The sequence below is a fragment of the Dipodomys merriami genome, unplaced genomic scaffold, assembly GCF_024711535.1.
Source record: "Dipodomys merriami isolate MVZ:Mamm:240054 unplaced genomic scaffold, mDipMer1.0.p SCAF_3, whole genome shotgun sequence".
NCBI classification, from domain to species: Eukaryota; Metazoa; Chordata; class Mammalia; order Rodentia; family Heteromyidae; genus Dipodomys; species Dipodomys merriami.
In genome coordinates this window covers 57,203,652-57,347,830 of record NW_027204492.1, presented here as the reverse complement: position 1 = coordinate 57,347,830, position 144,179 = coordinate 57,203,652, and the positions used below count along the sequence as shown (strand labels likewise).

The 144,179-nt window shown below is 36.3% G+C and overlaps 2 protein-coding genes and 1 long non-coding RNA gene across 11 annotated transcripts; 2 read left to right on the top strand and 1 right to left on the bottom strand.

The window, feature by feature from the left end:
• Window positions 1–17,874: 17,874 nt before the first annotated feature.
• On the top strand, window positions 17,875–21,601 carry LOC138839481 (uncharacterized). The gene is made up of 4 exons (XR_011375982.1): window positions 17,875–18,038; window positions 18,476–18,561; window positions 20,713–20,850; window positions 21,405–21,601. It is a non-coding gene; the product is annotated as an uncharacterized lncRNA (long non-coding RNA).
• A 13,328-nt stretch (window positions 21,602–34,929) lies between these two features.
• On the top strand, window positions 34,930–58,069 carry Znf711 (zinc finger protein 711). Of its 8 annotated transcripts, none has more exons than XM_070040114.1 (11): window positions 34,930–35,104; window positions 36,891–37,008; window positions 38,089–38,233; window positions 38,709–38,813; window positions 42,357–42,917; window positions 47,917–48,072; window positions 49,002–49,139; window positions 51,352–51,489; window positions 52,308–52,355; window positions 54,068–54,211; window positions 55,385–58,069. In XM_070040114.1, the coding sequence occupies exons 4-11, from the start codon at window positions 38,735–38,737 to the stop codon at window positions 56,560–56,562; spliced, it is 2,442 nt and encodes an 813-aa protein (XP_069896215.1). In that variant the 5' UTR covers window positions 34,930–35,104; window positions 36,891–37,008; window positions 38,089–38,233; window positions 38,709–38,734; the 3' UTR covers window positions 56,563–58,069. The 8 variants fall into 8 exon arrangements, with proteins under 8 accessions (XP_069896215.1, XP_069896213.1, XP_069896217.1 ...); XM_070040112.1 differs by having other exon boundaries at window positions 38,089–38,349; XM_070040113.1 differs by lacking the exon at window positions 38,089–38,233 and adding an exon at window positions 38,256–38,344 and having other exon boundaries at window positions 34,931–35,104.
• Window positions 58,070–61,333: 3,264 nt separating this feature from the next.
• On the bottom strand, window positions 61,334–141,164 carry Pof1b (POF1B actin binding protein). 2 transcript variants are annotated; one of them, XR_011376055.1, is made up of 18 exons: window positions 141,118–141,164; window positions 140,677–141,000; window positions 125,091–125,165; window positions 121,525–121,605; window positions 112,365–112,466; window positions 103,370–103,552; window positions 88,046–88,176; window positions 84,499–84,526; window positions 82,387–82,461; window positions 80,392–80,484; window positions 79,342–79,455; window positions 78,430–78,582; window positions 78,068–78,187; window positions 75,557–75,685; window positions 74,893–74,975; window positions 66,129–66,243; window positions 64,844–64,932; window positions 61,334–63,665 (listed from the first exon to the last, which is right to left on the bottom strand). XR_011376055.1 is itself a non-coding variant. In XM_070040110.1 (17 exons), exons 2-17 carry the CDS (start codon window positions 140,959–140,961, stop codon window positions 63,660–63,662), a joined length of 1,773 nt encoding a protein of 590 aa, XP_069896211.1. In that variant the 5' UTR covers window positions 140,962–141,000; window positions 141,118–141,164; the 3' UTR covers window positions 61,334–63,659. The 2 variants fall into 2 exon arrangements, 1 of the variants encoding a protein (XP_069896211.1); XM_070040110.1 differs by lacking the exon at window positions 64,844–64,932.
• Between the last annotated feature and the right edge of the window lie 3,015 nt (window positions 141,165–144,179).

Here is a 144,179-nt window from a genome sequence, read left to right as displayed (position 1 = left end):
TCTTTTGTTTCCCCTTCCCATCGCTTCCCATCTTCCCCCCCTCACACCGGGCCCCGCGCCAAATTTGTAAAGTTCATTTTTTGATATAACGACTTGTACATCTCATTGTTCCAATGGGTCCACCTCTATCCCTATTTAAACAATTTGCTTTTTCCCTTCCCCTCCACAAATTATACCAACATCAAATACAGTGAAAACAGGGGTTATACCATGGGGGAGGGACATACAAAGCAAAAAAGAAATATCTTATAAATATTTTAGACACAATAGCAAGAAAGAAAATTTAATGGGAGAATGGTGATGTAGGATTTGCTATTATGTTTTCTACATTCCCTCAAACAATCTGATGACTGTTATCATTTAAATCTCCCTGTTTAGAGATCTTTCAACATATTATACATACTATAAACACCAGTGCAATTCACTGACAATTTACTCAGTAAAAAAAATCACCCCATTACCCAAGCCACACAGACTCTATTCTTAACTATTCCTTACATAATTTGCTATAGAAAGTATGATATCCCACCTATTAGCTTTTTTTTTCTTTTTCCTGTACTAGGGCTTGAACTCAGGACCTGGGTGCTGTCTCTTAGATTTTTACTCAAGGCTGATACTCTACTACATGAGCCATATCTCCACTTCTGGCTTTTTGCTGTTTAATTGGAGATAAGAGTCTCACAGACTTTCCTTCCTAGGCTAGCTTTGAGCTATGATCCTCAGATCTCAGATCTGAGCCACCAACACCTTGCTTTCTTTATATTTCTTCTTTTTAATTTTTTAATTTTTTTTAATTTTAATTTTTTATGAACATACTGTACAGAGGGGTTACAATTACATGGGCAAGATAATGAGTACATTTCTTATCAAGCATTGCAGCCTCCTCCTTTGTTTACCGTTCACATCCCTTCCCAGCCTCCCCCCCCAATCCTCCCCCCACCCCACCCCCGCACCAAAGTTGTAAAGTTCGTTTTCGACATGATAACTTGTACTTCTCATTGTTGCAACAGGTCCACCTGTATCCTTAAACGACTTGTTTTTCCCCATCTCCTCCACAATTATACCGACATCAAATATGCTTTCTTTATATTTCTTAAGTTTATTTCTTAAACTTATTTTTGAGTTTATTAAATAGCTCCATTTTTATTTATTAAATCTCTCCATCTTTATTGCTACTGTTTTAGTTTAACTTGTCATTTACTTGCCTCTGGTCCATTACCACAGACTCCGTAATGATGTAAACATTCTTGTCCTATGACTTCTCTATAGTGAACCTCACATGATCTTTCAAAACATAAACCACCTACTGCTAGTTCCAGAACTAAAATCATTCTAATAATATCTAGTAATTTACAGTATACAAAGTATGTTTCTTGACATAGATCATAAAAAACTTTCCCGGTTGGCTTACTTTTGGTCAACTTTGCTTTCTCTGACTTCTTGTCCACTCATCTTCTGTTTAACTACTTCAAGGTCCTTGAAGTTTCATAAACATGTCATCCATGTTCCTGCTTTCCCTACTTTGCTTATGTTCTTTCCTCTGTCTCTCATGCTCTCCTTTTTGTGTGTGTGTGTCTTTTATTTTTTTTAATTTAATTTAATTTTATTTGTGAACATACTGTACAGAGGGGTTACAATTGCATGGGCAGGATAATGCGTACATTTCTTACCAAGCACTGCAGCCTCCTCCTTTGTTTACCCTTCACATCACTTCCCAGCCTCCCCCATCGCCCCCCAACCCCCATCCTTCTCCTTCCCCCCTCCCCCCCCCCCCCCCGCACCGACGTTTTAAAGCTCATTTTGGACATGACAACTTGTACTTCTCATTGTTGCAAGAGGTCAACCTGTATCCTTAAACAACTGGTTTTTCCCCATCTCCTCCACAAGTTATACTGACATCAAATATAGTGAAAGCAGGGGTTATACTATGGGGGAGGGACATACAAAGCAACAAAGAGATAATCTTATAGATGCATTAGAAACACATGCATGAAAGAAAAAACATTAAAATACATATCTAAGGGTTCATTTTCCTGACATCACATTATCTGACCTTTTCTGCTTGACTCATACATATACTAGATATTGCAAATAAGGGAAACCATGGGACCTATGTTTCTTTGGGACTGGCTTACTTCACTTAATATAATTTTTTCCAAGTTTTTCCATTTCCTAACAAATGGGGCAATGTCATTCTTTCTGATGGAGGCATAGAATTCCATTGTGTATATATACCACATTTTCTTTCTTTTTTTTTTAAATTTTATTTTATTTTATTTGAGAACATACTGTACAGAGGGGTTACAATTACATTGGCAGGATAATGCATACATTTCTTACCAAGCATTGCAGCCTCCTTTGTTTACCCTTCAACTCCCTTCCCAGCCTCCCCCCTCCCCCCCACCCAATCATACCCCCCTCCCTCCCCCCACACCGACATTGTAAAGCTTGCTTTGACATGACATTTTGTAATTCTCCTTGTTACAACAGCTCCACCTGAATCCTTAAACGACTTGTTTGTCCCCATCTCCTCCACATGTTATACTGACATCATATAAAGAGAAAGCAGGGGTTACACTGTGGGGGAGGGACATACAAAGCAACAAAGAAATAATCTTATAAATGCATTAAAAACACATGCATGAAAGAAACGAAAACATTAAAATACATATTTAAGGGTTCGTTTTCCTAACATCACATTATCAGACCTTTTCCGCTTGACTCATACCTATACTAGATATTGCAAATAAGGGAAACCATGGGACCTATGTTTCTTTGGGCCTGGCTTACTTCACTTAATATAATTTTTTCCAAGCCTTTCCATTTCCTAACAAATGGAGAAATGTCATTCTTTCTGATGGAGGCATAGAATTCCATTGTGTATATATACCACATTTTCTTGATCCATTCATCTACTGAGGGGCATCTGGGTTGGTTCCATATCTTAGCTATGGTAAATAATGCTGCAATAAACATAGTTGTGCTGGTAGCTTTAGTGTGGTCTTGTTTGTATACATTTGGGTAAATGCCCAAAAGTGGGATTGCTGGATCATAGGGGAGATCTATGTGAAGTCTTTTGAGGAACCTCCATAATGCTTTCCAAAGTGGTTGAACAAGTTTACATTCCCACCAACAATGAAGTAAGGTTCCTTTCTGTCCACATCCCCTCCAGTATCTGTTGTTGTTAGAGTTCTTGATTTTTGCTGTTCTAACTGGAGTGAGGTGATATCTCGATGTTGTTTTGATTTGCATTTCTTTTATGGCTAGGGATGTTGAACATTTCTTCATGTGTCTATTGGCCATCCTTCTTTCTTCTTCACAGAAGTTTCTCTTTAAGTCTTTCGCCCACTTATTTTTTGGGCAGTTGTTTCTTTGAGGATTTTTGTTGGGTGGTTTAATTTTTTGAGTTCCATGTATATTTTAGATATGAGACCCTTGTCCGTTGTATGGCTAGTAAAGATCTTCTCCCAATCGGTGGGCTTTCTATTGATCTTGCTAGCTATGTCATTTGCCCTGCAGAAGCTCTGCAACCTTATGCAATCCCATTTGTCCAACCTTTCTTTGATTTGTTGTGTTTCCGGGTCTCTATTCAGAAAATTTCGGCCTGAGCCAAGGAGACCTAGGGTTTCTCCTATTCCATCCTGTAATGTATTCAGAGTGTCTGCTTTGACTTCAAGGTCTTTGATCCATTTGGAGTTGATTCTGGTGCAGGGTGATATATAAGGATCTAGCTTTAGTTTTCTACATGTAGTTAACAAATTTTGCCAGCACCATTTACTGAAGAGGCTGTCTTTCTTCCATTCTATTGTTTTAGCTTCCTTATCGAAGATTAGATGGCTATAGGTCTGTAGGTTCATTTCTGGGTTTTCAATTCTATTCCATTGGTCCTGAGGTCTGTTCTTATACCAATACCAAGCTGTTTTGATTACTATGGCTTTATAGTAGAGTTTGAAATTTGGTATTGATATTCCTCCAGCAGTGTTCTTTCCGTTGAGGAGCATTTTTGCTATTCGGGGTCTTTCATTGTTCCATATGAATTTTTGGATTGCCTCTTCTATTTCCTTGAAGAATGAGGTTGGAATTTTGATTGGTATTGCGTTGAATTTGTAGATAGCCTTGGGAAGTATGGCGATTTTCACGATGTTAATCTTTCCAATCCAGGAGCATGGGAGATTTTTGCCATTTTTTAAGTTCTGTGTTGATTTCCTTTTTCAAGATTTTAAAGTTTTCATCATAGAGGTACTTCACTTCTTTAGTTAATTCCTAGGTATTTTATTTTTTGTGGGGCTATTACAAATGGAGTTGCTTTCCTAATTTCAGCCACACTTTTCTCATTGTTGACATACAGAAAAGCCATTGATTTTTGGGGGTTAATTTTATAACCTGCTACTTTGCCAAAGTTTTGAATCAGCTTGAGTAATTTGGAGTGGAGTCTATGGGATTCTTTAAATACAAGATCATGTCATATGCAAAGAGGGAGAGTTTTATTTCTTCTTTCCCTATTTGGATCCCCTTTATGTCTGCATCTTGTCTTATTGCTGTAGCTAGGCATTCTAATACTAGATTGAAGAGAAGTGGAGAGAGTGGGCATCCTTGTCTTGTTCCTGAGTTAAGAGGAAATGGCTTTAGTTTTTCACCATTGAGTATAATGCTGGCTGTAGGTTTGTCATATACAGCCTTTATTGTATTGAGGAATGTTCCATGGATTCCTAATTTTTCCAAAACCTTCATCATGAAGGGGTGTTGGATCTTGTCGAATGCTTTTTCTGCGTCTATTGAGATAACCATATGGTTCTTGTTCTTACTCCTGTTGATGTGATGAATAATATTAATTGATTTGCGTATATTGAACCAGCTTTGCATCCCTGAAATGAATCCTGTTTGATCATGGTGTATGATTTTTTGGATGAATTGTTGAAGTCGATTGGCCTAAATTTTGTTGAGAAGTTTTGCATCAATGTTCATCAAAGAAATGGGTCTATAGTTCTCTTTCTTTGATGAGTCCATGCCTGGTTTTGGGATGAGGGTTATGATGGCTTCATAGAATGTGTTCGGTAGTGAGCTTTCTCTTTCAATTTCATTGAAGAGTTGGAGGAGTATTGGTGTGAGCTCTGCTTTGAAGGCCTTGTAAAATTCCGCTGTAAAACCATCTGGTCCTGGACTTTTCTTAGCTGGGAGGTCTCTTATTGCTGTTTCTATTTCAATGCTTGATATGGGCCTGTTAAGATAGTTTAACTCATCTTGGTTTAGTTTTGGCATGTCAATATTTGCTAGGAAGACGTCCATTTCTGTCAAGTTGTCGAACTTATTAGCATAAAGTTTTGAGAAGTATTCCCTTATAATGTTCTGAATCTTGGTTGTTTCCGTGGTGATGTTTCCATTCTCATCTCTGAGTTTATTAATTTGGGTGTGTTTTCTTCTTTTTCTGATAAGATTTGCTAAGGGTCTGTCAATTTTGTTAAGTTTTTCAAAGAACCAACTCTTTGTTTTGTTGATTCTTTCTATAGTTTTTTTGGATTCTAATTCATTTAATTCTGATTTATTTTTGATTATTTCTTTCCGTCTACTGGATTGGGGTTTATCTTGCTGCTCTTTTTCAAGGAGGTTTAGATGTGTCATTAAATTGCTAGTTTCAGATCTCTCCAATTTGTTGATGTAGGAGCTCAGAGCTATAAACTTGCCTCTGAGTACTGCCTTTGCTGTGTCCCAGAGGAGCTGGTAATTTGTGTGTTCATTTTTGTTGAATAGCATGAACATTTGAATTTCCTTTCTAATCTCTTCCATGACCCACTCATGATTCAGCAGTGTGTTGTTTAGCCTCCATGTGATACCGGACATTCTTTGGTGGTTTTTGGTGTTGAGTTCTAATTTTATTCCCTTGTGGTCAGAGAGAATGCAGGGTATAACTTCAATGTTTCTGCATTTAAACAAGTTTGCTTTGTGGCCTAAAATGTGGTCTATTTTGGAAAACGTTCTATGTGCTGCTGAGAAAAACGTGTATTCTGATGCTGCTGGGTGAAATGTTCGGTAGATGTCTTTTAAGTCTAGTTGATCTATGCAGCTGTTTAGGTCTGTGGTTTCTCTGTTGAGTTTTTGCCGAGTTGATCTATCTAGTGGGGAGAGTGGTGTGTTAAAATCCCCAACAATTAATGTCTTTGGATCTATATGTGATTTGAGGGAAAGTAGTGTTTCTTTGATAAATTTGGGTGCTCCATTGTTTGGCGAATAGATATTTAGAATTGTAATATCCTCCTGAAGGAGAGATCCTTTCATTAATATGTAGCGACCTTCTTTATATCTTCTCACGAATTTTAATTTGAAGTCTATTTTATCTGATATTAGGATTGCAACTCCCGCCTGTTTATGGGGGCCGTTTGCATGGTAGATTTTGTTCCAGCCTTGAACATTGAAAATGTGTTTGTTTTTACGGGCAAGATGTGACTCCTGCAGGCAGCAGATAGAAGGGTCTTGTTTTTTAATCCAACTAGACAGTCTATGTCGCTTAATTGGAGAGTTCAGTCCGTTACGTTAAGAGATAGGACTGAGAGGTATTTGGGAGTTCCTGCCATGTTATCCACCTTCTTGGGGGCTGCAAAAACTGGGTTCTTCCTATGGTTCTTGGATTCTCAGTTTGGGTGCAGTTTCTTGGCCTTTATTGTGGTCTTGTTGGTTTTCTATGTGTAGGACATCTTTAAGAATCTTTTGTAGGGCTGGTTTGGTGGAGATGTATTGTTTCAATTTTTCTTTGCTATGGAAGGTTTTTATTTGGCCTTCAGTTATGAAGGAGAGTTTAGCTGGGTACAGTATTCTTGGTTGATAGGTGTTTGTTTTTAGGGCATGGCATACATCATTCCAGGCTCTTCTTGCTTTGATTGTCTCAGCTGAGAAATCTGAGGTGATTCTAATTGGTTTCCCTTTATAGGTGATTACCCTTTTCTCTTTGACAGCTTTAAGGATCTTTTCCTTGGTCTAAGTTGATCCTGTGTGGATTATAATGTGATGGTGGGATGTCCTATTCTGGTCTGGTCTATTTGGGGTTCTAAAAGCTTCTTGTATCTGAATAGGCCTATCTTTTTGTATGTTTGGGAAGTTCTCTGCTAGGATCCTGTTAAACAAATTTCCTAGACTATTAACTTCTGTTTCTAGGTGCTCCTCTACACCCATTATCCTTAGATTAGGCCTTCTGATGGTGTCTTCCAGGTGTTGGATAGATCTATCATATTTCTTGTACTTGTCTTGGATGGTTGTATGTTCTTTCTCTATAATATGTAGGCTGTCTTCAATCCCTGAGATTCGATCTTCTGCATGGTCTAACCTGCTGTCAAGACTCTCTACTTTGTTTTTTTATCTCTTTTCCTTCTAGTTGGTCAGCTTTGATGGCTTCAAGTTCTTTGTTGAAGCTCTGTTTTAGGTCTTGTATGAATTTCTTTACTTCCTTAATTTGGTGTTCAGTGTTTGTTCTCAAATCACTTAGTTGATTGGTTATGGTTTCTTTGGACTCCCATTCCTTCTGTTGGGTTCCATTCAGCACTCGCTTTGTGGTCTCCCTGACTTCCTTCAGCTCTTTGTTAATGGATTCCATGAATGCCTTTAGTGATCTTTGTGTATTCTCTACCTGGTCTCTCAGTTCCTGAATTTTTCTTTGATCAGCTTTCTCCCGTTCTTGGGATTCCTGTAGTTCTCTTTCCTCTTCTTCGTGTGATTCCTGCAGTTCTCTTTGAGTGTTCTCAGCCTGCTCACGCCATTCCTCCCTTTCTCTTTGAGTATTCTCAAGTTGTTCACACAAATCCTGTATCAGTTTTTGAGTAGCTTCCTCACGCTTATGATATTCCTGTATAAGCTTTTGGGATGCCTATTCTCTCTCCCTTTCATGCTCATACAGAGTCCTTTGTAAGTTGTCAAACTTCTCATTTATCATGGTTGCCAGTAGTGTTTGTAGAGCTATTTGGGAACTCTCCTCTGGATTATTCATTATCTGTTCTGACCCCTGATTATCCAGATTGGGAATTGAGATATCCGGATTTGCCATTTTTCTTGTGTTTTTCTGGTTACTCTGCCCATTTGAGATGAAAATAGCACCAGTTTTGTGCTAGAACACTATCTTAAGGCAACCATCAATCAAAGTTTGCATTTGTACAGTCAATATTCTACAGATACAATCTAGTTCAACAGATACATCTATTCAACATCAAACAACTATATGTTAATGGGATTCGAACCGCAGAGAAGAATTTGGAAGACCAGAAATTATTAAGGTTAGGGAGTGATGTGTGTAAAAAATAGGGATAGATTGGTGGGGGGGGGGCACAGGGAGAGTTAACTATGTCCTAATCCCAATGCAGAAAATAGGTTGGGTAGGATGCAAGTAGAGAGAGAGAAAAAAAAAAAGAAGAAAGGGAAAGGGAAATGAAAAGAGACCAGAAAAAAATAGAAACGTAAAAATTAATATTATTATGGATATTAAAAGACCATCTATTTAGAGAGTAATGTGAGTATATTAAGAAAAGGGAAGGGACATAGAGGAGAAGTGAAAAACTTAAAAAAATGCTTAAAACATTATATAGGTATAAAGAGGTAGTACTGCTATTAAGGAATTTAAGTCTCAGAGGTTTTGAATTGAGTAATAAATTTGTGGAGTAAGTGTGTACACAATGGGGGATAGGGTTTACTAGTTAACTACAGGTTTATCTGAGGATGTGCAGGACAAGAGTTAAGTCACATAAAGAAGATCAAGAGAGAGGAATAGGTGAACAGGAAAATAAAGGGAGAAAAAGAGATCAGAAGTTCAGTAGAGCTAGACAAAAAAACAGAAAGATAGTTAAGAAAGAAAGAGAAAGAAAAGAAGACAAGAAAAGAAAGGAAACGGCACATTCACATATTCCTAAAATAAAAATTATAAGAGGAAAAAAAGTTACTGGAAAACAATTATTTTTTCAAAAAAGGCAAAAATTAAAGATTAATAAAATTTTTAGAATAGGAAAAAAAAATTATATATAAGGTACCAAGAAAAAAAAGAAAAAAGAAGAGGAAGAAAGAAGAAAAAAAAGAAAAAAAAAGTTCTTTGATTTTTTTTTGATTTTTTTGGGAGGGGTGGGAAGAATCCTGTATCTCGCCTTTGTCTGTAATCAGCCTCTGGTTGGAGTCTCTCGGCAGCTTGATTGGTTTCTTAAGTCAGTTTGTTCGAACAGGCAGAAAAATGCTCTGCTTTACCCAAGATTTTGAGATCCCCCTCCCAGATTAGTTTACTGGGAGGGTGATCTGCTTTGAGAATCACAAAAGAGGGGGATGCAGTGGTGAGGCTAGGTTCTGGGTAGAGTTAAGGCCTTTCAACAATCAGTAGCTTTTTCCTGGGTCTATTTTGTGAAAAAAAAAAAAAAAACTCAGAGAGCCCAGCCTGGAGCCATTCTCAGGGTTTCTGTTTTTCAATTGATTGTGGAGGCTGCTAGAGGGAGGGGCAGCCTCTGGCTCTGGTTACCCAGTGAGGAAAGCCACTCCAATGGCTGGTGCCTGAACTGGGTGACTTTTCCCTGGATGGAGCTGAGTCTGGCAGGTCACTTCGCCATTAAGTTCTTGTGACCTGCTAAATGACTCGTTTTATTCCAAGGCCTGGGTTGGAGCTGGCAGCTCCTCCGAGCTTTGTCGGTATCCAAGATGGAGATCACCGGTGCTGGGGGGGGGAGGGGTGGCCTTCCCTCCTCTGCTCCCTGAGAAGGAGTGAGGACGTCGGGCTTCTACTCACGTTGAGTCTTGGATCCTTGGTCTTCTCTGGTCTGCACATTGCAGGATGAAGATGTCCACTCCTTGTCGGTTCTTACTGGTGTTGAGTAGAATCCGCTCGCCAGCTGCGTCTGGCTCCTGTGTCCTGGTCTCTCTGTGTGAGCGCTCAGGTATGGCCCCAGCTGTGTTCTCTGCCGCGACCCTGCCGCCGCCGCCGCGGCGGCTGCTGGCAAGCACTCAGATTTGTCTTTTTGCCTTGGCTTCCCCTCTCTTGTCTAACTCTCTGTCCTGTGATGGCACACTTGGTGTGATTCTCTGGCTTAGGACTGTTCACTGGAACTCTAAAACTGCTTTCTATGCGAGAGCTTGTTCAGATTCCAGCTTGTCCTCCGCCATCTTCCCGGAACTCCTCCTCTCATGCTCTCCTTTTTCTTTGAGCATTCCCCTTTCATATCTGAAAAGCTTACACAACCTTTAAAGCTTAGATTAGAATACACATTCTTTGTAGGAACCAATCACTAATGAAGTCCATATTCATTATTGTTGTCCACAGTTTCTTACAACTTTTCATATACATTGTCCCTATAGCATACACTGCAGTGAATTTTAAGCATATATGCCTATATTTCCCATTAATGTTTTAGTTATTTGAGGTCAGAATTGTTTTGGGTCATTTTATTTATTGTTAATGTTTATCACAGTGTTTAGTAAATACTCAAGAATTATATTAAATGACTTGTTTGACTTTGTATGTATCATTTGCAAAAGAGTTATAGATAACATGCCACAAATAACAATTGAGTATATTTTAAAATGACAGAAAGAAGTTTTAATCTTAAGAATGTAACCCTATTCTAAACATTTTCATTCACTGTAAACATGGAAAAATCAAGCTTAAAGGTAATAAAGTGATAAACTGAAAGTGGTGCTGAGGCTCAAAATGGTAGAGTTCTAACCTTGAGTGAACAAGCTCAGAGGCAGTGCCCAGACCCGGAGTTCAAACCCTATGACCTACAAAAATAATAAGTAAAGTTATAGTTAAAGGCAAACCACAGTTGTTTCTTCAGTGGTGGTTTAGTACTTTCAGAAAATATTAAAATTTGAGAGCATAATGGTCTCTGTGTTCATATTATCCATTCATTGAATAGATGCTTATTAAGTACATAATTGGCAACAGACACTGTGGAAGTGCTGAAGATAAATATGTGATTATAATGGACTACACAAATGCACAGCCCATGGGAAGAAAAAGAAATGTTAGAACAATGTGATCAATTCTGTAGTAGGGCAATATTGACAAGATGCTATGTGACCTCATGTATTGTAACCTACAGAATGCTAAGGAATGCTTCTCAGGGATGTATAGGAGTTAGCTTTAAGAAGAGCAATAGATAATCCAATGTTATTCAATTTGTGCCTGAAAATAAAAGAAACATTCAATAATGTTCACTACCCATTGATTCATTCAACAAAACATATTCAATGTCTATTTATATGCCTAGAAATACAATTGGGGATACAATTTGGGGGTACAATTACTGGTAGGTGGTTGCATAGGTAATTGTGGGGCTTAAACTCATGACCTGGTGCACTGTCCCTTAGCTTTTACTGCTTAAGGCTGATGATCTACCATACCTCCACTTTCCTGCCTGGGATGGCTTTGAATCACCATCAGCCTCCTTGAGTTGCTAGGATAATGGGTATGAACAGTTAGATCCCAGATTCCTGGAGTTTTTAACAAAGACTTGAATGAAGACATATAAACATAAAGTGGCAAAGCAAAGTGTTAGAGAGAAAGACAAGAAAATATACCCAAGGCTGAAGTTAGAAGGGTCAAACACCTTCTAGGATTTGGAGAGTGTGGGAAGAATTCATTTTAATATAACAACATTAAAAGAGACAAACATTTTCTTCTCCTCATGCATGAAATGGCAGTTAAAGACTGAAAATGGTGTCGGATGCTAGAAGCTCATGTCTGTGATCTTAGCTACTCAGGAGACTGAGATCTGAGGATCATGACTCACATCCAGCCTATATATCCTAAAAGGCTGGAAGTAGAGCTGTGGATCAAGTGGTAGAGTGCTAACTTTGAACAACAACAAAAAAAACCCTCAGGGACAGCACCCAGGCCCTGAGTTCAAGCCCCAGGACTGGCACAAAAAATATATAAAAAATGGGGGATTTTTGTACATGCACAAAAATGTACAAAAATATTTGTAATGGCACCTACCTCAAACTACTTGCTGCCTGTTCTTCTTCTGAACCCTAACAAATGTGATAAAGTCTTCTAGAAACTCTCAACCCTTAGGCAATGGTTCTGGTTTGTCAAGATGTGTGTTATGGAGATGTCTCTGGGCCTGCCCAAAACATAGGTACACAAGGTGAACTGAGGACTTCTTTTTCTCAGAGACACTTATCATCTTGCTTACAAGAGACTAGATTTGGGTAGCTAACCCCAGGTAGTTCTTCCTGATCTTGTAACTTAGCTTTTAAATGAAGGGAAACTAACAGCTTTGTTGCTTCCTGGTTCCAATTTCTGAGTCTGGCACTTTTTATATTTATTAAAAATAGTATAATTTCCCTGTCTCCTCACCTATCTTTCATGCTATATCCAGGATTAAATGATCACTATGGAGTTTACAATCTCAAAACATGATTATTCAGGCAAAAAACAAATAAGACACGTTCAGACTGTTGTAAATTCTATAAATAAAATGGTGATATAATGAAGAGTTGGGAATGAGCAATAATACATGGGAAAGTGAGAGAAAATTCATTGAAGACTGATACTTGTATTGAGATAGAAGGCTGAACAAAACTCATACATGGAAAAGGCCAGAGAAAGAACTGTCTGAACAGAGAGAAGGCCTAAGTACAAAACTCTAAGGGGAAAACAGGCTTGGTATGCTCCAAAAAAAAAAAAGAAAGAAAAGAAAATCAATGTGGCTCAAACGTCTATGTAGTAGATGTATCATTTTGGCTTTGATGAAAATGGTAGTTTTTTTTCTGTCAGTTTAGCTATAAGTTTACTAAAAAGGACTTTGTCTATGGGAGGGATTTGGAATCATGTGCAGATTGTTTTACAGGGAGCCAAACTGGAAGCAGGGGAAAGAGTGTGGAATCTAACAGATGTCAAAGAAGTAACAATGTCTTAAATTACCTTGGTGTCAATGAAAATAGAAGGAGGTGGACTTGAAACTCTGTATTAGAAATACAACAGACAAAATTTTCTCACATATTGAAAGTGGGCATTGAACGAAATAGGAATAAAAGATGCCTATAAGACTTTTGTCTTGAGCAACTGGGTAGATGAGAAACTCTGGAGGAGGAGCAAGCCTGGGAGTGGTCCTGAGGAGATCCAAAGTTTTGATTTTGACTGATTTAATTAGAGATGCCTGTCACACAGTGAAAGTATTGAGAAAGGATTTGGATATGTGAATTTACATCTCAGGAGACAGGTATAGACTGAAATAATTAATATGCTAGTTATTATTCCTGGACTTATAGCCAGATCATGGTTACAGAGGAAAAGAGAAGTTAGTAAAAATAAATCTTCAGGTGCTCTGTGTATCTAAGGGTTTATTTACAGAAACTAAGATACATCAGATTTAGCAATTAGAGAAAAACCCAATATGGTGTCATGGGCAGAGAGTTGACAGAAATTATTTCAAGAATGATGATAGAGAAATTACTAATGGATTGGGGCTACTTGGAAGTAGCAGATAAACATTTACAAAAAAATTGATATAGGTTAAAAAATCAAAGTAATACAATGGTGACAGCAATGGTAGATATGTTTTTGTGATGCTTTACAGCAAAGCAAAGCAGAATATTATGCAGTAGCTGGAAACATATGCTGTTAGGAGTGCTTTGTGTAATATACATCTGTATATTAGCAGTGTGGACCAATAGATAAGAAAAATGATGCTATATTAGGACTCCTAGAATGATGAAAGAAAATATTTCAAAAAATGGGGAAAGATGTACTGTACTAATTGATATTGGGAGATCAAGTCAGATGATGATAGGAAATAGAGCTTTGGTACTAGCGGTGACATTTTATCCATGTCAGAGAGTTACAGGCCCTGGTACAAGTAGGTAGGCAAATTAGTGGTGAAAAGATGAGATGGTTCTTTTCTGATTCTGTTTTCTTAGTAAAATAAGAAGAGAGGTCATCAGCTAAAAACAAAGAGCAGGCGGGTAAAGTTAAACATTTTGAGGCTAAATAGTAGTTTTATACCTCTGGATAGTGTTTTTGTGTGTGTATTTGTTTGCTCAAAGTTAGTTCTCTACCATTTGAGTCACAACTCCATTTCTGGTTTTAGGGTGGCTAGTTAAAGAGCAGTCTCAAGGATAATCTACTCAAGCTGTCTTTGAGCTGCAATGCTCAGATCTCAGCCTCCTGAGTAGCTAGGATTACAGCTAGAATTGCAGGCATGAACCATGGGTGCCCAGCCTATTACTTAGATAGGCCTCTGATATATACCGTGAGAAAAGTGTAAAGGTTTGAGTGAGTTCCTCCAGGGTTTCAGCTCCAGAAAATGTAAAGAAGCTGAAGTTAGAGGTCTTACAGAAAACCTAAGAAGGTCTCTCACATTGTGGCTGTGGTCAAGAAAGGGAGGATGAGAGTGAAGGTGAGCTTGAAGATCAGAGTCAGGACCAGGGCAAAGGCCAGACCCAGGGCGAGAGAGAGAAAGGACAATGGAGAGGATCCTGGGACAAGTTAAGGGCCAGGGTGAGGGCCAGTGTCAAGGCAAGGGCAAAAGCCAGAGCCAGAGTCAGGGCCAGAGTGGAGGCTGTGGGTTTGGGCTCAGGCAAGTTCCAGGTGATTTCCAGGGCCAGAGCAATGGTGATGGCTATTGAAACAGCCAGGGCCAGGGTCAGGGGGAGGACCAGAGCTAGGGTCAGGAAGGGCTAGGGGCAGGTTGAGGGTGAGGACCAGTGCAAGAATGAGGGCCTGGCTGGGGCCAGAGCCAGGGCCAGGGTAAGGGCCAGGGTACTAGTGAGGCCCAGGGCTTGAGCCAGGGCTAGTGCCAGAATGGATGCTGCAGGTTGGGGTTAGGCTGAGCTTTCTACAAGAGCCAGGGCCAGAGAGAGAGAGCCAGGCAGAAGGAGAGGTCTAGGGAAAAAGCAAGTACAGGGTAAGCGTGAGGGTTTGGAAGAGATTGAGGGCCTGGGAGAGAGCAAGGGGCTAAGGCCAGGGAGAGGCCAGGGCCAGGGAATGAGCAAAGGCCAGGACATGTACCAATACCAAGGAAAGGGGTCAGCACAAAAGCTTGGGCAAGGCCCAAGTCCAGGGTGTGGGTGAAGGGTCAGAGCAAGAGCCTGGTAGAGGTTGAGAGCCAGGGCCAAGGCAAGGGCCAGGACTAGGGCCAGGACCTAGTAGAGCCCACAGCCAGGGCTGGTGCAGGGACAGGAGCCCCACCGAGTTCCAAGCAAAAGCCAGAGTCAAGGTAAGAGCCAAGGAGATGATGAGGGCCAGCAAGAGGCCAAGGGCCAGGGCCAGGGCCATGGCAAGGTCAAGGGCCAGTAGAAGAGTGAGGACTGGTGTTGTGGCCAAGACTAGAGCAGAAGCTAAAGACATGAGCAAGGGTATGTGCCAGGCCAGAGCCAAAGCCAGGGAGAAGGAGTGGTCCAGGGTAGGGCCCAAGGCCAGGGCAAAGGCAAGGGGCAAAGCCAAAGTTCAGGGCCATGGCAAGGGTGAGTCAGGGAGACAGAGAGAGAGAGAGAGAGAGAGAGAGAGAGAGAGAGAGAGAGAGAGAGAGAGAGAGAGAGAGAGAGAGAGAGAGAGAGAGAGAGAGAGAGAGAGAGAGAGAGAGAGAGAGAGAGAGAGGAGTATACACAGGCTGGAGCCCAGAGTCAGCCAGGGGAAGAGCGAGGGCCAGGGTTGGGAGTCAGGGCTGGGGCCAAGGTCAGGGCCAGGGCAAGAGCCAAAGCCAGAGTGAGGTTAAGGGACCAGGATAAGGGCCAGGATCTTAGCAAGGGGGGGTGGCCATGTTGAGAGCCAGGACCAGGGCAAAGGGGAGGGCCAACGCAAGGCCTAAGTCCATGATGAGGGTGAGGAGCCAGGGAAAGGACCATGGGCAAGGCAAGGGTAATAGAGAAAGCCATGGCTAGGGCCAGGGCATGGGCAAGATGAGAGCCAGGGCAGGAGCCAGGGCTATAGGGGATCACAGGAAGGGGTAAGGGTAAGAGCCAGGTGAGGGCCAGGGATAGAGAGAGAGCCAGGACCATGGCATGGACCCGGATAGGGCCAAGGCTGGAGCAGGGGCCAGGGTCAGAGCAAGGGCCAGGGCCAGGGCAGGGGTGGGGACAGGGACAAGTGTGAATGCCAGGATAGGGGCAGGGTGAGTTCCAAAAAGAGGATGAAGGCTAAGGCAAGGCCAAGGTCCAGGACCAGGGCTAAGGGTAGGGGCAGGGGCAGGGCAAGGGAAATGCCAGGGTTAGAGGCAAGCCAGGTCTGTGGACAGAGCCAGGGCTGTAGCAGGGGCATGGGCAAGGGAAAGGACGAAGGAGAGGGCTAGGGCTAGGGCAAAACCTGGGCAAGGGCAAGGGCCAAGGCTAGAGTGAGAGGGCAAAGAGCCAGGGTGAAGATCAGGGCCAGGGCCATCGCAAAGGTGAGAGTAAGGGTGAGGTGAGAGAGAAAGACAAACAGAAAGACAGACAGAGACAGAGACAGGGACAGTCAGAATGGGGTCAAAGGGTTGGGATTGGGATCATGGCTGGAGCCAAGGCTGGGGATCCTGAGAAGGAGCAAGGTGAGAGTGAAGACCAGGGCAGACTGAGATTGGGGCCTGGGCCAGGGCTGGAGTATGGGCTCCGTAAGAGCAAGGACCCAGGCAGGGGACTGGGTGCTGGAGGTAGGGGGCAAGTAACAAGAGTAGGACAGGAGAGGGCAAGGGTGAGTAGCAGGCTAGGATGAGGGCCAAGGCCACAGCCAGGGGGAGAGGCAAGTTGAGAGCCAGGGGAAGGGCAAGGGCTATGGTCAGGGCAAGAGAAATGGAGAGAGTTTTGGCCAGGGCCAGGGTGAAAGCAAGAGCAGGCTGTGGCCACAAAGAGGCCTGGGCAAGTGCCAGATGAGGGTCAAGGTAAGAGTGAGGTTGAGGGCCAATGTTAGGACCAGGGTGCAACTGAAGTGAGGGTTGGGGCTGCAGCTGAAGCAAGGGGTAAGTGGAGAGGGACAGAGAAAGAGAGAGAGAAAGTGAGATAGATTTAGAGAGAGAAAAAAAGAGAAGCGTGATTGAGTCTTGTGCAGGCTGCAGGGTTGTTGTTGTTTTTTTGTTTGTTTGTTTTTGTTTTTTTTTTTGTCAGTTGTAGGGCTTGAACTCAGTGCCTGGGCACTGGCATTGTCCCTGAGTTCTTCTGCTCAAGGCTAGTGCTCTACCACTTTGAGCCACAGCACCACTTCTGGTTTTTGAGTTGTTAATTGGAGATGAGTCTCCTGGGAGCCAGGCGCCAGTGGCTCACGACTTTAATCCTAGCTACTCAGGAGGCTGAGATCTGAGGATCAGGGTTCAAAGCCAGCCCGGGCAGCAAAGTCCGTGAAACTCTGACCTCCAATAAACCACCAGAAAACCAGAAGTGGCACTGTACCTCAAGTGGTAGAGCACTAGCCTTGAGCTGAAGAACTGAGGGACAGCACTCAGGCCCAGAGTTCAAGACCCAAGACCGACAAAAAAAAAAAAAAAAAAGAGTCTCCTGGGGATTTCTGCCCGGGCTAGCTTTGAATCAAGATCCTCAGATCTTATCCTCCAGAGTAGCTAGACTTACAGGCATGAGCCACTAGCACCTGTCCTGGGCTTCAGAGTTTTAAGGGAATGAACACAGGGGAGGGGTGAGACTGTTGGAGAAAAATGGAGCTGTGGCTGATTGGTATCTGAGTCTGGTGTTAGTTACAGGAAATTGAAACTGAAGTCCCACTGTGCCTAGGGCAGAGAGGTCTGAGGCAAAGTCTGTTTCCTTGTTCCCATTATATACTGCTTTTCCTTGCTTAGTAGAAAAACAGGAAAAGAGAGGTGGCCCCTTTAAGACTTCAGGAAGGAGGTGTTTAGTCACCCTTACATCAGTTCACTGTTACTTCAGCCTACTATGACATCAGAGAGCAAGCCCCTAAAAGACAGCTACTGGCTTGGGCACAGATCATTTAGGCTTATCTGGCTAAGCTGCACTGAGAAGACTTGTTTATTCGTAGACATGGTCTTTTTTCTATGTGTATTTGTGGCATTTTACTTTATCCTAAAGAAAATTGCAAAGAGAAAGCAGAAAAGAAGAGCTGAACAACTGAAAAAGAAAAATCTCTAAGCCTGGAGGAAAAATATATGGTTTGTTTTTTTTTTTAATATTTGTAGACCTTTTCAGATGAAATTTAGCCAATTTTCTTCCCTGATGTAATTGTTAGTTCAAGGTTCTCTACCTCCTAAAAGTTGTTATGAGGATGTTTTCCCACACTATAAGTTCAAATGGGAATTTAAATTTAATCTTTTTGGTTTGACCACTTAATGTATTTCTCACTTGTATTTCTCTTTCAGTAGGCCTTTCTTTATAGATAAATAGGTAGATGCATAGTTAAGTACATAGATACATTAAAGTTATTGGTATATTTAATGATTAACCTGTCATTATATGCCAATTTCTAGGAGTAGGCCTTAGAACCTTCTTGATGCAATATTAGCATGGAGAGTCAATGTAAGCTAGTATTACATGTAAATTTTCCTTAAAATTGTGACTAATTTTTATCCCTCTCTTAATGGATATGCAGAGCCACATCTGGAGTTCATCTACACCAGTGGCCACTCCTTTAAATGATCCATCTCTTCCAACTCGATTATTTGGAAAAAATTACAAGTAAGCTGTCAGTCTCAAGATGGAAGTTAAAGCCTGTAAATATTGAAAAAAAGACATAATTTAGAAATAATTTGATTGGGTACTTTTAATTTACATATTTAGTGTAGTAAAAGATAAAATTACAGAAAGGGACATAGTAGGAAATGATGCTTTAAATTACAAATATCTACATAATTGTGTTTCTTCCAGAATTAAAAAAATAGCTGTTTAACACATTTTCTAAGAAGAAAAATTCAGTTTGAGAAAAATTAACTTGTAGGGGCTGGGAAGGTGGCTCAGTGGTAGAGTGCTTGCCTTGCATGCATGAGGCCCTGGGTTCGATTCCTCAGCACCACATAAGCAAAAAAAAAAACAGGAAAGAAAAATTAACTTGTAAAATTTTAAAATTGTACTTTCTTCATTTATCTGTGTATCACAATTCTCAAATATTCTGAGAATATGTGAAATATTCTCTAACAAAGTCTTAGTTGTGTGATAAATAGAATAAGATAGTTGTAAATATAAATGAATAATGATTTAGTTCTTTATGAGGATGCTACTATTTATGTCTTATATAAATCTAATGTAAGTCCAAAAGACAACTATTTTCTTGGTACAAAAAAATCATAGCAACCTATTTTTTATACATTTTTATTGTAAAAATACTGTACAAAGGGGTTATAGTTAAATGAATAAGGTAAAGATTACGTTTCTTATAGAACATTGTTGCCGCCTCCTTTGTTTTTCCCCTACCATCCCTTCTTTCCCCACCTCCCCAACTACTCCCCCCACCCCCACCCCCGCCGAAGTTCTAAAGTTCGTTTTCAACATAGTGTCTTATACATCTCATTGTTAAAATGGGTCAGCCTGTATCCCTATTTAAGCATTTTGTTTTTTCCCTTCCCTTCCCCAAATTGAAAAGTATATATAAGATGCGGGGCACTGGAATCAAATGCGGTGAAAACAGGGTTTATACCGTTGGAGAGGAACATACCAAAGAAACCAAAAAAAGTACTGCATTGTTGATGGGAATGTAAACTTGTTCACCACTTTGGAAAGCAGTATGGAGGTTCCTCAAAAGACTTCACATAGAGCTCCCCTATGACCCAGCAATCCTTCTTTTGGGCATTTACCTAAACAATCACAAACAAGGCTATACTAAAGCTACCAGCACAACTATATTTATCGCAGCATTATTTACCATAGCTAAGATAGGGAAGCAACCCAGATGCCCCTCAGTAGATTAATGGATCGAGAGAGAGAGAGAGAGAGAGAGAGAGAGAGAGAGAGAGAGAGAGAGAGAGAGAGAGAGAGAGAGAGATTCTATGCCTCCATCAGAAAGAATGACATTGCCCCATTTGTTAGGAAATGGAAAGATTTGGAAAAAATTAATAAGTGAAGTAAGCCAGGCCCAAAGAAACATAGGTCCCATGGTTTCCCTTATCTGCAATAAATAGTATATGTCTAGGACAAGCAGAAAAGCCCAAAAGCTATGTACATATGACCATATAAGATGATGTTAAGTGAAATGAACCCCAAGATAGGGACACAAATGGTTTTTTATTTCTTGCTATTGTTTTTAACATATTTATAGCAACCTATTTTATCATAATGTTTAACCTTGCAGGTTAACTTTGCAGCCTCAAAGCCTGACTCAGGGCCTGGTAACTCTTAGCATTTTTTTTTTTTTTTTTTGTCGGTCGTGGTCTTGAACTCTGGGCCTGGGCGCTGTCCCTCAGCTCTTCAGCTCAAGGCGAGCGCTCTACCACTTGAGCTACAGCGCCACTTCCGGTTTTCTGGTGGTTTATTGGAGATAGGAGTCTCACGGTCTCTCCTGCCCGGGCTGGCTTTGAACCTCCATCCTCAGATCTCAGCCTCCTGAGTAGCTAGGATTACAGGCGTGAGCCACCAGCGCCCGGCTACTCTTAGCATTTTTGCTCAAGGCTATGGGTCTACTACTTGAGCCACTGCTCCACTTCTGTTTTTTGGTGCTTAATTGGAAGTAAAAGTCATTCAGACTGTCCTGCGCAGGCTGGCTTTGAATTGAAATCCTCAGATCTCAGCCTCCTGAGCAGTTATGATTAGAGGTGTGAGCCACCAATGCTCAGCTTGAGTGGTTATTGATTTTTAAGTATTCTAAAATATTTTCTGTTTATTCTTTATTTAAAATAGCATTATGTCTCCTGATCACAAAGACATGAGTATTTACACCAACTCATATAATAACTGGATGGCTCTCCAAGAACAGCTAAACCTGAAGGAAATTGTGGAACCAAGTATTCTTTAACTGTGAACACCAATCCTCTTTTTGTATGTATTATATATTTCAATATCTATGTATAGTTATCCTCACTATAACCAGAGGACAGGCAGCATAATTAATACTAAGTTTATGTAGTATATAATACTATATAGTATATAGTACATAGGATATATATAGAGTAAATACTATACTACACAGACTATAATATATAGATTGGTATTTAGTTAAAGTAAAATATTACTGAATATTAATGTGAACTTTGCTACTATATTATCAAAAATAGAAATATTTGGGGTTTTTACATAAATTTCTACATATTTATTTCTTTAATGCAGAGGCAGTAGATTGTGCCCTATTTAAGTCAGTTTGGAATAACTGCATTACACATATACCATTTAATATTTATTTAAAACTGGCCAAGTATTTATTTTCTAAAAAAAAATCTTCATATGGTATTATAGTTACATATGTGTAATGTTAGATAAACATTTATAGAATAACTCATAATATGTCTAATTTTCCAGAATGTAAGTATATTTAAGTAATATAGCTTTTATTAAATATTATTTAATCATATTTGATATTTTAACTTTTCTTGCAGAATGGTCCTGCAACCAGAGCAACAAAATCAACTGGCTATCAGAGAGAGAGAGAATACTTTGGATATCTAGGTTTGGGGGAGCCAGAAGTCCCTTATTGAATGAACTATGCACAGACAAATCAAAACTATTAAGTTCTGTGTAGAAAAAAATGTATATTTCCTTTATGTGATCTTGTGATCATTTTAAACATCTTAGAAATAAAAGGGGAAAATGACTATGTTTATGATTTATCTTTATTCTAAATACTTTCTGCATTTATGTCATGTCGTTATTTTCTTTATGTTATATGGGAATTCGTTCGTGAGTTACAGAGAAGCCAAATTTTGAGAGGCTGAGTCGTGACTCTCTTAGAAAGCTGGTGACTGCGAGTAGACTCCTGCCCCCCCCCCAAAAAAAAATTGCAGCACTTTAATACTGTTAAGAAACTGAGACACAAGGGTAGTAAAGAAAGAGCAGAAAAACAAACAGACCAGATCAATTCTAATGGAGACCTGAGAAGAGTCAGGAGACAGGAGGCATGGCAATGTCCACAGGGGTCAAAGGGCCAAAATAGTATCATGGTTAGGGGGTAGGATAGGGTCACAGGGAGCTCAAGATTTCAAAGAGTCTCATGAGTTCACGGTACAGGTACAGGTCTGGCAGGTCTCGGAACCTATTGTCCAAGTTCCCACCCTTGCTTCTAAGAATTCAGGTGTCTATCACCTGGGCGTGGGGATAGGGAGGTAGAACATTAACTCTAGAGTTTTTAGAAAGTTCCCATTATCCACCAAGGTGCCCAGATGGTGGCACTTAGACTCAATATCCATATTTCATTTACACCTTAAACTTTTTCCATTCCCCTTCAAGAGCAAAAAACTTCGATTTGCAAACTCTGACCTTACTAGTTCAGTAAAGGTGTCAGATACTTATCTCCAAATGTCAGCATAATTCTTGTTTATTAATATATGTATTTTTATAAAGCATTTACTAAAATTCATGAAAGATTAGTTGCAAGTTTCTTGTAAAAGACAATACGTACTTTACAGTTATGGGGTAAGTCTAAAGAATTATACCAAATGAATTTAGTTAATTGTACTTGATAAATGCAATTTATTTATAAATTCATTCATGAAAGTAAACATTTTTCCAGCTGATTTCTTTAAAGTGAGCGGTAAAATGGAATAACCGTAAGGATAATTTCCTCATATCTTTCCTGTTGTTCTTTTCCCCTTTCTTTAAAAGACACTTTATTGATTATGTGCCAAATAGTTGCTAAGGTACAGAAATGAATCTGAGAGAGTCCATGGAGGTTAGGCTGGCCATAGAAACAGATAAATTTCAATTATTAATTTATATTGTCATAAATGTAATTACAAAAATGCATACAAGAAAAAAGCAAAAGAATAACAGTTCAGAAAGAAGTATAATGGTAGAAAAAGGCCAATTTTAAAGTGATGTCTAGGTTGTTTAAAAAATACGAGTCAGATTTATGAGTGAGGGCTGGGAGAGAGTTTTTAAGAATCAGAATGAGGAAAAACAGAGATGAAAAATATGGAGTATGAAGGAACTGGAAATACTGCTTGAGTACAACAAAAGAAGAAAAAAAGACAACCAAATACAAGACCATGAAGAGTCTTACATTCCATGTTAAGGAAATTCAACTCAATCTCATTGGCAATGGGTCTCTGCAATCATCGGTTTTGTTTTGCTATGAACAAATACTTGAGTACTTTATAATGAAAAAAAGATTTATTAATCTCATAGCTCTAGACACTCTAAAACATGGCAACTTCTTCTGGGCTCTGGTGAGCTTTGGAGATCAGAGCAGATAGCATAGCATTATGGTGTGAACATATACAAGGAGAGATCACAACATAATACAAGAATCAAGACACCTAATAAAGGCTTTACTTGGTTTTTTTTCTATAAAAATTGTTTCTTGAAAAACTAATTCGATCTATGAGACCAGCATTGATCTCTTCTAAGGATGATCCCCACTGACTTAACTTTCACAAGGCCTTGGCTCTTAAAAGATACTTCCACCTCAATATGATCACATTGGGGTCCAAGCACATGACCCCTGTGGAACACATTTAGACAATGTCAAAACAATAGCAGGCTCTATTGAAAAATTTTACATACTCATAAAATTTATATTTTAGACAGTTCACTCTAAGGTAGTTGTGGCAGACAGATTTAAAGGGGATAATATTAGAAGCAGGGCACTCAGAAGGCAAGTGTGATGAGTCTCATAACTGAACAAGTGAAGAGAAAAACTGAGAAGAAAGACAGATTGAAATAGTTTTTGGAAAGTAAATTGGCAGGGGGGGGGCCTTTAAGGTAGCACAGATTGGAGAAAGAATTTTAATTGGAAGGATATTGGCCATATTCGTAAATGTTGATTTCTGACAGGTTAACAGATCACAGAGAAGCTACAGAACTAGTAAAAGAATAAAGATCTGGAAGGATAGGAGCAGATTAATGCCAATATATATCCACTGGGCCACTAAAACCGCCCAGAAATCTGACCATGAATTAGGTCAGTCCTCAATTCCACACAGTGAATACTTTACACTCTTCATAGTGCTTTGACCCATTCCTATTTGCTCCCATTTTCAGAGGACAATGCTACCTTATTACTGAAATTCTCAAGAATATCTTTCTACTCCTTTCTCAGTATGGGACAACTACCCTAGGCTACAGATGGTTGCTCATACACTAGAGCCTCACATCTATGTTCAAGGGTAATGGCAGAGGTATAAATAGGTGAGAGACATATTTGCCTCCTCTAGAAAGCTTTCCTGGATGTACCTCTGAGTGACTTTCTAACTGGACAGAACTGATCATATACCCAATCTTTATTGGCAAGATGTTCCAATGTATATGAGGTTTTTAAAAATCATAATCAGAGTTTTCTAGGAGGAAATGAGAAAATGAATGCAGAAAAGGCATCCAGATATATCTGCCATATGCCTCTAATCAAACTCTGATCCATGCAGTAGTTGTGTATTTTTTTTCTCTCTCTTATATAAAGGCAAATGAAGATGGGTGGATGGGGATTGACTGTTGTCTGTGAGAAAATACTCATTACCACTTAGTACTCTAGTGTCCATCTGGCTGTGCACTGGTCATATTGGACTTCACACTTTTTCTTTTAGGTACTCTACCTAATAGTTCTCCCTCTCCCTACTATCAGAAATAAGTCCCCTCTACCTACTAATCTCATCAGAAGTATGTCCCTGACATTCAGATACCACTTCTGTAGAAGATGTGGTCATACTAGAAAGATTAAAAAAGGAAAGTTCCAAATTGGGCTAGCTTTAAAAGAGTACCTATGTGGCTGTTTGTTTTGTTTTGTTTTTAATTAGAGCTGTTGTTCAGAATAGGAACAGATTTCAGGTTGTTGGAAGGTTTATTAGCTCATACTGAATTTACGTAGGGCTAGGCCTTCATAGGTGAGAAGAATTTGTAGGTTTTTAATACAACACAAGAGGAGTCTTTAGTTGTCTGATATAGGTGAAATCGGGAATGCTGTTTGGGTGTTCAGAGTATTTGTTTTTTGATGCTGAGTCTGGTTTAAGAACAGAGTTTGGGTGGTTAGGGATATCTGTATGTACTGAAGAATTCTCAGGTAATCAGAGGTTTCCATTCTAAGTGCTGACATCAGGACAGAAATATATCTAAGATGAGCAAAGTCATAGTCTACATATAGGAAACAATCTAGCACAGTGATTAACAGCCAAAACAACTCTGTAACTGGCTGGCTGCATTGAATTTCCTGCTTCTCCACTTATTATTTGTGGGACATTGGGAAAATCCATTATGCCTTAGATCTGTCTTCCCTACAGTGATGATTATAGAATACACTTCATGGGGTTGTTGTGAGGATTGAATATGAGAAGGCATGTGAAGCACATAGGTAGTAAATCATAGCTAATATCTACTTCAACCTAATATAGTAATAATGATAAAGTGAGTAATAGTTTAATTCATAAGTACTTTTTGCACTTCAAGGAACAAATTCCATGTTTTAAACTGACAATATATGCTTGCCTATAACCCATCATAGTTGACTTTTCCCCACCTCACTTCCTCTTCCTCTCCTCTCCTCCTCCTTCTTTCTTGTCCTCTTCTTCTTCTCCCCCTCTCCCTCCCCCTCCCCCTCTTCCTCCTGCTCCTCCTCCTCCTCCTCCTCCTCTTCCTCCTCCTCCTCCTTGTTTGGTCTCCTTTTCTGTGTTTGTCATCATTCTTCATTATTATTGTCCTCTCCTTTTTTGATCTTTGTCTTCATCTTCTTCCTCTGTCTCTCTCCGTCTCTGTCTCTCTGTCTCTCTGTTTCTGTCTCTGTCTGTCTGTCTGTCTGTCTGTCTGTCTGTCTGTCTGTCTCTCTCTCTCTCTCTCTCTCTCTCTCACACACACACACACACACACACACACACACACACACACACACACACACCCTCCTTCCTTCTTATGGGACTAAGACAGAATTTCTCTTATCTATGGCCCACTGTGTGCCTTGGATCACAAGAATGTACCACCATGCTCCCCTTCTCTACTTCCTTTCTAACCTTGAGTACTCTTCTTGTATATACTACCAGGACTGCCTGGTTTATGAGAGCAAGCCCGTTTGTTGACTCCTATATTTATCTTCTGCTAACAAAGCAGTATTTATTAGTATGAATATAGTAATGGGTTTTATCATGACATTTCCATACAAGCATTTAATATAATTTGATTATATTACTGCTTTCTTTTTAACTGTTTAAAACATATATTTTATTCTAAAGATACTATAAATCCGCCTCACCCCAGTTAGAATGGCTATAATCAAGAACTCTAATAACAACAGATGCTGGAGGGGATGTGGCCAGAAGGGAACCTTACTGCATTGTTGGTTGGAGTGTAAACTTGTTCAACCACTTTGGAAAGCAGTATGGAGGGTCCTCAAAAGACACCACATAGAGCTCCCCTATGACCCAGCAATCCCAAATGATCACAAATAAGGCCATACTAAGGCTACCAGCACAACTAGATTTATTACAGTATTATTTACCATAGCCCCTCAGTAGATGAATGGATCAAGAAAATATACAGGTGGACCCATTGCAACAATGAGATGTACAAGATGTTATGTCGATTACAACTTTGGTGCAGGGGGAGGGCTGGACGGGGGGGAAGATGGGAAGGGGAAACAAAGGAGGAGGCAACAATGCTTGATAAGAAATGTACTCATCACCTTGCTCATGTAATTGTAACCCCTCTGTACGGTATTTTCACAATAAAAAAAAAGAAAATGTGAGATATATATATATATATATATATATATAATGAAATTCTATGCCTCCATCAGAAAGAATGTCATCGCCCCACTTGTTCGGAACTGGGAAGACTTGGAAAAAATATATTAAGTGAAGTAAGCCAGGCTCAAAGAAACATAGGTCCCATGGTTTCCCTTATTTGCAATAACTAGTACATGTGTAGGACAAGCAGAAAAGGCCAAAAGCTCTGTACATATGACCATATAACATGATGTTAAGCAAAATGAGCCCCAAGATAGGGACACAAATATCTTTTTCTTTCTTGATATTGTTTCTAACATATTTATAATGAGCCATGTGATTTTTTTGTTTCTTTGTATGTTCCTCCCCCATGGTATAAACACTATTTTCACTGTATTTGATGTTGGTGCCCTGCTTCTTGTATATACACTTCTCTAATTCGGGGACGGGAAGGGAATAAACAAAATGCTTAAATAAGGATACAGGTCGTCCCATTGTAACAATGAAATGTACAAAACACTATGTTAAAAATGAACTTTACAACTTTGGGGGGGGTAGTGGGAGGGAAGGAATGGCAGGGGGAAAACAAAGGAAGAGGCAACTGCTCAATAACAAATGTACTCATTACCTTGCTCATGTAAATATAACCCCTCTGTACAGCATTTTTACAATAAAACGTACAAAAAAGATACTGTACAGTCACATGAGTAAGGTAATGAATACATTTCATTTCGAGCATTGTTACCCCTTCCTTTGTTTTTCCCCTTCCCTCCCCACCTCCCCAACTACTCTTTCTCCTTCCCGAAGTTGTAAAGTTGGTTTTCAACATAGTGTCTTGTACGTCTGTCTAATCTCCCCTTCCGCCTACTTCTCCCTGCCAAGTAGCTCTCCCTTTACTTTCATGACTTTGTTTTATTATTTTGCTTTGTTTTCCTTAGATTCAACAATAAGAGAGTGTAAATGACTTTTTCTTTGTGATACTGGCTTATTTCACTCATTGACACGATGATTTCCAGTTCTTTATATTTTTTCCAGTAAAAAAACATAATTTAATTGCTCTTAACATTGAGTACAACTCCAGTGTATAGATAACATTTTCTTTAATCATTTATCAGCTGATAGACACCTAGGCGAATTCTTGAGTTTGGCTTTTTTGAATAGTGCTACAATAAACATGCAAGTATCTATATTGTATGCTCACTTACAGCATGCAGTACATACTTTTGGATATATGCCCAAGAGTATTAATGCAGGACCATGTGGTAGTTATGTTTCTGTTATTTTAGGGAAGCTCCATACAAATTCTCATAGTAGCTGCCCTAGCTTATATTCTATCAACAGTGTATGAGGGTTCCCTTTCTCCAAATTTTCACTAACATTTGTTGTTTGATTGTTTGATGATGGTTTTTCTTACAAGGTTGAGATGGATTTTCAATTCAATGCTTTGATTTGTATTTATTTTATGCCTAAGATATTGACCTGTGTGTGTGTGTGTGTGTGTGTGTTTGTGTGTGTGTGTGTGTGTGCTGGTCCTGGCACTTGAACGCCAGGCCTGGGCACAGTCGTTTAGCTTTTTTTGCTCAGGGATAACACTACTACTCGAGCCATGCCTCTACTTCTGGATTTTTTTAACTTTTAATTGGAGATGAGTCTCACAGAATTTCCTGACTGAGTTGAGATTGAGATTCTCAGATCTCAACTTCCTAAATAGCTAGGATTACAGCTGTGAGCCACCAGACCTGGGCTGATGTTGGCCATTTTTGCATATAGTTATTAGCCATTCATAATTTTTAAAAAAGAACTGTTTATTTACCCATTTATTAATTGCATTGTTCTTTCAGTGCTTAATTTTTGGAGCTTTTTATGTATTCTAAATATTAATCTTTTATACAGCTTCAATTGCTCAAGAAATAATAGCAAGAATCCACAAATGGGGTTCTATCAAATTAATAGTTTCTGCACATTAAGTGAAATAATTCTTAGAGTCAAGTGACAACTTAACAGAATGGGAGAAAATCTTACAGAATGCTTGCACATTCTAATTCACATTAGTTTTCTAAGCAGAAGCCTTTAGCTAAGATTAAGTTCGTACATAATAGTTATCATAGCAATGTCCTTGAAACAGCTAAAACTTTATCAACTTGTACACAAAGTTATTCATGATGATTTCTGAAAAAAATATTCTTTCCTTGTTGGCTATTCAGTTCAGAGGAAAATTTTCACTATCCTTAGGCATTTTGTCTTAGTAGATGTTTTTAATACATTATATATTGTGTTATGAATAGATCCAGTAGTGTATGTTTAACATTAGTGCTTTCACATCATCTGTTTAAGATATTATCATAGTAAAAACCACTTTATCTTAGAAATTATCCCATTTCTTTGCCCATAAAGTTTTTGTTGCTGACAATTGTAATTTAGAGAGTAGATAGGTAAGTGCCTTGCTGGGAATTTTACTAAGCAAGAAGGATACTTTAAGTAAGGAAGAAAAGATAACTTACGAGAGATCAGCTAAGGCCTAGAGAATCAGGCACATGTTACAGGACTACAGAGAAAGAAGAGATCAAGTTCACAGTTTCCTTCTACATAATATATATAGTTTTTCACTTCCCATCCAGTATGTTGTATAACCCAAATTTTGAAGAATGAACCAAAATAGGGAGTTTACATATTTCATGGGATTGTGACGGTGCTTAAATTAGATAAGGTATGTAACTTACTTAAAAATGGTGCCATGGGAATGGCAAGTTACTAAGTAGACAATAATAAAACAATGAAACCTGTTAAAAAGATAAAGATAGTGTGATTAAAACTTTTGCTCAAATATCCAGTAAATTGGTTAGATTTAGGGGAAAATATGTCCATAGTTATTAAGATTATAAGACCTATACCTGATCTTATTTCTAGAAAGAAAACATTCTTTCAGCAAGAATTTTCTATTGAGATATATAACAAGATATTTCATATTTTTATGCTATGACAAAACTGCATGCAGTTTTATAGAAAGATTTTCTAAGTGAATTTGAAAATTGTGGAACTTTCCACATTTGTAAAGAAATCTAAGTCTGTTTTGTTGTTTAAATTTTTTTAATTTAGAAGTCCTGGTAACCTTATCAGGCCTTACATTGCATGTGGAGCCAGAAAATTAATACAGGTGGGGTGCCCAAATGAAAGAACCTCTGTGTTAATTGGAAGCCCGCAGTTCTGTTTAGCATTTAGGAAAACTGACGGTTGTCCATAACAACTAACTTTTCAAACATGTTGACTAGATGAACATTTCAGATGGGTATTCTACATTTTAAAATTTTACTATCTTAAGTATATTTAAATTCAGCAACAAACTATGTATATTGAACATTTAAACATTTCATAATTATAATGAAGTATTATACTATATGTTAAATTACTTTCATGCCCAGGGCTTCTTGTCATAACACTGCTAATCATTGGCACAATCTTTACTGATACTGAGAAACTCCCTTGATAGCTATAACAGGCTAGGATTTCAATGTTCTGAGTCTTAGCATAACAAATACAATCAGGTTTGTCACTATGTTTACTTTTACTTTTAATCCATTAACATTTGAAAAACCATGTGTTCAAACCTAGAGGTAAAATATATTCTTCAGTATAGAAATGAAGAGGCCAGTGTGCACTTTCTTTCCTCTTCTTTTCTTTTTGTGCCGTACTGAAGTTTGGACTCAGGGCCTCAGCCTCAGGGCTGTTCCTTAGCCTTTCCTGCTCAAGGTTGACACCCTACCACTTGAGCCATAGCTCCACTTCCACATTTTTGCTGGTTAATCAGAAATAAGTTTCATGGACTTTCTTGTCCATACTGGCTTCAAATCTAAGACACCCAAATAGCTAGGATTACAAGCATGAGCCACCAGTGCCTGGCTCCAGTGTATACTTTTTATGACTCTGAATCTATAAGTTGAATGTATACACACATCGTAGTTGGGAGCATACTGATTTTTGTTTTCAGATTATAAAATGAAAATGAGTTGTTCTTTATAGAAATAATAGTGCTGGAAGAAGAAGAAAGAGGGAAGGAAACAGGGAGAGATGGAGAGAAGGTAAAAATGAAGTGTGCTTTATGGAAATAATACCGTTAGGGGAGAGAAACTGAAGAATAGAAAGAGGGAAGAAGGAAAAGAAGAAGGTGGGAATAAAGAAAAAAAGGAAGAATGTGTTCTGTCATTCATAGACTCTTATTTTATTTTATTTTAATTAATTAATTTATTTTTGAGCTGGTTCTGGCCTAAGTGCTATCCTTTAGCCTTTTCGCTCAAAGCTGGTGATTTACCATCTGAGACACAGCTACACTTCCAGCTTTTTGCTGGTTAACTGGAGAAAAGACCCACAGATTTTCCTGCCCAGGATGACTTCAAAACATTATACTAGATCTTAGCTTCCTGAGTAGCGAGGATTACAGATGTGACCCACTGGCCCTACACTAATTTTATAAGAAAAATTGTGTTCTTCAATCTTAATGTAAATTTTATTATAATGTTAAATAGGAGCAAAAGTAGAGAAATATCTGGCTTATGATACATACAGAAGCCAAACAATAGCAAAACTAATAAATTAACAACATTAATCAAATGGTATATTTTTTTGTTTTGCTGAAATTAAATTGCAGCTTACCACATGAATAAGACTGCAATACTATACTGAATGTGGCTTGCCCTATTATATTAAATGGGATGACTCATTCCCCCTACCACTCTAGCTACCAAGAAATTGTATTATGTACAGTATACATGATAGAACCTTATTATTTACTGCTGAAGTCTGATTCTTTTATTTCAGATCCTTCCAGAAAATTAAAATAGTCTTATCTGGTGTCAATGTGCTTGTATACCAAAATTCAAATGTGAATGTTGATTTTGTATAACAGTATTCAATTATAAGGTGGTCTTCTAGGTGGCCTAGAATATGCTTCTGTTCATTTATTTTACATTATCTTCCTGGGAGTTGCCTAGGTTACAGTGACAGCAAGAAGAAGAATTGGGTTTTCACGGACAAGACTCAGATTAAAGTAAGTATGACAAACTGTGACTCCAGAGTCATATGAGGAAAAAGAGGAAAAAGAGACAGCAACATTTACGTTTCTAAATGCCATAGAAATATACAATTAGTTGGCAAAGATTAATGGGGGGAGAAAGAATAGGAAGGGAGTGGATAAGCTACAAAACAATGTAAGCTATAAACTATAGTTTACAGCACCTAATTAATATTATTGGACTTAGAGCTAATATGAACTGCACAAACAGGAAAACATGAATCAAAAACACTTATTATGTTAAAAATAGCATAAACAATCATGCTTAATAGTTTTTTCATATAGCAGTCACTTTCTTCCTTTAAATAACTATTAACCACAACTGGATGCTGGTGGCTCACACCTGTAATCCTAGCTATTCAGAAGGCTGGGATATGAAGATCACAGTTCAAAGCCAGCCTGAGCAGAAAAGTCCATTAACTACTACCTCCAATTAATGACTAAAAAGCCAGAAGTGGAGTTGTAACTCAAGGGGAAGAATATCATCCTTGAGTGAAAAAGCTCAAAGACAGCACCCAGACCTTTAGTTCAAGCCCCAAGACAGGTATCAAAAGTAAGTAAATGAATAAATAAATAAAATATTAACTAGAGGACCTCTGTGTGTGTGTGTGTCTGTGTGTATGTGTGTGTGTGTGTGTGTGTGTGTGTGTGTGTGTGTGTGTGTGATGGTATTCTCCATTGCTGCCCCTGTAGGGTTTTTCCAGCTGCCCCTGTACCTGGGTGTCATTCAAGAGTTATATGGGAGCTGGAACTGATAGCAGTGTTTAAGCATAGGAATGAGATAATCTTTTCTGTATGTCTGCCAGTACTGGGGCACTGTAGAATTCCCCCATTCCTAATTCATATTCACACCTTTTTTTTAACTTGCATTGTTTTCACAGTCTGCTAACTAGTTTTTCTCTGTCCATTTAATCACTAAACCCTGAAAGAAAAAACACAAGTCATCAAATCAGGAAAACATCTCAAATTAAATCTATCTGCTGGGTGCCAGGGGCTCACACCTGTAATCCTAGCTACTCAGGGGGATGAGATCTGAGGATTGCAGTTTGAAGCCAGCCTGGGCAGCAAACTCTGTGAAACTACTATGTCCAATTAAACAGCAAAAATAAAAAATCCAAAAGTAGACCTGTGGCTCAAGTGGTAGAGTGCTGGCCTTAAGCAAAACAGCTCAGGGACAGCATGTAGGCCCTGAGTTCAAGCCCGAGGACGGGCACACACACACACACACACACACACACACACACACACACACACACACACACACACACAAAACACACACACACAATTACCTACCACAGTGTACTTTTAACAAAATTGATTCACATAAAACAATACCCACATCTTTTTCTTCTTACTTTTAGTAGTGTTTCATTGAAATTGACAGAGGTAAAAGAGTTAAGTATTACTTGGAAGGTTTTGCTATCCAGAAACATGTCATGCCTATGCTCATAAAATTACATCTATTCATCTAGAAAGGAAGATAAATGTAAATTAAATCACAGTTTAGTGGAGTAGATATGTTATCACAGTCTAAACCAGGATTGCTACTGCCTGTTTTATCTTTTTTGTTTGTTTTTGGTGCTGGGACTGGGGCTTGAATTCAGGGCTTGGGCACTGTACGTTACTTAGCTATTTTTTTTGTTTAATGCAGGCACTCTACAAGTTAAAGAGCTGTAGTTACACTTCCAGCTTTAAAAAGGTTAGTTAATTTTTAAAAAGCACATTTAAGTAGTTGTACAAAGGAGTTTAAAGTCTGTCTTTTTGGGGGGAGGGCATTTAATTGTAGATAAGAGTCTCATGGACGTTGCTGTCTGGGCTGGATTCAAACTGTGCTGTTCAGATCTTAGCCTCTTGAGTAGCTAGCATTACAGGGATGAGCCATGGACACTTAGCCTTGTTTTGTTTTTTAACTGAAATTAAAATTTTTAAATAGTTGAAAAAGTTCAAGGATTATTTTTCATGACATACTAAAACAACATTGAAATATTTGTGTTCTGCTGGATGGTCTTTTGTGTAGATAGTGTGTATGGCTGCTTTGGGCTACAATAATAATATATTACAAGAGAGACTTTTTAAATCTGAAAAATATTTTAGAAGGGTAGTGATGTAGCTCATTGGCAGAACTCTTGCCAGCTTTCAGGAGGTCCTGGGTGTGATTTACAAAATTGAAATATATTATACCTGGCCTTTCACAGACAATGTTTAACCTGCTGGTGTCTGTTAGGAGCTTCATAATCTTTCACATTGTTCCTTCTACAATTTTTGTCAAATCATCTAGTGGCAAAATTACAGAGAACTGGAGAATTTATATATATATATATATATATTATATGTGTGTGTCTTAGCTGTAAACATTCTAATTATTTGCACAAAAGTAATGAGTTTATTGTATTTCAAGGGAATCACACATTTCTTCTTTTTAAGTCATACTATAGTCTCTAAAGATCATACTTTGAATGAGAATTCCTTGCACATAAGGCACTTTCTAAATGAAATCTAGCCCCCACCTCACTTTCTGTTACATTTGGCCACTTGCTCCTTCACATGCACTGAGTCTCTCAGTGTTCTTCTATCTCATACAGTGGAATGTGACACATTCAAGATTTAGTGCTGGCTACATTTCGATCCATCGTCTACCTTAGTCCTTCATATTTCGTTCACTTTACTTTCTTCATCAAATTGTGTACAATTACAAAATCCAAAAGGAATGAAAAGAGGGTGAGAGGCAAATTGCAAAACATATAACGATATTATTGGTGAAGAAGCATACTTCCTATCCCGGTGATCAGAGCAGTTTGTCATGTGTGTGTGTGTGTGTGTGTGTGTGTATGTGTGTGTGTGTGTGTGTGTGTGTGTATGTATATCTAACATTTATTAGAGGTTCAGCTAGTGGTCACTCTCTGTCATTAATTTCCCCTCCTCCCCCTTTTCATCTCCCATGGGAAACCTGGAAAACAGAAAATCTCCCACGGAAACTCCTCCAGGGCGTCCCAGGATCTGGGCTTGCGCACTTGAACTCCAACGGCGCAGCGGCCCCGGCTGTAAGTCCCGCGGGGTCTAGCAAGCACAAACCCAGCGCGGGCTGCACGGTCGGAGGCTGACGCGCGTGCGCGCGCTCCCCTTTAGGCCCCCTACCCTGCCGCAAGGGTAGCGTGACGTAATGCAGCCTCAGCAGACAGTCGGGATATAAAGGAGGACGAGGCGGCGCGCCTCCTAGACGCAGAGTAGCTTGTGATTGGCTCAGGCTGCGGAACCTCCGAAACCCGAATGCGAGGACCTTACAGCTGCCGCCCCCCGCAGCCAGGCAGAGCGCGGTCCTAGTCTGACTGGCGGCGGCGACAGAGGCGGCCCTGGAGGCAGCGGGGAGTGACAGGTAAGGAGACTCCGAGAGAGAAACTCGAGAGACCTGCGTCCGTCGCCCTCAGATTCTCCTGTGAGGAGAGGAGAGACTCACAGGCAGCATTTAGGGGAGGGCGTAAGGGAACAATGGAAGTGGCGTCTAGTCCCTAAGCTTTCCCTCACCCTCCGGCGGGCGGACAGGTTTCCGCCTCAGTTACCAGCGAAAGGACAGCAATGGAGGAAAGTGAGGGCTTTCCCCCTTCGCCAACCTCTGCTTCCCCTAAAGCTCGACTCAAGGAAGCAGAGCCGTCGTGGAGGCCGTCGGTGGTTTGAGGGTGACAGGAAAATGGCGGAAAACAAAACGATGAAGCGAAGAATGCGGCGTTCCCCTTGGCATTTTCTCTCAGTGACTCCCCATATTCCTTTCCCTCAAGCCCTCACCCCCTCAGCAGGTCGCCTCTTTTTCCTCCCCGCCCCCCGGCCTGGCGACTGGTAACGTTTGCCATGCACGAGGGGTGGTGGCGTTGGAGAGAGGAAGTGGCAGCACGGAATCAGGCATTTTAGGGAATCGGGGAGTTGGGAGCCGTCAGAGGCTGGGTGGGAGGGGGAGAAGAGGAGGAGGAGGGGGTGCTGTGTGCGGCAGCTGTCGCCTCCACTAAAACACCACCATTTTGGTTCCCAGCCGTCTCCCACGTAGCGGGGCAGAGCGAGCGGGAGGAGCTGAGGGGCTGGGCTGCACAGCGCGTGGGTAGCAGCGGTGGCGACCGCTGCACCAAGTGAGAGGAGGGAGGAGGAGGACGACGACGAGGAAGGGTATTCTTGTCTGTTGCGTGTCTTTTCCACTGCCAAGGGTCGCTGGATCTGTTAGGAGCTAGTCAGATGGGTCATCCTGAGAGGGCACGTGTGTGCGTGCTGTTGGCGATGATTGCAACTTGGCATGGTCGTGGGAAAGGGAGACTTCTGCGGGAACAGGGCTGCGTCCAAAGCTGCAATACTGCTACTTGCCAGGGCTCCTTTGTCTCCCTATCTCTGCAAATACTACTTTCGCATTCTCTTCCTCTGCCTCCTTTCCATTTCCTTCCTACCTTTCACCTTGTTGACATCACTGAAAATCTTGTTGTTTCGATGAGCTTTTTAGAGGAGACAGATGCGGGTAAAAAATAGATGTTTTTTGTGTGATTTCTCTCTTCCCTTCACTCCCTGTCCCCCCCGCCCCCGCGCATTGATGGAAACATGTTTACTTGAAATGGACTTGATAGGTTACCTATTCAATAACGATGTAATATACTCTTGAGAAGTCTTAGAAGCTTAGCTACCTATTGGTTATTAAATACTTAACAAATTCATATGCTCTTACCTCGTTTATTATTAATTTTATAATGTAGCTTCCTATATGAAAAAAGTGCTTCTCTCTATTTTACATGCATACGTTGCAATACTTTCCCCAATACATGTACTTTGCCTTAAAATTTTTATACTTCTTAACGTGCTAGGAAGGATTTTTTTTTTCTGTATGGATTTGCCGTTGATTCCTTTTGACTTTCTTAAATAAAGTATTAGTGATTTTTTACAGTAAGATTTGGATTTGGTTTAATGAAGTGGTCAAATGCAGTAACATTGCTTATATCATAGATTTACCACCACCACCACCCCCACTTCGGTATCTCCTTGCTTAGTTTAAAGATAAACACAGATCTGAACATATGAAGCCTTTCCAGCCTCATCCTACAAGTTGAAGTGTTAACACTCTTAAGTTGTATAAGAGATTTGCTAGCAAAATGTCTTAAAGATCTCTAATTTTGACTGTATTTTTACAATAGGTAAACAGAACATTTTCCCAAAGAAAATGGCATAATTTGGGAGGAAAAATAAATTTCTGCAGCTTTTTACTTTACAATATTTAAGAAAATCTACAATTTCTTCAAGCTGTTCGTAAAGGTGATTAACAAATTAATGTCTTATTTAATATTGTAAAAAATAAGCTTTTAAAATATTTATAATTGTTCCATTGCTAATGTGGTTAGAGGAAGCTAGTGACCAAGTTGAAGTTCAAAACATACATTGTTTTAAGTTAAAAATAAGTCGTTCTGGCTTTTTAATCTATCTATTTGAACATACACGTGATTTACTGTGAACTCTCTTGGCTTCTTTCTTGACTTCATTTTCTGTAATAGTAGGACAGTGTACAGTCTGGTATTTGGGAAAATAAAAAGATAAAATACAACTAAGAATTTTAAAAACTAACCATGCTCCCATAAATGCTTGGGGTGCTTTCAAACATACAATGGCACCCATCTAGGCAGAATTTATACAGATCTGCACAATTCAAATGTTTATAAACAGTGCTGACAAATTCTTCTTGTATGCCAAGAGAACTTTCTTATATGGCAGCTTTCTTTCTTTTTTGATGCCGCTACTGGGGCTTGAACTCAGGTCCTGAATACTGCCTCTTAGGTTTTCATTCAAGGCTGGTGTTCTACTACTTGAGCCACAATTCTACTTCTAGCTTTTTAACAGTCAATTGGAGTTAAGAGTCTCACAGACTTTTGCTGCTCTGGTTGGCTTCAGACCCAACTTTCTGAATAGCTGGGATTACAGGTGTGAGCCACCAGTGCATGCCTATATGGCAACTTTCTCAAAGGTTTAATAAGGATGTAATCTCATCTCTTGTTCAGTAGAGCCCCTTATTAAATATGTCTAAGAATAGCCTTATAGAATTGATGTATTTTGTGGTTGATTTACTTATAATTCTTACAATTGATGGGAAATGCAGATATATAAGTAATATACTGAGAGAAGGCATCTGGCTTTATGTTCCATAGAATCTTAAATATATGATCTTGAGTATAGGAAATGAAACTATTAAGCCTTTTGCTTTTGAACTTGTCATGAGGCTAGCATGATTTTACTAATCACTACTGAAAATAATCAGTTATATGATTATAAGTGACTGATATGCTGAGAGAAACAAGTTGCTAAATGTTTGTATATGATTGATCTTATCTTTACCATATTTAGGAAGCAGTCATGTTTCATGAGTCCTCAAAACTGTGAAACAAGAGAATGTAGTAGAGTGAGGCCAGAAGTCCTTACTGGTTCAAAGAACTCCGGGGAAACTGGGATAAAACATTTTACATTATAAGTAGAATTCCAAGAGCCAAAGGTGAATACAAGTTTATCTGCAGAGCTCCGCTGCAGGGCTGATCTGGGTCTGGAAGAAATGGATGAGAGCCACTGGATGAAAGTCACTAATACTAGACATCTGAGTCCTCTAGTAATGTATAAATATCCCAACTATTTTCTGTTGTCATCTGTTCTTTTCCTTCTTTTCTAACTGCAACCTCAATGCTGCAGTTTTGTTCTCTTGCTTGTTTCTATCACTTCTCAATAGCTCATCATCCTAACCATTTTCCATTATCTTTGCTTTATTTACTTCCACCTTCCCTACTTTTATTTATGGTTGTCACATACAGCATCTAATCAAGGTTTTTTTGGGGGGGAGGTTGTTGGTTTGTTTATTTCTTTTGTAATGAGCTTTGCATACCTGGTTGAGAGGCATATTTTCTATTGCATTTTTATCAAAACAAAGGATTGGAGCTAGATGTATTTGAACTATTTTTAAACCATTCTTTTTACAGATATTTGTGAATGAACATTGCTAAGTATGGATTCAGGTGTTGGAAGTCTTGGATTGCACACAGCAGACTCTAGAATGGCCCATACCATGATTATGCAAGATTTTGGTAAAGCATTTTCTTTGTTGTATTTCTTTTTTTCAAAAAATAAAAGTAAAACCATACTAAAAATCAAAAATAAATTAAGGAAGGTAAATTGTAAGAAATACTACTTTTACGGTAAACATTTGTAGAGCTTACTTTATTCAAACAAATCTACATGCCAGTAGTCTTAAAATAATTCTTGCAATCTATGTGAAGGCTAAACTAAAGAAACCTAGAATACACAGGTAATATGTTTCAGGAAAATAAAAATTCAATTCATTTCCAAGTAAGTGCATATTTGGATCACACATTCTGATACTGTATATCAGATCCCACATGTAGGAAATGTTAATTTTGCCTTCTAAAATACATTTTAAGTTGCTTTTATTAATAAACCTGCAAAAGGAAATGGTTTCATCAATTCAAAGAAGTAAGATGCTTATAAACTGATAGAGGCAAAATCATACATTTGGTAATTATAATTTGATCTTACCAGAAAATTGTCAATTACATACTTTTGTGTGTGTGTGTGTGTGTGTGTGTGTGTGTGTGTGTGTGTGTGTGTGTGTGTGTGTGTGTGTGTGTGTCCTAATACTGGGTCTTGAACTCAGGGACTTGCTGTTACTTTGGTTTGTTGGCTCAAGGTGAGTGGTATACCACTTGAACCACACTTCCACTTCTGGCAAAAAGCCACAAAAAAGCTGGATCACTAGAGGTGAGTCTCATGGGCTTTTCTGCCTGGCCTGCCTTTGAACTGCAATCCTCAAATCTCAGGTTTAATTAAATTTTTATTATATCTTAATATTTTATTTCTTTTTGGTTTGTATCAAAATGATACATATTTCATGAAGTGCAGGTGTCAAGTCTAAACTTGCCAAGGGGACTTTTGGAAATTTTGGTTCTAGTAACTTAGATTTCTTGTAAGGCAGTCTTTTGTGCTTAATTTACTATATATACATTTTTCTTTTGTGCTGGTCCTATGGCTTGACCTTAGGTTCCGAGTGCTGTCCTTGAGCTTCTTTTGCCCAATGCTAATAGTCTTCCACTTGAGCCACAGATTTTGTCGTAGTTTGTTGGAGTCTCATGGATTTTCTTACCTGGGCTGGCTTAGAACCATGATCTTCAAATCTCAGCCTTCTGAGTAGCACCCAAACAATTTATCCAATTTTTAGAATTTCATTAGAAGATTGATGCATTCTTTTTGAGTTTCTGTTAGTCTGAAAACTTAGATATTGTAATTTCATAAATTATTTGTGAAATACAGACAAAGGTAGAGTATGGTATGGCTGGCTACTGTATTTTAGAATCTAAAACATTAATTTAGAATTTCTTAAATCAATTTATTTTGTGGCTAATTGATATTAAATGCTTAAGTTGTGTTTTATATAACAATTTTGTTGGTGTCTTAGTATAATAATTGGCCTTGGGGTTTGTGACAAGATTTTAATAGGTGTTTAAGATTTTTATGTTGTGAAAGTCATGTTATTTTGGAACCTAAATAGCAATATAGCCCTATAGCGGACCAGGACAGACCACTGTTGAGAAAAACAAATGTTATGCTATCATTTTGATGAGGTTCTACATACTGAAATGGGAAATATTTGTAATCAAGACTACTATTATTACCTGTTTTTTTCACTGATCTTATTTTTAAAATATTTCTTTCTTATTTATAATTCCCTAGATTAGTGAAAACCAAATGATATTTTGGTGCTGTTAACTGACTAAAATATAAATGAGTTTCTAGGCCATAGACTTTTCCTGTGGTGCAGTCAGCTGAACCTTGTGCCTTGTGCATGGCAGTCTTGTTCCCTCACGCTATTTTCTAGTAATGTCCCAGTTGGTTAATCTTATAAATCTCTATTAATCCAGCCTCCTCCTAGACAAGTGGAAAAAAGTCAGTCTAGAATCAAATAGTTTTTTAAATTCCCACTTTGAACCTTGGTCAAGTTTATTTAACCTCTAAACTATAGTTTCTCCTATTTAAAATGAGGATGATAACACTTAACCTATGTAGTTGTATTGAAAATTAAATCTATATGTCTATATGTCTATATATATGTACACATTGGAAGGCAGAATTTGAAATTCCTCATGAAGAAAGTCTAGCTCATATGGTATTTATAGGGCAGGTGTATTTAAATGCTGCTCAAGGAAAACATTAAAGATTTGTTTCTGTTGCAGTTTTCCTATTGTTAGACTAAATCTTAGTCTAAAATAAGTTGAAATATGGTTTGGGATATAGTTACTCTTTTTTTTGTCAGTCGTGGGGCTTGAATTCTGGGCCTGGGCCCTGTCCTTCAGCTCTTCAGCTCAAGGCTAGCACTCTACCACTCAAGCCACAGTGCCACTTCAGGTTTTTTCTGTTTATATAGAGCTGAGGAATTGAACCCATGGCCTACATGCATGGGAGGCAAATGCTCTACCACTGAGCCACTTTCCCAGTAGTTAACTCTTTTCACTTAAATAAGGTCAGGGACTTTCATGTTTATAATTTATTCTATAATATATATTTCATTAATTTGTTGATTTTTGTGTCCTTTTGAGTTTTTTTTTTGTAATTTGAAGTACTCATAGACTCTCAGAAAGTAGGAAAAGTAGCACATAGAGTTTTGTGTGTGTTTACTTACTCATATTCCTTCAATGGTGGCATCGTATGTAACTGTAGCACAATATTTAAACCAGATAATTAACATCGGTACTGTTAAGTAAAACTACAGACACAGTTTTCACCAGTTTTGATATATGTTTATGCGTGTGTGTATGTGTGTGTATGTGTGATTGTAAGAGAGGTAGGGGAAGTGGGTGTGCACTCAAGAAAACACCACCACAATGAAGATACAGAATTGTTGCATTGACACATTTATCCTATTGTTGAATACTCATACATACCTCCACCTGTGATAATCACTATTCTGTTCTTTATCTCTAGTTTTATCACTTTGAGAATGTTATATAAATGATTTCATTTATACATTAAACAGCTTCACATTCATTGATGATTGACTCTGCACTCAGCATGATTTTATGATTCAATGAGATTGAATATATCAATACTTGGTTCTTTTACACGTTTTTAAGTTTCCTGAGGAAAAGTACTGTGGATTGCAATGGATCAGTTTTGTATAGTAAGTGATTTTAAGTTTTGTAAGAAACTGACAAGCTGTTTGGCAGACTGGCTGTTGCCATTTTACATTACAATTGAGAACACAGAAGCCATCATTCCAGGTTCTCTCCACATCCTCATCACCTTGCTTTTTTAAAATTTTAGTTATTTCAATTGGAGTGTAATGATGTCTCATTATGCCTTTTGTTTTACTTAACGTAAGACAAATTATTTTTAATGTCTTAATTTAGATTTTTCTTTTGCTCACCTCTACTCCACTTCCTAGTTAGTGATATATTTTTTTATTTCAGCTAACTATTCAGCAGTGCTCTTAAAATTATATATTTGACATGGGCTAATTTATATTTAAGAAATATTTAAGAGCACTTGTCACATTAAAAGTAAAACTTTTAATTAATAAAATAACTTTACCTTTTTTTGGATAATTGTTTGTATTATAGTGGCTGGAATGGCTGGCACTGCACATATCGATGGAGACCATATTGTTGTGTCAGTTCCTGAAGCTGTATTAGTTTCTGATGTCGTCACAGATGATGGGATAACTCTTGACCATGGCCTTGCAGCTGAAGTTGTCCATGGGCCCGATATCATTACAGAGACCGATGTAGTAACTGAAGGTGTCATTGTTCCTGAAGCTGTGCTTGAAGCAGATGTTGCCATGGAAGAAGATTTAGAGGAAGATGATGGGGACCACATCTTGACTTCTGAATTAATTGCAGAAACTGTTAGGGTACCTGAGCAGGTTTTTGTGGCTGATCTTGTTACTGGTCCTGATGGACACCTGGAACATGTGGTTCAAGATTGTGTTTCAGGAGTTGACTCTCCCACAATGGTATCAGAGGAGGTTCTTGTCACCAATTCAGATACGGAAACTGTGATTCAGGCAGCTGGTGGTGTTCCTGGTTCTACAGTTACCATAAAAACCGAAGATGATGATGATGATGACAATGACATCGATGTTGATGTCAAGAGCACTTCTGAAGACTACTTAATGATATCTCGTAAGTGAAGTATAAAGTGCTTAATTACTTGGGATATTAATTTATCTAATATGGAAAGGTTACCTAAGATGGAGGATATAATCAATAAAAACTATAGAGCTAGTCTTGAAAAAGAATTGTTTCAAAGATAATTTGTATTGAGATGCTTTTTTGAGTTTACTCATGTTAATTTTCCCAAAACAGCATAATAGGCAATTTATTAATCTCAGAATAGAAATAGATTTGGAAAGTTCAACATGAATATTAACTGCTGCAGCTTTTTAAATACACACACACACACACAAACACACACACACACAAACACACACACACACACACACACACACACACATGTGCTCTTCTCTTAGCTTTTTCATTCAAAGCTGGGGCTCTACCACTTTGAGCCACATCTCTAAACTTTTTGCTGGTTAATTGGAGATAGGAGTCGTAATAGTATTTTCTGCCTGGAGTGGCTTTGAACTATGTTCTTCAGACCTCAGCCTCCTGAGTAGCTAGGATTACAGATGTGAGACACCAGCTCCTGGTTTCTGCTTTCTTTTCTTTTTTTCTTCTTAGTTTTTCCTTCTTTTTTCTTTTTCCTTTTTTAACATGGCAAGCCCTGGAATAGTCACCTCACTTTGCATAAGGATTTAACCATAATGTGTTTTTTTAAAAAGTTAAAATGAATTTTTCCGTACTTGAAACAAATATAGTCAGTTCATGTTTTGCAGTTTCCTCAGGTTTATATTCTTTTACTGTGTGTGTGTGTGTGCATGTGTGTGTGAGTGTGTGTATGTGTATGTAGTATGTACAACTATTTAACAATTTATTTCAAACTGCTTTGTGAGTCTTTTAAAGCATTTTACCTAAAGGAAAGAAGACAAAAATATTTTGTTCTCATTTTAATTCATAGGTTTTTCATAGCATCAATGATAATAAGTATCTCATGATACGTTATTGTGAAACATTTTTAAAAAGCAAATCTACTCTTTGTATGAAGACGTGATTTTTTTTCCAGGCAAAATTATTGTGCTTTTCCTTTTAAAATACAGAAATTATTGACTGGTAAGGGAATTGCCAGAAAAGATGTGTGTGTGTGTGTGTGTGTGTGTGTGTGTGTGTGTGTATACAAAGTTATTGTGTGCTGTATGTGTATGAGTGCATTTAAGCTAAAAAAAAGCTAGATTTATTTAACTTGCAAATATTATTATAAGATCTAGCATGTTAAATTTTCTTCCATAAGCACATCTGAATGTGGATATTTTATATTGTTTTGAAGAGAATGAATTAAGTTACTAAAAGATTGTGTAAACATTATTACTGATTCTTGAGCATGTGCATTACTAAAGCAACTGCATATTTATATCTTGTTATTAAAAAGTTGTACTTGTCATAAAATAATATGGCACAATTTGATGTTATTTCTGCATTAAAATACAGTTAATTCACCTTTAAACAGTATTTCTCAAACTAGCATGAAATATTTTAAGGTAGAGTGTTTATCTTTACTACATATGTTGAGTACACGTATTTGGAACCTTCTGTTCTAATAGAATTTGACCATTAAAGAGAACATTTTGTTGTTTGAATATCATTGGAGCAGTAGTAGGAGTAATTTGAAGGGGAATTTAGAGCTGGGGAAAAGTTAATCTCCTAAATCATGAATAAGAAAAAACAGTAACATTAAAAAATATTTAAAACTCAATTACTTTGTGTTAAATGATGCTCACAAATATACAAATTATATATTTTCTTATATACTCATTATTCAAATATTCATATCCTTGACTAATTTTGAAATTGTACTCATTGCACCCATTTACACTTACCATTTCCATTTTCTTTTATTGTAATTTCCCTTCATCTCTTCCTTAATCTTCACTTCTTCATTTTTATACTTCTTAATTTCTGTTGTCTCTTGAATTTGAAGATTACAGTGTCTTTAAAGACCTCAGTGTTAAGCTTAGAGGTCCTTTTCTCTGTTTTATTCCCCAAAATAGAGATTTTCAAAATAATTAAGAGTTAAAGTTAAGGAAGTAAAACAGACCCTTATCTTATTCTGGAATTTAAAGAATTAAAACAAACCCTTGTCTTATTCTGGAATTCCAAAACATTATAGAGGTAAGCTTTAGAGTCAGAGCATTTGTCTTCTGTCAGTGTGAGGTTCATCTGAATTGCAATCCATGTTTAGTGCAAACCTCACAAACACTTTATCTTAGCACAGTTAGATTCTCCCACTTGTGCTAAGTATCATCTAATTTAATATAGTATAAACATATCTGCTTAATGTTGTCTCAGATACACTTTTTCTTTAAAAATGCCTAACATTCTTCAAATATTTATTGGAATGGGAAAATGCCTTAATAATGAGCCACTCCAATGTTTTAAAATGAATTTAGAAAAATGAATTCATAAAAAATTTATATTTCCTTTAGGAATTTATTTGTCCCTGTACTGGGGTCTGAATTTAGGGCCTCATGCTCTTACTTGATTTTTTTGATTTGTTTGTGGCTTGCGCTCTACCACTGTGGTATTGAATACTGCATAACTTACAATAATAGGTTAATCTTGAATTGTAGGTATGTTAAGCATTATCTAACTTGGAAGTGTTTGAAAGCCAGGTTTGGCACATTGCTGTGATCCCATGATAGGGGAAGCTGAGTTTAGGAGGATCACAGGCTAGGCTACATAGAGAATGAGTCTCAAAGGTGGGGCAGAGGGAATGAGAATGAAATGTGGGGTTTTTTTTCCCTGGAAACTTCATCTGCCTCTTTTAAGTTTTTAAAGAATCTCATTTTTTTAATTCGGTGTACTTTTTAAGAGAAACCATTAAACCAATGATATTACATATTTAATCCTCTTTTTTCTTTTGCTTTAATTTGTCCCATTATTTCCCCAAAATTGCAAAATATACAATAACATAATTAGAGGACTAAGTTGGAATAAAAACATTTAGTCTCTGGGTGCCAGTGGCTCACGCCTGTAATCCTAGGTACTCTGGAGGCTGAGATCTGAGGATCACATTTCAAAGCCAGCCTGGGCAGGAAAGTCTGTGAGACTCTTTCCAGTTAACCACCAGAAAACTGGAAGTGGCTGTGGCTTAAGTGGTAGAGCTCAGGGACCACACCCAGGCCCAGAGTTCAAGCCCCAGGACCAACAAAAAAAAGAGACAATTTTATTACCGGGGTGTTCTCTTTCACACAGAGTAAATTATTCAACCTCTTGTAAATAGATTGGAACTTAAGAGTACCAGTTTATGGCATTTTAATGCATTTTAATTTGCCTTTCATAGTTCTAGGATTGTTAGATATTCTTAGGAGTTTCAGAATTTTATGATTTATACATGTTCCAATGTGATATATACAATAGGGAAGAGTAGACTTCTAATTTTGATTATATTTAGTTTTGTATGAACAAAATTGAAATTAGGAATGGTAGGCATATAATATTTAGAGTAAATACATTGCTTGGATATGACCATGGTAATATAATTATTCATTGCATAGATTATATAAGTTATGTCTGTAAGATATCTGCTATTTTCAAAGACTGTAAGAGGAAAAGACAAAAATTTGTATTTCTACTTAAAATATAAGTAGTTGTCTCATTCTCAAAAATGGTTACTTTACTTTTCTTTGTAATTCTAATATATACTGAGTCCACACGGTTGTATATAAGGACTAAAAGTGCCCATTTAGGTATTTTCTATTATACAAGAATGTGAAATAAAGCCTACATTGCTAAATATAGACTTATACAGATGTGATTTAGATTGTATCCCACTGACTTAACAAAAATTATAGTACTAAAATTTTATTAATTTATTTTTGTTTTGGTAGTACTGGGGTTTTGTACTCAGGTTCTTGTGCTTACTAAATTGAGGTGACACCACTGAGCCTAGCCCCAACCCTATTTTTTTCACTAATCATTTTTGTGGTAGGGTCTAGCTTCCCACCTAGGCACACACCTAAGCTGCAATCTGCATACTTTCAGATTTCTCTTGTTACAGGGAACATAGATATGTGCCACTATACCCCTCTTCCCTTCCATGGAGACTGAGTCTCAGATTTTCCTGTCCTAGCTGGCCTGACATCATGATCCTCCAGATCTCAGCATCCCATATAGCTTAGGATGATAGGCACATGCTGCTATGCCCAGGTATGGGTTGAGAAAGGGGTCTCTGGAACTTTCCTGCCCAAAGTAGCCTCAAACTATACTACTATTCTCAGCTTCGAAAGTAGCTTGGATTATGCTACAGAGACCTGGCTCTTAAGATTTTATTTTTATAGTGATTTGTGAAAAACCTTTTTCATCAAATCATTTAGATGTTCTCTGTATTTCCATATTTTAAAACCTAGATCTCTCATGTTAGTTTTAGAAGCAGCTGCTATTTAATTTGGGAGATATGTGACTGCATTTTATGAGTAATATGTTTTTATGGTTCTAATTTTTCTGCTTATTGATTTTGGTGCAACACATGCTTTCTTTCGGAATTACATGTGAAAGTAATGTTTAAATGAATATTTCTACTTCTTTTTCTTATTCAAAACCTCACTGTCCTAGTGCCACCTGTTGCAAATGTAGTGTAAAAGTATCTGAGAATATTAATTACATTTGAAGTATACTTAGCAATTTTATTTTCTGTGCTTCAAGCTTTAACTATAATTATAATCTCACATGAATACTGTACATGACCTAAGCAGTGAATAAACGATATTAAATTTTGCTATGACCATAGTCATGTTCAAGCAGTGTCTTCCCTCTATGTATTCCATGCCCTACCACTTTTAAAAAAATCAATGGTGTTTCTATAAAATTTGAGTGATATGCTTAAACTTAAAACTTTTCTGTGTGATTTGACCATGCTGTATATCTATTGTACTATTTTACCATGCCAAGCAGTATTTTTAATATGGTGGGCAGGAGATGAACACATCCTTTCACTTGGCAGCTATAATTTGTGTTCACTAAACATCAGTGGTCTTTTTGACTGCAATGGTTTCTCCCTTGTATTTTGCAGTGGATGATGTTGGAGAGAAATTAGAGCACATGGGAAACACACCATTAAAAATTGGCAGTGATGGTTCACAGGAAGATGTTAAAGAAGATGGCTTTGGTTCTGAAGTGATCAAAGTATATATATTCAAAGCGGAGGCTGAAGATGATGTTGAAATAGGTATAGAGACTTTTTGTAACTTCTTGCTGTAATTTAAATGAAAATTCTTCTTTTCTTGGCACTCTTCTACAATTGACCTTAAAGCACAAATTTTGAGGTTCTTTGGATGGCATATTTAAAAATTATATATGAATATTTAAATGAAAATCAAGAAAGTGGAATATGTCATTCTTAGTCTTTTTAGACATGAGTAAAATACTATAGCTGAAAATATCAAAATAAATTAATGAAGAAGATTTGGTTAAGAAAAAGAAATTCTAATGAATGTTGAAGAGCATGGATTCTAATAGCATGGATTCTTTTCCCCTTGGTATTCAGCCTTTCTCCAAGGCTACTTTTGTTTCTTTGCCATACTGAGAAAGCACAATGTTGAAGAACATAGATTCTAGTAGCTCTCAATTAGCTTTTTCCACTTGTGGCTGTAACTCTACTACATGAGAATACACCTTCATTTCTGGCTCTTTTGCTGATTAATTAGAGATGAAAAGTCAGGTCTCAGCCTCCTGAGGTGCTAGGATTACAGGAGTGAGCCACTGACACCCAGCTTCTCATTTGCATTTTAATCATAGTTGTGTCACTTAATCTGAGTGACCTTCAGGGATGTACATAATCTCTAACTGCCTCTGTTTCCTCATAAATAAATGACCATAATGTCAAGATCTATGCAATAGGACTTTTGTGAGATATAAATGGATAAGTATATGTAAAATTCTTCTATGATGCTTGGAATATAAGCATTATGTGTTAGCATTTTTTTTCTGCTGTGAACTGAAGATTTAAAGTGTATATAGGAACATTTTATTGGCACTTTGTATTTCTGAATTTAAAAAACAATTTCTAAGGGAAAATATTTCTTACATATCTTTATAAATATGGGAAGATATCCCATGGTGCTTCCTTGTTTGATACCTGTCTTAATTTTTTTTAAGGTGGAACAGAAATTGTCACAGAGAGTGAGTATACCAGTGGACATTCTGTAGCTGGAGTGCTTGACCAGAGCCGAATGCAACGAGAGAAGATGGTTTACATGGCAGTTAAAGATTCTTCTCAAGAAGAGGATGAAATCAGTAAGGAGAAAGGGGCCCTGTATTGACTTAGAAGTATCAATTGTACAATTTTAAGAATCAAGCAATCTCAAGTTAGACGCTCTATATAAGAACAATATTCAAGAAGCCAAGCCAGCCTGATACTTTGCTACAAATATATAAAAGGAAGGGTCCTATTGACCATCCTTTTATACATGTTCAGATCAGCAAACATGAATTCTGTATCTTGGAAAATGTGTTACCAGTACAGAGAGGAGCAGAATATAGTTCCTGCTTAATGAAGCTCACAGATATATAGGAAATTTAGTATTGGCATGTATGTTACTAGATTTGTTGTATATATTATCTCATTTAATTCCAGTACCTCATCTCTGAAATAGATAGTATTATGCCTGTTTTTTGGAAGAAAGAAAAGCTCAAGGAAAATAATTTACTGAAGATTATTCTAGTATTAAATGGGGAAACCAGAATTTGAACTCATATCTAACTGCTGCCAGCATTTTTTTCCATGTGGCAGTGAGCATTGTTCTTTGTCACTGAGAGGTTAGGTATGTAAGTATTCATCAGAGCCCATTTCCCAGGATCTTGATTTATTATGCTTTTGATATTCCCCAAGTAGTTCTGAAGGATTATCTCAAGAGTTGAGGCTCACAAGGTAAAATAAAATCTTAAGTTTGCTCTCCTGCCATGCTTCCTATTTTTTTATGAAGACATTTTGCTCTTTGCCCACTTTCTTTTCCCCTCAGTATTCAGCCTTTCTCCAAGGCTATTTTTGTTTCTTTGCCATACTGAGAAAGTACAATTTTGATTGGCCCTTGAAGGGCAAGAACTTCATTTCACAGTACTACCTTAACAACGTTGTGCTTAACCTTATGCTGCATTTGTTAGCTCTCCTTCATATCTCCTTCCCTAGATGCCATGGGCAAACAGATTCTACTCCCAAACAATATCAGTCAATACATAGTGAAAATATCAAAATAAATGACTACAGGTTAAAGAGGAAGAGTTTAATTAAATAATTTTGATTTAGTCCCTAAATTCTTTAATTATTATTATGCACTGGTCAGGAAAGGAACAAAATAGGAGTCAGAAGACTGAGGCTTAGATTGGCTGATGGCCAGAATTTTGTGTGCTGAAAACTTAGACCTGTGTCTCTTTCTGGTTAGAGAGAAGAGAGACCTTGGAGAAGAGGGATATTTTCTCCCACATTTATTTTCATATCTCTTCTGAGAAAATAAGAAGATTCCAATATTTGAACCAAAGAAAATATGTAAATTAAAGCCATCTTTTTACCAGGTTAAATGCAAACATATTTTTCAAGTAAAGTTATTCTTAGGTTTAAGTACTTTTGCCTGAATGTATTTTTTTTAATGTGCCCCACTAAATTTTTGTTTTCTCCTTAATTAATAGTCTTAATTTCCAGGTTCTCAAAAGGTAGCCAAATATTCTTGGGCACCAGCATTTTGTATTTACATATGTTTATATGTATGTGTATTTATCTACACATACATAATTAATTTTAATTGTTTTTAACTTTAGTCAACTAATATTTAGATTTTTTTCATTACATGTATAGTACTACAAATAGTATGTAGGATAGCATAAAATTTTTCTAGCATTGTTTTTATGGGAAAAGTTTGCTGAGTTCCTAAGAACTGTCAGGCAAATTAATGTAACCATTTTTATAAACATGTAACAGTTTATGGGCTGTAAAATCAGCCAATATATTTCAAGCACATACGTTTTATATAATTTAAAAGCCATTTTTAGAACTGGGCATAATGACATACTACTGTAATCCCAGCACTTGATTGAGAGAGGTGGATCACAAATTTGAGGCCAGTCTGAGCTACACAGATATTATCTCAGAAGCAAAAAGCTGTTTTTGTAAGATGTGGTTCTAAGAGGAGCATAAGAATTTGAGGAAATGATTGCATCCCAGTAGCATTAGCTTCTGAAAGTACTTAGAATAAATTTAAATTAAATTTATAATTTTTCATTTATATGTATATGTATTTACTAGTTTCAGCGTTTGAACTTAGGGCTTTATGCTTGCTCTGCTTGCTTGCTCAGCTGACACTCTACTACTTGAACCATGCCTCCAGCCCAAATTTATAAATCTTTAGATGAGCCAAACTGGAATCCTGAAAGTGAAAAGATTTAAAGTGTTTGGAAATTTTACCCTTAATTACGTATTTGGGGTTTTAAACAAGCAATTATTTCTAAAATTTAGGTTGCGCTGAAATAGCAGATGAAGTGTACATGGATGTCACTGTAGGGGCAGAGGAAGGAACTTCTCTCCCTGAAACTCAGCTTGAGGACTCTGATGTTAATAAAACAGTTGTCCCGGTTGTCTGGGCTGCATCATATGGTAGGACACTGGCATTTTTTTCACCTGATCAGTACATAACAAATGTATTTACTTGGCCTTTAGGCCATTAAATATACTGTGCTAATGCCGCCATTCTAATAAAATCAAAGCTTTGGCTGTAGACTGATTCGTCTCTAGTTACTTTACATGATTTTTCTATTTCATATCTTGTGCTATTTAAGTTGAACCATGCTTAATGCATTTTTCATTAGGATCTATTTTAAATCCTACCTATATAAATGAATGCCATAAAACATTTTCTTTTTCTTAAATAGGAGTAGCCCTTGAAAAATCAATCTCTTTTTAGAAAACACTTAATAAAAAATTTAAAACCCCAGATAATAAATGTGGGGTTCTGAAAAGAAACAAATTCATATCTTATCTTTGAGAACGTATGTAATGGAAGGTTAATTTATCAGGCTATTTTTGTCTCATTTTGTCTGTTTTATCTCATTTTATGTCCTGTACAAAATGGTCTTTGAAAGCTTTTGTTGTTGAAATGCATCAGTTTATGTAACCTTGGTTTTCCTAAAGGCTTATTCACTCAAGAGACATGTATTGAACATCTTCAGTACTTGTGGTACTCTGCACAAATAGCCACTCAGTTTTCAAAGTAAAACTGCTCTAGATTTTAACAAGTCAAAGGATCCTGATAGTAACCCTTATTTTTAGTCTGTATTATTATGTGGGAATAGAAAAGCACAACAAAAATTTTCCTTAGTCCAACAAATGGTGGGAAAATAAGATTTGATGAATTAAAATGTGATCTGCTAGTAGTCAATGTCAGCATGTCAGTTTTTAATCAGTCTTTTTTTTAGGAGATGAAAGAAGAGTTTCCCGAAGGTATGAAGATTGTCAAGCATCAGGTAAGAGAGCATTATACATAAGATATTAGTTAAATATCTGGTTTCATGTACCACTTTGTAAATAAAGAGTAATTTGTGACTGTAGACACATTTGTTGCAATATTTGCCTGAGCATAAGAGTTACATAGGAGTTTGTCTCTAAACAATTAATGTATATATGGACATCATATCTATAAATCTGTGAATATAATTCACTTTAAAATCCCTGAACATAGAAGTTCAGGCAGTTTACCACATGAGCCGTAAAATACTATTATAGAAAAAAATATATAAAATAAAAATTTCTTGGACAGAAAAAATTGCTGATGATTGTCAACATCTGTCTTGGGGTTGAGTTATTTTCTTAGTTTAGATGGCAATAAGCTGAGATAATATCTGTTATATGAAAGCAGTATCAAAACTGAATGTTTAAAAATGCTATATGAAGTCTATGTGTCCACTTGAATTTTTTGTTAAGCATACTCTGTATAGCATTATTCCATGATTGATATTTTTCTCTTAATCAAATGGATGTTTTTTCATGAGAAAAAAAATGTGACCTATTTCTACTTTTGGGAGGATTTGACTAGAATTAAATGTGGATTTCACAAAAATGGATGAGAATCACATCATATATGAAAAACTGACTTTTCGTTTTTTGCCAGTCCTGGGCCTTGAACTCAGGGCCTTGAAACTGCCCACGAGCTTTTTGCTCAAAGCTAGCGCTCTACCACTTGAACCACATCTCCACTTTTGGCTTTTTGGTGTTTAGTTGGAGATAAGAATCTCATGGAGTTTCCTGCTAGGGCTTGGCTTCAAACTATGATCCTTAGATCTCAGTCTCTAGAGTGGCTAGGATTGCAGGTGTGAGCCACCAACACCCATCAAGATGGTATTTTTTATGCACTGATCCCAGTAAAATTACAGTAAAATGTTTGCCCACATCTATTTTAACCCCTAAAATCAATGTAATACTTAATACTCTTCACATCATATGTGTTATTCCAAAGCATATGTGTGTACGATATTTTTCTTTTTATGCTTTACACAAATTAAGCATGACTGTTGGCTCACTGACTGATACAAGGTATGTTTCTTGCTAGATCCCTTTCATTTCATCAGCTTCACTTGTAGAAAAATTAGTCTAGTGCCAAGATTTTTAAATACAGCCCTAAATTTTTCATATAATAAATTTATCTTATGAGTTTATTCCTTTAGTATGATCAGACAGAATTTTTGTCAGTACTGGGATTTGAAATTCGGTTTTATAGCTCCTAGGCAGACACTTAACCAATTGAGCCATACCAATCAGCCCAGAAGTTTCACTCTTTTTCTCTTTTTTTCGGTGCTGGGAATTGATGTCAAGGTTTCTTATATGCCAGGCGAATGCTATTCCATTGAGCTATGCACACAGACCCTCAAACTTCAATATTTGAAGTTAATTTTATAAATTTCCTATTCAAAGTATTTGCATATAACTTTAGATGGAGAGAGAGAGAGAGAGAGAGAGAGAGAGAGAGAGAGAGAGAGAGAGAGAGAGAGAGAGAGAGAGGAGAGAGAGAGAGAGAGAGAAAGAGAGAGAGAGAGAGAGAGAGAGAGAGAGCATACACACGCGCTAGAGACAGAGAAGATGACCATAACGTAACTTGGTACCATACCATTTACAGTAATGCACCTAACAAAAATAAAAAAGGCAAAATATGTGTAGTTTAACAGTGTACCAATTTTTTCAGCAAATGCTTTGGACTCAGCATTAGAAAACAGAAACAGTACAACAGCACAGTACCTTCAAATTTGTGACAGCATTAATACCAATAAAGTACTTAAGCAAAAAGTCAAGAAGAGGAGAAGAGGAGAAACAAGGCAGTGGCAAACAGGTAAAATATTCTTTACAACTCATGACATACTCTTATTTTCATAACCAAAGGAAAAAAAATCAGTTGATCACGCCTGTAATCCTAGTTACTCACGAGGCTAAGATCTGAGGATTTCAGTTCAAAGCCAGCCCAGGCAGGAAAGTCTGTGAGACTCTTATCTCCAATTAACCACCAGAAAACTGGAAGTGGTGCTGTGGCTCAAGTGGTAGAGTGCTTGCCTTGAGCTGAAGAGTGCAGGGACAGTGCCCAAGCCGAAATTTCAAGGCCCACGACCAAAAAAAAAAAAAATCAGTTGTTTACAAGGTAATTTTACTTCCCTTGGAGATCTTTGTGTATTATATAGATAACTGTTTTCTTACAGTTGGGAAGTTTTGACTATCTACACTTAAAGGTATACAATAGCAACTAATAAAACAACTATATTTGCCCCTCATTCAAAAGATACTTTAAAAAGTAATTCCCTAATTGGTTTAACAATAAAAGTTTTCTGAATCTGGCTTTCAAAGTATAATTGATGGTAATGTTTTGGCAGATTAGTAGTCTATAGTTGAGCGCTGAGCTAGGCACTTGGTGGCTGACACCTGTAATCCTAGCTACTCAAGAGGATGAGATCAGGGGATTGAGGTTCAAAGCCAGTTCAAATAGGAAAGTTTGTGAGACATTTATCTCCAATTTACTACCAAAAAACTGTAAGTGGTAAATTGCTACAAGAGGAAAAAGCTCAGGAATAGTGCCCAGGCCCTGAGTTCAAACCCCAGGACTGGCACAAACAAATAAAAAAGTACCATGAATTAACCTAAATTATTTTTTGTTATTATGTAGGTACTGGGTCTTGAGTTCAAGGCTTGGGCTCTGTCCTTTAGCTTTTCGCTCAGGGTTGGTGGAGCAACAGCTTTTTGCTGTTTAATTGGAGATAAGAATCTCACAGATTTTCCTGCCCTGGCTGGTTGTGAACCATGTTCCTCAGAACTCAGTCTCCTAACTAGTAGAATTACAAGTGTGAGCCACTGGCAACCAGCACATAAATTATTTGTAATTTTCAGTTTTATCTGATAAGAATTCATTCAATTAGTATTTTCCCAAGGTAAGTAGTCATTTAGTTTGGGTACCATTGTTGTAAAATCCTTTAGAAAGTTCTGACCAGATATCACAATATTCTCTTTTTTTATCTAGCTGTTATAATAGGTCCTGATGGACAGCCCCTGACAGTATACCCTTGTCATATTTGCACAAAAAAGTTTAAATCCAGAGGATTCTTAAAAAGACACATGAAGAATCATCCTGATCATTTGATGAGAAAAAAATACCAGTGTACTGACTGTGACTTTACAACTAACAAGAAAGTGAGTTTCCATAACCACTTAGAAAGCCATAAGCTTATAAACAAAGTTGACAAAACCCATGAATTTACAGAGTATACACGAAGATACAGAGAGGCTAGTCCACTGAGCTCAAACAAACTTATCTTAAGAGACAAGGAGCCGAAGATGCATAAGTGCAAATACTGTGACTATGAAACTGCCGAACAAGGACTGCTGAACAGACATTTGCTGGCTGTTCACAGCAAGAATTTTCCTCATGTTTGTGTTGAGTGTGGAAAAGGTTTTCGCCATCCTTCTGAACTCAAGAAACATATGAGAACCCATACTGGTGAGAAGCCATATCAGTGTCAGTATTGTGTCTTCAGATGTGCAGACCAATCAAATCTGAAAACTCACATTAAGTCTAAGCATGGTAACAATTTACCATATAAATGTGAGCACTGTCCCCAAGCCTTTGGTGAAGAGAGGGAGCTTCAACGCCATCTGGATTTGTTTCAAGGACATAAAACACATCAGTGTCCTCACTGTGAACATAAGAGCACCAACTCAAGTGACCTTAAGCGGCACATCATATCTGTCCATACCAAGGACTTTCCTCACAAATGTGATGTCTGTGATAAAGGTTTCCACCGTCCTTCAGAGCTTAAAAAACACAGTGATATTCACAAGGGGAGGAAGATTCATCAATGTAGGCACTGTGACTTTAAAACATCAGATCCATTTATTCTTAGTGGTCATATCCTTTCGGTTCATACCAAGGATCAGTCATTGAAGTGTAAAAGGTGTAAGAGAGGGTTCAGACAGCAGAATGAACTCAAAAAGCATATGAAGACCCATACAGGAAGGAAGATTTACCAATGTGAGTATTGTGAGTACAGCACTACAGATGCATCTGGCTTTAAAAGGCATGTGATATCAATCCATACAAAAGACTATCCACATAGGTGTGAATTCTGCAAGAAAGGATTCCGAAGACCATCAGAAAAAAATCAGCATATTATGAGACACCACAAGGAGGCTCTTATGTAATAAGATCAACATAAAGAAGCTATTTAGAAAATGAGATATACTACTTGGGAGGAAAGTATCATTTTTTCATCTGGTTTGTAACCTTGATATCAAACCATAACTTTACATTCTTTGTATTAAAGATCTTAAAATATTTGGATTAACGGGAATCTCATAGCCCTTTGGAAGTTACTTAATGATTTTCAGAAGCACCATAGAAAGGTTGCAGAAAGACTTAAGTGTCTACTTACTAGTATTATATGCATAACTAAACTGCAGAGGGGAAATGTAAAGACCAAGAACCTTATTTGGTTGATCTCATTAGAGACAAATGTTTCTGAAAAGAGAGTACAAGATTGTGGGATTTAAAATTGCAGTGCTTTGCTCTAGCCAGCAAGCCTCACTTTTATGCAATTTTATAAATAGGTTGGGGAAAGACAATGCAGTCATCCATCGGTCACTTAGTCATTGAGCCTTTTTATTGTACCTAGACATTGAATTCCAGAATTGTGAAAGCTTTGTGTATTCATTAAAAGAAATCTCACTGGAAAAAGTTAGATGAATCCAGTGCTATTAAATAAAAACATAATCTCAGTGCTGCTAATATTTTATCATGGGATAGGATGTTTAGCATTCTGTACTGAAAACTGAGGTGAAATCTAAGGACTGAAGTTCCCTTTTTCACATGTTCAAGTAGTGTTCAGTATGTCATATATAACAAAAGTATATTTGAGTCTTGAGTCAAATGCGGCTTTCTAAAATGGATGCAACTGTGGTGTTGCAACAAAGATCAGTACTATATTTCTTAATGATCTAAAAGTTAAGTTGAGAGAACACAGAGGTTTCTTAAATATTATATAGTTTTTTTTAGGACAGTCTTAGCAAGTATGGTTGTTCTAGTCTTACTTGCTCTAATGTTTAAAGGTGCAATTTTATGCCATTATTGAAATTTTTGATTTTTAACATCAGTATACCATATTATTAACATAAATCTTCAATATGAGGCAGTATTTACACAGTATTTAACAGAACATGCTGCCAATAGAGTTTGGAGGTGGATATTCAGTTTATAGTGTATAAACTTAAAATATGCATCCCTTTAACGCTTTGTGTTAGCATGCTGCAAATCAAAATGACACTTAATATTAAATGCTGGTTTAAGGAAATTTAATGAAAATCCTGTTCATAAATGTAATGCATATGGTGTGTGCTTTTAAGTTTTAGTTGCTTTCATTTTCATTCAGCTGTTCAACATAATTAAAATGTACTTTAGTTCATGTTATATTGTGAATTTGTGTTTTAAATGATAATCACTTTTCTGTTTTTGCACCAGATAAGAATCAGTAACGAAAATTTTTTAATCTTTCTTAACTTCAGAATATTAAATTGGAAAAAATCTACCAAAATGTGTGTTATGTGGCTGTAAATGATGTACACGCTGTAAAATAAGAACATCACTGTTATGTGGAATTATTATTTCTAAATGTTACTCAGTGAAATGAGCATACAATAAAAAGCATTTATTGCACTTGTGTTTTATGAGTTTCTTTAAAGTGTTGAAAATTTTATTCCTTATTAAAAGGCTTTTCTCTTAAATTTACTGTTGGGTAGTTTGGTCCCTTTTAACATCTAAGAGTTTGAGAAGTGATGACATATTTATTCTTCAAGAATGTACATTATTTGCTAGCTTATACACATTTATTCCTCAAAAATGTGCATTATTTACTAAAAGTATGAAATGCTATAAATGAAGATGCTCATCCTAAGACCTGAAATTTACTATTATGAAGAAATCAAAAGATTTTTTTAACCTGGTTGACATGACAAATGAGAAATGAATATATGTAGTTATATTCCCAACCTCTAGTCAAATGAGAGTTGATTCAAATATTCTAGAGTTCTAAAATTAGTCTCACTATTTTCCAACTAGTCAGCATTAATAGAATGTATATACTTAGATGTATAGCACAATTAGTGAAAGCTGTGTCAACTGATTTATATTTTTGTACCAGTCCCAGGGTTTGAATTCAGAGCCTGGTGGCTGTCATTGAAATTTTTGCATCTAGCTTTTTGGTAGTTTAATTGGAGATAAGAGTCTCAAACTTTCCTGCCCAGGATGGCTTTGAACTTCAGTCCTCAGACTTCAGCCTCCTAAGTAGCTAGGATTACCTGCTGAATTACTATTCATTAATGAACAACAGAAAACAAAATCTATTAGCATTGTATTACACCAGTGGTCCTCAAATGTTTATAGAGGGCTAGGTAGCTGGTTAAAATACACATTCTGGCTAGGCACCAGTGGCTCATGCCTGTAATCCTAGCTACTTGGGAGGCTGAAATCTGAGGATTGCGGTTCAAAGCCAGCCCATGCAGGAAAGTCCATGAGACCCATCTCCAGTTAACCACCAGAAAACCAGAAGTGGTGCTTTGGCTCAAGTTATAGAGCACTCAACTTGAACTGAAGAGCTAAGGGACAGCACCTAGGCTCAGAGTTCAAGCCCCACAACCAACAAAAGAAATGCACATTGTGATTAAATTGTGGCACCTAGCACTCTGCATTTATAGCAAGATGTTACCACCATGTGAATAAAAATGATTTAGAAAAAAGCATTCCCCGTAATTCTGGTACATTTTTCTATCTCTGATGAATTAAGTGAATAGAGGGAATCCTTGGGGCCATGCTGTAGTCACATAAGATATTGGGAGAAAGTAAAACACAGAAACCTGCTTTTGCTAGACAATTTTAGGTGAGGAAGATAAAGATTGATTAGAGATGACCTGAGTAGTTCGAAGTGGGGAGTCTTGAGGTTTTAAAGAAGAGTATGTTATGCTGTACATTTTGAAGATCATTCTTGAAGCTGTGTGAGGACTGAAGAGTTGCTTAAGGAAGCAATGCTTCATAGTATGGTAAGAGATTATTCTGAGTTATGCTGTACATTTTGAAGATCATTCTTGAAGCTGTGTGAGGACTGAAGAGTTGCTTAAGGAAGCAATGCTTCATAGTATGGTAAGAGATTATTCTGACAATTCATGGTCACAGTACACCTGGAGAAAAATGGATGGGTTTCTTTTTACTTGCAAATTGGTTAGAGGAAGCTTCAGGTAGAATAGATCTGACTTGGTGTGTGTGTGTGTGTGTGTGTGTGTGTGTGTGTGTCTGTGTGTCTGTGTGTCTGTGTGTCTGTGTGTGTGTGTAATAGGATTTTACCTATCAGGAAGAATAGTATTACTATTTGCAGAGAAATGAATGGGCTTGGAAAAAATGTTAAGTGAAGTCAATCAGAGACAAAGGATGTATGTTCTCTCCCATATGTTTAAGTTAGATATAAATTGTAAATATACAAGGTCATATGCATATATAAACAAATATATCAACTAAATCTGGTATATATGAGAATACTCCAATGATGTAATGCCTATGAACAACTATTTTGCAGTTTAACAAAATACCAGGAAGCTGGCAGGGGGTAAGGTCAAGGGGAAGGAAGGTGGGGCTAAGCAAGAGAGTAAGTGTAGGCAAATGTAGTCATAATATTTAATGAATGTGTGAAAATGGAACCAGGTAAATTGAGGGACTAGGTGGGGTTGGAAGAGATGGAGGAGAAAGATCAGAGAGGTTAGACATGAAGATTCAGTGTGTGCAAACTAACATATTGAATTGAAACCTGCTTAAGGATAATAATAATAATAATATTTTACTACCCAAAGTTTTCCTATATAGCAAAATAGATTCCATCCAAAACTGTAGATCTTTAGGTTCACAAGAAAGGAAAAAAAATGGGAATTAATGAAAAATCTGTTTTCTGAACTGGTTCAGGGCAATTATGTACAGGTAAATTTGCCCAATTGTCATAAATAACCTCTTTGTAGATCAAAGTAGTTATTACTAGCCAAGGGGATGCGAAAATACAGAAAATACCACATATTTTTATTAGACCAAAAGTACCATGGAAATTAAATTTAGTAATAACATGTGTTGGAGAAGATACAATATTTAAGAAATCTTTCCAAAACATATCATTTACTATTAAAAGATTTTTACTGTCAAAGAAATATGTCATCTCTGTAACTTGCAATAATGGGAAAGATGTGTGAAGATGGCTTTTTGTTAAGGTGATCCAAATTGGGTACTGAACATTTAAAATATTTTTGTGTTACTGCCCGTGTAAAGGAAAAGTAATACAGTTAAAGAACCATAAAATAGATGGGAAGAATATTTGAAACAAGTAAAGTATAGAGCTTAGGAAACTAGGTTTGTAGACAAATTCTTTTTTTTTTTTTTTTGTCAATAGTGGGGCTTGAATTCTGGGCTTGGGCACTGTCCCTGCGCTCTTCAGCTCAAGGCGAGCACTCTACCGCTTGAGCCACAGCGCCACTTCCGGTTTTCTATTGATTTATTGGAGATAAGAGTCTCACAGACTTTCCTGCCGTGGCTGGCTTTGAACCATGATCATCAGATCTCAGCCTCCTGAGTAGCTAGGATTACAGGCCTGAGCCACCAGCGCCCTGCTTGTAGACAAATTCTTACATGAAGTAGAGACCTGGATCAACTGGGGTCATTTAAAGTGACATCTTTGTAGTCTACATCAGTACAGGTTTTAAGGTTTTGTTAATGTGTTTTCATTAGATGGGCAAATTAGTTTCAACATAAACATTCACATAACTTCCTGACATATATGAGCCAAAGAGGAAAATCCATCCTCTATGTTCCTATTTGAACTTCCAGAAAGACCATACAGTTAACATATTTTATTAGACACATAAACAAACGACTTTGTATATCACTGTAGTTTCCATTTTATTTGACAGACCTAAAGTGTAAAGCATAAGGAAATAGAAATTAGATGAGCAAGCATTCCTCCCCTGACATCTGCAGTTTTCATAAATACTTTATGAAATTGGTGAGAAGATATAATTCCTATTTCGATTCATCTTCCAAATTAGAAGCAAAGTATACTTGAATATATATTTTTATCTATCTATCTATCTATCTATCTATCTATCTATCTATCTATCAGTTTTCTATACCATTCAATTTTGTATTAGTGTTTTTATTAAATTGTATTTTATTATCTTTACTTGTACATAGGAGTTACCATTCAACAAATCAGTTTGTGGATACAATGTATCTTAATCAATGTCACACTTTCATTATTCTTTCCCATCCTTCCCAACCCCTCCTCTCAATTTTCTTAATTTCATAGGATATGCAATTAATATTATGACTGCTTTTTTCTCCCCACCTTTCTCTGTATTAGAATTTTAAAAGCTATTAAATCTAATAAGGACTTTTCATGACCTCATTATTCATGGATCAAGTGGAGCAAGGAAGTACTGGCTGACATCTTAACAGCTCCCTAACTTTGGATTATTTTGGAAAAAAAACACCCATTTTCAAGTTCAAACAATAATAATGATAATTTTTCAAAGAAGATAATAACTGGTACTGGGGCTTGAACTTAAGGCTTGGTGCTATTGCTTAGTTTCTTTCTCAAGGCCAGCACTATACCATTTTACCCATAGCTCCACTTTGGGCTTTTTGCTGCTAATTATGGACTTTCCTGCTTGAGCTCGCTTAGAACAATGATCTTCAAATCTCAGCCTCCTGAATAGCTAGGATTATAGGGATGAAATACAAGCATTTGGCTGACATAGAATTTGTAATAAGTGAATAAAATACACTTCTGTTATAGTTACAAAGATGAGTAGTTAGCAGAGGAAGAACTACTCAATTATTCCAACACCAAATGAAAAACCAAAATTATGAAGTGTTATTAATATTTTATACCATAAAATACTGTTAAAATAGGAATTTCAGAAATTCCTATTTTCTAACAACATTTCAACCAAAGTACTAGGGTAATATAAATAAGTCTTTTAGCTTCATAGCAAGACCTATTTGAATGTTTCTATAAATGTATATTCAAAGAATTTACCCTTATTGGCATGTCTGACCTTTGCTAAACAATTTTTAGTATACTGAATAATTATTAAACTATATTTATAAACCATGAGAATTTTAGATAAATATTTGTAGATATTATACTGCCAAACTTTGTTAACATGAAACCCAAATATATTTGACACCTTCATCTAAACTTTAATGAATGCAACAGTATTTGTTCAGTCTTAGGAAAACGTTGAAGTTAAGAAATTCAGCTCCTATCTTGTAATGTATTTAACAGTTCTGTTTACTTTGTAAGGTTATTAGAACCCAACTAGCCAGAGAAATTCTAAGTACATTAAATACTGTGTAATATTTCTCCCAAGTAGGATTCAACTGTCAAGTATTTGATGCTTCTACTTTTATTCTTTAGGCCTTTATATAATAATTCAATGCTATGTTTGCCCCTCACTATGAAAATGTTTGCCTTCTTTTGGCCCTACCACCACAATATAGAGTTCTGGTTTTAAGAAAGTGAATGAGTCATCTGGAGAGGCTATTCTTTGAAAGAATAGATTTGTGGAGCTATGGACATGTGCTTACACCCAAGTACCTTAATATACCATTTAATGGATGTATTCATTTAGGAAGGTATTGCCCACATCTTTGCTAAATGAAATTAACTATCACCTTTGATTTAGTTGTGTCCAACAAGTGCTATTAACACATAATAAAGTATCTCCTACACTCACAGGATTAATATTAGAGAAGAAAATTTAGGCTGGATATATCACCTACTAGTTATTTCTTAAATTTGTCTTTTCCTCTTTAAAAGAACAGCATTGAATTGTATAGCTGAAATGCTCATCTAATATCAGAGGAAATATTTCTAATAGAATAACTTATAAACTCTCTACAAACTAGCTCAATATCTAGGAAAAATACCATTTGAAAATCAGTGAGTTATGTTCTAACAGCATCTTCAATATAAGTTTAAACAAGATTTCTTCAGTCTGAAAATTGTCATACTAAATGAATAAATGTAATAGAATGGATTCACATCTCCTAAACATTTGGAAAAACCCATCTGCAGAATTAAGTCATTTCACTAGAATCCTTGGGTAGGAAGTAACATGGGTCAAATTTTTGGATGATCATCAATGATAGAAAACTAACAAATAATGATGCAGACACTAAATCTCCATTGAGTTGTAATGCTGTCACATGGATTCATTCATGGCTAGAAAAAGAAAAACGAGAAAAAATTACAATTGGCTCATACTTTAAGATATTATTGTATGCACATAGTTCTGGAAAATTAAATTGTTAGGAGTAAAGGCATAAGAGATTCATAACATTCTTGGTCTTCTTTTACATGATATTCTATGAAACAATGATCTATTTCCATGAGTTTAGTCAGTTATTATATATGTTTCAAATAATTATAAGCAGAAATGAGACATGATTAAGTAGATTTTCTCTTATTTAATTTTCTATGAGTCTCTCTAGCCCTTTCAAATTTCAAGTTTATTTTGTATTGTTATATATTTTAATAGAGAAAGATTTCTAGACTCTTAATTTGGTGGTTTGTCATACTGTGCCACCAGCAGCAAATGTGGTCAGCAGCAGCAATTGTTTCTCCGTCTTCACTTTCAGCACCATATTACCCTTCAGTGCAAAGTTTTAAATTTTGTGTTGAAATTCTTTTGCTACTCATCTGGTTCTTAAGTTATTAAGTACTCTTTAACAGTTGATAATTAGTAATTGGTTATTTCAGCTAATTAACAGCATAAGGAAAATAGCATGTTTTCAAAATTCAAGATAAGTTCCAGAGCTAGAAACTTACTAACATTTTTGTATATTTGAATATTAGAGCTTTTTGGCCAAATAGTAATTTTAAAAGTGGATTATTTACTAGAGAATTAATTTTTAATAACACATCTTAAGTGTAATTTTTAAGATTTCTTCAAAGGCTCTCCAAAATACTCAACTGACTTTTGTGTATTTATCTATTGCTTTTCATAGTCTACTTAAGGCAGTATAATACACATGTAAAATAAGTACATATTTCACAAGTACTCACTAAAATGAAGTTTCCCAAATGAAAGACACCTGTGCAATCATCACCCAAATCAAGAAGTAGAACATTGTTAGAAATCCAAATGCCCATCTTACCCAACCTTGTGATCAGTGACCTATTCCAAGCATAGATAGGTTTTGCTTGTCTTTCATACCTACCCAGTCTGACAGGCGGGCAATTTTATCAAAAAAATGCAAAGATAATTTTCAGAATGTTGTATGTCAGATTATACATGATTTGAAAGCTGGGACTGCCAAACTCTTTTCTGTCTGCTACATATGAGAAATGTCACACGCTCTTCTACTCCCTGTCAGTGGATTACTATTAAAATTACTTACAAGATTGGAGGAATAGATGTTTCTCAACTTCACCAATACTAGCATCTTAGGAATCATATTTGCATAATACTTTTCTGTGAAGGACTGTCCTGTACAATGCAAAATGTTTTGTTTTTTTTTTATTTTATTTGAGAACATACTGTACAGAGGGGTTACAATTACATGGCAGGATAATGCATACATTTCTTACCAAACAATGCAAAATGTTTACCAGCATGCTTGACCTCTGTCCAACAGATACCAATATATTCATCCACTAGTTGTCAAAAAGAAAAGCCTCTAAACATTACTAAAATACCCAATGGGGCTGTTGAAGAGAACTTTGCTCTCTCTCTCTCTCTCTCTGTATGTGTGTGTGTGTGTGTGTGTGTGTGTGTGTGTGTGTGTGTGTGTGTGTGTGTGTGTGTGTGTGTGTGTGTTCTGATGAAAATTATTTTCACACTTCAAAAGTCAAGCTTAGACTCAGGGCCTAGGTGCTGTCTGTGATCTTTTTTGCTCAAGGCTAGTGCTCTACCACTTAAATCACAGCTTCATTTCCAGCTTTTTGGTGTGTCATTAGATATGCGTCTCATGGGCTTTCCTGCTTGGACTGGCTTTAAACTTCAATCCTCAGATCACAGCTTCCAGAGTAGTTAAGATTACAGGTGAGGTGCTGGGAAGGTGGCTCAGTGGTAGAGCACTTGCCATGCATGCCTGAGGCCCTGGGTTCGATTCCTCAGCACCACATAAGCAAAAAGAAATAAAAAGCCGGAAGTGGCACTGTGGCTCAAGTAGTAGACACTAGCCTTAAGCTGAAGAGTTGAGGGACAGCACCCAGGCACAGAGTTCAGGCCCCACGACCAGACCAAAAAAAAAAAAAAAAAAAAAAAAAAAAAAAAAAAGATTACAGGTGAAAACCAATGAACTCTAAGTTATAAGGTTTTAAATAATGGATCAAACAACTTAAACTCATGTTGTGGTCTGTGTTGTTCAAGTCACATTGCTGTAGATATTAGATCAAATGACATTTAAAACAATGTTAAGCCTCATTGTAAACTATAGGGTTTAAAACTGGAGATCTTATAATCTAGTGAGAAAATAGACATCCTTCTCTTCTTTCAAAATTCTAAAGAAATTATAATCTACATTGATAGCCTCCATATTTAAATTGCAAGAAAAAAATCAATTTAAGCATGTCTCTTCCACATTAGCGGTCTCTTTCATAATTGTCTATTGTAGTTTACCCACAATGTTCAAAGGTTAAGATACAGTCAAAATAGGGATAGAAATGTCCAAGTCAACTTACAGAAGTCCATTTGTCTTCTGTTTTCTCAATCACAATAGTCTGTGTGTCACTGCCTGGCGGTATGTATTCATAATCGTCATACAGGAGGCCTAGGATTGGATACTGTGTCCTGTACCTATACACACACACACACACACACACAAAAGTCAATAGGCATTAGGAAAATATAACCTTCATTTTTAGTCACTCCTAGATTTTCACATATAGAAGACTAAGATTGAGTTTACCTAGTCTGAAGTACAAAAGGAAAAACAACTGAATAAAAGTAAAGCTTCAAATAACTGTGATACCATAAGCACAGAATACTTATGTTTTGAGAATGCCATAAGGAGAAGAAGGGAGAATGGCAGAGAATATATATGCCACCGGCCAAACCATGTTCATTGCAGCATTATTTACTATAACCAAGGTATGGATTCAGCCTAGACAACTGGCATGAGACACTAGCACCTGGTTCTAACAACTCCAGATATTGTCTCAAATTCATATGGAGGAATAAAATCACCAAGACATGATTATATATCAGTGAGTATACAGATAAGTATATAAAATTAAATGTAAAGATTATCACACATATATTTCTACCTATAACTCTTTTTTCATATTTTTTGAGATTAAGTGATCCCATAAACTTCACAGTATTGTGGAATAGTAATACTTAAAGTCATAAACACATTTTAACCTTCACAAAGCAAATTGTCATTACCATGGTCTATAAAGTTTGTGAGTTCTGTAAGCTTTGATAATACAACTATTTCTTCCACATGTGGTGATATGTACATTTCTTTCCTTTTGCTTAGTGTAAGCTATCCCTTCTTTCCTTTTCATTCCCTCCCTTCCATCACTGCCCTTGAATTGCTTAGTTCATTTTCATGAATGGCCTATAACTCTTTATCATCTCTTCCATCTAAAAAATATGCAATGCAATAATTGTAAATCTGTGTTAATGGTCAAAATGTATATAGATATTATTTGTATAACAATAACATAAATAGAACAAAAAGAATGGGTTCATATAGAGTAAAGGTTCTGTAGTCTGGAGGAATTGTTCAAGTGTTAGAGCACCAAGTAAGCAAAGCTAAGTAAATGCAAGGCTCTGAGTTCAGATCCTGGTACTGCCACCCCCAAAGAAGTAAAGTTGGTTTTTTGGGGGGATGGGAGTTCGATCATGGGGCTTGGTGATATCCCTGAGCTTATTCACTCTACAACTTTGAGCCACAGAACCACTTCTGGTATTCTGGTGGTTAATTGGTGATAAGAGTTTTCACAGACTTTCCTGCCTGGACTCGCTTTGAACCTTGATCATGAGATCTCAGCCTCTTGAGTAGCTAGGATTATAGGCATGAGCTACTGGCACATGGCTGAAGTCAAGTTTTTGTATATTATTAAATTAGTATTCAATAATTTAGTCTGAACTACATGATTACAGGATGCTAATTAAATTTCTAAGGCAAACAATGTGAAATATTAAAATGTAAATAAAACTAATAGTCTAGTTAAACATTACATTGGAATATATTTAACTCAAAAAAGCCAATTCTGGATAATTATAGCAATAAAAATATACAAGATAATGTAGAAAACACATAGAAATACAGTGAGTGTAAGTCATAGCTTATAAAGTATGTTAAATGTAAGCAGATTAAACAAAAGAAGAGAATGACAAAATAAATAAAAACTATAATCCTATGCTGTCTACAGGAATCATACTTTAGATTTAATGACAGAAATTGTTTGAAAATGAAGTCACAGAAAAAGTTATTCCATACAAATGTCCAAGAGCATATGTGGCTATATAATAATTAGACAAAATAGATGTTTTAAAAAACTATAGGGATATTTTATAATAATTAACTCACTGATTCACAAGAAAATAATAATATGGGCTATAACAATAATAAATGTATGTAAATCTAGTAACAGAACCCCCAAATTCATGAAACAAAAACTGATGGAATTTGAGGAAGGAATAGTATTTGGAGATTTCAATACTCAGTTTTCTTATTTAATATACAATATACTATACTAACAAGGAAAGAGAAGATTTGAACTACTGTTCAAGAACTAAAGTATCTAGACCTAAAAGTTATGTATAGAATTGTAAACATGTCAAGACCCGAGCATGTAATTTTTCTTAGATATGCATGAAATATTCCCTAGGATCGAAAAATGGTACACCTGAAATAAAAAAAAAAAAAACAGCAACTTGAAAGAGATTGAAAAACCATACCAAGTATATTCTCTGCCTACAATGAAATGGAATGAGAAATAAATAACAATAGGGGATTTTGTGACAATCGTATGTAAACAATATAACATTTATAACCAACAAATAAGTCAAAGAAGAAATAACAAGAGGACTCATAAATGGTTTACAGGGCTGAGAGTGAGTATAGGTCAGTGATAGAGTGCTTGCTTAGCACACACAAACTCCTTGACTGGATCCTCAGTAGGTTGTATCTCCAACAGTTCCAAAAAACAGTAAGAAAAGAAAATCCATTGAGACAACTACAAAGGAAAACACAACATACCGAAATGTATGCAATACAGTGAAAACAGAGATCAAAGGGAAATGAACAGTTATAAAAACTTTATTTATTAGGGAAAAAACTCAAATTGAATAGCCTAGCCTTTTATCTTACCAACTGGAACAAACATGAATTAAATCCAAATAGAAAGCAGAATAGAAAATTACCTTGCTCATGTTAACTTGTAACCCCTCTGTATAGTATTTTCACAATACAAAACTTATTTTAAAAAAGAAAATTAGAAGTATCAGACAGAATAGAAATAGAATAACAAGCATAAAAGAAAATTAGAAAAACTAGACAGAAAATAAATTAATAGGAAACAGTAGAGAAAATTATTGAAGCCAAAATTACTTCCACTTCTGCCTTTTTGCTGTTTAACTAGAGATAAGAGTATCATGGACTTATCTGCCCGAGGTGGCTTTGAACCACAGTACTCAGTTCTCAGCCTCCTGGGTTGCTAGAATTACCAGAGTAAGCAACTGGCACCAGGCTAAAGATAAAATGAGTATTTTTGTGTGTGTGAAAATACCATACAGACGGGTTACAATTACATGAGCAAGGTAATGAGTACATTTCTTATCAAGCATTGTTGCTTCCTCCTTTGTTTCCCCTTCCCATCCCTTCCATCTCCCCGCCCTACCCCTGCCCCTCCCCACCAAAGATGTAAAGTTTGTTTTTCGACATAACATTTGTACATCTCATTGTTGCAATGGGTCCACCTGTATCCCTATTTAAATAATTTGTTTTTTCCCTGCTCCTCCACAAATTATACCAACATCAAATACAGTGAAAACAGGGGTTATACCATGGGAGAGGGACATACAAAGCAACAAAGGAATATCTTATAAATATGTTAGAAACAATAGCAAGAAAGAAAAAAAGCATTTGAGGCCTTATCTTGGGGTTCATTTCACCTAACCTCAAATTATCTGACCATTTCTGCTTGTCTCAGACATATACTAGTTACTGCAAATAAGGGAAAACATGGGACCTATGTTTCTTTGGACCTGGCTTACTTCACTTAATATATTTTTTTCTAAGTCTTTCCATTTCCTAACAAATGGGGCAATGTCATTCTTTCTGATGGAGGCATAGAATTCCATTGTGTATATATACCACATTTTCTTGATCCATTCATCTACTGAGGGGCATCTGGGTTGTTCCATATCTTAACTATGGTAAATAATGCTGCAATAAACATAGTTGTGTTAGTAGCTTTAGTATGGTCTTCTTTGTGATCATTTGGGTAAATGCCCAAAAGTGGGATTGCTGGGTCATAGGGGAGCCCTATGTGGAGTCTTTTAAGGAACCTCCATACTACTTTCCAAAGTGGTTGAACAAGTTTACACTCCCACCAACAATACAGTAGGGTTCCCTTTTGGCCACATCCCCTCCAGCATCTATTGATTTCTTGATTCTAGCCATTCAAACTGGGGTGAGGTGGTATCTCAGTGTTGTTTTGATTTGCATTTCTTTTGTGGCTAGGGAGATTGAGCATTTCTTCATGTGCCTATTGGCCATCCTTTCCTCTTCAGAGAAGTTTCTCTGCAAGTACTATAGCCCACTTATTTATTGTACAGTTGTTTCTATGAGGATTTGTTGTTGGGGGATTAAATTTTTTGAGTTGCAGGTATATTTTAGATATGAGACCCTTGTCCATTGTATGGCTAGTGAAGATCTTCTCCCAATCTGTGGGCTTTCTATTGATTTTGCTAGCTATGTCCTTTGCCATACAGAAGCTCTGCAATTTCATGAAATCCCATTTGTCCAACCTTTCTATGATTTGCTGTGTTTCTGGGTCTCTATTAAGAAAATTTCAGGGCTGGGAAGGTGGCTCAGTGGTAGAGAGCTTGCCTTGCATGCCTGAGGCCCTGGGTTCGATTCCTCAGCACCACATAAGCAAAAAGAAAAAAGCCGGAAGTGGCACTGTGATTCAAGTGGTAGAGCGCCAGCCTTGAGCTGAAGAGTAAGGGACAGGCCCAGAGTTCCGGCCCCACAACTGGACCACCCCCCAAAAAAAGAAAGAAAATTTCAGCTACAAAACCATAGTAATCAAAACAGCTTAGTACTGGCACAAGAACAGACCTCAAGACCAATGGAATACAATTAAAAACCCAGAAATGAAGCCGCAGACCTATAGCCATCTAATCTTCAAAAAGGCAGCTAAAAAAATACCAGTGGAATACAACTGAAAAACCAGAAATGAAGCCACAGACCAATAGTCATCTAATCTTCAATAAAGGAGCTAAAAAAATAGAGTGGAAGAAAGATAGCCTCTTCAGTAAATGGTGCTGGCAAAACTGGTTAATTACTTGCAGAAAACTAAAGCTAGGTCCTTATATATCACCCTGCACCAGAATCAACTCCAAATGGATCAAAGACCTCGGAGTCAAAGCAGACACTCTGAAAACATTACAGGATGGAATAGAAGAACCCCTAGGTCTTCTTGGCACAAGCCGAAATTTTCTTAAAATGAATATTTTTAACAGACTATAACTAACAGTGACTGTACAGAAATAAAATTAGTATGTAAAAGTAGTATGGAAATCTATATGAACAGATTAGATAATATAGAGAAAGTAGACAAGAACCAAAAGTACCAAAGTACCAAACCACCTCAAGAACAAGTAGAAAAACATGAAAACAAAAATAACAAAATTTCCACCTCCCACTAGTATTACCAAAAATGTAAAGAATTAATGATAATCATTAGGAAGACTTAAGAACAATAGAAAAGGAGGAATATCTCCCATTTCATTCTATGAAATTCCTTTTACCCTGATACCAGAACCAGATAAAAAAGTACTTCACAAGATAAGACAACTCAAGATCAATATCAAATGTGAATAGAGAAGAAAAGAATTTCAACAAAATGCTAGAAAATAAAATATAGTAATATATAAAAATCATTATATAGCATGAATGAGTAGGCTTAATTCAAAGGATGCAAGATTGTATAACATCTGAAAATCATTTAATATAGTACACTGTATTTATAGAATAAAGGACAAAATCTTTTTAATCATCTAAATAGGTACCGAAAAATGATTAAAATTTCCAATACACATTCACAATTTCTAAAAAGCAACTCCATAAACTCTGAATGGAAGGGAACATCTTCAACTTGATAAGAGGCCCATAGCTAATATGCTTCCTCCTAAGAACAGGAATAAAAGAACCTACTCTTGACACTTTGACATTTTATGGAAGATTATATGGAGAGTAGTCAACAAAAGGAAACAAAATATGCCTGCTGCAGATGGCTCAGGACTGTTATCCTAGGTATTCAGGAAACTGAGATCTGAGAATCAAGGTTCAAAGATAGACAAGGTAGAAAAGTCTGTGTCACCCATATCTAATTAAACACCAAAAAGCTGGAAGTAGAGCTATGGCTCAAGGTTTAGACTGCTAGCCTTGAGCACAAAGAATAGTACCTCTAAGGACATCACCTATACTCAAAGTTCAAGCCCTAGGATGAAAGAAGGAAAGAAAAGAAAAAGAAAAAGAAAAAGAAAGAAAGAAAGAAAGAAAGAAAGAAAGAAAGAAAGAAAGAAAGAAAGAAAGAAAGAAAGAAAGAAAGAGAAAAGAAGGAAGGAGGAAGGAAGGAAGGAAGAGAGGGAGGGGGAGGGAAGGAAAGAAGGAAGAAAGAGAGAAGGAAGGAAGAAAGAAAGAGAAAAAGAAAGGAATGAGGAAAGAAAGAAAGAAGGGAGGAAGGGAGGGAGGAAGTAAGGAAAGGAAAAGGAAAGAAAGAAAGAGAGAGGGAGAAAGGGAGAAAGAAAAAGAAATGAAGCAGGGAGAAAGATAGAAAGAAATGAAGGAAGCAGGGAGGGAAGAAGGGTGGGAAGACGGAAGAAAGGAAGAAGGGAGGGAGGGAGGAAGTGAAGGAAGGAAGAAGAAATGGAAGGAATGAAAGGAGTGGTGGAAGGGATGGAAAGAATGGAAGGGAAAAGAAGGAAAATGTATACAGAATAAAAATGAAGAAGTCAAGCATTCTACTAACAAATAACATTATCTTGTCATAGAAATTTCAAGATATTCAATAAAAAACATGAAAACTAACAAATGAGTTCAACACTGTTAAACGTTTCAAAATGAATATAAAAATCAATTGCAATGAACAATCTGAAATGAAAATAGACAAACAATTCCACTTGCAATGACATCAAAAATACAATACTTAAGCGGGCTGGGAAGGTGGCTCAGTGGTAGAGTGCTTGCCTTCCATGCATGAGGCCCTGGGTTCGATTCCTCAGCACCACATAAGCAGAAAAAGCCGGAAGTGGTGCAGTGGCTCAAGTGGAAGAGCACTAGCCTTGAGCTGAAGAGCTGAGGGACAGTGCCCAGGCCCAGTGTTCAGACCCCATAACTGACCCCCAATATATATATATACATATATATGTATATAAAGTATGTATACATATGTGTATATGTATGTATATAAAGTACTTAGGAATAAATTTAGCAAAAAACCTGTAAGACTTGTACAATGAAAAGAACAAACATCATATGGATTTAAAGAGGCTCTAGGGCTGCCTAATGATGTAGCGTGTAATACTCTTGTCTAGCTAGGTATGTATAAGGCTCTAAGTTTCATCTCCAGTACAACAAAAAGGAAATATAATAAAAGAAATCAAAGAGGATCTAAATGGAAAGGAGTCCACATTCATGGATCAGAAGATTTAATGTTATAAAGCTAATATGACCCATGAGTTTCTATATTCAGTGAAATTCCCATAAAAACACCAGCTGGTATAAACTGAGAAACTTATTGTAAGATTCATATGAAAAGAATGAGACTAATAATAGGCAAACTAATCTAAGAAAGAAAAACAATTTAAAGACTCACAATCTTGATTACAAAACTTACTAAAAGCCTACAATAATAAAGGCAGTGTGGCACTGGCAAAAATATAGACAAATAGATCAAAGGAATAAAATTGAGACTCTTACAAATTCAGCCTTATATTTTCGCTTATTTGATTCAAGGCAATGATGCCAAGTAAATTCAGTGGGGAAAATAATGTGCTCTACAGATGTTGCTGAGACAATTGAATATCTCACGAATAAGAATGAACTTGGGCACCTGCTTCACATCATTATGAAAATAATTCTAAATGGATTACAGATCAAAACTTAATAGATAAAATGATTTTTAAAAACTCTTAGAAGTAAGCATAGATACAAATCTTTGTAATATTGGCCTAGGTAGTGGTTTCTTATATGTATACCAAAAGCATAAGTAAGGAAAGACGAACTATAATAAATTAACTTCTTTATAATTAAAATATCTTTCCAAAAGTGCACAAATAATGAGAAAATAACTCATGATGTAGAATAAATATTTGCAAATTGTATCTCTGATAAAGAAATTGTATCCAGAATATAGAATGATTTTTTTCATCCAACAATTAAAAGGCAACTAAATAAAAATTGGAGAATTTGAATTGTCATTTCTCTGAAGAAGCTATATAAATGGAAAATGAGCACATTAAAATGCTAAAAATATTACTTTTGGGGAACTACAAATCAAAGGGACACTGGGATACTATTTCTCACCACCTAGGATGGTTACAATCAAAGGGACTATTGGGAAAAAAAATGGACTGACACTCATCTACTGCTGTTGGAATCTTACAATGCATTTGGAAGTAGTAGGGGAATTCCTCACAAAACCCTTAAACACAGAGTCACCATGTACCGGAGACACCACTTTAGAAATATACAATGCTTGATAAGAAATGTACTCGTTTTCTTGCCCATGTAATTGTAACTCCTCTGTACGGTATTTTCACAATAAAATTTTTTAAAAAGAAATATCATTAATAGAAATGAATACATAGTCCATAAATCTTGTTCATGGATGTTCAAAGAAACATTATTCAGTCAAAAATTGAAAAACAGCCCAAGTACCTATCACGTTGTAAATAACTACATAAATAAATGTAGATGGGTATTATGGGATATTATTTAGGAAAAAAAAAAAGAAAAGCAGCATTGATAAAGCCGGAATGTGGCAGCATCTTGAACAGAGGCAAAATGGAAGAAACCAACTGCAATGATTCCCCTGATGTGGAACTATTTATAGTTATTTTGTTTGGTTTTGCTCAGTTGCTGGAAAATAAGCTGTCATCAGTACAACAAGGGAAGACTGTCTGAGTATGATGTCCACGTGAGCAAAATGCAGATGCAAAATATTGAAAAAGACATTTCAATTTCATTTAATAATATATTACTTTTTAGTGGTAATGGTAGTCCTTCCATTGCTGGAGAGTTGGTTATGAGATGAATATATTTCTTGTCTCAACTTTGAGAGTTCCTTAGAAATAAAAAAGCAAGAGTCATTCTAAGAGAAGTACAAACATGAAGGGAGTAAATACATTTGATCATTTAACAAAGTAAGACTGTCACCCCTCACGTTTGTTTTAATGTAAAACTGTTCATTCCACTTGCTGACTATCACATAATATTGCTTCACAGTATCCAGTAAATTCTCTTTTCATTAATTCATATCTGAGATAGGTATCTCTATTGGGCTGACAACTTGATATTGAACAGACATTGGTCTCAGGATGAGAATGTAAATTTTTTGTCATAAAAAGCTTAAAAAGTTCACTCAGAGCATAAAAATATTGAAATTTCCATCTAGAAGCAGATGCAGGCCCTTAAAAGAAAATTAGTCAGTATTACAAGTACTATTTTTTCAATAAGAGCATTATGATATTAGCCACCATTCTTGGTAGGTTTTTTTTTGTTTTAGTACTTATTATATGCCAACTCCTTGGCCACATACTGCAGATATGAGAGGAATAAAACACAGCTCACGATTTGTAATAAAGTGCTTCTTAGAGGTACAGCCCATTCTAACCTTACAGGAGCTGTATTCCCTTCTTTCTTTACCTCTGACTGGCGCTTTATAAGGGAATCCTTCTCTTCCAGCAAGCTTGTTAGTTCATGAAGCTTGAATTGAAAGTCACTGCAACTTCCTTCTCTCCTTGAAACATCTTTTTGGTACTGGTTTAGCTGGGACTACGAATTTATAAAGAAATAAGTATTACTCTCATGTTCATTGACATCATATACAACTGAGTACCAGTTACTTATGAAATACAAAATAAGTACCGACAGTTACACATTTAAATATAATTTAATCAATGTAAAATAGAAATGGAATTGCCAGTTAGGAATTTATAATTTTTAAAGGTGTCTTTGCTATTTAAGATTAAGTATTGTCAAAAGAACACACTTGGGCCACACAAACGGAAATACTGCTAAGAAAACAGTCACTTCAGGGCTGGGAAGGTGTCTCAGCGGTAGAGCTCTTGCCTTGCATGCATGAGGCCCTGGGTTCTATTCCTCAGCACCACATAAGCAGAAAAAATTTTTAAAAAAGCCGGAAGTGGCGCTGTGGTTCAAGTGGTAGAGTGCTAGCCTTGAGCTGAAGAGCTGAGGGACAGAGTTCAGGCCCCACAACCGGAAAAAAAAAAAAAAAAAAAACAGTCACTTCAGAAAATGTCTAATACTAATTTAGAATTAGCGATATTAATTATTGTGACCTGCAGCTCACAAAATATTTATCATGTCTTATCGCTGTCTTCACAGAATACCTGGGGGATAAGTGTTACTATAAGTCTTCTTTACAAAAGAGGTAAATAAATTCTAAGGAATTACATAGTAATAGCAGTAACTCCAGGACAAATCTCATGACTACAAATCTTGTCCATTTTCCTCTTTGTACATTTTTAGGTTAAAGTGGCATTAGCAAAACTGAGATGGAAAAGAGGAAAGCAATGGAGAAAATCTTATAGAAAAATTAGTAGGCTTTTAAAAAGGTTATGCTTTAGACTAGGTACGTTGGCTTAGTGGTAGAGTGCTTGCCTAGCATGCATGAACCCCTGGGTTTGATTCCTGAGTACCACAAAAACAGAAAAAGCCGGATGGCGCTGTGGCTCAAGTGCTAGCCTTGAGCAAAAGGAGCTCAGGGATAGTGCCCAGGACCTCAGTTTAAACCCCAGGACTGGCACACACACACACACACACACACACACACACACACACACACACACACACACACACACACACACACACACACACACACACACACACACACACACAAATGCTTTAGCCAGAGCAGGTCTCTCACACCTATAGTCATAGCTACTCAAGAGGATGAGACCTGAGCATTGTAGCTACAAGTCAGCCCTGGCAGGAAAGTTTGTGAGACTTGTATCTCCAAGTAACCACCAAAAAGAAAGAAGCCAGAAGTGGTTCAAGTGGTAGAGTACTAGCCTTCAGCAAAAAAGCTTAGGGAACAAAATTAAGAAAAGTGAGGGAAGGGGTAGGTTAGGAAGAGAGGATAAGAATGGTAAAAGGGATAACATTGATCAAGACACATTGTATCCATATATTGCTATATGAAATTGCAACTCCTTTATACAACTACTTAAAGAAAATAAAAATATTTTTAAAAGATGAAATTAAAGAAACAAGCTCAGGGACAGAACACAGGCCCTGAGTTCAATCACCAGGACCTGCTCTGCGCGCACGCACACACACACACACACACACACACACACACACACACACACACACACACACACACACACACACACACACACACACACACACACACACACACACACACACACACACACCACTTGATTCATTGTAGTTTTTGGTAAAACCACTGATTTTTTATATTTCATACACTGATATTTGGTAAGAAAAACATTTTAGTGTTTTTCTGCAGGAATATTTAAGTATATTTGACTGCATTTAGGAATCAGTAAGATTAGACTAAATCAATCCAAACTAGAATTATAAGGTAAATCACTTATTCTTACAAATACACTGATTTTGATGCCAATTACAGATACATGAAATTCAGCACTGTTCTTATCCTTCCCCTTAACAACTTCCTTGATATTTATCATCCTGTAAAATTCAGTGAGAAAAAAACTTCAATGAATTCAATGATGCCTTTGCTTGATAATCTTGACTACTGCTCTTGCCTGCATAAACATTCTTGAAGCAATAGCATAACTCATTCACTTATCCTCAAAATCAAATGAATAAAAACAAAACTAATAACATTAAGATTGTTTTGTTTTTTTTTGGTTGGTCATGGGGCTTGAACTCTGGGCTTGGGCGCTGTCTCCAGGTTAGCGCTCTAATGCTAGAGCCACAGCACCACTTCCCATTAAGATTGTTTTTACTATAAGAGAGGAGAAACTATGTTACACTAGAGAACAACTTACCAATTTTGACACAGTGTTACACATTTAAAACAAAAGGTTCTATGGCATCATTCTAAAATTTGACCTTCAGTAGCTTTTTCCTTGTAGCTTTAAGCTTGAAACTATCATTGTTGGGTTAGAAAAACTGTGCTGCTTTGTGTATTTATCAACATACCCTCAGCTTGCTGATCTCATGATCTTTCTCGAGTCTCAAGTTTTTTACCATTTCCATGTAGTGGTTGCCAATCTCATCCATTTTAGCCTGCAGCATAGGGCTGCTACAAGTCTCAGAAACCTATACACACAAAAATAATGTTCCATAATTAGATTGCTATCTGCATGTTAGGTTAGGTTACAAGGCTTATTAATATGTGATTGTCATGTAAGTAAAGAAGATACTGAAATAATGAGAGGGTTCGGGAGGAACTGTTATAAAACTTCATATGTCAGTTTGATAAGATATGTGGGTGTGTATTTGCTATTACTAATGCTAGCATTACAATTATGGACAATATTATAGACTTAAAAGTGTAATACCTGCATCCTAAGATTTTTATTCTCTTGCTCTAAATTATGTTTACAAAATTCCAGTTCTTTAAGTCTGTATTCCATATCTGATACTGTATGTCGAAGAGAAAGATTATTTTCCTCCAATGCTTGGCATTTTGAGTTTGAGTCTTGAAGTCCTTCCTGTAAAAAGGCAAATACAGTTACTTTTTGATATGGGAGTATTGTTTAAAATCAGACAAACCAGGCAACTACTTTTCAAATCCAACATTCTCATATTCAGCTATGGAGTTAAACATTTTTCCTTTGATCTTACCTAGTTCAAATGAGAAGGAATTAAGATTTGATAAATTTTCACAGTCCCAATTTTGTTTTCATATTCGTACTGCTCTGATAATATTGTGTCTTGCCTCATATTCATTATCAGAATGATCATGTGCCTGCTTTTGGAATTAGTGACATAGTAAGAATTTGGGATAATCATGAGAGTTGTTGATTAAGAATTAACAACCCTGACATATACATTATAATTCTCGAGGAATCATCTCTGCTCAGATGTCTGTAGATCTCTAGTGTTCATTCATTTATTATTCACTGACTAAGCACAAGTTACGATCTACAAAAGATTTTGTTCATGAATACATTTGTAGATTAAATGAATGAGGGAACCTACATTTTCAGAATTTATACTATCCTTGTCATCCAATAGTACAGATAATTGCATACCACATATATTTTGTATGTATAACATATAAGTTTGTCTATTTTTCTGAGAGGGCTTTCAGTCATTGGAAACATCCAAAGCTATTCCATTCTTACATGAACAAATTGTTCTGTCATATTTTAATTCTGTCAAGATTATATCTCATAACTCTACTGTCAGTTATTGTGCATATGAAAAGTGATCAATCTAGTTTGTCACCAACAAAAGCATCAACTTACTTGCTGCTGGCGATTATTTGCTCTCACTGATGCCAAGAGCTCTTCATATTCTTTTATTTGAGTTTCTTTGAATGCCAAATCCTTCTCAAGTCTTATCTTGTCATTTTCCAGTGCCTAGAAACATCAATTATTTATTATAACTCAGACTTGCAGAAATGTGTCAACAGTCATATATTACAAAGACTTGTTTACACTGGAAGATTTATATAAACACTTGCTTCATTTGTAGTTGGTTAATAAAATAGAATTCTTAAAATTAAGTAAACTATGAAATGGAAAAGGAATGAAACCTTTTAAAACTATATTAGAAGGGATGGTTTGGTGGATTAGCTAACTCTAAGGGCAATGAAACAGAATCTTCTGAATTGTTTTAATGTGTTTTTCCCCCCAAACCTTCAAAGGCTCCTTGTTAATCCCAGGAAGTGGTGAAATTCCAAATTAGAGTCAAACTGCATTCATCAGAAGGCAGAAACAAACATACAAACAAAAACACTCCAAAATCCTCCAGGAGTAATTCATTGTATGAAAAGCATTCTGAATATATCTAGCTGATGGCACCAAGAACGCCAATTAAAATAGAAAATAGAAAAAGTTACATTATTAGAGAAAGAAAATTTCAAGTTGTTACAGTTGAAGAGAAACTCAAAGTATGCTTTATTAGTACAGAAAGAAAGAAAATTCCTATTCAGTGAGTCCGATTGTTCTAATTTTACAGGCTGCTCCCTGACTTTAACCATTATATTACCATCTGGTAAACTAAACAATAAACTCACATTGGACAGTTCTTTTCTCTTCTTTTGTCTGTTCCAAGAAAATAATTTAGCTATGTTCAGATAAGTAAAATATTTTTGTATTAAGTTTTCTGTTTTTAAGGTTCTAGGTTTTAAACTCAGGGCTTAGCATGTGCAAGGCAAGAGCTCTGTCACTTGAGTCACACACCCAATTCCGTTTTATTAAGTTTTTTAAAAAGTATATTGAATATCTTCATTTCGGGATTAGGAAGATGGAAATTAGAGAAGCTTTGGAAAGAAAAATCAAAATATGTCTTACTGTCAAGTCATTCTGAAGATGTTCCAGCTCCTCTCGTATATTGCTGAATGTAGACAACACTAGCCGGAGTGACTTATCAGACATGCCTCTCATCTAATCGCAAAAACAAATGTTTTTTTTTTTTTTAACATTTCAAAAAAAGGGCAAAATTCATGAAAGTAATCTTATTTTTCTGTTTCTACTAGCACCTTATTTGCAATTTGATTTTTGATATGACAATATTAGACTCATGACATAAGTCTGTAATATGCTTGCAATCCAAACAATATTCCTGAAGAGATCACAGCTGTGTATTGAAACAAAGGTTTACAGGGTTTTACATAGCAAAAGATTATCTTTCTCATAAACAGAATTCTATCAGATAATTCTCAATTTTACTTGAATACTTCATTTAAAAGATTAAATAGAAGAAGAAATGAGACATTCAACCTTCAAGTAATAAAATGCATTTCCCTTAGTGTGCTGCCAAATACATGGATTTTGCCTGAGGTGAGAGGAATATAATATTAAGTAAGTTTAGTTTTGAAGTATAGAACCATCTCAAGTTTTGAAGAAGAGGGAGGGAGGAAACAATTATTGTTACTAGATTATTTTCATATGTTTGAAGAAAATAGGCTTTTTGTTGTTGTTTTTTTGTCAGTTGTGGGGCTTGAACTCAAGGACTGGGCTCTATCTCTGAGCTCTCTTTGTGCTCAAAACCAGTGCTCTACCAATTAAACCACAGCTCCACTTCTGTTATAAGAGTCTCAGGGGGACTTTTCTCCTGTGGTTGGCTTCAGACCATAATCCTCAGATCTCAGCCTCCTGAGTAGCTAGGATTACAGGCATGAGCCACCAGCACCAGGCTTGAAGAAAAATAGTTTTTAAATGGCAGTAATGGCTTCTGGAAGAATGGAAAAGAACTACTTTTCCCTACTTTTTGTTGCCATGTGCAAATAAAACCCCTGGGTATTAGATATAAATATTTTAAAGTTCTGAATGGTAAAAGAAAGATTAGTTAGGAATAAGGAATGATATAAAACTTGGTTCCTGGTTTGTCTTTTGGTACTGTATATCACAGACTGCTGCTGTTGGGGAGGCAGGTACCCAAACATGCCAATAAATACAGACAACAAATTCCCAAGGAAAGTCTTATCTAGTGAAAGTTTCATGAAAGGGGCAGCTTAGCAAGGCAGAAAAAACTTTTAGGCAATAACCACTATATACTAGTCAAACACCACAGGAAACAAAATGCAATTCTAATCATGCTGGGCAATCAAAGGAGCCTAGACTTTTGGCTATCATCTAGTTCTAAGGAGACGCCAACACTATTCACCCGGTTGGTATCAGGAAAGGAAGAAGGAAGAAATGAGGCTTCCATCCTAGCTAGGCAAAAATGAAATTCCATGCACTTAAGTATGGACTTTCATCTTATCATATCAATATTGGGATGACCGAAAAAGGACTGAGACCAAATATCAAAACTAGTTGGCCTCACCAGAAAAAAAATTGGATCATCCTCAGATTCTTTCCTTGAAGATACATTAATTACTTGTTATATATTTGTTATATATATTACCTATTTATTATTATATATTAATCATATTTCTTTCATATCTGTTTGCTAGTCTCCACTCAGTACAAGCAAGGCAGTGGTTTTCCATCTCTCACTACCAGTGGATACAGTGGTTGGAGATAAGGGAGGTGATGGAATGGATGGAATGGAGAAAAGACAGGCAGAGTTTGAATCAGGCTATGATAAAGCAATGAGGAGTAAATAAGGATATTCCAAAGATGAGAATAACATTTCTAAAATGATTTCTTGAATGTTTATCACTCAGCAGTAGTTTTGGATGGTTTCACTAAAATATAATGCAACCCTTGCCTAATTCAAGTATAATCAACGCTTGTGAAACAAGATTTTTATTTGTCATTCTCTGTTCTTAAGAGAAGCATTCTAGGCAATGGTTTGTTAATGTTAATCTCAGACATCCACCACTGACCATCCCATCTCACCTGCAAAATATAGCGAATTTGTTGCTTTGTAAATTCTGACAATCCTGCAGGAATTAATGATTCAATGTCTTCTGACTGCAACAAAAGTGAAATTTATCCATTGAGCACATTAGTATTTTCATACTGCAGCTTTTGTAATAAGATACATTATTTTAGAGATGTTAAAGTATTAATTTGCTTCTAAAAGAAAACTTTCTACACACTTTGGATTATCACTTCTGATTTAAAAAAAATCATTTGCATTTCTAGGCATTGGTGGCTCACACCTGTAAACCCAGCTATCCAGGAGGTTGAATTTTGAGGATCCTTATTTAAAGCCAGCCTAGACAAGAAAGTCCGTGGAACTACGATCTCTAATAAACTACCAAAAAGCCAAAAGTTGAGGTGTGGCTCAATTGATACAGTGGTAGCCTTGAGCAAAACCTCAGGGACAGCACCCCAGACCCTGAGATCAAGGCCCCAGAACAGACACCAAAAAAATTATTTGTATCACACAGACATGGTAAAGAATTCTTAGGCATTTTTAGGGAAAGATTTGGTGGACCAATCTAACCTTCTATTTCTACATTTAAAAAATACTTTAGAAGGTTGAAAATGTGGCTTAGTGGTAGAGTGCTTGCCTTGCATGCATGAAGCCCTGGGTTCAATTCCTCAGTACCTATAAGCAAAAAGGCTGGAAGTGGTGCTGTGGCTCAAATGCTAGCTTTGAACACAAGAAGCTCAGAGTCAGTGCCCAGGCCCTGACTTCAAGCACCAAGACTGACAAAAAAAGTAATTTAGAACTGTGTCTGATAAAGCATGCCTGTAAGCCCAGCACTTCATGGGCAAAGGCCATAGGACTGTGAATTTGAGGCCAGCTTTAACAACAAAATGCAATTTAAGGCTAGGTATGTAGCACAGTGATATGTTGCCTAGTGTGTGCAAGGCCCTGGGTTAGGTCATCAGGACTGAGAAAAAATAAGGCCATTTAAGAACAAAATGGTCATTAACCAAGTGCCTGCAATCCCAGTATTTGGTGCTGTGGCAAAAAGCTAATTGCAGGGGGTAGGGGTTGGTACTGAGGCGTGAATTAAAGTCTTCAACCTCTTGGTCACAGCTGTACTCTACCATTTGAGTAATGTCTCTAGCCTGGCTTTCACTAATAAATTAGAAATTAAATCTCTCAGATTTTTCTACTCTAGCTGTCTTCAAACAGATTCACTGATCTTAACCTCCCATAATCGAGATTACAGATGTGAGCTGCAGATGTCAATCTTAATTTTTTTTAAATGGTCCCTGTTTTATTGAACCAGAAAGAGAGAAAAGTATACTTGGAGAAAGCAATATGACCAAGATAAACTCATGTTTGTATACAGAAGCAGATTGGCCAAGAAAATGGTTAGAATCAGGTACAGTGGGCCCTACAGAAACTGATACCTGAATTTCCAGAAATAAGGAAATAATGAAAGTTGGGAAAATAAAAGTGTTTTGGTAATATTAAAGTTTATGATATCACAACAACATTAAGCTTAACTAATTTTAAGTTAAATCGAAGCAAGTGTTTTATGACAGTATTTAAGACTTATTTTTTTTTGTAATGAATGCAGTATACCTATACATTGGGAATAAAGATAAAAAAGAATACAAAAGAAATGATTGTACTTCTTATTTATTGAAATCAGTCCTTTTTGTACTCGATTACTTATTCGTTTAAACTAAATTATTAACAAAAGTGCATATGTAATAGAATTAATACTTGATAAAAATTTACTTTAAATATTGGCATATATCAGACTGAAAACTATTAGAAATAAAGTTGCTACTTATTTAGTTAATTATGCATAATTCATTTTTCTAAAGCAGAGTGTATGTGGTCAATTAAATCCTAACTGTGCTGAGAACAAAGACAATTTAATCCTAAAGTGACAGCTGATAAAACATTTTGTAGTTATTATTTTTATAACCATTACAAAGTTGTACATCGTTGTATCTAAAGTAAAATGACAATTGTTTTTCACTGACCTTTTTTCTTCCAGTCTAATAAAGAGGCTAAATTAAAAGAATATTATTAATTTAAGTGTGTGTCTACTCTGTGATCCACTATATGTGACTTTTAACTGTATTTGCACTTACTTTATCTGTAGACTCAAAGTCCTGTTTGCTGAAAGAACAACAAAAACAAAACATAGACAATTTTAGCAAAAGATATTCACTTGCTCTATATAAATGCTACTTTTCTACTTTTGTCTATTTTGTTAAATCATAAAAGTGCTGGTTCAATTCAGAATTACAAATGAAAATTGTAAACTCTCTTAAATGGTACTTTTAGTTAGTTGGACTAAAATAATTTTCCTGGAATTAGCTGATCTACTAAAACTGAACCACATCTGAATGACAAAACAATGAACTTTGTACAACTGGCTAGTACAACTTTAATTAATGACAGTCCTGTTTGAGTCTAGATGTAGAAGCCCTTGGCGCTTAGAGATAATTGCTACCTGGATGAATAAAATAACTTTAACAGTTTTTCTCTGCCTCTTTTTCTCCTCACATTGCTCCCTTTCAATGTTGATTCTAGGTTATTTCTACAATCTTTTCAGGTTCTTAATAACTTCTTTACCAATATAAAAAATTGCACAATGAAATCAACTCATTTAATCTATACTATGTCTACCAATGATAAGGCTTCAGGAAGGGTATTTGAATCTTTACAAAGCTTTAAACGAAAAAACCAAAATTCTACTGGGATCATAGAATCTTCCAGCAACAAAACTTTTAACCACACATGTTGAAAGGTTCTTTGTGGAGCCCTGCTAGGCAAGCAAGTGCTGTAAAATTGTGAGTTGTTGGACCAGATTGGTACTTGCTCCTCTGGAGAGGGTAACAACTGGAAAAGAATACATTTCTGTTGTTGTCAGGGGCAACAGACAGCCTTTTCTTTTTGTCTACTTGCTGTCTGTACTTGGTGAAACAATTGGGCTTAAAACATATGGTGAACATACCTCTCAAACAAAAAAAGCCAGTTACACATGTTCCAACAACAAGATAGACTATGCTAATTAAAACAATTTCAGTGCATTAGCACCTAGCTTTACCTTTGAAGTAGTTACTTAGGAGTAATCTGTGCTTCCAGAGAGAACTGGGTCACTCATTGTGCAAAACCACTTTACACTTATCTATAAAAATATACAAGCTCGTGTGGAGAGAGAGAATTGAAGTTGCCATTTCTCAAAGCATGACTAATATATGTGCAATTGTCTGCATGTATGTTATGTGGTATTTCCTGTGCAGCTCAAAATAGAAATGTAAGGAGGCCCTTGACAAAATGAAATATCTTCTTGTTTTTAAGAGCTTTATTAAAGTAAATGCATGCAGATTTGTGAACCTGAAGCAAGTTGAACACATGAATCACAACAGTTTCAGTGGCCATGCATTCATGTTAACTAGAATTATGATACTATACTTACATAATTTTGTGTTTTAAAAAACACTAATTCTTCTCTCAATCTCAATGGCAATTTAGTTCCCATGCTCCTACTTACTTCCTTTTTTATATATAAGAAAATGGAGCCAATAAACACACAGCAATAAATAATGTAAAATGTTGGAATTACAAAACATAATCAGAATGATTCCGTGAGAAAACGTTAATTCTGACCATGCAGTTCACTCATTGCTAAACTGTGTTTTGGAAAGAGAAGACAAATGGAAACCAAAGGATGGGCAACAGGGAGGAAGTGGACAGGAAAGGAGCATATGAGAAGGATGGAGCAATCAGTGTTGTTTATTCCTCCATTTAGCACTGGGGGATGACAGCAGATGTCTTAGGCAAAGAAAGAAACTGTGATATGACACGACCATCACAGCTCCAGGAAAGGAATGAATACAGTAAAGAAGAAATGAAGAGACAGACACATTGAGTGAAGGGATGAAGAATAAGAAGAAACTGCTAACCTCCTGGCCAAAGGAACTCCCAACTACCACATTTTTATGAGACCTCATTTCTCTTGGAGTATTTATTTATTTATTTATTTATTTATTTATTTATTTATTTGTTGGTTGGTTGGTTGGTTGTGGGGCTTGAACTCAGGGCCTGGGTGCTGTCCCTGAGTTCTTTGGCTTAAGGATAGTACTCTACCACTTTGAGCCACAGCTTCACTTCCAGTTTTCTGGTGGTTAATTGGAGATGAGTCTTACAGGGACTTTCCTGCCCGGGCTGGCTTGGAACCATGATCCTCAGATCTCAGCTTCCTGAGTAGATAGGCTTACAGATGTGAGCCACCAGCACCTATCTACGAATCTAAATTTAATTCTACAATGTAAATAATTTCACCATGTGAATGGACAAATGATTCCCCCAAGAATTTTGGATATGTTTAACTGGCATTCTCTAAATTTTATAGAATAGCTACTTTACAAAGCTCATATGCTCTGAAATGTTGAGTGGTGCAGAACAGAATGCTATCCTGGTCCTACACTTTATATAAATGGTAAGTGCTCAAAAGCCCATTTTAAGCAATTAAAAATCCCTACAAATCCTATGTTCATTACAAATGTAATGATTCAAATAGTAGAAAATTCCTTCAGTTTGCCTTTAGTATTTTAAAGAATCCATTCAACATTATACATATATTATTGAAAAGTAAAGTGATTTGCCAAATTAAAGAAACGAATGCAGTGTGGGTTCTAGTTCTAGGTTTTGTATTTTTGCTAACTTAGCCTAGTGATTCTCAAATTTGACCGTGAATAAGAAATCTCAAGAGGCCTTGTTGTGCAGAACAACGCATGATTTTCTTATGTCTGTTTGAGTGTGGAAGCATGTGTGTGTATAGGTGGTACTAGGGCTTGAACTCAGGACCTTGGGCTCTTAGTTTGCTTACTTGCTCATGGATGGTGCTCTACTACTTGTAGTTATGCTTCCAGTCCAGCTTTTTTTTCTGATAATTAGAGATAAAGTCATACAGGCTTTGGTTATATATCAAGTAGTGGGATTGATGGACCATGTTATTTCTAGACTTCATTTTTTGAAGAGCCTCCATACTGTTTCCCATAATGACTATACCAACTAATATCAACATAGTGTGCAAAAGTTCTCTTTCCTCAAGTTCTCATTAGCTTTCTGACATGCCATGCACTTCTTTTCTTATTTATTTGTCCAAAAGTTTGCTTTTGCACATAGAATGCTTTGTTGATCCTTACAGGATTATTTTGGTCTTTGATAAAGTACATAAATTACTATTAACGCTTTTATTAAGTAATACTCGATGCATTTATTTAAAAAATAAAATATGAATGGAAGTGACATGCTACTTCTGGGGAAAAAGTGTTTTAATTACAAGTATAGTAAACCATATTTTAGAAACCCATGTTGAAAAAAATATTCCAACACCCTGGTTCTTAATATAACTTCCTGATTCACTTTATAAGTGCAAGATAAGAAAGAAATAGAAAAGATAGCAATGAAAAAGAATGTGTGATAGGCCTTTGGTACTATTAACTCTTAAAATGAGATATTTGTTCAGTTTTCATCATACGGTTGCCCCATTATTCTCTAATAGAACTCACTAATAGTTCTGCTGTGAATATAAAACTTCTGTTTTAAAAAGTCAATTTTTAAAAGTATAAGAATATAGTGAAATATTGGGTATCTATTGCATAAAGATAGAAATTTTTACAGTACCTTCCTCCAATTCTCTGCAAATGCTCTAGTAAGCAGTGATATAGATCTGTATTCTTACGGCTTAGATCAGCAAGCAATTCTCCAAAATATTTGGGGTCCAGTTTTTCAGGACCATCATCCTGAATTATCACCTAAAGCAAACAACAAACAATTATTTAACCATGCTTTTTTTCTAAGTTCACAGATATAGTGATGCGAAATGAAAAGATAAAGCAGCCTGCACATCATCACAGGAATAAAGTCATTAATTTTTTTTGCATCTAAGGTATACATTTTTCCATATAGGAGGAATTTAAAGGAAAATCAATATTGTACTGGTGTTTTCTACTTCATTTCACTTGATTCTAAGTGATGTTGTGAATATAAAGCTTTATTAACATAAAATATTCAAATACGGGCGCTTCAATAAAACATTAAATAAAAATCTCTGAATTTTCCATTATCACCACATGGCTTTCCCCTCTACCTCCTGTGGGAAATAAATCGTATATTATTTGAAATATACTGACTATAGGAGAATTACTTTTATTGGATTTTTATATTCTCAGTGAAAGCTAAGTTGATTTATTAGTGTATCTTAAAGTTAGACTATGTAAATCTCTTTAATACAATGTGTTTTATATATTTATTGCTGGAAATCCTCCATGTATTATTTGAACCAAAGATCTTTGGAATATGACATGGAAAAGATGAACTTGGGGCCAAATGCAGAAAATTCATAGATCTAAGAGGAAGTTGAAATCCTAGACAGAAATTATTATGAATAGTGTCCTAAATATGACATATGTTATTGGTATCACATCCTTTGATAGCACTGTTTGCTTTGATAGCAGTGTTGGTCACTTTGCCTCCCATCTCAAGGCATAGTGTTCAGACAATAATAACTGCGGTAATATTACACATCATCTTAGATATCACATGTACAAATGAATTCTAAGAATGCAGATAATAGTTCATACTTAACCACTGATACTTCCTTTTAAATCTATCCTCTGAAGGCAGACCCTAAAAATTAATGCATTCTGAGGCAAAATGGAGAATTACAAAGTAAAGATGAACCTCATAATTACATCTATGGTATGAGAATCATTCAGTGAAAATATAGGATACAAGTATAGCATCATGTTTTGATTAAGATATACACATGCACATACTTAAAAACTTAGATGAATATTCCACAATGTTAATTATCTTGTTCATATATTCTTTGGAGTTGTTTTTCTGGGGAATTAACAATTCTCTTCTAGACAGTGTCCTGAAGTAGATGAGCAATGCTAAATGTCAAGATCATAACACAGTATGTTCAAATATTAAAATTCACAGAGCCGGGCACCAGTAGCTCACATCTGTAACCCTAACTATTCAGGAGGCTGAGATCTGAGGATAGTGATTCAAAGCCAGTCCATGCAGAGACGTCTGTGATACTCTTGTTTCCAATTAACCACCAGAAAAGCAGAAGTGGTGCTGTGGCTCAAAGTGGTAGAGCGCTAGCCTTGAGCAAAAGAGCTCAGGAACAAGCCCCATGACCAACAACATCAACAACAAAAATTCAGAAATGGTGTGTAGAGATACCTAGACAGAGATAATGTATGAAAAATTCATGTAAATTTGTCCATCCAGCTATTCAGTATAAAACCTTTAAGTGCTTATATAAATGTAGTAGCACTTTTAGTTTCCTAATATGTTTTTTTTTACTCCAGCCATGACAGAATTGACTGTTCTGAGCACACACATGCCTCTTGTATCTTTATTCACTTGCTTCACTACTTAAAATACGTTTCTCCTTCCATATATATATATATATATATATATATATATATATATATATATATATACATAAATTTTACTTATCCTTTGAAATTTAGACTTCCTATTTTAATGAAAACAAAGTATGCTAGGCAACAGAGCTAATTTAAATTAGCATTTTGTGTTCAATTATCTTCAGTTGTTGTCATACTTTCTTACCAATAAAGATCATGTTGTTTCATCACTCCCTACCACAAAAGAGGTACAATTAACAATAAAAAAATAACTTAGACTTTTTTATATGTCACATAGTATCTAGCACAATACTGACTGAACAATCTAGCTAGTCAGTTAAGTACTTGTGAATGCCAAGAAACCACCTCCCTGATTAGAAATGACCCAAAATGCCAATTGATTCTGGAAGTGTTTTTCTCTTAATGGAGCCCACAGGAATGGTTAAAAAAGTAAAAAAATTGGTATAGGCAGCATTTTCTAAAAAATATCATGCTGATCAGTGTACCTTTTTTCCAAGTTAAGAGGAAGAACAGGTGAATTGCAGCAACTATAGTAAAATCGTTGCAGATTGGAAAGCTGACGTTTACTCCTCAGTGCCAAGCCCCTCTCAAGAAATGCAGGTCCAAATTGCACAATCTTTACTCCAAATACTTCAATGTACCTTCCCTTTATGGACCACCTATGTTGTTATTAAACTTGAACTACTATTAAAAACACAATATAAAATTATTTTTAAATGTGCATTAGCTTGACAAGCTGTTTTCTGCTATACAACTATATACCTGAAGTCGGGTATTTTATGAGGAAAATTTATTAAAATGTAAGGCTTTGTGGCCAATAATATCAAAAAGCAGTCACATGATTAGAGGAGCAGGTAGCACAGGACAAAGGCCTAGGCTTTTTCTTTTTTATATAACAACTCCTATGAGAACTAACTCAGAGTACAGTCCAACAAGAACTACCTTAATTTCCTAAAAGGGTGATGCCCCTGATGACCTAATCGATTCCTACCTCTTACAGGTCTCAAAAACCTTGGTACACTGGGGATAAAACTCCCAACATGGACATTGGGGGATAAACTATATCTAACCTAAATCTAGGTGCAATGCCAATGTTTTTCCATTGATGTTTAGGTTCTATTAATTTATTTTATTGTTATTATAGAATTTATGTATGGAGGGATTATAATTACATGAGTCAGGTAATGAATACATTTCTTTTTGCACAGTGTCTTCTGTTCCCTCACTCTCTTCCCAGTCCCTCACTGTCCTCTCTCCATGTGTGTTTCATGATAACTTTCTCAAGGACATATTTACTGAGGAGATTCAAGTGTTATGCTTGAACTCAGGGCCTGGGTGCTATACCAAATGCAACTAAAAGTTCAGGCAATAATCTGTACTTTTCTAGGAAACAGTAAGAGGATTAAAACTTAAAAAATGAGTTCTTTTGCTAAAAGAAATGCAGAAAAACTAGAAGCAAAATAGCACTCTTGTGTAAGTTTATTCCTTCTGAGTTTTTAGAAGTCTACAATTTGTAAGAACAATTGATTAAAACCTCAAACTTAGTTGGGTTCAAAATTTGAAGGAGTCAAGACTGAAGAAAGACTCTCATATATTGCAAAATATGAAACAGGATTATAACTCAAGAATAAGGTAAAATTTCTTCATCACAAAGTGGGATGTGCCAGTTAGCAGTATTTTCCATTACTAGGTCACAGCTACTTAGAACTTCTTGATTTTATTGAAATTGTTTATGGGTGTGTTTCAGCATAACTTTTACAGTTGGCTTAAAGTCATATTCTTCCTGCCTTGAGGAAACCAAGATAAGGCATGTCCCAAGGAAAGGTGAATACCTTGGGCCAAAAGAAATGTATATTAATAGAGCTTCTCTCTCCCTCTCCTCCCTTCCTCTGTCTTTCCCTTTCTCTTTTCTCCCCCATATGTGTATGTGTGTGTATAGAGAGCTCTCTACATATATACATATGCATACGTTCATATGTATATATTTGCATCTACTCTACATATATACATACATATGTATATATTTGTATCTAATTTTTTAAATTTTTCTCCACATTTTATTAGCATCAATAAGTTGTACAAGGTGGCTTCATCTTCACATGTATGCCAACACATCTATTGATCAGACTCATCCCTTCCATCAATCTCCTTCCTTTTCCCAGACATCCTTTCAAAACCAACCTAAGCAACCTTCCATTTTCACACTTGTATATAAAGTTTTTTTAAACCATATCCACTTAACTTCATCTTGTACATTTCCCCCACTATTATTCATATTTGTTTTAAATTCCTCTCATTTTTGGGTGCATGTTAATTGTTCAAAGAAGTATTTCTCCATGATATTTCACATGTGCATATAAATTACTTTCATCAGACTGGCCTCCTTGCTTACTCTTGCTTTCCTCATCTCCCATATGTACTTACAAAGAAAGCAGTCTCAAATATCAATCATGGATAATACATTTAGCTGCTTATATATGAACAGAGAATTAAAATAGAGTATGGAGAATAGTGGTTCTTGAGTACTCAAAATATGGTATTTCTTCAAAAATTTACAAAACTTTGGGCTGGGAATGTGGCTTAGTGGTAGAGTGTTTGCCTAGCATGCATGAAGCCCTGGGTTCCATTCCTCATTACCACATAAACAGAAAAAGCCAGAAGTGGTACTGTGGCTCAAGTGGTAGAGGGCTAGCCTTGAGCAAAAGAAACTCAGGGACAGTGCCCAGGTCCCGTGTTCAAGCTTCATGACTGGCCAAAAAAATTTTTACAAAGCTTTAATAATATATACCGCATTTTCTTGATATGCACCAAGGGGCATTACTCTCAGAGAAGTTCAATGCATTTTAGATATTACATCATTTGAACAACTGGTTAAACAGTAATTGGTATCTTCCTATTTTGTATTAGAAAATGCAGGGGCCCTAGTAAGAGAAGAAGCATAGAAATTTTATATTCTGAAAATACTTACTGCCACTGTATTCTTCATAAGCACTTTACTAAATAAAGCATGAAACCAACCCAGATACCCTCAGTAGATCAACAGATAAAGATGTGGTATATATACCACAGCTATGATTCCATCAGAAAGAATGACATTGCCCCATTTGTAAAGAAATGGAAAGACCTGAAAAAATTGTATGAAGCAAAGCAAGGCAGGACCAAAGAAGGTTGCATGGTTTCCCTCATTTCTAACTACTAGAATATGTTTATGATATTCTTAGCAGAGGATCACAATAGCCCAATGGCTAAGTGCATAGGATCATATATAATGAAGTGTATCAAAATGAACTCCAAGAATTGGAAATCAGTGGGCGCTATTCCTCAGCTCTTCAGCTCAAGACGAGCGCTCTACCGCTTGAGCCACAGTGCTGCTTCCAGTTTTCTAGTGGTTTATTGGAGATAAATGAGTCTCACGGACTTTCCTGCCAGGGCTGGCTTTAAACCTCGATCCTCAGATCTCAGCCTCCTGAGTAGCTAGGATTACAGGCGTGAGACACCGCGCCCCGCAAGAGGTTCTTATTATGTCCTGTATGCAGTTATTCTATTTTTTTTCTCTCTGTTTTAATTTTCTGTACCCTTTTTCTTGTATATAAGCTTATCTGATACGTAGGACGAAAAGAGAATCAGAAACAGCAGTACAAAGGATAAACTAATGCAACAATGATACTCACTAGACACTATTTTGGAAATCTTTACAGACTCAGGGGGAGAAGAGTGGGGAGGGTTAAGCAGGAGAAAATGAGGGAGGGGGTAACAGTGTTTTTAAAAATGGATTCATTGACTTCCTTTTTTTTTTTTACTCATTGACCTCTTGTTGGAGAGGACAAACACATTTTATCTTCAAGTAGTGCTTGATGGACAAACAGAGTAAGTATAACCTCAGCATGTGACCATGAACATTTTCAATTATTTTCTGCTTCCAGGAGGGAGAACAAAACCACATCTCATTTATTGCATCCAAAGCCCATGATCCTGTTTTCCTCCTCTAACAAACTCTGAGTTCTTGGATAATTTTGGGAGACTATTGTTTCATTCATGCAGTACTTTTTCACTCAAATACAAGAGTTGTCTGGTGACTTGTGTGACACAATTTTTTGTCTGAAACGTAATTCCTCTGTTCTAAATGAAGCTGTTTTTGAAAATAAAATGCTCGATAAAAAAGGAAAAAATGTACTCATTATCTTATGTAACTGTAATTTCCCTGTTCATCAATTTTACAATAAAAATAAATGAATAGAAATTTAAAAAAAGGAATTACCTCTCCAGCACATACCAGCTTTTCAATAAATGCCACTGAATTGAATTTATTGTAAAGCAATCTCAATTCTAAAATGCAGATTTTGTTATCTCCAACAGATTTGTACTCCAAATAATGACCTAATGTAATATTTTATGTGAATCAACTTAGATGGCAAGATATTGTAATAAAGAAAAATGGAATTTGAAGCCATGCTTCCTAGTTGTGGGTTAATTGCTAAACATTCATGAACCATAGTTTCCTCAAACTGTGAAATACAGATAATCTGTTGCCTATTTTATAAAATGCTGGAAGGATCAAATAAAATTAAATGGGGCTGTGAGGTAAAGTGCTTTGTATTGTTAAATCATTTTTCAAACAATTATTTAATAAAGGGTACACAGTTTCTTGTTGCAATAATAATAGAAGGAATGGAAATAAATTGCTTAGTTTTAGGAAAGTCTTTTAATTGTGTCAGATAGATGGTTATGTATATTACCTAGTATAATGTCTCAGTATAGTAAATATTAAATAAACACTTGCTGGAAACCTTCCTCATCATTAAATAGTAATAATGCTGATTTGTTCCAACTTGTCTTGTTAATGAAAAGATGTATTATGGACATTCTTTAAAAAGTCTCATCTTACAACATGAGCACTGAGGAAGTTATAATCGAGGATCAACTGGGAACTATGTATTAAGGAGAATAGAAAGAGAAACACTGGAAGAGTTCCTTTAACAAAGCATACTGAAATGCCTTATAGTGAAACCAAATCAAAGCTGTCTTGACTTCCTTTTAGGGTATGGGAATGTATGTTATGCATGTGTAGATTTGGGCAGCATGTTGTAAAATATGATTATTTTACTCACAACCAATGAAATTTCAGGTAGGTGTTTTGGAGTATCATAATCCATATGGATTATGAAAAATAACATCCGTAGCAACTTAAATTATTCTGACATATTTTAGTATAATGCAAATTCTATGTCAAGAATTTATAAAGCTTCTCCCCCAGGAAGACTGGAAATTTTATACTGAGTCATGTTTTCTTGTTGGTTTCCCTATGGTTTCTAGGAGTTAGCAGCCAAGTTTTTAATTCAAAACCCTGTAAAGACAAAAGCCTGTAGCTTGCATTTCTGTGTATTTCTCCTTCTGATATTATCACTCCATTGTATTTATACTCTCACTGATACATTTTTGGTATTCCTTGTTGTCTTATTCATAAGTCATTTCAAATTTTCTAGAATAAAATGAGAGTTATAAATACATCACTGTGTGTAGAAAATAATTTAAAGTTGATACATTTTTTAGATACATAACTTTTGGTAATACCTTTGTTAACTTTTTCTCTTCTTCACTTCTCTATCATTTCTCTATTCTGCCAACCTTTAGTATATCATTTATTCAAAAGAGAAAATACTTATGTTACATTGAAAAGACCTGTGGGAAAACTTACTGCTTATAAGCACTAGCACTTTGTAATTTATCTTAAGTCCTTTTCTTACTTTTCTTAAGACAGTGCCTCACTATGTAACTCTGGCTAACCTTGAATATCATAGATAGCACAGACTGGCTGTGAACTTTTGATCTTCCTTCCTAAGCCTTCTGAGTGCTGGGTTTATAGGCATGCACATTATATCTGCCTGTTCTACCTTTCTTCCTTTAAATCCAGGTCTACAATCTGGTCCCAAAAATGACTTGATTCATGCATTCATACAGCACACATTTTATTAAGAAGTTACAAAGCAATGTCCTAAAGTATGGTCCCAAGCACCACTAGGAAAAAAAAACATGTAAAAAATTCTCTCCTCCCTTTAGGCCTTTCTGACTTTTATAAGCTTTTAGAAGAGCTGAGACATAAATCTAAATGACTTTAAAGAATGTGATAATTAATAAGAGATCTAAATAGAGGTACATATCACATATTAAGAGAGTTCTGAGAAAGAAAACTTGGCTTCCATTGTATGAGAGAGGTTGTATGTAAAATCACTAAGCTATGGCAACTTAATAGGTGTGTAGTGGCCAAGAAAAGAAAAAAAAATAATGTTGTTAAATTTTAACTCTGATCAGGAGGGCCCTGGGCATAGAGGATACAATATAAAGCTGGAATGGTCAGTTTGAAGGGCAGCTAAGTAGACATGTCATACAAGCAAATAAAATTGTAGATTGTAGAATTTATTTTTATTGTCAAAAGAGAGGGTAAAAAGGAAACAATGATGGTGTCTTGAAAAATGGAAGGAAAGCCTAAAAAGAGAATTTAAAAGTAGAAGTACATTGCAGTGGGATGAGGGAAGATCAAGAATAGAATGGATAAACAGTGTAGGAGCAATAAGAGGCACAGTATGGGAAATTGAATTTGACAGCTAGAAAGTCAATAAAGGAAGCTTCAGGAACACAGTGAATATAGTTGGCAAAGCATTGAAGTGGTGAGGAGATAGAACCAGTGAGCATGTCTTTTTGCTCTGGAAATTTTTCCAGTAAAGGAAACAAAGATGATGATTTCATGTTCATAGAATATGCTTGTGAAGACAAAAATTTGAGTCTTAATTTCTGACTCAAAAGAATCAGAAATTTTTTGAAAATGTACAGATATTCTTCAGGGAAATAAGCCTGAAAGAGTCCATAAAGTGTACTCAGATTGTGGTTCCTGATCCAGTAGCATTAATATAATCAGGAAATCTGGAAATGCAAATTAATTGGGCCCAGCAATCTCCACTTAAACAGATCTTTCAAATACTTCTGGTGCACCTTTAAGTCTGAAATCTACTGCCTATTTGTAGCAGAAAGCAAGACCATCTTCAAAGAGGGACATAATAGCAGTGGCATTTCAGATTGGAACGATAAGGATTACAAATTAAGTTTTACAGAAGCATGTCAATTAGAATTTTAAAAAGGACTGTCTAGCAATCGAGACTAAAAGAGTCTAGTTTGGGTTTTGTCCTTTTTTTGTCAGTCATAGGGCTTGAATTTAGAGACTGGATGCTGTCTCTGGGCTTTTTTGCTCAAGCCCAAAGCTCTTACCACTTTCAACCACAGCACCACTTCCAATTTTTCTGGCTGTTAACTGGAAATAAGTGTCTTATGGACTTTCCTGCCTGGGCTGGCTTGGAAATGAGATCTTCAGCTTTCAGCCTCCTGAGTAGCTAGGATTACAGGCATGAGTCACTGATGCCAGGCTGAGGTCTTTCAACATCACAAAGTAATGGGGCAGAGAAAGTAGATGGCTACCAGGCATAAGTGCCTCATATCTGTAATCCAAGCTACTCAGGAGATTGAGATCTGACTAAAGTGGCTCAAGTCAAGCCAAACAAGAAAGTTTATGAGATTCTTATCTCCAATTAATTACCAAAACACTTGAAGTGGAGCTGTGGCTCAAGTGTTAGAGCAAAAAACAAAATAAACTCAGAGCAGCTCCCACACCTTGAGTTCAAGCCCCAGGACTAGCATATACAAAGAAAGAAAGTGGATGTCTGTCTATAAAAAATGAAATCAGCAAGGTGGAGACGGTATAAGAGAAAGCAACAAAAAAAATCATGAGTTTCTAGCAAGAGGATTGTTGAATTGGCTGACAATGGAAATCAGCACAGTTTGGAAGTAAGGGCTGGGTAGCATGATGAGTGCAAACCTAAGTAGAATTCAGAGAGTAGAAGAGGAACTAATAATGATAAAACAATAAGATAAAGAGACATTAAATAGTCTCAAATGATGATATAAGTTGGAGAGTAGCCAAAACCTCTGTTCACTGAAGACGAAGAAATGAAGAAAGTAAGCATGATGACAACCATGAAGACAGAGTGTGAAAAAGACTACAGATAATGGTGGTGGCATTCTCATGGGTGAATCCAGAGCAGGGCTCAGAGGGAAGAGGAGAGAAGATTGGAAGCTCCTTGATGGAACTGTTCAAGGATGTGAAGAATGACCAGAAGGTCAGTAGACAGAAGCAATTTGAATCAAAGTGTGATATGTATGATGTATGTGTGTGTATGTGTGTGTGTACATTGCAGAGTTTTAAGGAGAGATATTTGAGAGATGGTTGATCAGTACACATAAGAACATTTGACAATTTAACATTATATAAAATTGTCTTGAGAAAATAGTGAACAATGGAAACCAGAAAGCCAAAAAATTATTTGAACTCTTTTTATAAATAAAGATATTGAACCTTCCATCTCACCCTAATGAGAATGGCTGTTATCAAGCAAACAGCAAATGTTGGTAAAGTACATTCTATGTATCTATAAGAATAGAATAATGAAACCTATTAAAATTATAAAAACAAATAGGTTCAGTAATAGTATTTCATAGCAAAAATAATGCAAACACTGGACATTTATTTAGGCAGTAAAAATATGGAAGTTTATTGGCATGGTAGAAGAGAAGAAAACAATGATTTTTAAAAAGTGAAAGTGGGTGTTGGTGGCTCAGGCCAGTAATTCTAGCAACTCAGGAGCTCAGATCTGAGGAGCATGAGTGAAAGCCAGCCCAGGCAGGAAAGACCAAGAGACTCTGACCTCCAAGAGATAAGAGATTACCACCAGAAAACCAGAAGTAGAGTCATGGCTCAAAGTGGTAGAGCATTAGCCTTAAGCAAAAGAGCTCAGGGAAAGTGCCTATGCACTGAGTTCAAGCTCCAAGACAAAAATGTATAAATAAATAAGTGATTGTCCATGGAACAGAACAATCACCAATAATAGAGATATATTATGAATCAAGAAATAGCATGAAAACAAAGGAGGAGGCTACAATGCTTGATAAGAAATGTACTCATTATCTTGCCCATCTAATTGTAACCCCTCTGTACAGCATTTTCACAATAAAAAATAAATAAAAATTTAAAAAAAGAAATAGCATGATTACAGGCATATTATTTAAGTATAGAGAGGTAAATATTTCAAGACAAACTAGGACTAGAAGATGGGGATAAGCTCTGGGGGTTGAACAGGGTTGGGATGAAGTACTATTTGACCTTTTATAATAGGTAGCTTTATTATTTTGCTAGGAAAAATGAGCACTAAAAAGGATAGGCAACATTTTTTAAAATGTAAAACAAATAAATATGAATTTGACACAAATAAAAATTTCAAAAGGGATACCATAGCAGAAGTTGCAAGGAATTAGTAAAAGACAGACAAGGTATTGTTGGAAAAATACGTACTAAAAAATATAGAAAATAAAATTGTAAAAAGAATAATGGAAAAGAGACTGTTGCACAAAAGATACCTAGTTTCAATCGTAGTGATGAAGAAGTCAATAGGTAGAGGCGAAAAACTGAGCCTAATGTAAACCACTGAAGGATGCTGATTTTATTTAACTAAGCAGCCACAAAATTTCAGAAGTGAATGACTTCTGTAAAATAAACACTACACTAGCTTCCTGAAGACTCCCCAGAAAAAGCACTTAACACTGAGATCTGTACTCTCTAATAACAAAAACTGAATTTTCAAATGTTGTAAATAAATAAACCATACATCTGAAACGGAGTGTTTTTCCATTAGTAATAGCACTATCCAAATAAGCAAATCTCTTCCCTTGCCAACTTCCTATGACCTAAAATGTTTCCTAGGTGCCTCAAGGCAAATGGAAGAGAATTTTACACCCAATACATGACAATTATTTCAGTCTTTTTATAAACATCAACTGGATGGCAACATCTAAAATATGTTCAGCTGAGCTTTGCCCTGTCGCTCACTTGTGAAATTATCTCTTCCTTGCTAATGGAAGAATGATCACATCATGTTGTTCTTAATTTCCCTGGAGAAGAATACATGGCTGGAGATATTTTTTAATTGAAACCAAAATGATTCTGCTAGGGAGAAGCATGGAAAACAAAAATACCTAAGTTTTATTTTTTTTTTAAATTATGAAGCCATGTTTTTAAAACCTGGTTTTGAAAAGTATTTCAGCATATTTTCCTCGGAAGAAAACATTTTAAAGGTGATTTAGTTTCATCTAAAAATAGCATGTTGCTCAGTACCAGAACACAGTGTCTAGCATGTACAAGACCCTGAGTTCCATCTCAAGCATCATGAAAATCAGTGGAACAATGTAACTAATTTCTTTTATCAGTACTTTGAAACATCTGCGAGCCTTAAGCTGGAGAAGAAAGGTCAAGAATCAAACATTCATTTGAACATTGTGGCTGACACTAAGCTAGATGCTCTTTTTATTTTACATCATTTAATACTCTTCTTGTAGGGTATGCTGTACATATGATTCTTTCCTTGTTATAGTCGAAGAAATTGAAGTTCAATATAGTTAACTATTGAAGGTAATGGAGTTCAACAGAATTAGGGTTTTTGTTGTTGTAGTTTGTTTCGTGCTTGTCTGGGGATTTGAACTCAGGGTTTGGGCACTGTCCCTGAGCTTCTTTTTACTCAAGGCTAGTGCTCTACCACATGAGCCACAGTGCCTAACTCCTAACTTTTTCTGTGTAGTTTATTGGAGATAAGAGTCTCACAGGCTTTTCTGCCCAGGCTAGCTGCTGAACTGTGATCCTCGAATCTTAGCCTCCTGAGTAGCTATGATTACAGATGGGAGCCACTGGTGCCTGACTTGGAATTAGGCTTTATCACTTCAGGTAACTGAAGTGAAAACTTGTATCATTTTCACTTTACCTTACTACCATCAGATTACAACTTTAAACACAAAATTTTTAAAATGGACCAGATCTTAGTTTTAAAAGAGCCTAACTTACACAAGAAAGGAGAATGAGTACAGTCAAAATACTTTAAATACATATGTAAAAATTTAACAATGAAATTTTTTGACATTGGTTTGGGAAGCGGGGGTGGGGGGTGAGGGATAGTGATGGAGAAAGGGAGTCTGATCAAGATACATTATGCATATATGGGCATGTCAAAGTAAAACTCCTTGTACAATTAATTAGTACTAGTACCATTACATATATATGTATGCATGCAGGCAAAATAAGTCTTTCTGCACTGCACTTTAAAGAGATTCTTCCATCCAGCTGTTACAAGAACAGGAAACATTTGAAATCAACAAGAAGCCTAGGTTAGAGAACTTTCCCTTTCCACTCCTTTGTCCCTGTGTCCTTTGTCCATCAACATTACCCTCATCAAATACTAAAAGCAGAAAATTGTTTCTAAACAGAAATTCTCCAGCCTAAATGCTTACTAAAGCTAATCAAAGCTACTGGGAATTTTAAACTTAGTATGAACAACAAAACAGAAGGTGCCAATTTTCTAAGTAAATAATAATTTTGTCTAGATGTACTGAGCTTGTCAAAGGATATCATAGCATTATTGTTGATGCTGGACAAAATTCTTAATCTTGTTATATTGTTCACATCTCTGATCATTGTCCATCATACTATTACTAAAGTTTATATTCTAGTCTACACTTCTTCAGGTTGTAGTCCTTATAGTTTATGTGAGACTTACCATGTATTTTTTTAGTCTTTACAACAACCCTGTTAGGTAGGTATTACTACCCAAATTTTATGAATGAAAATATTGCAAACACACTTAGTATTATTAAAATCAATAGCTTAAAAGGAATAAAGCAAAAATGAAACCCAGAGCTTATTCTGAAGTTAAGCTTTCTATTATGTCACCAATGCCTCTCTTCTGTGATATTCTTCTTAATTTATGTATAAATGTGGCTCAACCAGGTACTGTAGTATCCATGTAAACTATTACAGGTAACTTATGATTAATCATTGTTATTTTACCTGGCACAAAGCTGTTTCAGTTAACCTTCTAAAGTGTACCTATGTGCATTTTCCCACTCAGTAGCCTACTAATGACAGCCTAAAACATTTTAATCACTTAAACATTTCAAGCATTATGACCTAATCTTAATGAATCATGCTAAAACTGTATCTTAATATTTCCCTATCATCTTCCTTTCCATACAAATCAAACCACTCAATGTGTACTTTTCAAAATCTATTATTTTGTTCATATAATTTCTTCTCCCTTGGATATTATCTTCATGAAATGGAAATGAATGGAAACTCTGCCCATTTTTCAGAGTACAGGTCATTTCCTACCTCCTCAACAAATCTTTTGTTTCCCAGATGAAATTACGTTTCTCTTTAGTTTCCAATGCATGTTGTTCATTCCTCTTTTGTGACAGACAACAAGATAACATTTTGTGTTGTTATTTTATTTTATATAGTTGTCACACTTTCTTCAGTACAGGAGAAATTAAGGCAAACAAAACTAAGGATTTGATTGAAATGCATGAAATTGTTCATAACATTTACAACAATTTCAAATGATTTAATGTAATGAAATGGTTCTTCATAATCATCACTAATCCATTTATGTAAGAAATTCAACACCCTCTGGGCTGTATTTTAGAGCTATTTCAGAGCCAAGTATTTCCATTGTAGAGTATCAGAGGAAAAACAACTTCAGACTTTTTGTTATATTGACAAAGCACAATTTGAAGAATTATGTTTGAAAAAGAATGGGTTTTTAAGTCATTTATACTATCTTTTGGCCAATATAACCAAAATGTATATTTCAAAGTTTTAGTCCGTATAATCTCATATATACCTAATACACAATAATCCAAATTCTTATACTGGCAAATCTCTTTCCTAACTTTTTCTTTTTATTTTATTTTGCCTTCTAGAGTTGCTTATGTAAGAGGTTAATTTTAGATCATGAAAAACACAAATGATGTCTAATTTTCCATTATTCTTGTAGAACAATAATTGCTAGTTTTACCAAAAAAGTCTTTTTTTCTGTTAACACTTGTACAACAGATGTTTATAAAGTTCCAAAGTCTTCATGAGACTGAGTAACTGAAGATTGTATCTGATTTCTCCTTGGCAACTAAGTTTTAGTTTCTATTTTGTTGTAGTATACAATAAAATATAAACACATTCTGACTTGAGTTAGTCTATTCTTAAAGAAGACATATAGGAAATAATTACTACCATGTGAAATATGACCATTAAAATTACCTCAGCATCATTTCTAATTCATTGTTCATTTCAATATAATACTTCATGAAATTAACATTATACAACTGTCAGGCTTATTTTAGAACTGAGAATCAGTTAGAAATTAGGCATTCATTAATCAAGTCATCATTTCTTAGATTTATATTATTAATGAATTGGAATTGTTTTGTCATTTGAAAAAGTGGAATAATTTTGAATTTTATAACAAAATACAGATACCATTGTTACAAATTCTCAGTGTTTTGGTGCAAAGTATGTGCATGACATAATTTTTTTTTTTGGTGCAAAGTAAATGTGAGTGGAATACGTGAATGGTGGTGTGGGAAGTGTTCAATAAGGTGTTCTGAATCATGTGATCAGTCTTACCTGCTCATGGATCTGGTTTGCTCCACTATGACACAGTTCACTTCCAATGGCTGTTGAAATTGAATCACTTCCTGTAATGCTTTGGATTTGCTGAGCACAGTGAGATTGTTGACAGTGGGGAGAGTGGATGATCTGAGGCTGCTGGACAATGTGATGATGGCATTGAACTTGAGGACAGCATTCCTAAAACACATACATGTGTCAAAAATAGCCACTGAGAATAAAAACTACTATTCAAGGAAAAACACACAAAAAACATTTCAAAATGTTAAGGTGTTCTTTCCCACAATAATTCAGACTTTAGAGTGTCAAGTTTTAATCAATATATTTTTATTTTTTTTAATTATCCCATTGGGATAATTTTTATTTTATTTTATTTTATTTTATTTTATTTGTGAACATACTGTACAGAGGGGTTACAATTACATGGGCAGGATAATGCATACATTTCTTACCAAGCATTGCAGCCTCCTCCTTTGTTTACCCTTCACCTCCCTTCCCAGCCTCCCCCCCACCCAATCCTTCTCCCCCTCCCCCCCACCGACATTGTAAAGCTCGTTTTTGACATGACAATTTGTACTGGGATAATTTTTTATCAGGTAGTTGTGACAAATCACTACTAATCTAGCTAGGACAGAGACTTAAATGCTCTGATCAAATTACTATTCCAGTTATACTTAACACTAACACTAAAAGTATCCCGAATATTAACATTAATTAATGTTTCTATAATGATTCAACAGGCACTTCAATGGCTAATCATGTAACAATATTACAATAGTGAAGCTGTAGACATAAAATGAGAAAATAATATACTGCAGTGATTTTCAATGTCAGGAAGCATGTTAACATGGCAGTGGGGGATTTTATGCTTATGAAAATTAAGCACAGATTTTAAGAAAAAGTCTAAAATGACTGACTGGTGCTTCGGATTCTGAAAACATGGCTCTGACTATTTCTACCACTTATTCTTACACTATACCCCTGTGAATACACACACACACACACACACACACACACACACACACACACACACACACACACACACACACACACACACACACCAGTTTCCTCATTTGCAATTAGATATTGTGTGGATATCATTGGGTTGCAGAAAAAAATAAATGAACAAATGTCTGTAAATTATACAATATAAAATAGGTGAGAAATAATTCTATTATTATTACTACTATTATTATCAACATTATCAACTTAATCTTCACGTATCTCATTAATTTTTGAAAACAGGAAAAAAAATCTCTTCAGGTCTAGCAAAGCAAAATGATTTCCCTATGACAGAGGCAATTAATTTTGAAATTGGGACCTGAGCTCATTATTTCTACCTCAAAGTTCTTTTGAAATTTGAGATTTCATACTCCCCTTGTAAAAGTCTGGAATTTTTTGTCATTTGAACTAAATGATATCTTCTTTATTATATGTAATAGTTTTATTCTGACAAGCATAGAGCACAAACTAAAGAAACACACCTGGTTATTTCAATTCTCAGGGCTACAAATACACTTGAATTTCTATAGTATGTTGCATTATTCTGCTTTAATAAGAGGTATCTAGAAACCTTCTTTCACAGAATAAATACTCTATTTTGAGTTATGCTGCATTCATGCACATAAAGTTAACTTTGAAAGTGTAGATACAATGGTTTATTTCCTTTTGATTAGGGAATGTTGACCTATATTAAATAGTAAAATATTTCTATTTTAAATTTTTAAGCCATGTCAGAAACAAAGTGCAAAAGAATGAATACCATATACTCTCCCTAGTATAACTTGTAAAATAACATGCATTTATAATTTATTCATTCATTTACAATTATTGGATAACTGTTTTCATATGGATGAATTAATAAACTTCAAAGAGTGGCAACTTTTGTGAAGAGAAACTAGAGACAAGAAGCCTCAGATAAAGAAGCTTGTATACCTTTTTATGTTCTTTTTGCTTTCTTTTTTTTTCTTTTTGGTCGTGGGACCTGAACTCTGGGCCTGGGTGCTCTCTCTCAGCTCTTCATCACAAGGCTAGTGCCCTACCATTTGAGCCACAGCTCCACTTCTGGCTTTTTCTGCTTATGTGGTGCTGAGGAATCTAACCCAGGGCCACATGCATGTAAGGCAAGTACTGTACCACTGAGCCAACTTCCCAGCCCCTTTTTGCTTTCTAATGCTCTTTTCATACCCTGACAATTTTTTACTATATTTGAAAATTACTTTTAATTTATACAAAATGTTTTTAAAAATAGAGAAAGATCTAAATAGCCACACTGTACAAATAGAAGTTGGCTTGGTAGACACATAAAAGTAAGGTAATCACTACTTATAATTATTTCTTCAAGATTTTTTAAAAATATGACACACTTTCTAATATGTCTCCAGTGTTAGTAAATATATGATATCAACATTTTTTATAAATTTTGGGAGAAAAGGCACTGTTTTTGTTTTTGATTTTTGTTTTGGTCTGTTGTGGGGCTTGAACTCTGGGCCTTAGTGGTGTCCCTGAGCTCTTCAGTTTAAGGCTAGAGCTCTACCACTTGAGCCACAGCACCACTTCTGATTTCTGGTGGTTAATTGGAGATGAGTCTCATGGATTTTCCTCCCTGGGCTGACTTTGAACTACGATCCTCAGATCTCAGCCTTCTGAGTAGCTAGGATTACAGGCATGAGCCACTGGTGCCCGGCTATGCACTGTCCTTTTATGTTCAAAAAAAAATCTTTATTTAAGGGTTGGAGGTATGGCTCAGTTGGTAGAGCGCTAGGCAATGAGTGAATACATAAGGTACTGAGGTCGAGTCTCAGTCTTGGACATAAAACAAAAGAAAAAAACTGTTTATATGTATATAGCTTGATCTCTTCTGCTTGTCCCAAACATATACTAGTTATTGCAAATAAGGGAAACCATGGGACCTATGTTTCTTTGGGCCTGGCTTACTTCACTTAATATAATTTTTTCCAAGTCTTAATTTCCTAACAAATGGAGTAATGTCATTTTTTCTGATCTATGTATAGAATTCCAGTGTGTGTGTGTGTGTGTGTGTGTGTGTGTGTGTGTGTGTGTGTGTGTGTGTGTGTGTATGTACACACACACCACATTTTCTTGATCCATTCATCTACTTAGGGACATCTGGGTTGGTTCCATATCTTACTTATGGTAAATAATGCTGCGATAAACATAGTTGTGCTGGTAGCTTTAGTAAAGCCTTATTTGTGATGGTTTGGATAAATGCCCAAAAGTGCGATTGCTGGGTCATAGGGGAGTTCTATGTGTAGTCTTTTGAGGAGCCTCTATACTGCTTTCCAAAGTGGTTGAACAAGTTCACACTCCCATGTACATATGACTATATGAGATATGTTAAGGGAAATGAACCGCAAATAGGAACACAAGTGTTTTTTTCTTGTTTGCTACTGTTTTTAAGGTATTTATAATGCACTATGTGATTTTTTTTGTTTCTTTTGTATGTTCTTCCCCCATGGTAAAACCCCTGTTTCCATTGTATTTGATTCCAGTGCCCTGCATCATGTATATACATTTTTCTAATTTGGGGAGGGGAAGGGAAAGAACAAAATGTTTAAATAAGGATACAGGTTGACCCATTGTAACAATGAGATGTACAAGACACTATGTTAAAAACGAACTTTACAAATTGGGGGGAGGGGAGGTGTTGGGGAAGTGGAGAGAGAAGGGATAGTAGGGGAAAACAAAGGAAAAGGTAACAATGCTGATTGGAAATGTACTTATTACCTTACTCATGTAACTGTAACCCCTCCGTAGAGTATTTTTTTTTTGGTCCGGTCGTGGGGCCTGAACTCTGGGCCTGGGCACTGTCCCTCAGCTCTTCAGCTCAAGGCTAGCGCTCTACCACTTGAGCCACAGCGCCACTTCCGGCTTTTTGCTTATGTGGTGCTGAGGAATCGAACCCAGGACCTCAGGCATGCAAGGCAAGCACTCTACCACTGAGCCACCTTCCCAGCCCAGAGCCACCTTCCCAGCCCTCTGTACAGTATTTTTACAATAAAAACATATTTTAAAAAAGAAAAAACTTCAAGTAATAATTTAGAATAAAATCCCATTGACAATCTAAGAGACCAGGCTGTCACTCAGTGCCTACTGGCAACTCTAATGAAACAGAATCTCTCCTGAAGGAAAAAAAAATGTACCTCTGACACTTAGGACATATCAACAAAAGGCAATATTTAAGAAAACAAAACTCCTTTTTTATCTGTTTTTCTAGGAAGTCAGTTGGCTTGGTTGTTGTATGTTTAATTCTGGGGATTGACTTCAGGGCATGATCTGTACCCCCAGCCTTTTTGCTTTTTTTGTTTTTCAGGTAGGGTACCATGCTAATATTGCCCTTCCTGACATCCTCCTACTTCCATTTCTCATAAGGATTGCATGCACATGCCATAATACCTGGATGTTTTTGAGATAGGATCTCACTAAATTTTGCCTAAGCTGACCTTGAACCTCAAACCTCCTGTTTCCATATCCAAGTATCAGCGTTATATATGTGCTCCTTTCAACTGAAATCTTAGCAGATCTTCAATTTTTTCGTTGCTTGTATTTGTGTGTGTGTGTGTGTGTGTGTGTGTGTGTGTGTGTGTGTGTGTGTGTGTGTGTGGTGTGCTTGGGAGCCCTGGACCTTACACATAGTAGGCAAGTGCTCTGCCACTGAACTACACCCACACACCCAGTTTTCAATTCTCATGCCCGACTACCATCGTACCTACTCTAAAGAAAAATATTCACAAGTTAATCATATATTTGAGGCATCATAAATAAGTATTCAAGGTAAAAAAATATCAAATGGTTATTACTTATCATGGATTTTTGCTTTTTGATGGAGAAAAAAGAATGCCACAGCTAGGAGCTGATGGCTCATGCCTGTAAAATTTGCTACTCAGAAGACTGAGGTCTGATGATAGCGGTTCAAAATGAGCCAGGACAGGAAAGTCTATGTGACTCTTATCTCCAATTAGCCACCAGAAAACCAAAAGTGGCGCTGTGGCTTAAATTGGTAGAGCACTAGCCTTGAACAAACTGCTCAAGGACAGTACCCGACTACAACTGACTAAAATAAAAAAAGAATTAGAGTATAAATTATATGGATTAATTATTTTGCAACTGTCTCTACCTCATCACCCTTCCATTACAATGGCCTCTTTTTTTCTTGGACAGGTCTCATCTCCTAAGAGCTAGTCTGATCTGATTTTTTGTCACAAGTAACAGTAAATCCTCTGGCTTTAGCCAACTTATTCTAGGGTATCTTTCTTGAGAAAAGTGTTTTTTCAACCAAAGTAGTTTACTTCCTTTCTGTTAATCTTGTGAGAATTGTTTTTCTGAAAAGCTCTTGCTTTGGCCAGGTAGCTTGGCCTTTAATTACATTTTAGTTACATCCTTTTCCTGGTGCACTGTAAGGCATCCTGTTAGATGCTCCTTGGATTTTAGTTACATCCTGTTAATTAAGCCACATCCTTCTGAAGATTATGAACCTGTGCTCAGCCAAAGCCATCAGAATGGTAGAGCCTGCTGGGTTAGGGATAAAAAGAGAGCCCCATGCCTGCCATGTGTGCTTGCTTGCCAGATTTTTGGCTGAGGGAGTATCCTTCAACAGAAGTAAACTTTGGTTTGCTGAGTTCCTTTAAGTTTGTTTCCTTATTCTCATGTGACACCCTGGCATCTCAAGCCATTTCTGACACTTCCATTCCTGAGGAAATTATGTAGAGCAGAGTTTATAGCTAGTTCCATCTTCATGGTTCCTTTTACTCTGAAAGAGTTTTCAAAGCAGTTCTACACCTCCTAAGTCTTTTTAATTCAGAAATAAGAAAAGGCAGACCAAATCAAACCAATATTGAAGTTAAGAGTAAGCAGAACTCTAATTGTTGCAGCTGCATAGGTGATCATATAATGCACAGGAGAATCAATGTTTCATTTTAGAACCCATCAATTAGAGCAGCTGTCTATTCTGTTGAAAACAAGAACCTGGGAGAATCATCAAATATCCTTTCTATTTAATATGTGCAAAACTTACTATTAGGACAGCCAAGTTGGAAAAAATGACAGCTGTTATAATTTGGTATCTTTAGTGAAATGAACTTTGGAAAATAAGTTGTATTTGGTGAAATTTTTTGAATTGTATTATAATGTCCAGAAGTAGGCTGCTACTCTTGTGCAACATGAATGTTTTAATACATACCAAATCAAACCCTTCAGACTGTATCTAATTTTCCAAACAACCCAAAATTTGAACACTTTAATTTTTGTGATTCTTAGAGTTTACCAAATTTTATTTCTGCTAGGCAGAAAGAAGTAATAATGTGTTTATTCGTAAGAATCTGGTAACAATTGGCCATATGTATGTATAAAAATAAAATTCAGCCTGGCACTGGGGGCTCACACCTGTAATCCTAGCTAGTCAGGAGGCTTACATCTGAGGATCAAGTTTCAAAGCCAGCCCAGGCAGGAAAGTCTGGAAAGCTGGAAGTGGCGCTGTGGCTCAGGTGGTAGAGCACTAGCCTTGAGCTGAAGAGCTGAGGGACAGCACCCAAGCCCAGAGGTCTAGCCCCATTACTGACAAAAATAAAATAAAATAAAATAAAATAAAAACAACAAAATTCAAGTTGGGTGCTAGTGACTCATGCCTGAAATCTTAGCTACTCAGGAGGCTGAGTTCTGAGGATGCTGGTTTGAGGCCAACCAGGGCAGGAAAGTACATGAGACCCTTATCTCCAATTAACTTACAAAAAGCTGGAAGCAGAGGTGAGGCTCAAGTGGTAGCATGTTAGCCTTGAGCAAAAAATGCATAGGGACAGAGCTCAGGCCCTGAGTTCAAGCCCCAGAACTGGTACAATAAGTAATGAATGAATAAATAAATATATAAATAAATTAGTTCTTATGCCAAGAAGTAACCTAAAATCAGTTGTTTATTTAATTTGTATATGAGAAAATGACTTTACTATCCAAACTGATTGGCATTATGTAATTGTAATCATGTGTTAAATTATCTTCTCAAAAATAACATTGAGATTAGAACCTCCAGTAATTCAGAAAGATATAATAAATTTAAAAAGTGAAGTTACTAGGCTGAGCATTAATTCCATATGACTGATGTCAGTGGCTCATACTTGTAATCCTAGCAACTCAGGAGGCTGAGATCTGAGGATCGCAGTTCTGAGCCAGCCTGGATAAGAAAGTTTGCAGACAATGATCTCCATCCAGTGAATTACAAAAAGGAGGGGGAGGGGGAGGAGGAAAGGAAGGAGAGGAGGAGGAGTAGCAAGGGGAGGAGGAGGAAGGGGAGGAGGAGGAGGAGCAAGGGGAGGAGGCTGCATAGTGGCCAGAAATAGAGCTGTGGCTCAAGTGGTAGAGCATTGGCCCTGAGCAAAAATGCAGCTCAGGGATAGGATAGCACCCAGGCCCCGAGTTTAAGCTCCAGGACCATCAAAATGAGGGAGGCAGTTGGATATACACAGAAGGATGCCAATGTGAAGGCCCATATGAGGGATGTTTTGTGAAAACAAGGGATTAGCCAAGGAAGCCTGAGGCTAGCAGAAGCTAGGAGACAAGTATAGAATGTATTTCCCTGCTGGGGGATTCAGAAGTATTGTGATCCTAATACACCATGATTTCAGATTTCTAGCTTCCAAAACTGAGATGATGAATTTGTGTTGTTTGAAACCACCCACTTTAGAACTGGGGATGTATCTGCTGGGTTCCATCTCCAGCACTACACACATACACACACACACACACACACACACACACACACACACACACACACACACACACACACACACACACATGCACAAAGAAAGAAACATCCAGTTTATGAGAAAATATGATGCATTGCTTTAGCTCAAAAATGCTCAAAAGCCAGGATCCAATGAGTCACACTCGTAATCCTAGTTTCTCAGGAGATTAAGATCTGAGGATTGAGATTCAGTGCTAGCCTGCTCAGGAAAGTCTGTAAGACTCTTATTGCCAATCAACTACCAAAAAGTAGGAAGTTGTAGAACAGTAGCCTTGAGAACAAAAAAGCTCAAGGACAGTACTCAGGCCCTGAGTTCAAGCCCAGGACTGGCATAAAAAATGTTCAAGAGACAATCTAAGCTTCAGCTAGATGCACATATTTGTATCCAGGGAGAAGAGCAATGTACAGTAAAAATTACATAAAGAACATTCAATGACCATGGTCCTGATGCAGTTTTGTACTATATGCTTCATCTCTCAATTAAGGTTAATGACATTGTTAAAATGTGATTCAAAAATTTCGTCTTCTTGGGATGGGAACATGGCTTAGTAGTAGAGTGCTTGCCTAGGATGCACTAAGCCCTGGGTTTAATTCCTCAGTATCACATACTCAGAAAAAGCTGGAAGTGGCGCTGTGGCTCAAGTGGCAGAGTGCTAGCCTTGAGCAAAAGAAGCTCAAGGACAGTGCCTAGGCCCTGAGTTCAAGCCCAGGACTGGCTAAAACAACAAAAATTTAGTCTTCTTTATCTTTCACAGTACAACATTTTACTTACCTGTGTGTGTGTGTGTGTGTGTGTGTGTGTGTGTGTGTGTACTTATCTGTATATGTACATATAGACATATATAATTATCTGTATATATGCATATCACTCCTTTAAAATTTATCTTAATTTTTGTAAAAGAAACTGAACAAATTATTACTATTGCAGGAATAGTTTCAAAGGAAAGATATAAGGCATGGAGCTATTTATATTAAATCCAGATTCTGCCATTCAGTTTCTATGTGACTTCACATAGAAACTTCAGTTACCCATACAGTGAAACAGGAACTATAATATTTTATATGATAACATAAATATGAAAGTGTTAAAGGCAATAAAAGCTATAGAAATCATGCCATTACCATTCATAGGGGTCTTGCCTAGTACTTGACAACTGAAGAACCTTTGAGTTCTACTAAAATATTCATAATCCAAAATTTCACACATATGCAACACATTTATAAACAGATAATACTTACTTGATCCATATTCAACTTCTCCACCTTTCTTATTGTTTTCTCATAAATAACATTATTGCCTGGGAAGAAATTGCTTCCTCTTAGAAATGGAGACAGTGGTTCCTGTAAGACAGTAAAGAGCACATTTTACTTTGAGGAGCATTAATTCAAGTTAATATCCCATCTTTAATACACTCTGAAGTAGTAGCAGATTTTAGGAGAAAAGTGGAATAATCCTACACTAAGCTTGGCAGTTATAAAAAATAATAATTAAAGTAGTCCATTTTATAGAAAAATCTCCTATTGGGGCTTTTGGAGATAGGCAAGATAACATTTTTGTTCTGTTCTTAATAAGTTTCATCTAAGATAGATAAGCATGAGGTCAACATCATTTAAATTGGGTTCACTGACAGATTTCTTTCTATACAAAAGTATCATCAGAGAAATGCAAAACAAATATAACTAAGCACTATTAAGCCATAAAGTAGATTAAAGGTTTTCCTTTTTTTAGAACTTTATTGTCCTTGACGTATACAATTCATACCTATGATCATAATCAAGAATATGGCTCAGAACAACATATGTTTTGAATGCTGAGAACAGACTAGAAGCTGTAAGTACCACTGTATCTCCATATAATCAACTAAATTACTGTAGGATTAACCAAGTACTTAGAAGATCTCAGCCAATGAAATGAAGGCTAAAGACATATTCAAGATCTGAATGAAATCAGAGAATGTCTAATGAGAATCAAATCAAGAGGCTAAAATAAATGTAATGAGAATTTATTTTCATCTCTTTTGGTTTTCATTTGTTTATTATGTAGTGAGGTCTGGGGTTGTTTGCCTATTAATGTGTCACAGAACAAAAGCTGATTCAATTTCTATTTTTTAATACATGAGAATTATATAGTAGCCAAAATGGCCAAGATTATTACCAAATAATGTTTTAGGAACATTTTTACAATTGACCAACAAAATATACTAGGATTTTTATTTTCTGTTATTGTAAATACCCTTACTCCAAGTGAACTAAAATGCTGGTTATTGAGAAGACATTCTGAAGGAAAAACTATATGCTTCTGGTAATCAAACTTGAACTAAAGTGTATTCATTATAAGTCTTGGTGAATGGTTTCTGGATACTGTGTTAAAACAAACAAAAGTGAATACATTTGACTGATTATGAACAGCTGAATCTGAGAATGAGATTTATTTAGAAAAATTCCCCTACAGTTTATTTGAGTTTGTTTTTATTTTTAAAAATCCTCCTTGCTGTTTATGTAAGATCATGTAACGTATGTTTGAGTACTTAGTACACATACTGTATTTTGCTAAGTGCTATGAGGCATAGAAACATAAATCAGACCTACTATCAGGCACATTTAATCTTGATCAGTACTCATTAAACTATGGAAGACAGATTTTTTATAGTGTTTTCAAGATAAGAATGATATTTAGATTTTTTTAAGATTTGAAATATAAACAAAAGAGATTCGGAAGCCCTATGTGGCTAGTAAAGCCTAACATTTTTTATCATGTGGTCCTTTACAACAGAAATTTCACCAGTCCCTAGTGTGGATAATATATGCAAACAAATATCTGTAATACAAGGTAGAAAGTGGCAGGTTCTAATAACAGGATAAAGGAAAGACGTATAAGATGGCCTTCAGAGGAGGCAAACCTAAGTTCTATCAGGAAGTGCTCAGATAGGATACATGACTCAGATGGCATTTGAAAGAATGCTAGGCCGAGTGCTGGTGGCTCACGCCTATAATCCTAGCTACTCAGGAGGCTGAGATCTGAGGATTGAGGTTCAAATCCAGCTGGGCAGGAAAGTCTGTGAGACTTTTATCTCCAATAAACCACTCAAAAAAACCGGAAGTGGCACTGTGGCTCAAGCGGTAGAGTGCTCGCCTTGAGTTGAAGAGCACAGGGACAGCGCTCAGGCAGAGCTCAAGCCCCACGACCCACAAAAAAAAAAAAAAACAACAACAAAAAAAAAACAATAGAATGCTAATCTGTTCTTTTAATATAAAGACATGAAAAAAAATGATATTCCAAATAAAAGAAACAAATTCAAGGCTCACACTTGCACTCCCAGCTACATGGGAAGGAGAGATAGGAAGATCATGGTTGAAGGGCAATCGTAAACGGAAGTTCAAAGCCCTATTTGAAAAATAACTAAAAAAAGGGTAGAGGTGTTGTTCAAGTAGTAGAGTTCTTGCCTGGCAAGCTGAGTCCAAGTCCTTGTGCCTCCAGAAAAAAAAAATCCAAGTCACCAAGTTTGGAAAATTGTAAGAAATCATACCTGGCAGATAAAAAATAGTTCTGTACACAGAAAGATTTTTAGGTATTTCAAAAAAGGGCATATCACCAGTGCCAGTGGCTCACACCTGTAATCTTAGCTACTCATTAGAGTCAGATCTGAGGACTGTGGTTAGAAGTTTGTGAGGCTCTTATCTCTAATCAATCACCAAAAAGCTGGAAGTGGAGTTGTGGCCAAAGTGGTAGCCTTGAGCAATAAAACTCAGAGACAGTGCCCAGACCTTGAGTTCAAGCCCCAGGACAGGCACAAAAAAGGTCCAATACATCAGGAAGATTAAAGGGGGAAAAAGTATGAGCGATCAGACTAGGTACGATATGATCTTAATAATCACGAACAATCCATTTCAGAAATCACTCTAAGATCTTGAAATTGAGAGGCATGCTAGATAGACAATGCTACCAAAATCAGAAACTGAGGCATTATTGAGTTTATGTGCTTCAATGAGTCTTAAGTCTGATTCATATTATTCATATTATCTATAACGTATAGCAATCCCTTTAACATACATGACATTCACTGAAAATCAAGAAAAAAAGTAACATAAAAGTCAAAAGGAGAGGGGCTGGGAAGGTGGCTCAGTGGTAGAATGCTTTTCTTGCATGCAAGAGGCCCTGGGTTCAATTCCTCAGCACCACATAAGCAGAAAAAGCCAGAAGTGGCCCTGTGGCTCAAGTGGGAGAGCGCTACCCTTGAGCTGAAGAGCTGAGGGACAGCTCCCAGGCCCAGAGTTCAGGCCCCACGACTGACAAAACCAACCAACAAATAAATAAATAATAAAAGAACAATAAGGAATTAAAAAAAAGGAAGTCAAAAGGAGAAATTTTCAGGAAGCAGTAAGAAGACAAATGTAAAATTGGTCCAGAGGCCAACAAGTAGTAATTACAAAGTGGATTGGATTTTGACTACTATAAATCCATTTAACTATTAAAAACAATGGAAGCATTTCTAGCAGAAAAAAGTTATGAAGTCATAAAAATGACCTAAAAACATTCTTCCTCCATTATCTATCACATATAGATGACTTATTTAGATAAGTCATTAACCTCCTCCTATGTTCACTGGGTTTATGCAAGGGATAGTAGTACAAGGTATCAAGTAAAATAGTGTATTTCCACTACTCTTAATCTTTAACTTTAATGTACAAGTGTCATCTTAATAATATAGTATTGACTCTGAAAAAAACTAATGAACTATTTAACAAATGAATACCAAGAAGCTGAAACAGTGAGAGGAGAGGCACACGCAAAAGGAGAGAAAAATGGTGAGCAAATGCAGTCCTTATAACAGTGAGAGGAGAGGCACACGCAAAAGGAGAGAGAAAGGGTGAACAAATGCAGTCCTTATATTTAATGTATATTATGTGAAACTTGAACTATATAACTTGGGGGTAAGAGATGGGAGAGGGATAAGGGAAAAGAATGTAAGGGGTGTCATTGATCAAAGTTCACTATAGTCTTAACATGACTTGTGGAACTGCAACCTCTTTGTACAAGTACCTGAAAATAACTTTGTTTTGAAAATAATATAGTATTGTAATAATAGTAGTATATGCTATATTGAAAATAACTTTTGAGAATGTTATTCTAGTGTTTCTAAGATACCTAGGTTTAAAATATATAAAAATAGGCTTATCTGAGGGAGGAGCTTTATCAATTTTGAATACACTATAGGAAATGTGCCGATGATTGGGTGAGAAGGAATGAACTGAGCTGAGCCTTTAAGGATTTGAGTATCTTCTAATCTGTAGTAAAACAAATAGCACAAAAAGGAAAATGTCTTCTCCATGAAATAAAGTTCATTATAAATATTGCAGTACTGTAACTGGTTTTTGTTTGTTTTATGCTGGTCCTGAATATTGAACTCAGGACCTGGGCACAATCCCTAAGCTTTTGGCAAAAGGCTAGTGCTTTACCACTTAAACCACAGCCCTCCATCTGGCTTTTTGTGGAGACAAGAGATTCATGGGCTTTCCTGCCCAGGATGACATTGAACCACAATTCTCACATCTCAGCCTCCTGAGTAGCTAGAATTACATATGAAAGCTCCAGGCACCTGGCATGTCACTGTTTTTAACAAAAGAAGATGGTGTTTAAACATTAACAGTATTAGTTCTTCTTAGAATATATTTTGGTTTTATTTGAAATGACATTTTTTAAAACCCTCCAAATTTAAAATATTATTATTTCACCCAGATCTGTAAAAAGGTAAAAACAAATACTAACATGAATAAATCATAGTAAAGGATCAGCAAAACAATGTTAATTAGAAGTTTTATATTTGTCAACAAATGAGCAGCTAGGGAGTTTCACTCTTCTGGTAGCTTCTTTTGCTCAATCTGTGCATTTGATTCAGTGCCAAATCCACCCTAAAAATGAACAGGTGTTTTCAAAATGACTGACCTTATCATTTTAATTGTTACTTTTAGAACCTCTGGCAGTATTTCTCACATGTAATGAAATATGTAATCCCTAAGATGTCCTTTTCTATTCCCAGGCCACACAGCTATGCTGTAGAGAAATTTTTTTAAAAGAAAAAAGTTATGTTTCTTTCAAGTTCAAACTATCAGATTTCAGGTATACCTTCCATCCTTTGTGATCATCCTTGCATCCATCACATTCTCAATAAAATTCTCTATAGCTGTGGTTACAAATCTGTTCATTTTCTCCAACCTTCTGTACTCATATTCCTCTCTGTCCTTTTACTTATGTAGAAAGATAATGTACTGAATGTGATACTTCTGTAGTTCTCAAAAGCTCAAATCTCTCTTCAGGTTTTAAACCTACCATCTCATTAAGAAGAATGACATGCTCTTGGTTTTGTCCCAAATTTACTTCTCTCTCTCTCTCTCTCTCTCTCTCTCTCTCTCTCTCTCTCTCTCTCTCTCTCTCTCTCTCTCTCTCTCTATATATATATATATATATATATATATATATATATATATATATATATATATATATATATATATATATATATATATATATATATCTGGAATCCTATGCTCTCGTGTCTCTTTTCTCTGTTGCATCTTATTCTTTATTAGTAGTCTTTTCCTTCTATTTCCAATTTTCTAGGGTCTCCAACATTCTATTTTCTTCTTCAGCTACTGGCATATCTCTCCTTGCTTTGACTAACATACTTTTCAAAATACACTCACCCATTAACTTCTTGTATCTGGAGTTTGCCACCTCCATACTGAAACTGTTCTGTTTCAATTATCATTATCACTTTCTTAATTGCCAACCCTATTCTCAAACCTCATTTTCCCTAACCTGTTGGTCTGTTGAGCAAGTTAACATTTCCTTTCTGTTTGTTTCAAGTACTCTGTTACACATGTTTCTCTGATAACTCCTTCTTTCTGTTCCATTAAAATAAATATTTCTCAAAATTCTGGTCTTAAGGCTCTCCATTATCCCACAGTGATCTCATTCAATCTTGTATCTTTGCTGATAATTTTAAGGGGATTAACACTCTTGTCTCTGTCTCAAATAAGACATTTCTCTAACACATTTTAACTATATATTTGGCATCATGTTTTTATGCATCTTATATCACACTATTTTAAACAGATTTCACCATCTTCCCTTTTCCCAAACAAGCTTCTCCTCCCCATCTCTTCCTAATCTTTTTAATTGAGCCACAATTCTACCAGTGTCTCAGGCAAATATTAGGGTCATATTTGACTTTCTTTCTTTCAATCTCCATGTCCAATAACAACAAATCTTGTTACAGCTAACTCTGGAACAACTCTCAGAAAAGAGACAAGAATTTGAAAAGGCTTGAGAAAGTCACATTTGTTTAAATAGTTTCCTTATTAGGGAAGGATGATCAAAAAAGTTAACATAACATTACTTTAAATGTCATGGCAATCTTTCCTTGATATCTCCCTTCCCCAAATAAATGCGTTATGCTCAATACTTGAATTCCAGTAAGACTTTTATATGTATATTTCTCATGGCATCTGTCATTCATCCCACCATGTACTTATATAACTATTTGTGGACATATCTTATCTCCTTTTCATTTCCCTAAGCGTTATTGATTTGGGAAAGATATCTTATTTTCTTGTTTCAATCTGAAAGCTGTAGAATGTCCTCTCCATAGTAGGAGCTTCACAACTGTAAAATGGATGAAACTGACAAATATCAATTGATTCTATCTATCAATAGAGCAAAAATATATTCTTCATTTTTGGATCAAGTAATCAACCAGAATACGTAATTCCTTTGACTAAAATCATGACATATAGAGAATAATGAAGATCAGGAAGAACCAAGAAAAAAGGGGCTGAAAAGGGTGAACAGAGATAGAAGGAAATCATAAAGAGAGAAGTAAGATTGAAATAGGTTTACTTACAGGGAAGAAAAATAAAGATTAGACCAGGTGACAGAGGATAAAGTTCCCATTTAGGAGGCTCAGCTTATTATAAATATTGTAAATAAACTAGAAACTTCTCTGGGGTTAAGCGGGGAGAGAATTTAGAATACCAAACACAAAAGGAGTATATTTAGAAATAAAATAGTGGAATATATCTAGACAGAATTTTCAAGCTGCTTTGCAAATAAGTTCTATTATTTCTGTTCACAAACCATTAGACTTTAAATGTATTTTATTCCTCAGTAAATAGTTAAAGCTTTAAAATGAATCCTTTTCTTCAATTCTCTGCTGGGCTTCTGAGAAACTGTAGTTAATACAGTCTGTGTAAGAAGGAGTATTTACAGAGGCAAGCTCTGTGTTTCTACTATGCACTATACTGCATTCATACTTCTAATTTTCCTACCTTCGTGAGTACATAGTGAGGAAGGGGATACATGGTATGTCTGTAGGGACTAAAATTCATCTACATGATCCACTGTTTTTAATTTGCTCTCCAGTTTCCTAGCTCTTGTCAATTTTAGTTCAAAGTTTTGTCACTTGGAAATATTTTTGCAAGAGTTAAGAACTTAAATCGGGAGCTGGTGCCTCAAGCCTGTATTCCTAGCTAATTTGGAGGCTGAGATCTGAGGATCACAATTTAAAGCTGGCCTGGGCAAAAAAGTCTGTGAGAGTCTTCAATTAACCACCAGAAAACTGGAGGTGGAAGTCAAGTAATAGAGTGCTAGCCTTGAGCAAAAGAGCTCAGGGACAGCACTAAGTTCAAGCTCCATGACTGAAAGAAAAATAAAAAGAACTTAAGTTTCAAGAAGTTTGAGATCTTAGGTTTCTTCACTGTTCTATTCCAAGCTCTTAGGGCAATTTCTGGTACATAGTAAGCGGTTAATAAATACTCTCTGGATAAATAACTACTTTATCAGCTTCTGTAGCCTCACCTTTTTTACGATTAAGTAGAATACACCATATAGGCTGTCAAGCTTGGAGTATATATACAATATATATTAAATTTTCATTGTCTCATTAATTAATAAATACAGACTCACACAAAAATCACATTAAAGCACTGATTGATTAGAGCCCAAATGATGTTTAAATCTCTGGGTAGATACAAGGCAAATGGAACAATTCTTAACACAATAAAAAAGTGTTCCCTGCAATTTACTCCTTGAAAGTCAGAGGAACCATATGTTACCATAAGTATATTCCCCAATTAATGTATGAGAGAAAGCAAAAAAAAAGAAAAGAAAGATGAAGGAAGTGTAAAGTCCATTTGATCAAATGACAAAAAAAATCTACTTTAGTTAGACATGATGTATGACTATGATACTAGCTACTACACAGAGGCTAAGGCAGGTTCACTTGAGCCCAGTAGCATAGTAAGTCTTAGTAGCATAGCAAGACTCCCTTTTTAAAAATATGGAGGGAAGGGACACACACATATATGCGCGCACACACACACACACACACACACACACACACACACACACACACAGATTCTTTAACCTCCTTTGTGGCTTAAGTATTTGCTTCTGCTAAAGAAAAAGCAAGCAACTGCTTTTGCTATAAGCACATCAAATTTCATTGTTTGCACAAATTGATAACTCAAGCAAATGTCCAAAGCAATCATCTACCTGTTCCAATCCTGGACATATATAATAGTAGAGAAATATAGAGCAAAGCCAAGAATGCCATATCCCTATCTAGAGCACATTCTTTTTGTGAAACTGATACCCTTAGAACCTCATAGAATTCCTGTTGCATCTAAAGGTGTGTGTGTGTGTGTGTGTGTGTGTGTGTGTGTGTGTGTATACATGTGTGCACTTGTACGTATCCACTACTGTGGGAAAAAAAAAGTTTTCCTAATTTTCGCCTCAAAATGAGACTGAAAATAATATCCTACTTTGTGAATGGGGGGTTATATATCTTAGGAAGTAAAATAATAATGTCATTCTCTAAATAATTCATTTCTAGTATGTCTGTTCACAAACACCATAGACAATAAAAACATGACAACCATTTTGAATTTTTGCCCTTTAATTTACTACTTTCTAGCCCATATCTCAAAGGCAAATCTAAATGGTCTAAAATCTCCACCTCTTGATATAACAGTTGATAAAGTTTTTATGAGTGCTCTTTGAAAGAACTTTGTCCCTTTTCTCTTTGGTTCAAAGTACATAAATATCCTTGTAGTACAAGGGTGGGGTTAAAAACATAGAAAGTGTTTATGACCCTAGAATTTTCCAAGCTGTTTGAACTGTTCCATCTCTGAATCAGAATGTACAAGAGGAGGGTTATTTGAAACTATAGATGACATATTAACTAATATTAGAAATTTATTAACTAATGATTAGAAATTTACCTTATAACTAAAAGGAAGTTCAATAATATAATTTTGAAGATCTGATAACTGATTCACCCCTGTAATATGAGCTGTCAATTTGTAAGGAAATGCATGCTGTTTGAAAGTTTTTGTGAGATCTTACCTGTTCAGGATTTTGTACTATGTATCTTCTAATAGTGGTCTGTGGGTATGTGGTAACTTTTACTGTTGGAGAATGGAGTTCCTGTGAAGAAAATATTAAAAAGATACCTGTAATTATAGTTATTTAGTGACTGAGTGACAATAATAATGACAGGAAGCCATTTTCAGTGTAAAAGAAAGTCATTTCATGATGTTACATGGTCTTAAAATCTAACACATTTTTCTTGAAAAAAAAATACTATGAAAAGGTGTTGTATGGTCAACACTGTGGTAAGTACCTGTGTTATAGTCATTTTGTGGTATACTGTCACCATGCTTTCTTTTTTCACATTTTATTTTGATTTTATTATACATTCTCTTTCTTTGTACTTTGCAAGTAAAATAATGCACATGAACCAACACTTTATTGTAAGTTCATGATAGAACTATCCAGAAATTGCTTGGCACAAAAGACCCAGTTATTCAATAAGACATTAGAAAAATAAGGTAGTTTTAGTCTTCCTTAAACCATAAAAACATTAGGATTTCCAATACTTCACCCTTCTTTGTATTTATTTACTAGAAATATATTTTTGACAAAAAAATTCTAAAGCAATACTAAAATAAAACAAACTAGGTGCCAGTGGCTCATGCCTGCAATCCTAACTCCTCCCGGAGCTGAGATCTCCAATTAACCACAAGAAACAAGAAGTGGAGCTGACTCTTGTTAAAACACTAGCCTGAACACAAAAGCTCAGGAACATGTCCAGCCTGAGTTCAAGCCCCAGGATAGATAGATAGATAGATAGATAGATAGATAGATAGATAGATAGATAGATAGATAGATAGATAGATAGATAGATAGATAGATAGATAGATAGATAATAGAACAGAGGACTGGATTTTAACCATTTATTTTTCCTTTTTCTTTGTTTTATGTCTAATGTATATTTGTTGCACTCTTCTTAACCCACTAGGATGTGAGCAGAATTTCCACTGTTTGGGGGCACTTTACTAGAACCAAACCATTATGCTAATGCACCTTGCATTTTGAAGCTTATTTAAGTCCAGTCCCTAAATTCGCCTCTAAAAATCCCATTTACATCCCTGCTCCTACTCAGAATTTTGGAATTTGAGATTCTAGCAAGGTTCTCTATCACTATATAACATCTGACTTAAGATAGGCATTGCAAAATTCCCTCTCTCTTCCATTTTCCTAAGTCCATTTCTTTATGAAATCTCTTAGAAGAAATCTTACAGAAAATGATGGAGCTTAGGTCATATTTTTATTATACAAGTTCCATATCAAAACTGCTAATATCATTTACAGCTTGAGTCTCTTTCCTCCTCTGCTTTTCTTAGAAACAATGGATCTCCACTGCATAATCAATCACACCCACTCTACATGGCAAGGGTGGTGGTTAGCTACAAGTTGTCACTATAGCAACAGTGATGGGCAATAACTTGGTGTTCTCCAAGGAGTATGCCATATGGAGTGGATTCCATGCTAGACCATGAGCTTATATATCTCCAGCTTCTCCTTTGGCCAACTGGTGTCCTTCAAAGGGAAGGCTTTGCTCCTGCTACTATCCCAGGGTAGCAGCCTATAGTAGAGGCTCAAATCATTGATTACCTTATGCATTTATATCTTTTGCTGTTTTTTTCTTTTTATGACTGAATAATACTCCATTATATATGTATACTACCTATCCTTTATCTATTCATCAGTTAAGGAGCATATAAGCTGATACAATATTTTGGCTTTTATGAATAGTGTTACTATAAATACAGTTGTTCAGGTATCTCTATTTTGTAAAGACTTACATCCTTTTGGGTAGATGCCCAGGAGTGTTATAGCAAGGTCATACAGTAAAAATAATCTTGAATCCTGAATAATTCAATTTTATATGAATAGAGTTCATCACACATAAAGCTAAAAGAGAAAATTTAAAAAACTGTAAATCTGGTATGATCTTAAATGTGTGTGTGAATAAAGGGAAACACAAAGCGTTAAGTGTAGTAGCTTTGGGTAAGGTAGAGATTTGTGAGTGATTTTGGTTAACATATTGTTTTATAGTTTTAAATTTTCTACAATAAATACATATTTTTATTACCAAAAATAAAACTCATAGTGAACTCAATTGAAAGCCTTTCATTAGGAAAAAATAGCAGTTGATGCAATTGTCTAGCTGGATTTGAACAGAATGAACCCTGAGGTATATGAACTTATTTTTCTGAGGCAATTCTACCTTGATGGCCCTGCAGGGCTCCATTTCTAAGTTGAGTGCAGCATTTATTTCACCACCCTATGGTTTTGTTACCTAAGTTATAAATGCTGTTCTGGTCTGAGTGCTTTTTGAGAATACTGACTGAGTCTTATTTTTCTATGTCTAACATTGGCACAGATTTGGCACTCAACAAACAGTTGCTTCAGTGAATGCTCGATTTTATTTGATCTAGTTGTAGTGTAAGTCAAATTGTGAAATGGTAGGAAAACTTCTCTTTGATAATCTTCTAATCCATTCTGAATAATATCACATTTCCCTACTATGCTCAAGTTCTAGAAACCAGTTTTTCCCACGTGTTTCCACCCTATCCATGTTCACACCCTGGAACTTCATCTGGGTGCATTTTCTAAAAATAGCACTTTCCTCCCTCTGATCTTCTAAATTCCACACTCCAGTACTCTCCTCTCACATAACTAAAAACCATGTGTTTTATCTTTGTTTTGTTAGAATTTAGTTTGAAATATAGAAACTAATTAAACACATATTTATTAATAACATATTAGTAACATCAATAGTATATTATGTATATATATATATATATTTAGACATCATGTTTAGGTTAAAAAATAAGGCATGGCAGGCACAAGTGGCTCAAGAGTTTAATCCTACCTACTCAGGAGGCTGCAATCTTAGGATTGTGGTTCAAAGCCAGCCTAGGCAGCAAAGTCCATTAGACTCTTATCTTCAATTAAACACTATAAAGCCAAAAGTGGAGCTGTGTCTCAAGTGGTGGAATGCTAACCTTGAGCAAAAAAAAAAGCTCAGGAACAGCACCCAGGCCCTGAATTTAAGCCCTAGGACTGACACAGGAAAAAAAAGCTAAAAGTAGGATTATTCAGCCATCAAAGGCTAAGGGAGATAGACACCATGTGTCTTTTGAATCATATGCCTATGAAAAGTTTTGACCCTATAAAATGTTCCCTCTGAATGTAGACTTGAAAGTACTCAAAAACTCTGTTTCTCAAACAGTCCAAGATCTACATACTTGATTTGTGTTCAAATCAAGAATCCTTAAAGTAGTCATACTTACTTGGAGGTTCATGGCTAAAATTAAACTGTACTTGAACTAAAAACAATTGGATTGAGTAAAGCAATGAATCTGGAAAATCTGATACATATACCTGTTTTGTATTCTTCTAGTGAGCTGAGCTGATACGTGAGAATCAGCTCTTTTGTTTCGAGGTTCTGATATTTTGTGAATATTTAAAGACTTAGGAGGGCCTAGATTGTTACACATATAAATAAGAGTTCCATAAAAAGGAGGGAAAACAAATCTAATTTAATCCATAACTTCCTTTACCTGTTCGGCACTTTGCGTTATATGTAGAGTGCTTGGGGCACAAGTAGATATTTTCAAAGTTGGAGAATGGAGTTCCTGTAGAGAGAGAAAAAATTCAGACATTGTTATTCAGCCAGCATCCTTTGTACATGTTACAATCCTGAAGTATTACTTTCTTTATTTTAATATTAGTAAGTAATAAAAGCATTACATAGTCGTGTGTGTGTGTGTGTGTGTGTGTGTGTGTGTGTGTGTGTGTGTAGTGAGTGGGCTTTAAACTCAAAGGCCTTGTGCTCTCGCCTGGGTATTTTATTCAAGGCTGGCACTCCACCACTTTGAGCCACAGCTTCAATTCAGCTTTTTGCTGAATTTCTCCGATTTGTCTGCCTGGGCTGGTTTTGAACATTGATCCTCAGATTTCAGCCTCCTGAGTAGCTAGGATTATAGCATAAGCCAATAAGTGTCTGGCAACATAACACATTTTGTAATGACACCCATCTCTCTGAAAAGCTCATGGCTGGCTAATTTTGCAAGCTTTGAAGCAAATTTTCACTTTGGCAGCAGTACTTCATCCTTGTACTGTTAGGTTGTAATATTTCACTGGTCTCTGAGAAATCTGCTAATACACATCCCAACTTTACTATATACATTCCAATTAGTACAATTTTTATCAAGCAAAAATATTAAAAAATTATCAAGCTAATACAGGAAACCACCTTTGAAAATTGACTAAGACTCTTGCACTTAAATTACTTCAAGCTGACTCAACCATGAGGTTTGTTTGATCTGACTCTAGTTTAATTTCAAGGAGTAAGCTCTAGAATTTAAAAACTGATCCATAAGCCAGGTGCCAGTGGCTCATGCCTGTAAAACTAACCTCAGCAGGCTGAGATCTGAGGATCATAGTTCAAAGCCAGCCCAACAGAAAAGTACCTGGGTGACTCTTATCTCCAATTAACTACTCAAAAGCCAGAAGTGGCATTGTGGCTTAAAATGGTGGAATGCTAACCTTGAGCAAAAGAGCTCAGGGACAGGGTCCAGGCCCTTAGTTCAAGCCAAAAAAAATAAATAAAACAAAACAAAAAACCTGATCCATAAAAGTGAAAGAATATGGGCTGGGAAGGTGGCTCAGTGGCAGAGTGCTTGCCTTGCATGCATGAGGCCCTGGGTTCAATTCCTCAGCACCACATAAGCAGAAAAAGCTGGAAGTGGTACTGTGGCTCAAGTAGTAGAGCACTAGCCTTGAGCTGAAGAGCTGAGGGACAGCACCTAGGTCCACAGTTCAGGCCCCACATCCAGCAAAAAAAAAAAAAAAAAGTGAAAGAATATGATTTTAATAATCAGCTAAAATGTTCTCTCTACTAATCATGCTATATTGCTCATATCTCCCCTCATAGCCAAAATGCTACATTAGTAATTTAGACAGTTTTGTTTTGCTTTTGTTTTGGGGTGGTGCTAGGGATGAAACCCAGGGCTTCTAACATTAAGTGGCATCTTCAAGTCTAGTGTGCAGGGTTGATAAAATTATTCAGTGTTTTCATATTTTATTGTAATTTAGAACCTATTGACATGAGTCTAGGATATTTTCCCAGAGAAAAAAAAAATTCTAACAAGACAAACATTAAAAATCAGAATCACAAATTTATAAGGAAAACATCTCATACACACAAGCCTAACTACAATGTAAGTGTAACATGATTCTTTCTCCCTTCCTTCCTTCCTTCCTTCCTTCCTTCCTTCCTTCCTTCCTTCCTTCCTTCCTTCCTTCCTTCCTTCCTTCTTTCCTTCTCTCCTTCCTTCTTTCCTTCTCTCCTTCCTTCCTTCTTTCTCTCCTTCCTTCTATCTTTTTCCATTTTTTGTGGCTCTGGAGCTAGAGTTCAAGGTATCACTCTAGTTATACAGGTGCTGTACTTCTTGAGCCATGCCCCAAAGATAGTTTTCAAATAAGGATCTTGCTTTTTTTTCTCCAGGCTAGCCTTATATCACAGTCTTCCTATGTGTGAGTCCCACATAGCTAGGATTACAGTGAGGCCCACTACTTATTTGTTGAGATGGGGTCTCATTAACTTTTTGGCCTCAAAGCATCATCCTTCCAAATTTTGCTTTCTGATTAGTTAAGGTTACAAATATGAGCTATCAGGCTCTGCCTTTTCAATTTTATTTATTTTGAGACAATATCTTACTATGCATCCCAGGCTGGCTTGAAGTTGTGATCATTTCTGCCTTGTCCTCCAAAGTGCGTTTGGACTACAGATGTGTGCCACCATGTGTTCTTAATATGAACTTATTCAAAATGTAAAGTCATCTTCATTCATTTTTTGCTGCTACTCAATTTGTTATATTTTGCCCCATTCCCCCACCCCTGGCTACATTACATTACAGCTGTAATGTAGGTTTGGGGTCTCTGAATATGTTCCCAGATTTGGGGATGATACACAAGGATAATCTCTTAAACACAGAAAATTACAGAGTATAGACTAAACAATACGTATTCTTCCATTCTACCAATAAAACCTTGTACCAGTGGATGTGGCCCAGGTATCCAAGAGTAGCAGATTCAGGAAGTCAGAAAATAAAGGTGTGAAACTCCAGTGGTGCAATCAGTTAGTACACAGTACTTATAAGAAAAGAAAGGGAAACCATGGGACCTATGTTTCTTTGGGCCTGGCTTACTTCACTTAATATAATTTTTTCCAAGTCTTTCCATTTCCTAACAAATGGGGCAATGTCAGTCTTTCTGATGGAGGCACAGAATTCCATTGTGTATATATACCACATTTTCTTGATCCATTCATTTAGTGAGGGGCATCTGGGTTGGTTCCATATCTTAGCTATGGTAAATAATGCTGCAGTAAACATAGTCGTGCTGTGGTGGGGGGGGGGAGGAGGATTTAGTAGGGGTGGGGGGGAGGATGGGAAGGGATGGGAAGGGGAAACAAAGGAGGTGGCTACAATGCTTGATAAGAAATGTACTCATTATCTTGCCCATGTAATTGTAACCCCTTTGTACAGTATTTTCGCAATAAAAAAAAAGAGACAAAAAGAAAAGGAATGGCTACTTTATCTATATACATTCTTAACCCAGAATTAACCTTCTTTACATTGTATTTCTATATAAGTATGTATGTATAAAGAGCAATATTTGTTCATTATTCCACAACTCAATGCCAACAGTATCTTTTGTATTACATTCTAGATATGTGTCTTGGTTCATTATTTAAAATTAATAGTATTCCATAATGTTGTTTGGTAGCTAGCTTATTCATTTCCTTACTGATCAAGGTTTCAATATCTTCTAAATTTCTACTATGATTCCATGAGCTTTCTTGTACAATGTAAGTGATTCTCTGAAATTTCACAAAAAAGAAGGACTGCTGAGGCATAGATTATGCACATTATTTATTTTAACAGCTGCTGCCCAATTGATTTCCCAAAGGGCTATTCCAATTATCCATGTATCAGCAATGCATAAAAGTGATTATGGCTCAAAGTTACAATTAATTTATCTGTTTTTGTCTGGGGAGGTACTAGTATCAGTGAGAGAGGACGGTTGTACACACAGGTGGCACCTAAAAGTGTCCTACACATTGTACCTCTCTCCTCCATCTAACCAATTCAAATCTAATTGCATCTGCAAATGAAACATGGTGAACTTTACTAGCCAAGAAGAGCACTAACTTTTATAAGAATTTTAAAAATTTATAAAATTCTCTAAACTTACATCTATTAACCCAAATAAGCTCCACAGTGTGTTCATACACAGATTACACATGATCACACTTACTAGTGCCACTATAGGCAAAGTTTATTCAGCCATTGTGATCATACATATTTAAAGGGAAAATTAGTGTACTTGAACAAAGACTAGGATGGTACTAAAATAATAGATTATTTAATGTTTTAATATTTGGAAAGCAGGTACATTAATTGCATACTTGCTTTTTTTAGACTGTACTTGAGCCTTCATTATTAGCATTAATCATCCAAACAAACAAGGGTTTTTCCAAACAACTCTCATGGAAATATTGTAAGACACACAGAATACCCTCAAAAAGTAAAACATTAAGATAATAGCTTAATTAGCCAAACAGATGAAGGCACACATTATTGACTAGCATGAGTTTAAAGTACAGCAGTATGAATTTATGTGAATTATAAGTGGTGAAACCTATCTAAATATAATTTTGAAACAATTGTTAAAATAAAGCCCCATGCTCCCTAGAAGTCTACAGAATTAGGTAAGATGATGGATGAATGCCTAATATAAGAAGTCAGTAACATCTAGCTCTAGAGAGGACTGAAGAAAATTCATCCTGCACATAGTCATTTGCTCTACTATGGGAAGTATACAATGTAATTGTGAATCAATGAATGTGTATGAGTGTTTAAATACGTTAGAATCCAAATTTTTCAATGTCTCTTATCTGTATATGAGTTACATAAATTTCTGATGTTGAAATCATTAAATTCAATGAACAGTGGCTCTTTTAGCTCACTGATCTCTGTAGCTCAGCCTCACATTGCTGGTAATTGACTAATTTAAGCTATGACTAGGGTGGTCTTACTATCAAGATATAGCAAAAAGATTCCTAGGAAATCAAGAACCCTGGACTTTATTCTTAGTTATACTTCTGTTTAGATGTGTGATATTAGTCTCATGTCATCTCTATGAGCTTTGTTTACCTCACAGAGAGATATGTGAATTAGGAAATCTTTAACTTCATTCTATTTCTGACATACTGTAAATAAAGGAAATTATTTCTTATATTTCCATTTAGACAGGCAATTTGAAATTCTTTTTTTTTTTTTTTATCGGTCATAGGGCTTGAACTCTGGGCCTGAATGCTGTCCCTCTGCTGTTCAGCTCAAGGCTAGTGCTCTACCGCTTGAGCCACTGCACCAGTTCTGGTTTTCTGAGTGGTTTATTGGAGCTAAGAGTCTCATGGACTTTCCTGTCCAGGCTGGCTTTGAACTGTGATCCTCAGATCTCAGCCTCCTGAGTAGCTAGGATTACAGGCATGAGCCACCAGCGCCTGGCTTGAAATTTTTTAAACTTTTTCATCTTTCTTTCCTTTGATGATGACAATGATAACCTAACACTAAGAATTTCTAAGCTAATGGCTCAAACCTATAATCTGAGCTTCTCAGGAGGCTGAGATCTAAGGATCATGGTTCAAAGTTAGCCCAGGTAGGAAAGTCTATGAGTCTTTTATCCCCAATAAACCATCAGAAAGCCAGAAGTGTAGTTGTGGTTCAAGTGGTAGACCACTAGTTCTAAGCACAAAAAGCATAGGGAGAGTGCCCAGGCCCTGAGTTCAAGACACACACACATACACAGAATTTTCTATGCCAAATATGTTACATAAATTAACTTATTGAACACCCAGAACAACTTCATGAGGAAGGTAACATTATAACTCCATTATACACATGAGTAATGTCAAAGTCAGGATAATTAATTAAATGAAGGTCACCCAGCTAGTAGTAGGTGTTAGAATTCCAACTCCAGAATTCATGATCTTAATCACAATACTGTGTCACGTATATAGCTTGCATTATTATATTTTCTGAGTTTTGTAGAACCTAATTATATGGTTAGGTTTGATGAGTTTTTATAATAGGAAACTAGCATTTTGTCTTTTTCTGGCAAAAGCAATTTTGGATATTTGAAAATAAGGAAATTATTTGTGTAGAGAAAATCCCTGATTAAATCATTTAAGCTTCTACAAATTCAACAAAATTTGTTTATAGAGTGCCTTATATATTTACAAAATCACACACCTCTATGCTCAATAAAGCATTGAAATTTTATTTAATGCATGTGTCAGCTAAGTCCTTCAGGAAGACACAACTTTTTCTGAGAAAATATATCATAAAGTTTAGCCATTTATTGTGGCTCACTACTGCTAATTACATAAACATTACCTTATGGATAACTTGCTTTACATAGAACTCTGTTGAGGAATTTTGTTTATAGTTCTGTGGGCTCGTGCCTGGTATAAAATTCAGGTCTCTTTCTCCTATGCTGCCTCAGATTTTCAACTTTGGCAAAGTTGTAACAGCACTCTACCTCCTCTATCCCATTTACTTTTTATGAAATACATATGGCATTACCAATTTTAAGATCAGAATAGATTAAAATCAGTCTGCTTTTTTGAGATAATTTTACGACATCACTCAAGATAACTGTCCATAACTTAGCACATACTAAATCAGAGATAGGATACTCTGGTTTCCCCTAGGGAATTTACTATTCACAAAAATATATCTTATTTCCAACTGTTAAATAGCTGTTTTTCAGAACAAAATCAGTTGAAGTGCAAATGGCCCCAATTTCTCAGTTACTTACCATCTTCAGAGGGTTTTGGAATGGCTCAGTGCAGTGGAGAAAAAAAGAAAATCAAACTCTAGAGAAGTATTCTCCTCTAGGCACAAAGAAAACCTTAACTGAATTCTGAGATTACTTAGTGGAAGATCTTGAAAATCAAAATGAACACTATTTTTGTCTCTAATATGCTTTCCAGGCTTTGCAGGATGAGAAAACTATACTGAGGAGAGTCATCAAATGCTTCACTGAAATTAAAATATAAACCTGCTTAAAGTAAAAACATTTTAGGAACTAAAGTTAATTAATAGAGACAATCTAATGGAACTAGTAGGAGCTGACTTCTGAATTTAGTACATTCATTTAACTTAGCAAGTTGGTTTGAGCTATTTTGAGCATTGGTTTTGCAAATCCTGGGACTTGAACTCTGGGCCTGGGCAGTGTCCCTGAGCTGCTGCTGCTTCTTCTTCTTTTTTTTTTTTTTTTTTTTTGTCTGTTATGTGGCCTCAACTCTGGGCCTGGGCACTGTCTCTCAGCTCTTCCGCTCAAAACTAGCACTCTACCACTTGAGCCACAGTGCCATTTCTGGCTTTGTATGCTTATGTTGTGGTGAAGAATCAAACCCAGGGCCTCATGCATGCGAGGCAAACACTGTACCACTGAAACACCTTCACAGCCCCCTGAGCTTCTTTTGTTCAAGGGTAGCACTCTACCACTTGAGCCACAGCTCTACTTCCTGCTTTTTCTGTTGATATGATACTGAGGAATCAAACCCTGGGCTTTATGTATTATACTTAACTCATACTTTTCTTTGTAGTTGCTACATAATGCTTTAAATGTATAAAAAGAATGAATAGAATATAATCTGTCTTGTCCTCAAAGTCAGAATCTAATAGCAAAATAAAAGCATGAAAAATAAGTTTCAAGCAGATACAGAATTACTGTAAGGAGTTTTGAGGACAATGAGATCATCTTAACATGGGGCCATCAGAAATTTGCTCACCTGGCCAAGTACTGAGAATATGGTATAATTCCACCACATCTAAATTAATGAGAGAAGGGGGATGGGGCACTTTAGGCACAAGAGCAACTTTAGAATTATCAAAATTTAAGGGCTATATGTAGGCCAAAATGGCTTACATTTTGAGTGAAACACAGAATATTAGAAGAAAGTTTCAGTAAAGTAAGATCCATAGAACAGAAGAAAGTTTCAGTAAAGTAAGATCCATAGGACAGAGAGCACAGAGGTGCTGAAAATCAAACTAAGAAACTTATGGACACTGAAGGTTTTATGGGCAGAAATCATTTGTAGTGAATTTACCTAACTCTTCTTCAGAAGATATTCTTAGGTGGCATTAAGTTTGTGGTGATTTTAAAAATAATTTTTAGCTGAAATCTATATATCCACACCGACATTTGTATTAGAAGACAAGTGGGTAAATGAACGAAACAATCTTTTTTCCTTAGAAAGTTCCACATGTGTTTTGGTATATAGATGAAGAGTGAATACTAGTAATAATGTTTATGAGAGAACCTCTGGACTTGTACATGGTGTGTCAAACCATAACAAAGTAACTGATGAAATTAAATGAATAAAAGCACTGCACCTAGGCAGAATTTCAGTTACAGAAGAATGGTGGGATGATACTTATAAGCTAACCAACCAATTGCTTCAAGATAATTTGATTAAAGAAAGTATCACAAGAACCCAGGGGAAAATCATGACCAATCAGAAGAACTAGTTCTTTTAAAAAAATTGCTACATTAAGTAATGATAAATATTTGTCTGTAGGGAAAAATAAAATACAAACCAAATATGAGCAAGTCAAATCCAGATGTTTAACAAGGCCCAAGAACTAGAATAGAAAACTAATTGACTCAATAATAACTTCCTCATGTTTATTCCATGTGTTGTTCACTTTTTGAAAGAGGTAATCAATGTCTTTCCATTTTCAGTTCAAAGAGAGTGCATGGAAGTGTAAAATTAAGACATAGCTCTTTACCAAAGCCACTGATGGCAACCAGTTTAGGAAACCATAAATAATCACAGAAATGTAACTGAGGGAACACTAGAGGTGAAGGGAAAAAGAAAGGGGGAGAGAGGAAAAAAGTACTCATAATTGCCGCCACTTCTATTCTCTTTCTTAAAAAATATTTATTTGGATTTGTCTTTGAGTCATAATTTCAAATGAGTCTCAAACTGTAAGAAGTGTACAGTCCAGGATGGTGAGGAAGAAGGCCCATAGAGATATTAGATAGCCATATCATCCTATGGTTAAAGAACATGAAGTGAAATTATTGGCTTTCAAATGAGAGCACATCTAAGATGGAGTTGGATAAGAAGATGATGAGATGATTAAAGGCTGGTAAATACTTAAAGACAAAACTCAGGATAGATATTTGAGGGATAGCTGAGAGTCCAACAAAGCTGTGAGGTGTAGGGGTGGGTATATACCGAGTCTGGAATGGAATGAACAAAAGGAACATTTGGAGAGGGAGGCAGAGTTTTAAATTTGTTCCAGAACAACAGTAATCTGTATGGAACACAAGGAAGAAAGAGATGGATAACTAGATGTAGACCAAAAAGTAGGAATGGAAGGTCTTAAAGAGGTCCATTAACATTATTAGTGTCAGAAGTTTGAACCAACTTTTGGGATCTGGTTCCACATTACAAATCGAATGTCAGGTTATTATTGAGATTATAAATTTTACATGAAGGTAAATGACAACATAACCAGTAACATTCATTTAAAAATATTTTTTAAACCTGAGCCCAATGGCTCATACCTGTAATCCCAGCTACTCAGGAGGCTGAGATCTGAGGATCGCAGTTCAAAGCCAGCCCAGGCAGGAAAGACCATGAGACACTTATCTCCAATAAACCACCAGAAAACTAGAAGGGGTGTTATGGCTCAAGTGGTAGAGCACTTACCTTGAGCTGAAGAGCAGAGGGAGAGCGCCTAGGCTCAGAGCTCAAGCCAAATGACTGACAAAAAAAATTAAAATTCTAGCACTGCCTTTCTGAGAAATAACATATACTTTAAATGTTTGTTTACATGTATCTTATTTAGCTACATACTGACTAAGTCCCAAAGGATTTTAAGTGTTTACAATGGGAGCACATACAAGAAAAGGATCATGAACTATAATAATGAGTCATATTGGCAAGTACTTCATGATATAAATAAAAGTAAAATAGGTGTTATAGCACAGTAGTAGAGCTAGACTGCAAGGTTTGACTCCTAGTTCTACTATATACTCACTGCCTGAAAAAGGGTACATCTCTGTACCTCACCTACCTTGTCTGTAAAACTAGAAATTATACTGAACACTACTTAGTAAAGCTCAGAATTAATTCAGTACTGTACAGAAGTATGAAGCACTTACAGAAAAGGATATGAAACCCAGATCATGCTCCCAAAAGAAAGAAAGTCTGAGAACAGTGGTGCATGCTTATAGTCCTGGCTACTGCAGATGCTGGAATGGTATGATCACTTGAGTCCAAGGATTTTGAGGCCAGGCTGAGCAACATGGAGAGACCTTCTCTCAAAACAAAACAAAACAAGACACAAAAGGAGGATGTATTCAGATTAAGGAGGGAAAAGTAATCCTCATTTGTATCTTGTTTCTATCCACTTTTTTCTGTGAAAGTTAACTTTCGCAAAAAATATAGATAGAAGAAAAAATGCATGTATAACACCTAAAGATTTCATTTAATTCTTCTTGTAAAGATAGAGTTTAATTCTTCTGCTGAAATATTACCGAACATTTGTTATCTGTAGCACTCCCTGAGACATTCCATATATAGTTTTTGTTGTTGTTATGGGCATTTTCTATGTGGTTGCGTTGTTGTTCCTGTTGTTGGTACTGAGGTTTGAACACAGGGCTTTGCACTTGCTAACTCAGGCATTTTGCTCGTTGTGTCACACTTCTAGTCCTTTCTACCATGATTATTTTTGACATAGAGTCTTGCATTTTATCTGGGCCAGCCTGGACCATGATCCTATCCTTCTGTTTATGATTTCACTGTAGGTGAAAGGACTGGTGGATGTTACCATGCCCAACTGTTTTGCTTTGTTTTTTAGTGGGGTTTTTTTTGAGATGGTGGTCTGACAAATTTTGCCTAGACAAAATTTCCACCTCTCAGATAACTGGGATGCCATACCTGCGCTACTTCTCTCAGCTATTGGTCTAGTAAACTTTTTGCCCAGTTGGATTACAGGTAGGAGCCACTGGTACCAGGTTTGTGACTATGCTTTATATTACAAAATCTGGACCTTTCCCAACAATACTGATAAGCTCTTAACTTCTGTTGATAGCTCTGGCTTAAGAGGTCCAGACCTTCATGCAAAATATAGATGGAGGAGAATGAGAATTGGGTAGCAGAGAATATGACATGCATAGTATAAGACTGTGTTCTTTGAATATTTGAAAGTATGTTGGAATGTGCATGGAAATCTTTCATGTTGTTTAATGTGAATTTTCAAACTTTACTTTTAAATGGAATGCTTCATGAAGGAAAACTATGAGAGCTATGCGTGGAGATGGGAAAGAAAAACTTGGAGAGAGTGAGGGAAGGGGTGACATTGTTAAAAAAGATTATGTAACTGTAATCCCTGTGGTATATTACCTTTAGGAAAAAAATTTAAATTTTTGAGAAGAAACTTATTGCTCGATTCTTTTTCTTCTTCATTTAGAAGGAAACCTATAGCTGGACAGGAAATAAAATATACAGTCCCTTTGCAGTGTATACTTTGTGTCTTTCAGTACTATAAGGGTATGTGTTGTGTTGCAAGTAAAAAAGAAATCTCTATGAGAGGCCACATGCAGTGTTTCATGCCTCTGATCCCAGCTACTCAGGAGGCAGAGGCAGAGTTTGAGGCCAGTCTAGACGTTCTCCATATCCCATGACAACTAGTAAAAATTGAGCGTAGTGTGTACTAGACATTCTAGCTATGGCAGAAGTGTAAAAAGAGGATTGTGGCCCAGGCAAGCTGGATGAAACCGAAGATCCTATTCTAAAAATAAAGCAAAAGGGGCTGGAGATATATTTCACGTAGTAGAGCACCTATGTACCTGTACTCTAGTACTGTCCCCCACCAAAACAAAAGGGAAAAAAAGAACCACTATTTGGATAGCTCTTGATGTGAAGAAATAATGTTGACTCAAATGTACTCAACCTTAACTTCTCAATAGAATTTAAGAGCAGGACAAAACCCCTAGTTGCTTCACCATAAATGGTCAAGCAAAGAAATTTCCATCAGGACAGTTAAAGAGAAGTTCCCTTCCTCTGGCTATACTCCTGCCCACTGCCACCCACAAAGAAAGCTTGAGAGTAGTATTGACAGAAAACAGGCCAGGCAAACAAGACACAATTTCCATGGGCATTTTCACCCAGCAATTAGTTACACTCACAATTTCTACAGCTTCATTTAATTGCAAGCACAAAAGGGATAGACCAAAACTGAACACACCAACCCCTTTATCCTATGACCTCATTCTTTTTTCTAGCCACCTACTTCCCTGAACAATCATTCACTTTAGTGACCACACCCTAGCACAACAATTTATCAAAGCAACACACCCCTCCACCCTCCAGGCCCCCTCACTAGCCCAGAAAATCATAACACAGTCCAGGAGCAATCCACCTTCTTTGAAACCACCAAAGACAAAGGAAAATAATCATGTAAACAAACATAACCTTAGCCCAGCAATTATTCAGAACAAAGGCCATTTATAAATGTACATTTTCCCCTGGGCTGTTCTGGAGAGTTAGATTTGGTTGCTTGTTTCAAATTCAAAACATGGCAAAGTTTATAGCATGTATGTTAAAAGATCAGGATATTATTGAATAAATAATATTAAATAACTTATTCAATAAGTATTGGTAGCAACAATGCAAAATAACCTTTTCAAATTCAATCTCCATAGTCTTGGGTCATCTACAAGCCTGGCCCAGTAAGTTGTTTATCCTCAGACTGAACTCTCTCTTAACAAGCAAATGACATTTGTCTAGAAAATCCACAGTGTTTCCTACAAAATAGACTGCTATTAAGCATGTTTCAGTGAATGACTGGAATTAAAAATATTTTATTTTGACCTTTTTTTGTCTTTTTCAAAACAGTTCCTCTATATTTATGAAAACTATCTTGACCTTCACAAATCTAAATGAATGGAAGGACAAAATGTAACTCTTGAGTATTTCTGTCAGTGCAGCTCATCAAAATCAGTATTGCACTGTGAGTTAATGACAGTAGGTTATTATTTAAGTATTAGAGGTTGAATTGTAAGATTGTTTTTGTTTTCATTTAAGTAGCTTTGAGAACACTATTCAATTATTTAAAAGGCCACATTGGGTTCTAAAATGTATCTATAACTTTTATTTTATCTGTGTTTAACTATACTTGTTCCAATGAATAAATCTTGTAATTTTAGTTTTACTATCAAGACAATGTAGTCACAGCTAAGGTCTACATTTAATATACTCTAAGATGTAGCCCGTCAATCAGACACAACAATAACTGAGAAAATTTACAGACAAGAAACAAAGCAACTTTATATATCTGGAGAAATAGTAACTATCATTATATCCATAAAACCACCACAGTGCACAAGAAGATGATAAAAGAAAACATGCTCCAAAAAATGAAGAAATAGAAAAGTCTACATTGTTTCAAAAAGCATTTGTTTAATTGTAAAATGTATATGATACAAACTAGCATTAAGATCTGGGAAGCTGAGTAAAATGGCATCAAGTTCACGTTTTCATACTTTACTGCTGGCAATATTTACTTTACACTCCTATGAGTTCTCTGAATATCATCCAAACACCAAAATGCTACAAGCAAAGTCGAAGTTTAAGTGAATTCATGATGACCAGCAGTTGCATGCAATCCTCAATTTTTAAAAAGCTGTCACAGTCACAAACTGTGGCATCAGAACAGCTGCTACATAACAACTCATTTGAAACATGACATACTAAGGACAGACTTTATTAACACATATAACAAAAAGCTTTTGCGTGATATGCACTGCTTACTTATGCCTGGCACAGTGGGTAATAAGGCTGCCTTCATGTCTTAATCATTTTGTCAGCGTGCAGGTATCTTCAGATCAGACTTAGGCATTACTTTACATAATGCCACAGTGCTATTCCAGCAATACGGTGAAAGGAAACTAAAAGCAGACATCTTCGTGGCACCTCTCCCAACCCTTTCTTGATAATATTTCCTTATACAGGATTTCATATCTAACTCACATTGAAATTTTGTGCACAAATTTTCTATTTCCTGAATATTTCTTTGCCTTTACCCCATAGCCTGAGTTTCACCTCCCTCAATCACATTCATCCATTACTTTTCTTTCTTCCCAGTCATAAACGACTTCAGACCTCACAATAGCCTTACTGCAACCTCTTAGCTTTTTGAGGTCATATGTTTTTATCCCTAAGGTACAATATACCCTTTTCTAGAAGGAACAATGTTTTAGAATAGAGACAGTGTTATAAGGATTACTTGTCAAAGATCACATATCAAAGGATCTGTTCAAATAAGGAAAGTCTCATTAAAAAAAAAAAAAAAGCTTCCCCAGCTTCATCCTGGTGTTATTAAAAGGAAAAACAATGGATGGGAAAAACTGGGAGAGAGCAAGGGAAGGGGAGATACTGCTCATAAAGAAATATACTCTTTACCTGACTTATGTAACTGTAACCCCTTTGTGCATCACCTTTACAATAGCAATTGAAAACTAATAAAAAGAGTAGAAATTCTTAAACACCCCCCAAAAAAGAATAAAAACTTTGAACAAAAAGAGAGCCCAGGAACAAACAATAATACATGATTCTAAGAATTATTCTCTAGTTAATATTTGTAACGACAAATTTCAGATTTTAAAGGTAAATGTGTCTATTTACCTTTCTTTTATTGGCAAGTTCACTTGAAAAGTAAGTGGGTTTAAATAACTATAATAAACAGGATGACTCTAGCATTCCTATGATAATAGCAATTGTTGTTTTTAAGCCTCATTGTTTTTGGGACACTAAGGAACAAAAAGGACAGCCACTTCATTGTTCATTAGCATATTAGTACTGAATATTGGAATATTATCACTTATACAAAACAGTTTTTTTTATCTACATACTTTTCTTCCACTTGACCTCAAAACAGGTGGGGTTTTTTTCTATACCAAGAAATTACTGGTAGTGAATCCTATTTTTTCAATTTCTTTCCCTGAAATTAAAGTTTTAAGTAAAAAAGCAAAATTGTAGCATTTGGAGTTTGAGGATTATCTGTAGCTTTGAAAAATTCTTTAGAATAGTTTTATTACACACTTCAGAAATAGTGCTCTATATTTTATAGTGTGACTTTTGTGGAAAAAAAACAACCCATACTATTACCAATAATATAAGATAGGGGATAACATTTCTCTGGTTGTCTTTTGAGATCTTCACAATATAATAAATTAGATCTTGAAAACATAATTTCAGTTGAGACAGAAGTTTTGAAAGCTTAAAGCTATACAAATTTAATGTAAAGAAGTCAAAATATCAAAATAGACATAAAGCTGTTCATTTTATATAGGCTTACACTTTTACTTTTTATGTATTAGTAATATTATTTGTACAGTTATTGGTGTAAGATAAAAACCTTAGAAACAAGTTTATTTCAATCTCAATGTGTCAGAGTTCTCTCTCTTGTACCTTTCATAGTGACAATTGCTTAGGTCTTGCCTTCCACAATCTTATATCCCCTTCTAGCATTTCTTCTACTAACATTCCACATATCCTCCCTTGTCTGTACAAGAATCAATGTGTCATTTTCAGAAGATGAAACACTTATATGACAATTTTAACAGACATCTGCACCTGTCACTTTTCCTGCAGCAGTATCCTACAAGCTGAACACAAATAATTGCTTGTCACTCCAGGTATGTCATTGGCCTTGTACCACTCTGTTTGATACAAGAAAAAAAAAAACTGTATTCAGCTTGAGGATTGCTTTATAGGAGAGACAAAAGGATATTTCACTCAGATCCAATGAACTTCGACAGAAAATGAGCCCTCCCAAACACTATTATGATTAGGTTATGAAAATCATTGGAACTGGTAAATTAGAAAAAAAAAAAACCACAGGTGAATGAAAAATACACATTCCAGAGGGAGGAGCTGAGTGCTCAAAACATATAACTTCATGCCAACAGAAAGAGAACTGGGACAAAGAAAAAAGGGAAGAAATAGGGTTCAAGAGTTCCCTTCTCCACTAGCCCGAAATTGTTTTCTGTTACCTGGGAATGGTCGCTGAAAACCAAATTTTGATAGGAGGAGGCAGTTTTGAGTGGGGAGAGCACTTCCCTAGAGCCGACGGGGTCCAAGGCCTGCACCACTTTGTTCATGGGCCCGCTGTAGGTCCTCACTCGTTCATACACTACATTTTTTTCTGGAGGTTGCTGGGTTTGGTTTGTCTGATGGTAACAGTGGTAATGGTGGGGCTGACACTGCAGCACCTCTGGGGGCTGCTGAGTCCCACAGCTGCTGCTGGTGGTCTCATTCCAATAGCTTGAGCTCATCATCTTCTCAGTGGTCAGAAAGGGATTCCCCGGATTCTTTCCCTAAGGAATAAACAGAGAAAGACAATTTTTTTTTTAAGTATGAACAAGCAGACACTTGCGTAGAAGCCATTTATCAACCAACTCTACTCATTGTGGTGCCAGGGAAAGATGAATTACCTGAGCAGCAGCAGAAGCAGGTCTGGCAGCTGCACAACAGGCAGCAAAGTATTTGAGCTCAAATGAAAAGTGGAGCCACCCTGAGAGATTGCTCCAGGAAATAGCTCTGACACGCCTCTGAGGGGCGGATTCACCTGGCAGCTTTGCATGCCCCGAGAGGCTGGGCCTGGGCGCAGAGATAGCTCTTAAGTCCTTCCGGTAGGTAAAGGCCCCTTGAAAGAGACGAAATGCAGAATTTCAGAGTAGGAGCTCAGGGAAAGTTGAAGACAACAGACATGTCAATGCTAAAACGTACTAGAGGAAAAAAGGCACAATGACACATGAAAGTGGTTTTTTCCATGGTTCACAAGCATAGCAAAACTGTTTGCACACCCTAAATGCTATCATTTCAGAATCTCAAACCCAAATAAGGAGTATTAGCCTATGGGCATGCTAATTTTCTCAGATAAATTTACATTCTTTGCAGAATGCAGGGATAATCATAGATGAAGGACATTGCTATTGGGTCTCTTAGAGACTCTAATTTTGTAAACCTGTTTATCCTGCTACAGTCGTACACTGACAGAGATTTGTCCAAATGATTGACATTCTGTCTAGGAAGAAGGACCAAGTAGGATGGGAATGTTCAAGGAAATCTACCTTGTCCACAAATGCTTTGCATTTTCTCATGTATATTCACTGTATTTACATTCTTACAAAGGAATTTACCCTGACATTATTTTTGCCCTAGAAAATACTTAGATTGAATTCATCTTAAATATGAGTTATTAACAAGAGCTAGAAGTCCTAAGACTGCCTTACCTGACAAAATGTAAATATATTCAGTACTTATTTGGAATTCTAACCAAAAATATCTATATACCCACCAGATTTTGCCTTGCAAACTCCAAGACACTGACTGAAGGTGCCTTCATAATAGGGCTATGATACCTAATGTGCATATGTATTCCAGGAATACATGCTACCACTACTGTAGAGAAGCCCTTTAGCTGACCAGCTGGTTTTTTTTTTATTTGCTAAAAGCAAAAGGTTAATGATTTACTTGTCACTTACTATGTTCTAGGTATTGTTCAACAAGCTTTATAACTGGGCCCTGGTGCCTCATGCCTATCCTCCCAACTGTGATGGGGGGTGAGGTTGGTATGACTGTAATTTCAGATCAGACTAGACAAAAAGTTTGGAAGACTTCAGCTTAACCAGTAGCCAGGCTTAGTGTCATATATTGTTGTAAGATAAATCATCCCAGAAGCCACATTTTAAAATATAGAATATTGGAGTCTTTATTATACAGTTAACAGGCTGCAAACCACCAGTTGTTACAAAGGCCTGCAACAAGCAAATACATATAACACAGCTAAGAAACATGCTAAAGAGGCAAGAAAGAACAAAAACAATACCAACAAGCCAATTTAGTTACGATGGAGAGTTGAATTGGGAACCCATGATGACTAGAGATGAGCCAGGAGACAGGACACAGGACACTATCACAGAGGCACACGTGGCATGGAGTCCAGTGGCTAGGCTGGTCTGGGCCTAAATAGGTCAACACAAGGGGCAAATCCTCAGGAAATTCCCAGTCCCAGGCACTGGACTGACAGATTCAGTAACCTATCAGCCAAGTGTCTGCCCCTGCCTCCAGGGTTCTGAGCACACGGATTACCTGGGAGGCAGGTGATGGGGGTGGGGTTCCTTCCCCCAGCATGAAGACAAAATGCCAGACCTCACCATCCACCATGTGGCCAATATGGAGCTGGCCAGACCTGACCTCCGTACTTCAATATGTCAGTCATTCTAGCTAAGTGAGAGCCTGAGATCCACAGGATCAGGGTTTCAAGCCAGCCCAGTCCAAAATGTTTAAGAACACACACACACACACACACACACACACACACACACACACACACACACACACACACACACACACACACCCTTCAAGTCACAAGTCAACAGCAAAAGTTGAGCATAGTGGCATTCATCAGGCATTCTAACTACAGAAGGAATCATAAAAAGAAAGATCATAGTTCAGGCTAGATCAGGCAGAAATCAAGAGCCTGTCTCAAAAATAATCAGAGCTAATAGGACATGGCTCAAGCAGAAGAGTATCTGCCTAGCAAGTACAGAGTCCTGGGTTGAAATCCCAGTGCCACCAATAAGAAAAAAAGGTATCACACCTTTTTCTAGGGGAAAAAGTGATGCATTATGTATCAAAACCCTTTTCTGAAAGCACTCTCATACCTTGGAGTTTGATGGTGCTGGAGTATCTTGCTTTGGCTTAATTGTCTCACTTTCAGAAATACTTTATAAGGATTTATAGGTGTAAAACTTAGGTAGAGATAAGGAGGGGTTGAAAATTTCCCAAAGTTAAATAACTATTAAATGATAGTTCTAGCATTTGACCTGAAGGAGATTCACTTTAGTTTTTACATTCTTTGTACTACATTATACTGCTAACTGAACTTTAAATTTTACCATCTAATAAATGTTCCAGTTGGAGAGATTTAAAATATAATTGAGAAACATGAGCTTATTAGTGACTTTATTTTTTTATTGTATGTGCCAGTGTCAGTACCAGGGCTTGAACTCAAAGCCTTGTACACTTGTTGGGTTGCATGGCTGGTGGTCTACCACCTGAGCCACAGCTTCACCCCAGAATTTTGTTAGCTAATAGGAGATGGAGTGTAGTGGACTTTTCTTCCTGGGTTGGCTTCAAACTATGATCCTTTAGATCTCAGCCTCTTAGATTGCTATGATGACAAATGTGAGCCACTGGCAGCTAACTGTAAGTGATTTTAAAAGCAATCTTTGAATTGTTATGGGGGGATTGATATGCAGAAAGCTAAAATTAAAACGTTCTTTAAGATGATTTATTATGTGTTTATATTTAAGTTTGTGAGCTTGCAAATCTAATCCTTGTTCATGCTGGTGTTATACTACAAGAATCAATAAAAATTTAATTAGAACCACATACCTTTCAAACAACCCGGTTAAAAAAATCAGATCAAATAACTCACTAATATCATTAACAGTATCATTTTGAGTAAGCTGCGTAAATAGGGAATTTG

Bases quoted from the DNA above. Each gene is read 5' to 3' on its own strand.
- Znf711 (XM_070040118.1), top strand. From the start codon at position 38,735: ATGGATTCAGGTGTTGGAAGTCTTGGATTGCACACAGCAGACTCTAGA. The intron at 38,814-42,356 runs GTAAAGCATTTT...TTTGTATTATAG, and splicing joins CATGATTATGCAAGATTTTG to TGGCTGGAATGGCTGGCACT. The intron at 51,490-52,307 runs GTAGGACACTGG...TCTTTTTTTTAG, and splicing joins TGTCTGGGCTGCATCATATG to GAGATGAAAGAAGAGTTTCC.
- Pof1b (XM_070040110.1), bottom strand. From the start codon at position 140,961: ATGATGAGCTCAAGCTATTGGAATGAGACCACCAGCAGCAGCTGTGGG. The intron at 103,553-112,364 runs GTAAGTATTATC...TATGTGTTTTAG, and splicing joins AGAAGTTGAATATGGATCAA to GAATGCTGTCCTCAAGTTCA. The intron at 80,485-82,386 runs GTGAGATGGGAT...TTTTGCGATTAG, and splicing joins AAATTCGCTATATTTTGCAG to ATGAGAGGCATGTCTGATAA.